This window comes from Macrosteles quadrilineatus, unplaced genomic scaffold (genome assembly GCF_028750875.1).
Source record: "Macrosteles quadrilineatus isolate MER2022 unplaced genomic scaffold, UCM_ALF_1.0 Scaffold_8__2_contigs__length_117827958, whole genome shotgun sequence".
Classification (NCBI taxonomy): domain Eukaryota; kingdom Metazoa; phylum Arthropoda; class Insecta; order Hemiptera; family Cicadellidae; genus Macrosteles; species Macrosteles quadrilineatus.
In genome coordinates, this window is record NW_026542601.1 from 80,255,520 (window position 1) to 80,367,404 (window position 111,885).

Below are 111,885 nucleotides of genomic sequence, written 5' to 3' on the forward strand. Positions count from 1 at the left end.
ACTAGCCGATTGAACAAAAAAAGTGTCAAGTTAGCAAAAATCTCGTCATTAGCTATCATAATGGGTGTGGCTCTGTCGACTGGCTGATTTTCTATGTATATTCTCATTTTGTTTTATGAAGAAATATTTAAAATAAGAGTTTATTGATGGTAAAAGTTTATTATTTATTGATTGAAGATGAAGTATAAAGAAGATTAACTATGAAAATTGTGAAACTATCGTGTTGTGAAGTGAAATGTGTTTGAAGTGTTCATCACCATATTTGGATTGTTCAAGTGTTTTTAACTAATATTTTAATAAGTAAAAGTGATTTATTGAACTATTTATAGACTATTTTTATTGTTTGTAATCATAACTTGTTTATAAAACAATCAGAATTTTCAAGGTCAAGTGATTGCTGCTTTGTTTGATAGTTTTTTGCCAAACCATATGATATTCAAGGACAGTGTGCTTCTAAAGCACGCTTTGATAAATCTGAATTGTACAGTAAATATTTTGTGTAAAAAAATTTAAGTGACTCTGCTGTTTTTTTGACAGTTTTTTTTTTGCCAAACCAAATGATGTTCAACGAAAGCGTGCATTGAATGCACGCTTTGATAAATCTGAAATGTTCAGTAAATATTATTTGTTTATGTTTGTGTGAGTTATTTTGAATTCCTATTCAGTAATTTAACTGTTAATATCGAATGTTTCAACTTATTATTCGATTGTTAGTATCGAATGAAATTATTTGAAATATATTGTATGTTATAACTTGAGTGTTTTTAAACCAATCTTAACCAAATTTGAAACATACACTCATTGAATATTAAAGAATGTTTTTGACTTATGTTAAGGGTAGTTTCATCCCTTATTTTGTATTTTATTTATAAAAATGTAAAAAATTATTGAATAATTCTAAAACTTAAAAATTATGAAAAATTATGTTTAAAATCAATGTTTTTACTAAAATTTTCCAATTTAGGGTGAACTACCCTTAAACTAAAAACCTTAATAACTTCTTTGTTTTTAAAGATATTTTCATGAAATTTGGTATGATATATCTATAAGGTAAGTACAAATTTATTAAATAATAAAATTTAAAATATTTATTTCTTGTGACCTTGAAAATCAAAAATTTTTATTTATTAATATTTTTTTATGAAACAAATTTTAAATTAACAATAGTAGTCTCATTATTCATAAAATATAATAATATTTTGAAAAATATGTCAAAAAGTAGTAAATAAATGGTGGTTTTATAATAATTTTATTTGATTTCAGTTATATCATTTTTAATCACATTATACTCTAATAATCTTTCAGACACAACAACCACATAGCAATTAGTTTTACTAGCAACAGTTATATCATAATCAAAATCCATATTTATAATAATATCATTCTTTGAACCAGAAATATTAACAGGAGTTTTTGTTGTATCAATCACATATAATGGTCTATTTTCAATGAATTCTGTTGGATCATAATACATTTCACTATTGTTATAATAAACCTTTTTATAATCTTGATACATTTGATATACAATTCTAAATTTTTCATTATTTATATCTAGATTTATTAATTCATCAGGATAATAGTGACCATTTAATTTTACTCTAATATTTTTAATATACATACTATCAAATTTTGAAGTGTCATATAATTGATCATTAGTTCTACCTTTTTGAAAACCAATTATTATAAATTTTGGATTATAGATGTTTCGATAAATATTTGTTATATCAAAACTAACTGTTTTTCCAGTTATTGTCTTTTGTTCAATACATTGCCAATGATTAAAGTGAAATAGTATTTTTTCTTTTTTAGTTATTTCATTAATATATTGAATTTTACTTGTAGTTTTATACTCAATTATTGGAACTCTAATAAAAAAGTCATCAATAATTATTTTTCCAGCACTTGGTAATGTAGTATCATCAAAAGTTCCATCAACTTTTTTAGTTTTCCATCTAAAAATGGCATCATTATCTTCAGATCTAACAAAACATATATTGAATCCTCCTTTGTATATTGGAACATTAACATTTTCAAAGAAACCTAATCCAAAATGTGATAGATTACCCACAGCTTCAAATGTTTTTTTGAAATCTGATTGAAATCCATTACAAATGTTGGATACTGCTTCTGTTTTTGAATAAGTAACAGTACCTTTTATTGTACTTAATTGTCCAGGATATTCAATTTCCTCAATTAATTTATTATGTTTTCTAATTTCAATTTTTGAAAATAAGAATGGTACAAAATTATTAATCAACTTTACATTATCTGTAGCACCATAGTCTCTATCATCAGATTTTTTTAGTGTTCCTGAAATATAAAATTGAAATTTAGATGTACAAAAACCATCTCCAAAATCAATATTAAATTCAGTTTTTTTGTTTGGTTCATTCAAATGTAGTTTAGATAAAGGATAAAAATTTTTATATTCAGCTCTTTCAATTTCATAAGTATTAGCCATTTATTAAGGAGAAATTTATGAAAAAAATATGGAAAGAAAAAGGTTTTTTAAAACCAGTAAAATTTTTGTAATAAAGAATAGTTTTATAAATCTTTTTGGAATAATTTAATCAATCTCGTCATAATCCATTTTTTCTTTAAACTGTTCAATATTCAGTGCATGATCTATGATGAATTTTGCTGATATATTTTGATATTGTAACACTATTTCCCAATCCAAATCATTTTTATATTTATCAATAAAATCTTCATCTAAATTTTGATACTTACAAACCAAATTAATATAAGCATTAAGTTGATAATTAATAAACTCATCAATAAATTGTATACTTAATGTTTGATATTGTGCAATTTTTTCCCAATTTAGTTTATTTTGAAACAATCTGATCATATCTTCATTCAATTCATATTTTTCTGAAATAATATCCCAATCTTCATTGGTTAATAGAAATTGGTTTCTGATAATGAAATAATCAAATGAATTATATAGAGCCATTTATTAGGAGGAAATTTTTGTAAAACTACTTTTCTTTGAATTACATATACAACATTTTGCTTTAACCATATTTTTATTTTTTAATTTTATTGTTTGAATGTCTTTAGAATTGGTTTTTTGTTTACATTTAAGACAGTAAATAAACTCCATTTATATAGTAAAAATTATTGATCTTCTTGGTTTTCTGTATTAAGTTTATCTTCTAATATTTGTGCTAATCCAGCAGTTACTAATCTTATTTTTTCAGCAAGTTTATCTTCAAGTTGTTTTTCTAAATCTTCAACATACATTTTTAGATTAAATAATGAATTAACCAATTCATTTAAATCCTGTTTAGTTTTTGAATGATCATTACCAACCTTAATAATAGAATTTAAAACTTCATTTAACTCAGATTTTATAACAACATCATAATCATTAATACTTGGTTTTACATTAACAATTCTTCTAGAATTAATACTTAAATAATTTTTAGATAAACTAATAGCATTAACCAAATTATTAGTTTTCTTAATATGGGTTTTTAAATCCTTATTAATATCATTAAAAATGGAATTTAATTTTGAATTAATATAATCATTTTTTACTTCAATTAAATCTTTTTTCTGTCTACCAAATAGATCAAATATATTTAATGAATCCATATTTATTAAGAATTAATTTATTGATTATGTTATCAAATCTTGTATTTTTATTCAACTCATTTAATACAAAAACACACAAATGACCACATATAGGTGGATCATCATAATTTTGAATTTGTGAATCATTAAAAAATATATTGTCTTTTCCTAAATATTTAACAATTTCCTTAAAAGGTTTATTAACAATTTTTCCATAAGAATCAAAGTAATATTTAATTTTATCTTTTTTATAATAACATATCCAATGAGTTCCATTACCAGAAAATGAATCTAAATTGACTATACCACATTCAAATTTATTAACAGTTTTTGGAAGCATATCTCTCATAAAAACACCTCTAAAATTCTTAATATTTTGACATAATTTTTCTAAATCTGCTAAAGTCAATGGGTTGAAATTTTTTTCTTAACATATTTTAATGTTTTTTCATCTAATCCAGATCCTTTTACATTAGCTAATTCTTGATCTAACCAATTTATAAATTCTCTAAATTTTGGAATAACATTGTCTTTTACTACTTTAGCTCCTCTTCTAACTTTTGGTGTTAAACTATTTATGCCAGGAATATAATCAGCAACATTTAATATTTCATTTAATAAACCACCATCTTTTATTTGTTTAAGTTGATTATAAGAAAATTCAAGTCTTAATCCAGTATTTAATTTTTTATGTTTTTCTAATTTATTCAATTGTCTTTTAGTTAATAATAATACATCATTACCATTTTTAAATTGATCTATTTCAAATTGTATAGTCAAATTTTTATTTTTCTTAAAAGCAGATTTAATTTTAGATTTTTGATAATCAGTTAAATTTACCTTAACTTTCTCCATTTATATAGGTTAAAATTTTAATCCTATTTCTAATCCCATTCCAAATTTTCTTTTTAACCACATAGCACCTGATGTTGGTAAAGCAACTAATCTTTCACCTATATCATGATCACTAGATGTTGCTATATCCCATGCTTTATCTTGTAATATTTTATCAGCAATATCATTTCTAGATTCTGTATCTTTATGATCTCTATAAAATATATCATGTTCTTTAGCAGCTTTATCTAAATCATTTATTCCAGGATCACCTCTTTTTAATCTTTTTTGTAGCTTAGTTCCAGGTCCTAGATATTGAAAACCAGGTACATGCAATTCAAATGGTAAATTATTTATAAAATCATTTAATAATCCTGAACCTATAATTGGTGATGTTATAGTTGGTAATATTCTTTTTAAATATTTTATACCATCAGGTTTTTCAATTAATTCATCTAATTTGTTTGAAATAAAATCTTTAATAGCCCTTTTTTCATTGATAAAGTTATTATTTCCAGCTTTTTCTTGAGCATATATATAATTGATTATACTTTCTAATTTGTTTAAATCATCAATATATCTGTATTCAATTTTATTTTCTGAATATTTTCTTATACCAGATCCTTCAATATTTCCTTTAGAATCCCAAATAAATTTAATCAAATTCATATATTTATTACCTTTACTTGATTTTGGTTTTCTAGTACTTGGATCATTATTTTTATAAATTGAATCTGTTTCCCATAAAATTTTTGAGTAATTATTTAAATCATCTTGACTATATAAATTATCATCTGGTTTGTCTTTATATGTCAATAATCTCCATAAACCTTGAGTGCCAGTATATGTTTTACCATTAACAAGCAAATCATCATTATCAATTACTGTTATTTTATCACCAATCATAAATGATTTTTTATGTTTATCCCAATACAAACCAAATTTATCATCTTTTGCTCTAGGTAAATATTTTTGTGCAATTGGACCAATGATTTTATTTAATATTTGAGGTGAAACAATATTTGGATCTATAAATGTTGATTCTTCTTCAATAATTTGTTCTCTTATTGGTCTAAATGGAGTACTTGAAGGTAACATAAATTCTTCTTCAGATTGTGGTATTGATATGTTTGCAAATTGATTAACAATAGGTACTAAATCCATTAAATTTTTATTTTCATTTAAAACATCACCAATTTTATTTTCTACTTTACCAATTGCAGATGTTATTGGTTCATATGCTTTTTGTTTAATTTGTTCATAATTTTCATCAATTTTAATCTGATTTTTAAATTCTTTTATTAATTTTTTTTCAATTTCATCTAACTTTTTAGCTTTGTCAACAGTTATATTATCCATTTATTAAAAGAAAAAATATGTTAACATAAACATAAATGATGTTAACATAAACATAAACCATGTTAACATAAACATAAACTATGTCGATTAAGCACAATCAACACTACACTAATGATTAATATAAATAAAACAAAAATAATAAGTAAATCTAAAATTAAACACAAACACATCATTTTTTATTTTCTGTAAATTTAATAAAAAAAAATAAACACTAAAGATAAGGCAAATATTATTATAACAAATATTTTATCAACAATTAAATCAAGCATACACCACATTTATTTAGAAGAAAATTTTATATTAGAAAACTTATTCATATATTTTCCTTCATTTGTTTTTAATATCAAATTCATAGTTAAAAATCCATAATTTTCTTTCCAACAATCATTACAAATATCCTTAAATTCATTAAATGACATATCAGAACCTACAAAATGATCAAAAATTTGTTTTACATAATGATTATTTTGCTTAAAAATACATAACATATTTAAATTATTCTTTATTAATTTAATGTCAACTTTTGAATAACATTGTGAAAGATAAATACATGATATGTTTTTATGTCTACCCATTACAAAATACTCTTTTATTTTATCTTGATTTTCTAAAATACAATCATCAAAAACAATTAATGAATTTGGTTTACAATCATTTAATGAAATTATATCTTCACATGAACCAAAGAAATTTGCAACTTTTTTGTTAATGTTCATTTCAATATTTTTAAATCTATGTTGTAATTTTATGTATGCAGGCTGCTCTAGTGATTTACTAAAAACATATAAATTTGTGTATGGTATCAATCTTTTATAGATGAAATTTAATAGTAATGTTGTTTTACCAGAACCACTTGATCCTATTATTAACAATCTAATTGGTTGATTATTCTTGATTTTTTCATCATATGTATCAAATTTTATCTTATTTTTTTCCTTTAAAAAATTTTCCATTTAAATAAGATGAAATTATTTAAAATTACAGGCAATTCTTCAAAGATTGAACTAAGATTAGAACATCCAATTCATTTGGATGGAAATTATAGTATTGGTCTTTGTGGATTTTATTCAGATAATTTTGTATTAAATGTACCAAATGATTATAAAAATGTATATGGTTTTACTATTAAGAATGGTGAAAAAGAAATAAATCAATATTTTAATTTAAACAAAGGATATCACACATTAGAAACTATAAAAGAAAACTTTAAAAATAGCTTAAAAGAATTTAAAAAGAAAGCAGATAATTTTGATGAAAATGAGTTTTTATTAGAAAATGAGGGTTCTCTTATTGTGATAAAATCACCTGTTAAAATTATAGTAACAGCTATTATAACTGATTTATTAGGTTTAAAGGATGAAATGATTGAACCAGACACTTTAATTAAAGGAATTAAGTTACCTAAATTAAGATCTTTTGATGTTTTAGAAATCCATTGTAATTTGGTTGAACCTAGCTTTGAAAATCATAATGATCACTCGCATTTACATAAAGAATCAGAAATTCTATATACTTTTTATCCAAATGTTAAATATGGTTCAAAAATAAGTGAAAAACCAAATCAAATAGACTATGTTCCTTTAAAAAATATTAATAAAATTCAAAATATTGTAATATCTATTCAAGATAATGAAGGAAATTTGATAAATAATAAAAATGTTAAGAATATTGTGTATTTAAGATTAAAACAAAATTTCTAACTTAAATTTTTTTCTATATAAATAATGACAACTATTGATTTATTTAATAATAATTTTATATTTAAAAATAAAAATATATTAATTCATGAATCAGGTTTATATTCACTAATTTTAAAATCTTAAATTAATTACATTTTGATCATTTTCCTTAAAACTTTCTTTAACATATTGTATTACTTTATATAAGAATGGTTTTATATTAAAATTAAAGGCATTGTGATAAACATAATATCCTTTATATTTAAAAAGATAAATTAAATATTTATTTGATAATTTAGTTTTAAACAAAAACAATTTTTGATCATATTCAATGTCTATTAATTCTTTTGGTATGATTATTATTTCCATTTATTTATGTTTAAATTATATTTTTATGTCCCCAAGGTAATGTATCAATTCTATTTTCACATACAAATCTTTTATCATCCTTATTACTCAAAGCTAATTTGTTTATTCTAATAGTATACAATTCATGTTTATAACTTCTAATACATGTCATTGTTCTATATTGTTCTATATCATCAAACAAGCATTTCTTAAAATCACTCATATTAATTGTCTTATTTACAACACTTTTCTTGATACCTTTACATTTTACAGGATTTTTATTGTTAAATTCATAACTATATAATTTTGATCTTAATCCACAATATTCTTCTAGTATTTCACCATTTAGCTCATCTTTAAATTTACCAATTACTTTTTTATTTTTTTCAGTGTAACACTCATGATCTTTTTTATAATCACTTGTATCAAACTCATTTATATTTTCTTTAATAATTTTATAAGGATCTTTCTTTAATTCCACAAAATAACTATCAGTGTCCATATATAATAATTTTGCATTTGGATCATATTTCTTTAGCTTATTATAGTAAAATTCATACATTAATAATTTTGATAATTCTAAAACTGAAAATCCCACATATATTGGTTTATCAAATTTAACTTTTTCTTTAATCAAATGTGAAGCAATACAATTTTTATCAAATATACTAAACGTTTTAAAGTTTGGTTTTTTAGCTTGTTTTAATGAATATTCTTCATCACCTAATTTTATATTACATCTATTCCTTACATTTTCCATTGTTTTACCAAATACAGAATTATTCATTAACTTAAAGAAGTCTTTTTCAAAGTCTGATTTTGATTGAGCTCTTAATTTTGTGTTCAGTTTTATATATTTTTCCATATAGTTATCTTGATCAAATGCTATTACTCGATTTACTCTTTTTAATTCTAGACCTTGTTTTAGGTAATATTTTAAGTTTCTTGAATGAACCACATAGTCTTTTTTATCAAATAATGTAGTACAAAGCTTATTATTATAATGTTCAGGAGCTAATGGTAAATCCTTGTGATTATCATGTAATTCCTTTGGATATTCTAAATCAACATCTAATATATAGCCATAATCAGCATTTTCATCTAATTCTAATATAGTTTCTTTCCATTCATTAGTTGTATATACATTTGGATTCATCCATTTAATATCTTTATATGGTAGTTTTTGACTTAAGGCCCATCCATATAAATTGTTTGCATCTACATATAACATGTAATTTTCAGGTTTATTAGGATCATAATTTTTGGTATATTTGTTATTTGCTTTACAATACCTTGTAACACATTGAGAAATTCCACCTCTTATACCTTTTTCAATCATCAAATACATATCATAATCGCTTATCAATTCTAATTCTATTTTTGTTAATTTTAACATAGAGTCCCATGCTAATGATGGTGATGTTAAATAATGTGCAGGATCTAATTGATAGTTCTTTAAACAAACTGATCTAAAATTTTCAAATATATCAGCTAATAACATCACATCTTGAATATTGTACAAATCAGAATAATTTCCTAATGTTTTAACTTTTAATTTGTTCCAAACTTTTAGATAGTATTTATAATCATCATCACTAATATTTTCATCAGTTAAAGAACTATAAAACTGTGCTTTATCTAATATTTTATCATAATTTAATTTTTCAATATCATCTATAAACTCATAAGGAAATATACCTTTAGAAGATAATATTTCAAATGTTTCATCATCTTTTTTAATTATATCAATGTTTTTTATAAATTTAGTCAAGTGTTTAAATTCTTTCAGATTTTTAGCTAACTTATCAATTGATGAGGCCATAAATCTAAACGTATCTACAAATGAGAATTTTACAAATTTTCTAGGTTTATCATCTTCAAATTCATAACCATATCCTGAATTAACTGAATAATTTATATATTTTTCATCAGTATTTGCTATTAAATCAATTTTACCATATTTTTTAGCTAATTCTTTAATAAACAAATGTGTATCATAGTTTGAACTATTATGACAAAACACAGGTATATTTTGTGGAAATTTTAGATTTAAATTACAACTTGAATGTGCTGCACCTCTAAATTTTCCTGTTAAATGACAGTGATCTCTTACCTTTCGTCTTGTGTCATTATCAAAACCAATAGTTTCACAAATATGACAAACACTTGCTTTATGATATTCAATTTCTTCATTTTTAGTTAAACTCATAGGCTTTTTGTTTTTCGAATTATATTTTTTAGCTATATACTTTGAAATCTCATCTAAGTATTCAAATAATTTATTTGGTACATTTTTCAACTCTTCATCTGTTTTTGCTCTATAACAAATTGGTTTATATATTTTATTAGTCACTCTAGAAACTAAATAAATTGTGAATCCATAAGGTATATGTTTCTGAATTTTATTTGTATATGAGTTATTTGGATTATTTTCACAAGTATTAATCTTTTTCAGAATGCTTTCAAAATCCATATAAATTACAAATGGATGTTCAAGTTTTTTATAATAATTTTCAAATTTAACAGTTTCACCAGAAAATGGCATAATTGGTCGACAAGGTTCAAGAGATTTACAAATTATTAAATGATTATTCAAATCACTATTTTTATAAAAATGTGTCAAACATCGTCTACAAATATATAGTTTATGACCATCTTTTGAAACTTGGTTGGAAACTAATTTACTTAAATCAGTTATTAATATGTAATGTGAGTTGTCACCATCTTTATAATACAACAAATCAATGTCTAATTTTGCATCATAATTTTCAGATATTTGTAATGGAACAATCTTTTCATCTTCATCAATTCTATAAACATTAATTGACATGGATGGATAGTTATATTTAGGATCAAATGATCTTTTTTCAAACAATTTTATGTCTTTTAATGTTATTGGATAATCAAAACCTTTAAAAATTTCATCATTTATATAACTCTGATACTGTTTAACCCTATCTGGATGATCTAATTTTCTATTTTTATATTTATCAATCGCACATCTAATTGCATAAATGAAGCAATATTCATCTTTATTTTTAAAATTTATACAACTCTTCTTGTTTTTGATTTTATTTGGTAGTTCAATATATGAACCAGCATTTAATGAATTAACTTTATACAATTTGAGATTTAATTCTAAACATCTACTTAATGACCAACCACTACCATTTGATGGTTGATTCAAATTTTCTCTTAATATTAATTTTTTAAACTGATCATTTATAAATTCATTAATATTTAAGATATCTGAACTCCTAAGAGCAAAATACATTGTACTGGTTTGATTTTCACCACTAACCAATTTTCTTTGATATTCACATGTTAAAGCTAATTGTCCTTTTATATTTTTAAATTTTTGTTTTTCAATTAATTTTTGAATTTCACTTCTTTGTGATTCTAAATAATCAGATATATCCAAACCATCATTTGAATTTGTTAGAATATATTCTTGAAAATAACCTTTTAATGAAGAAGCTTCTTGAATATTTATTATATTTTCTTTTAGAATTGGTTTATTTTTAAGATGATCAGTCAATAATTCAGTCAATTCCTTTCTAGTTTTATTTACAATTTTAATATTATTTTTAACAGCTAAATCTTGAATAAATTTCAATGATCTATATTTTAAATTATTAGGATTTTGTTTAATTTTATTTAGTCTTTTAATCAGTTCATTTCTTACTAAATTTGTATAGTTTCTAACAGATAGTTTGTTAGCAATTTCCTTTAATTTTTCTTCTTTAAATAAAGAATAGTTTGTTGGATCATATGACTTTTTTATTTCTTTTAATTGATCTAGATTTTTGTTTTTATAATCATTAATATAATTTTGTTTACACCATATTTTTAAATTATTAACTTCATTTTCATATTTTATTTTATTTTCTAAATGTTTCTTTGAGTTGTAATGTCTTGCATAGTTTTTAGAATATATATTTTTAATACAATAAGGACATAATATATTTTCATTTCGTCTTTCCATTTAGATGAGAAAAAATTCCTTTATTTAATAAAAATAATTTTTACTTAGAAAATATGTTTTTATAAAATATAAGTAATATACCCAAATTAATGATTAATTTATTTTTTCTAGAGTATTATTTTATAAAATTAGTAATCAACTAGTCAATTTATATTTTCTAGAGTATTTGTTTTCAATAAAACTTTTATAAACTAGTTTATTAATTCATCTTATTTGTTATATTTTCTTTATGAATTTTAGTTTCTAAATGTTTTGAATAGTTATTGACCCATTTAATACTTCTTCCACATTCACACATTTGTGGTTTTAAAAACATATGTCTAATACATTCAATACAAATTGCCAACTTTTTATCTTTACTATAGTAATTTTTATGAAAATTTGATATGTCTTTAATTTCTTTACAATTCAAACACTCTTTTTGATTTATTTCAATTACTTTAATATTATCAAATAATTCCTTTTTATAACTTTTATAACATTCTTTACAATAATAATATAAACCATCTTTTGCTGATTTCATTTTTGAAAATTCAGATACATCTTTATATAAATTACACCTTATACATTTTTTCTCCATTTATATAGTATAAAATTTTACAAATCAGTTTTCTTCAATTCATAATCATAAAAACTACCAATTATATCTTCACCATTCAAGTCTTTAATACTATATGTAACAGGATTTGTATTATTAATTCTAGAAACAGCAAATATTTCTCTTGACCAATTGTTTTTATATTTATTTGAAAAAGTTGATTTTTTGTTTCCTATTCTAACTCTATCATTTATTTTAAATTTAGATTTTGTAATTATTTTTGGTGGGATATATTTAAAAACTGTATTTAATAAATCATTTTCATTTTCTTTATTTACCTCAATTGGTTTCATTTTAATTGTTGAATGATATGAATTATTATATTCTTTAACTATTTCTTTAAGAATATCAATCCATCTAAAATTTTTATTAATTTCAAATAGAACTTTCATTTTTTCATTTTGAGTCCTGTTATATCTTTCAATAATACTAGATTTTTCTTCATTTTCTGTATGATACAATTTAATATTATACTTTTTTAAAACTCCATTAAATTCTCTATTTATAAATTCTAGTCCTTTATCTGTATGTAATAAGTTTGGTGATTTATGACCAATTTTTATTGCATCTTTTATTATTTGTTCAAATGCTATAGATACACATTTTGCATCTTTTTTCTTTAATGGTTTTGACCAAACATATTTAGAAAATGTATCAATAACATTCAACATGTATTTATAACCATCATTTTCTTTTTCATAATTTTTCATAATGATTAAATCAGCTGCCCATAAATCATCAATACCTAATGTAACTATCTTTCTTTTTGGAAATTTTTTTCTTATTGGAGCATGAATTTCTTTAGCTTCAATTATTTGATCTTTTTTATTTAATTCCTTTTTTATTATTGGTTTAATTTCTTTTTTAATTATTTTACTTTTATTTGTTTTACATATTGAACACTTGGTAGCAATTCTAAACAAACCATTCTTCATTTCAACAATTTCTGGATTAATATTTTTAGTTTTCTTCTTACATTTATGACACTGAATAAGTTCTTCCATTTAGATATAAAAATTTTATATATAAATGTATGTATGTTATAGATGTCATAATTTTAATAACTTTACAATTATTGAAAATTGTATAGGATGTAATATATGTAAAAGAATTATTTCTGAAAAAAAGATTAATAGACGAAAGAATAAGAACAAACATCTTATAAATATTTTAAGAGAATTTAATCATTTTCAACCATATCGTACACAACAATTAATCAATGAAATCTATACATTATGTATTTTAGACAATAGTTTTGAAATAACACCTAAAAATATAAAATTATTCTTAAAACAAAGAAATTATACAAACTGGATATTTTACTATCAATTCTTAAACAAAATATTCAATATTGATTTTGAATTAAATTTTGAAGATAAAAGAAATATTACAGTAATTTTTAATGCATATTTCAGTTTTACAAAAAGAAATATATCATTTAAAAAACTATTACCAATGATTTTTAAACTTTTAGAATTGAATTTTTATATAAAACCAGAATTTGATGATATTTTTTTAAAATTCTTAAAACATCTATCAACTTTAAATGATCCATGCATAATAAATTAACATAATGGTTTTTCTGATAACATAAGTGATACATCAGATATTATTTAAAAAAATAGAATTTTAAATATCGCACAACAGTTCTAACAAACTGTTGTGTGATATTTAAAATTCTTTTCATATATTTCAATTATTAACTGTTTAAAATTTCTATAATTATTTTTTGTAATAAATGGATCTACTAGAAGAGATTAATAATATTGGAGAATGTAAATTCAAAGAATATAAACCAATAAAAAGTTTAGAATTGAATACAAAATATAAAATAGAAAAATTTGAAAAAGTTAAAGATAAATATGGACCAACAGTTATTGTTGAATTAGAAAAATGTAAAGTTCATTTGCCTCATAGATTTATTAATATATTTGATGAAAAAACAATTAAAGAATTAAATAAAAAAGATTTAAACTTAATTATTACTGAAATTAAAACATTCAAAGATAAAGAAACTGTTTTAGTTAAATTTGTATAAAAACTACTCATTAAATTTTAAAATTTTACTTGTTTTTAAAAACATTTTGTTTTGTACTCAATTTTATGGAAAATATAGACATATTCATGAAAATTTCATCAAAATTATATACTTTTTCTAGAAAAATATGAAAATGTTAGAAATTGGCCTAAAAGAGGCAAAAATTTAACATATTAGTATTGAAAAACAACAAATTTCATTAAATTATTAAAGTCTTCCTTTTTTGGTCTAGGATTGGTACATTACTATCTACTTATATATATATATATATACGTCCGTGAACGCGATAACTTGAGTAATTTTTGTCCGATTTTGATGAAATTTGGTTTAAAGGTTTAAAGCGGGATAAACTTGAATGAGTTCGCGAACCAGCATGATCGGACCATGGGAACGGGGCTTTACGGGGGGTTTTATGGGGTAAAAATTGGTTTTTCTCACTTTTGACCCTCAAAACACAAAATTTCCCAATTTCTTGTTAGACCTTTTTAAAGAGCTTAAAAAAACAAATAATTTATTATATAAAAGAATTTTTGTTCGATTATTAGTAACGGAGAAAATTAAAAAAATTGTAAATTTAAAATTCCCATGTTATTCTTATGGGGAATATTGTCAAATGTTGTAGTTTGCTTGTTAATGGATATATTTTGATCAAACTTGGCAAATTTATTTATTTTGTACTATGCTATCAATATTTTACTCAAAAACACACTTTATTAGTTTCCTTGTAGCAGCAAACCTAGGTACTCGTTAAACCTAAATGTTATTAAAATATATTTAACTGAAAATCAATTCAGACAAATGGAAATTCGCTTAGTCGGCAGGTTTGCTGCGGCGGGGGTTTATTTTTATTTTTTTCTAGAAAGACCAAATAATATACCAAAAGCTCAGTGACCTTTTTATTGTATAATGGTCATAAAAGTAAATTAGTTTATAGCAAAACATAGTTATAAAAATAATATTAACTATTTTTAATATTCATTTAAACGTCTGTTATGGTCGTGACAGGATTTTGTGTTTTTCCACTAAAGATGCTCTTTTTTAAAAAAACTACCAAAGATATTGCGTTACCATGGACATTTTATGAAACTTCAAATGTGTTAATTAAATAAAAAAAATAATAAAAGTTTTGAAAAAAGGGGAAAAAAATTTGCAAAATGCTTTTCCTGAAAACGTACGTTTTTAAATTTTCACTCACCTATCTATATGTTCTAATCTAGGCTATGGCTTAGAACTTGATTAGAAATAAATACATTTTCAAAATTTGGGCAGCAATTTGTTGTTTATGAAAGAGAAAGTCAGACTAGAGCCTTCCTTTGAAAGGTTTCTGTGGTACCGCGGGTACCTATCTCCGAAGATGTCGATACTGACCCCCAGCACCAGTGTGTTTCCAAGACGAATAAATATTGCCAGGGCCAGAGGAGCATGCTGATAATCTTTATTAGTTTATTGACTATAAAGTGCCGCCTGCCGAACAAATCTTGTGAACTGGTTCTAGAAGGCACGAAGGTCCACTTGGGCAAGTGAAGCTGGACAATTAATTTGGCCATTGAGTCGTTCGTGGAGGAAAACAACGTCTACAACATAGCGTCTCAAATGAAGAAATTGCAGCTTTGAATTATTTTGCAGAACGGCCACTGGGACTACACAGACAGTACTGCTGCATGCATGCCTTGACAGACACTGAAAAATCTGAGACATTTCTTCTGGATACCTTCAAGTTTGTTGATGAGCACCAGGTGAAAGCGGTTCCTTCCATCATGGGGGTGGACCAAAACTGGCTGGCATACTCCAAACAGCTGTCCAATAAGGGAACAAAATACAGAGTCTTCAGAGCAATGACAATTTAGTTCACGGGTAGTAGTCCAGGCAATGAATGCTAAAAAAAGGGTATAGAGGGAAATGTTTGGAACACAATTTCTGACTTCGTAACTTTGTTTAGTATAGTTAGGAGGTTAACATGCCAAAAGTCCCCGCCTCTAGCCCTTGTGCTGTGGGGGAGGGGGGGGCTTTAAGGTACCATTTTTCGGTTTTTTGCTGATATCTCGGAAACCATGCGTCCAAGCGAAATTATGCTAATATACAAAATGAAAGCTTATTAAATTTCCAGCAAGTTTGTAATTTACTATTTTTCGATACCTTGTATGGTTTTCGCGTTATTTGCTATCAAAAGTTTGTAAATTTAGAAAAATACATTTTTCCCTCATGTTTTTTGTTCTTTTTGACAAGTTGCCTCTTAAACTATGCACCCAAAAAATAAATGCCTGGCATAGGGTTGTAGAAAATTAATTTCCCTTCAATAATATATATGACTTTACCAGTTTACCTCCTTCCGTTCAGATTTTAAAGCAAATTAACCGTCAGTATAAAAAAAATTTAATTTAATTAAAATTTAAGAAAATTAAAATCTAGTGTTGAGCAAGGAATTTGAAGTCTTGCAACAGCTGTTGACTACTTAATATTTCAATTTATCACCTTACACAGTCAACTAATTGGTTGGAACATTAACTATCAAGTAGCTAAGGTGAGTGATGGGCGTCTAAAAATAGCACAGATACCCTATATTTACTAATACCAGGTTCGAAACCCGTCTGGGCCAAAAACTTTTTTCTCGTTTTTTTCTTCAAAATTTGTGTTTATTAACTATTTAATCAATTTACTAAACTTATAATTAAGCTTTTCATACTAAATCTATATTATTTTGTGTTTTTTATGTTCAGGCCCAGACCACACTTTATCCCAGGGACATCCCATAGTAGTCCCATATGTCCTGAGAATGTCCTGAGGACTACCCTGGGATGACCTCGGATGTCCCACGGATATGCGTGTGAGCTTATCCGTAGGACATCCCCGGGCGGGGACATTACGAATTCCTGTGGGTATCCTGGGATATCCCAGGTTGACCATAGGACTACTATGGGATATCTTGCATATCCTATCGCAATATCCGTGGGATGTCCTGAGGAGAAAGTGTGCTGTCTGGGTGTGTGTGGACCGATATACTTAAAACAAATCCTAACATCGTCCGCAAACAAAGGTCCTCCACATCAAGCATTTCCACGATGGCATTATGAAGGCTATAAAGAGGTGAGGAGCCAAAGAGCCCTGGTGCAGGGCCGCCTTTAATTACAGGCCGCGGCATTCGAACTGGCAACGTCGCAAGTGGTGTTGTAACAGCTGATTTTTTCGGAAGCAACTAATGGTATTTGTGTATTTACGAAAGATTGATTAATGGACTATGACAATATTAACTCTGCTTACAAATGTACAGATATATATTTTAATTCATATTGTTTCAATTTTCAATTCGGTATGTTTTATTTTCAATATTTTAATAAATTTATGTTCATAAATTAAAAATTAAATCAATAAAGTGCGAATTAATGAGCTGATGTCACCTGTCTGCCATGTTATCTTATGGGACGTCTGTCACTGAACAACACCACTTGCGATGTTGCCAATTCTACCAGGCCGCGGCCTGTAGTTAAAGGCGGCCGTGCCTGGTGACGCCTGAGAGTTGGATAAATTCATTGGAGTTGCCAGCAAAGGGACACTTTTCCACTCAAGCACCACCCCCTCCCCCCCGGTAAGATAGTCTTCCGCCCACTTGAGGATAAATAAACCAAGGGTGTTTAGTAGGTCTTTGCAACAAAAATGACATTCTTCAGATAGTTATAACTTAAACCTATATTTTATTAGGAGGCTATGTAATTCCATAGGCATAGCCAAAACATACTTCTACGTTTTGCAACAAATTGAAAAACTCCAATGTAAATGCAACTTCAGACGTCAAAGCTTCATGAACTACATCCAAGTCTTGATCCAAGTCAGCATTGAAAGGGTAATCAATGGAAATTGGAAAACTTAGAAAAAAGTTTTCTTTGTATACTCTCTTCACTCCTCCCCATCCTACTCCAAAAAAGCTAACCCACTAACCTAATAAAATCCAAATTCCAAATCCAATCCAAATCAAATCCAAATCAGTGAAGAGTGAAGTGAACTGAAGTGATCTCGATCTGTGACTGTGGCTTTTTTTACAGTTTTGTTTTGGAGTTTCGATGTTTCGTTTCCTGCCTGATTGCAGTGTTTCCATTTGAGGGATAAAAATCCCTTTCTAGGGATATTTAGGGCCTTTGAGGGATTGAAAAGGGATTGAGGGATAACTAGGGATAATCAGCGAAATTGAAGGATTTTTGAGATTTTCTGGGGATTTCAGGCCTTTGACATTATAAAATTGAAATATTGATAAAATAATACATTATGGCTGTATTTCAACAACGTTAAGGACCTATTTTGGCTAACTTTGCAAGGTATTGATAACAAAGTGATTATACTACTTTTTCCCTAGGTTTTTTCCCTCAAGGAGGATGTTTTATCTATGGTTGTAGGTAGTGGTAGTGACGTAGTGTTTCAAAGTCGGAACACTCAAGAAGGGGAAGAGTAACAGTAACAGCCAACACTGCACGAAACAAGCGAAGTTGGAGTTGGTCGGTGGAATGGAATATGGCGGATCTAGATTACTGTATTTGTTTATTAGTAGCCCTGTGCCCTGTGTTAATGTCGAATGTTTGTTTTCGTTTTGATTTTATTTGCCGGTGATTTCTGTGATGTTCTTTGGTTAGTAAGTGAACTTGGTCTAACCTTTTCACCAAGGCATGGTGGCCATGTTTGAAAAAGACTATTAAGTTTTTTGGACACTTGAGTAATATTTTTGAAACAATTGTAAATGCTTATAAATGAAAATTATTAGTTTATAGAATTTTAAAAATAACTATTTGTTTCATTTTTTAGTTAATTAATCTTGTTTTGTACCACATAGACAGTTTTTAATCACGGCTACCTTTAATTCCAGGCCGGAGGCCGCGGCCTTCGAAGTGGCAACGTTGCAAGTATAGGTAGTGTTGTAGAAGGTGTTTGTTTCGAGAACGCTAAGCTAATGATATTTATGAATTTTTTTAAGAATACGAAAGCTTGGTTACTGAGCCATGAAAATGTTGACTCCACATTGAATGTACAGAAATAGATTTTCAAATTATATTGTTTTGGTTTTCGATTCTATATGTTTTATTCCCATGTTAACTTATGGGACATCTGGCGCTAAACAATACTACGGTACTTGCAGCGTTGCCAATTCCACCAGGCCGCAGCCTGCCATGAGTTAAAGATGGCCGTGGTTTTAATGGTACAAAAATGTTTTTTATATAGTATTAATTTATAAATAATATGGGATATTGAAGAATAATATCACCAGTTACCATATTTTAGGTGGCTATACATGATATCCATTGGTATTGCTGCAACAATAATAAGTTATCTAGATATGATATAGAGGGATAATTGGAGGGATTATTAGAACACGGACTAGGGATAACTAGGGATTTTTTGACGTTGGCCCAGGGATATTTTTTTCTTGCGGATGGAAACACTGCCTGATTGACACTTATATGAACGATACGATACTGCTCTCTCCTTCGTCCTTACACAAAAGAGAACTAACACCATTAAGTAATTTAGGAGAGACTGCCTGTTGCCTATTTGTCTAATTATTATTGTTTGTGCTACGGCTACGGAACGGAGAATTAAAGTCTTATCTAGTTATTCTGCTTTACATAGGCCTAGTTCAGTTCATTTATGTTCTTTAAAGGTAAGTAGGCCTAAAAAGATATTCAACTTTTTTGACGCTTACGATACATTTCATGGTTAGGGTATGTTTACGCGTTTCAATATGGTATTGTTTCAAACTCAAGCAATTAGGTCTACATATTTCTTCTGATTGTTTCTGACACCAACGTAATTGCGTACAATTTTCGTGGGAAAGTGTTTTATAGGCCTACTTTTAACTCAGAGTTTGTCTAGAAAGCCTTAGAGGCCTAGGCCTTGGCCTTAAGTTAGGTATAGAGCATGGAACCGTTTAAATTAATGGTTGAAAGGGGTACACTTCTATATCTGTTGGCACAAACAACCGAATGAGTAATATTGCTTATTTGATTGTTTAATTCGATATAGCCTATCGTTTGGTTAGTTAGGAAAGGTTAACCTAACCTAACCAACCAAGCGATAGGCCTATATCGAATAATTGATACATCGATCGATATTTCATCTGGTTGTTTAAGTTCCAACAGATTTGGAAGTGTACCCATTTAAAGTTATGTTAGGGTGAATCTGATTTTATATTTTGCGCTTTTGATTTTGGCTTCCAATCTTGATTATATTATTGAATGTGAAGCATTGGCGTAGCCAGGATTTTGTTTGGGGGGGGGGGGGGGGAAACCAGGAGATTCAAGAGATTTAGGCTATTAATTGTACTTAGGTACCGGTACCATTAAGTAATAAAATAGAAGAGGTAGGCGTAATTATTTTGTATTCCTAAAGTAGGTCAAGTATAATATAAAAATTTTACTTATATAAAATTAATTATATAAGTATATATAAGTATAATATACAGTGTAGAAGCTATATACCTTAGCCTAGGCCTATATAACCAATAAAGTTTTCTTTATAGTTTTACCAACTATTTTTAGATTGGTTATACTACACCAATAAATTTCTTTATGTCCTTCCATAAAGTATTTTTCTAGACCGAGATGTTTTTCAAGTTAAGAAAAAAATAATGCAGCCATTAAAAATTCTAACTAGCTAAGTAATTTAGGTTTGTACCCTTTCTAAACACATACAAATAACTACCGTATCAAAGGCGTATTTTAGAAAAAAAATTATAATTGTAACTAGAGGTGTGCCAGCCCGAGATTTTCGATCAAGGCATAAATTACTCGAAGTAATATCGTGATTATCTCTCGCTGTTGTGGATACATCATCGCCATCTTCTGGAATTACAGCAAAATCCTAAATAAGTATCTCTTGAAAATTAACTTACCATGGCAAAAGCGGTAATTTTCTTTCGCCCGATTATTGCAAAAGTGTCTGATATAAGTTAGTTGTCGGAATCCTTTTTTTACGATCGATTCTTGATACCGATACCAAGGTCGTAGTATCCAAGTAGGCCTATATGGTACAGTATTGAGCATTGGTATCAAGAATCAACACATCCCTAATAAAAATATACCGGTAGGTATACTGTATAACTTTGGAAGCGGCCATCTCGGGCCTCCTCCCTGAATAGGTACGCCTTTTGTGAAGTAAGTAGTGGATAAAAATGAACATTTAATCTGTCACACATTTTAAATACCTACACCTCCTCGAAGTGTAAGTAATATCTTATTAATTTGCTTAATCTAGACAACTGATGCCTAATGATCTGATATCTGATCTAGATGATCTTTACCTGTTACTTATTGACAAACCATTTGCAAATTTTAAAACTGGAAAACTACACATCTCAAAGCTTTCATCAATCCCAAACCTTACATCTATTGGTTAATGTAACTCAGCAGACCTTACTGGTATAGTGGCTGTGCAGTATTCACCTAGGCCTAAGTTAGTTAGACTCATGTTACAAAAGATTACTAGAGTTATTATTACAGCTAAATGGAGCCTTGACACCTTTATTTAGCCTACAGTTATTGTTAAAAAGGGTATTACATTTTAACTAGCCTACTTTAGTCAAACTTACTTTTGCTCTATGTAAGCTAGGCCTAGGCCTAACTGTTACAAACTTGTAACAGTTCATCATTAACATTGTAGATGAGTTTATGATAATTTAAACGGTAAGATACATTGTTTAATGTTTACCAAAACATAATAGCCTTAACAAAATACGGTGATACAAATAATTGGCTTATGTGTCTGCTCTGTGTAATTCCAACAAACATAGAACATGCCATTCACTAATAATGTGTAAATGCTGCTGATGATGATAAACTGTAACAAGTTGGTACTGGAGGCCTTTAATAAACAACCAATGGGCTGACACCATACGTCCTCTGTAATTTGTTAATCAAATCAATAAAAAAAAGGTTTGGTTGTGTTGCTAGTCTAGTGGTTAGCGTCTCGGACTTTGGTGCAGGAGAGACGGGTTCAATCCCCGGCACATCCACTAAACATTTATCTCTCGTAACTCTCTCGTGAAATGCCACTGGCGTTGAAAGAGAAAAAAATCAACAAAGGTGTAAACATAAACATTGAGCAGATGCTCCATTATAAATGCTGTTTTGGTTTGCCGTTACAGCGTTGTTGCCTTTTACGTCTTGTAGCTGCCTTGAAGAGGCTTTGGTAAAACATTTATCACGTAGATCTCTATTTAATACTATAACTGCCTTCTGGTTAGGCCTGTCCATGACTTTAATAAATGAAATGAAATTCTATAAGAAATTAAAGAAATAGTTAATTCGTAATCATAACCAATTTGATTTTAGCGAATTTCCCCTATAGGGAATTGAATAAGCTATTACTGTAGTACTCATGGTAAGACCTGGACCCGGGACCGATTTACTTTTTTGTTTTGAGTTCCCTAAAGGTCTCGATCCTGTGACGGCGGGAAAAATAGTGAAATTCCCTAAATTTTAACACAAAATTGGATTTAACGTAAAATGTTCTCCATAAGAAATGCATTAGAAGCCATGCATTAGATGCATTAGAGGCCGCCAACCTCTTTAAAAAAAAAAAAAAAATTACTGCTGATTTTTGTTTACTTCAATACAGCTGATCGTGATTAATCTTCAAACCAGTAAGCAATATTACATTTGGATTACTCATTTGCCAGTCAATTCTGCAATGTACTGTAGCCTGTACGATATAAAACCAGGAATAACTTTAGGCCTACCTATAATAATAAATACTTTTTAGTTACGTCTTAAAATGTTGACATTAATTATTTTACTGTACAATTGGGATTATTTACTGTACTCAAATCAAATGAATTAAACTTAGAATGGCTGAAAAAAATTATAAAGTTTTTATCTTCTAACTTAACGGTTATTGTTGTGTTGAAGGAATGTTCAACATGAAATAACTACATTGACTAAATAATAATCGATTCAAGATTGTTGAAAACTTCTGCTTTGTTTTGATTTCAAAACATTTGTTAACGATTTATTCTACACTTTTTTGTATACTTACTAACATTTTTAATTTGAGGTTTATTGTAGTGTTTACAAAAGGAGCATACACTTAGAAATAATAACTGGGTCGGGATGCTAATTTAGCGGTTTTAACTAAGAACTAAGCTATCTCATCACACCTTTATTTGCCTTTTCATATATGAAGAAGACAATTTCCAATACTTTTATCAGGAAAGCCTTTTTATTATCAAAAGACCAAAGCTACATTAGTAAACTAATATTTATTCACAAACAAGTTTGCTGCCTTAGCAGAGTTAAACCTTTGGAGTAATTTAAATTATTTATTAAAAATTACATCAACAAAAGCAAACAAAGACAAATAACAAACTATTTTTTACACAAAAGATATGTTACTGGGATTTATATCTGATATATGTATTAGATTTATTATTTAAGTTTGTTTATACTGTATTACAATAGTTTTTTTTACATTTGAGCTTTTCAGGGACTTATGTCCCTTCAAGCCACTATATTTATATATGTGTCCTTTAGCGCGATAACTCGAGTAAAAACCATCCGATTTTGATGAAATTTGTTACAAACGTGTAAACCTACGTTAATTCGAACGAGTTCGCCAGCCAGCATGATCGGACTGTGGGAACAGTGGTCTATAGGGCGTTTTTTGGGGTAAAAATTGGGTTTTCTCATTTTTTACCCTAAAAACTTATAATTTATTAATTTCTTTCCAAACAATTTTGTAGCGCTTATTAAAATAGATAATTTAATATATTGAAGCGTTATTATGCTCCTAATGGTTATGAAGAAAATTCCAAAAAACTGTAAATTTAAAATTCCCATGTTATTCTTAAGGAGAATAAATAAACTGTTGTTGTTTGCTTGTTTATGAACATATTTTGATCAAATTTGGAAAATGCATTCATTTCATACAGTACTAAACTATTAACATTTTACAAAAAAAAACCTTTTTACCCTCCCTATTGCAGCAAACCTAAGTACTCATTAACTAATGCTATTTAAATAGGGAATAAATGTGATATTTTTAAGTAGACATTTTAGTGTAAATCCAATCAGGCAAATGGAAATTCGCTTAGTCTGCAGGTTTGCTGCGGTGGGGGTATTAAACAAATTATATAGGAAAACCGTTAATTTTCCATTGATTGTTATATTTTTTTCCAGGTCTGGTTTTGAAAAATGGATGATTCTGAGTGTGGTTCAATAGTTGAATTGGCTAAAAGTAACTCAGATAGCGGGATTGACGGTTTCCTCTCCGATGGTAGCACTTCATCAAGCAAGTCTGATCGCCTTACTGAGACTTGTAATTTAGATAAGAATTCTCATGGCAAACAGTGTACTTCATCAATTAAGTCTGACCGCCTTGCTCAGACTTGCATTTTTGAGAAGAATTCTCATGGCAAACAGTCAAAACAGTTGTCTAAGCCCCACCATTGCTCCCTGAGTCATTACAGCATATCTGGAAGATGTATCGAAACACTTAGCCCAAAAACCTTTCGCTACCTTTCAAGTTGTGTGAGAGTACTCGATTTAAGTAATAACAAAATCAAAACCTTACCAGAAACCGTAAGCGAACTACAAAATCTCCAAGAGATAAATTTGTCTTGCAATCAATTGGTCAATTTGCCCGATTCATTTGCAAAACTTCAAAAGTTGCAAACCCTGAATCTGTCTGAAAACATAATTTGTGAGCCTCCTCGATGTTTAGAGTTTGGTCTTGAACGATTAACCCACTTAGACTTGTCAAAAAATGGCATAACTAAGTTTCCTAAATCACCCAAATGTTCTCCACTACTTCAGTGTTTGAACTTGAGCCATAACGACATAAACTTATTGCCTTTGTGGCTACTTAGCGAAGAGTGCCGTGCCATAGAGGAGTTGGATGTCTCTTTCAATTTCTGCTTCGACGATCCCGCTTTGGAAAGAAGATTACCACTGTTAAAACACCATCGCACGTCTGCACTCAAGAGTCTGAAGAAACTTTTGATAAACAACACTGGAAGCAAACCAGTCCATTTGTTTGCTCTAAATAGTTTTGAATCTTTACAACACGTGCATCTAGGAAATCTCCCAGGCTCCAAGGAGTCAGAAAACTACATTACAGACTTGGATTTGAAATTGTTTTACGATCCCAATAACATCCTAGAACTTCATCTGCCGACAGTAGGACTAGCCTTATTACCTGAGAACATTGACAGATTCAAGAACCTACAAGTGTTGGATGCTTCATACAACAAGCTGGATTGGCTTCCAGACAAAATAGTAACATTGAAGTTCCTTAGAGAGTTAATACTTTCAGACTGCAGCCTATCACACCTTCCATCTAACTTCAACGAACTGAAAAGTTTGGAGAAGCTAGTTCTTGACCGTAACCAGGTGAGGTGTATTTTTTTAGATTTTTTATCTTGTTTTACGTTAATTTAAACTGCCTATCAGTTGGCCTAAGCTGAATTCTTTTCACATTGTACAATTTTGCATGTCTGTTCTTGTAAGTATAAAATTTAAGATAATTGAATATTAAATGTTAAGTTTTCAGGAGTGATTTGGTTGCTTTTTGACTGCTGTACTTTGGAAATAGCCCAGATCATAGTTTAGCTTCGAGTAAAGTTGTGTTTTACTTATATTTTTCAGCTCACAGATGTTGAGAAGTGTCTTGATGAGTTGCCTAGGCTGGCGTATGTAGATTTGTATGACAACCTTCTGGAGAGTCTTCCTATCTCGCCTGATTGTTTGCCAAACATTCAAATGGTGGACTTTGCTTTCAATTTTGTTAACCTAGAAGAAGCATTGGATAAAGTAAGTACATGCTAGTACTGTATAAGACAATGAGGCTAATAGCCTTGTGCCAAAATGTTTGTACAATACTACTGATTTAGTTTTTCCAGCATTTGAATAAAGTTACAAGATTATTTAATAATGAAAATACCTTTGTTTAGTAACCATTACAGTAGAACCCCTAATTTCCGACCTTGGCATAACCGACTCCTCAGAATATCCGACCTAGTGTTTCACTGTCTACTTGCCGCATGTCCACTTGGGGTTGCCATAGAACTCTTGTGAAAAAAATTTAAACATTTTTTCTGGTTTTCCCAGCAGCAACATCTGGGGTTTCCTATTGATTCATGGTCACCAAGTACACTTTTTACAAGGGGTCAGGGAGTCTCTGTTATTTTTAGGTCAGATTGGGAAAAAAGTCGTAACAAGAGATCTATTTTGGCCGAATATGATTATCGGGCAAAGCTTGCATTGAGTCAATCTCAGCCAAGCGTTTATTTCAGCAATCGTGGGTAGTGTTTGCAAAGATGCTTGATTGAAAATTAAAGTTTTTGTCGCTATAGTGGGTGATCTTCACGGTCGTGCCGCAATTGTGGAAGGCGACAATGTCGCTGTTACCGCAAAAGATATTTATGATTTTAATTAGACCGCAAAATATTCTCTCGATTTTGCCATGACTGCAGGCAATGTTCACGATTTTGCTGTCATCGTGAAAAGTGTTCTTGATTTTACCGTGACCATGAGGTATGTTCTCGATTTAAACGAGACCGCAAGAAATGATCTTGATTTTGCCGTCACCATGGAAGGGATTCACAAATTTATTGTGATGCTGGACCCTATGTTCACAATGTCGCGTGACTACAGAAGTTTTTTTTCGTATTTGCTGTGACTGCAAAAGACATCTAAATTTAGAGGCAAGCATACTCGAAGCTGCAATTAAAAAAAATAATAATAGCCTCAAACAAATACAATGTACAATGTAGCAAGTTTTAGAGAATGATTATTTGTAGAAATTAATAGTATATCTAATTTATTAAACAGCTTAAAGTTTTATATGTCATAAATCTTGAAAAAAATAAATGGCTCTCATTTTCAGGATGTTAATGGAGAGAATCTTTTTAACATTTACTGTCATCAACAAGAGAGATTAAGGTCATCATCTGCTTCCAAACAGAAGAGATACAGTGAAAGGAAAATCCAAAACATTGCGGCCAGTTTTGAGAGTTTAGGTGAGTGAGTTGTGGTATTAGATACATTAGTTAACTTTGCCCAGTTCTTTTTCTTCTCAGAAACCATTTTAGTTGAAAGTCCAACATATTGTGCAGGTGACTGCACTTCTTACTACAAGCTAATCAGCTTTGCATGCAATTTATTGATAGTTCAGCAATAGTGCCGGCACAAAATTGTACAAAAACAAATTTAGCTAATATTTATGCTACAGAATTGTTATTCAAAATTTCAAGTTGATAAAAAATGTGTTGAAATATCACAGCTATATTCCATGAGTCTGTAATCTTTTAATATTATGCTTTGTATTAAAAGTATTAGGTTTCATTCATAGATCTTGCAGCTTTTAAACAAATTTAAATTCAGTAAAAGTATTATTTTGTTCATTAGTGTGCTGACGATTAGAATATGCATCAGTGGTATGGTATCCTCATCAGCTCTATCTTGTAGATGTGATTGAGGCAATTAAAAAAAGATTTTTAAGATTTATGTACGGTATTTTAAAACATTTGGTCACTATACATTTAACATTCCATACCACCAGCTCTTGACCATGTTTGATATGACTAGTCTCAGTGACAGAAGGAAGTTGGCCGCCTTATCTTATCTCCATAAACTGGTGAGGGTAGTTCTGGACGATTGTGACTTGCTGGGACAACTAAATTTTCATGTTCCACGACACAACTCACGCAGCACTCTTGTATTTACCTCGTTACTCTCGTACCAATCTTGGATTCAATTCCCCACCAAATCTAATGTCTCACACTTTTAACGCCTATCAGTTTGATATATTTAACTTGTCACAAAAAATGTGAAATGTCTGTTTTTCATATTCATTCTGTCATTCTTATTTATATTTTATGTTCTTATATTTATATTTTGAGAAAAACTGTTGAGTATGACTGCCACCATAGAAGACGGACATTTTTCCCTTGTTGTATTTATTTCTATATTGTAACACTCTGTTAACATTCTTTCTGCATGATTAATGCAACAAAGTAATTGGCATGTGCTGTTTTGTAGCATTGGAAAATAAAGTAAAATAAATATTTTTACAATTGTTTTAACTATTTTTAGAAAAGGTTTAAATACCTGCTATTAAGCAATCCAATTTTGTTGTTAGAACAACTAGTTTCGGTGTCTGTGTGACACCATCATCAAGCTGCACAAGGACAGTTTTCTTTCTTCATACGAAGAGCGTCATATTTACACGAAAATAAATAAACATCTAAAAACGACACAAACACGAATACGAGACATTTATGGTAACTGATCAGTTAAGAAAACAGACGACGCTAACCCGGTGGAGTTTGAGTCCAGACTAGTTTGGGGGCAGTCTGGACTCAAACTCCACCGGGTTAGCGTCGTCTGTTTTCTTAACTGATCAGTTACCATAAATGTCTCGTATTCGTGTTTGTGTCGTTTTTAGATGTTTATTTATTTTCGTGTAAATATGACGCTCTTCGTATGAAGAAAGAAAACTGTCCTTGTGCAGCCTGATGATGGTGTCACACAGACACCGAAACTAGTTGTTCTAACAACAAAATTGGATTGCTTAATAGCAGGTATTTAAACCTTTTCTAATATTATTTGGCAATCCGGAGGCTAACAACTACAATGTAACTATTTTTGAGCTGTTCAACCTTTCTGCTTGCATATAAATTTCTGGGGACAGTTTTTGTTGTAAGGTTGAGACTGCAATGATAACTTCAGTTAAAAATTAGAAGCAGATGGTCATTTAGGACCAATTGACAATATTAAACTAGGCCTATGTGTTTTTGCACAAATTTTACCTAGGAAGAATTTATGAATGGGGCTCAGGATTTCCTAAACTTATACAAGCTCTAGCATTAAATAGCTATTCCATTATTTTTTTATTGACTTCTTAAGTATTGTTCACATAGTTTTACATGTTTGTATCATTTATATGTTTTAGAGTCTGAATTTCGTCATTATACGAGTGAATCGGAGAGTGATGCTGGCATCCCAGATGAAATCTTCTTAGGGGAACCTTGCAACAACGGGTATGTGTAAGATGTGTACAACCATAGATATATTTGAATATTTTAATTTTAAATGGGTAAATTTCTTTACCGATTCTCAACACCACTAATTCCTAAAACCTCTTGAGACATTATTGCCATCCAGTTAATAAAACATGTTAATAAAACCAGTTCAGTTCCAATCATAGCTATACTACTGTAATGGCTACTCACTCAGATTATTATTTTAGATTTTAACGTACTCTGTGTAAAACATTAAAACTATTTTAATGACAAGGCTTTAGTGTGTGCATTACAGTTGACATTTGATTTTTAGGTAAATTTTCTAGCCCGGGATTGTTTTTCACATTACTTAAGGCTAGACCTAGGAGTTGCAGCAATCTCACTTAAATAAAATCCATTGGAGATTTAGTGGGATCTAAACCCGGGACCGAAGTCCCGCGCTCTAACGACTAGATCAACTTGCTCTCCCCTAAAAGAATAAGAATAAGAATCTTTATTACCCTTCAAACATTTTACAGTGCAATAGGGTTCGTCATTTGCTACATAATATTAAAATGTAATTAAATATTTCACACAAAATAGTAACAAAGATAATTTTATCAAATTATAATTAACTAGGTACATTGAAATTGCTGGGTTACAAAAAAATATCTTATTACTGAGCACCATAGAAAAATACAGTTTTTGTGAGAATAATGGAAATACTGTTCAAATGTAGAGTCAAGAGAGCTATTAGAAATACAATCTTTACAACCAGGCATATTTTTAGCATGCGCAACGTCAACCAATTGTCTACAAACTCTGTGGAACATGTCTAGAATGTGAAATTGTACAACAGCGAAGTTTAAAAAAAATTGTTGAAGCTTCATAATACAGTTTTATAACATTTCATTGTCTTTTTCAGGATGAATGTAGATGAAAATTGGGATTTGGACAGCTGTGATGAATCAGATTACTTTGATTGCGCAAGTAAGTTTCAAGTGTTTTTATTAGTAAAAACAATGAATATAATTTGCCCTACATTGAATACTAAATTGTTAAAACATTCTTTAACTTTGATCGTTAGGAGTTGGAACTCTGAATCACAAGTTGTCTCTTTTTAAACCTATAACCTTATTTATTTAAACCTAATATTTTTTTCTAAAACAATAATATTTATTTGAACACTGCAACTTGAAGTATGAATTGTGAATAAATGTATACTAGCGAATTTCCTATAAAGAGAAAAAACTATTACCGCAGGTCTTATGTTAAGATCTAGACATGGGGCCGATTTACTTTTTTGTTTTGATGTTCCTAGAGGCCAAAAAAGCCATCCGTTTGAATTCACAATAGGCCTATATATGCGTCCGGTTAGTACGAAAACTCAAAGAAAAACAATCATATTTTATGAAATTTGGTACAAATGTAAATGTGTAAACCTAGGTTTATTTCAACGAGTTTGCGAACCAGCATGATTGGACCATGGGAACAAGGTTTTTTTAATAAGGGTTTTCTCATTTTTTAATCAAAATATATAATTTCCTGATTTCTCACCAAACCATTTTGTAGAGCTTAACAAACAAATAATTTAGTGTATTAAAGTGTTTTTACAGTTATTTTTTACAAAAAATAAATAAATAAGATTAAAAATTCCAACGTTAACCTTATAGAGAATAAGTAAAATTGTTGTAGTTTGCTTGTTTATCTATATATTGTCATCAAATTTTGTAGATTAGATTTATTTATTTCATACTTAGCTATTGTCATTTTACTAAAACATAATACTTTATTACCCTCCCTGTAGCAGCAAACATAGGTACTCATTAAACATAAAATTTTTCAAATAGGGAATTTTATCTTTTTAAGGAAATATTTAAGTGAAAATCAAATCAGGCAAATAGAAATTCGCTTAGTCAGCAGCTTTGCCGTGGCAGGGGGTATTGTTGAAAATTGAACAGCCATATTCAATTAAGATGAAAATCTACTTACGCATGCCAGAAGGTGTCAAATGTAGTCGTCTTTATGATGTACTTGTTTTGAGCTTGTTACAGTCCATCTTTAGCAGCATTCATATATTTACAATAAACCACATCGAGCGATGTTTGTTGAGCATTTCCAAACACTTTCATACACACAGAAATAAACATCACGCATATCGTTTTGCCGGTATTTTCAAATTTTTTTGTACACATGGAGAGTTTTTCACACCAAAACCGGATGACATTCTTTGGCCTGAGGAAGACAGAATTGAAAAATATTGAAATTTTTAATTTTTTTACTTCACAATATAGTTTAGAGTGCAAGTTAAATAACTTTGATGGTGACTATTTTTGGTAGGTGTGCCCAGGTACAGCCTGCCCCTAGGGTACATCTTTGGGTGGACTCCCCCAGTCAAGCCGAAGGATTGCCAGGTACCCATTAATCAGCAGGCGTCTGGCTTCCTGTTCATTCCTGGACAGCTGCATCAGAGGACCACGGTGAGGAAGCGTCGTCGGGAGGACCTCCCAGTGGTCGATGGCCAGTTTGATGATGCTTGTGTAAGTATCTAGATTTGTGTTGATGTGTGCTCAGTGAAGTGAGCTTAAGTTTAAAATATGGTAGCGCTGAAAATAATAAAAGTGCGGAAAATTGAAATTGAGCGATTAAAAGTAAAAAAAAAAATGTTGGAACCCGCTATTTTGTTTGTTACAACCAGTATTGTATTGTTTTGTTGTGGGGAGCAAGCTGACGTAGTGGTTAGAGCGCGGGACATCAGTCCCTGAGGTCCCAGGTTTGATCCCCGCCACCAATGGATTTTATCTAAGTGATAATGCCGCAACCTCTAGGTCTAGCCTGAAGTAATGTGAAAAACAATCCCAGGCTTGTACCTAGCGTCCTAGGACAACAACAACAAAATATTGTATTGTAATAACCATTTTTTTTTTATAAATACATGAAACAAATATTTCTTCGTAATTAAAAAATAGAAATGGACAATTTTTCTCTCTCAAGAAACATAAATTAAACTCCCACTCAATCAAACTCCGGGGGACCAATAACCAATGATGGATTTACCCATCCCTCCAAGAATACAACCTGACTTGGTGTTCTAGTCTAGAAAGTGTCTTGCTCCAAGGAGAAGTGAGGGAATCACTGTTGGAAGCTGTTAAGTAAAGTGCTTCCTAGCACTGTGGTATCTTTATGTGTGTATCCAAGAATGACCTCTGTATTTTGAACTAATAACCCCAAGTCATTTACAGCTTTACATCATACTGTATAGAATACTGACATTTTGATGTTTGCAAATTATTTTTCCTACAGTCACCCGACAAAGTTGGCTTCCTTGTACTGTTTATAGTACAGAAAGCTGCTAATTGCTGCATATTTATACTTTGCCGTACGGTTTATACTTTGCCGTACGGTTTATACTTTGCCGCACATCAGGATTCCAACGAAACAACACAAAAAAGCGTGGTTCTATTATGCACGTAATCCGTGTACGCTTGTAAATAGGTTGGCAACACTTAAAGATAATAATACTATGAGCAGCTGATTGACTATTATAATTACGATTTAACCTGTCATTTCGTGTTTATAGTTTCGGTGTTTCTGAACTTTCTGGACTTTTCTTTTAAACGTTTTTAAAACATTCCTACGATCTTAATAAACAAGAAAATACCTTTAAAGCATTTTTTTAGGCGCGGAAACCACTTCAAATTTCAAAAACATACGGAACTATATTCTCAAACGCGGAGCACATTTCTTCGAGGAAATATAGCGGAGTGATACGGACCGCGGGTACTACTTTCTCTAGTAGGGCACCATTTGTGTTGCCAGCTGAACCTAAAAACGTGTTGTATAGTGTTTGAAAGACTAATTATTTATATGCTTTATAGTGACTGTAGGAAAAATATAATGTGTAACACGAGTGAAAAAGGCCTTTGCTGCACTCGAGATCATTCCGCACTCGCCTGCGTCTCGTGCGTAAACATTGCTCTCGTGTGCAGCAAAGTGCCACTTTCACCACTAGTTACACAAATAACTATTTCATTGCAAATGGATTCATCAATTTCATTGCACATTTTATCCATTTTACTGTAGCCTACTCCTAAGTACCAATATTTTTTTTCTTTCAAAATTCAGGATGATCAATAGATACTATAGATAAAGGGTATAATAGTAGAGTAAATATATTTTTAACTAAAAGTAAAACAAAAATTATGTCTCAAATGGAAGATTGTGGACTTTCTGGATTAACTTGATTTTTGTGTTTAATATGGGTTAAAGGGATCTTCCGGCCAAGGGGTCATAGACTGTTGTTTTTGTACAAATGTTACAAAAACTGACCCTTCATAGATCCTATTACCTTTTTAATGTTCCAAATGTTTACCTTATTTTCCTACTAGGTGGATACATATGCGGGTTTACAGAGCGGCAAAACATTGATTGGTAAGTATTTTTTGGTTATTGGGCTGCAGGTGCTTTTCCATGCTTTGCCATGTTTAAATGAAAATCACTCATTTAAACAATCCTGATTCCACTTCCTAATCACACAAAACTGTAATTAGAATCGTAATCTTCTGCATCTTAACAATACAATTTTACTGTTATGAGTTTTGCTGTTTACATTGTAAGTCACTAACAAATAGTAGCTAGAGAGGGTCGTAGCTGTAGAAATCATTATTGTAGAATTTTTAGTTTTTTATTAGGCCTACATGATTGCAGAATGTTGTTAGGTGGGCTGAATGATAACGAGCACTAGAAGTTTTCCCTCCTAGTGATGAAAACTACTTAAATTATTATTTGATAGTTTTTAAGACATGCTGTTGTCACCAATTATGCTATCTAGTTTTGCCTACATTTTACCAACTAATCAAACCAATGAGTTATTGGAAGCTGAAAATGCATCTCTGTACCAGAGAGCAAATCACTTGCTAGAACCAGACGTCTAACAAAAACACTCATTGGTGTGATTTATATGGCAGTGGATGTAGCATGAACAAGCGGTGGGAGTAACTATGGTATTTTATGGGTAAAATCACAAAAGCTTAATAACTTTTGAACCGTAATATTTTTACAGCAGTGGGGGTTGTAGGACAATAAAAGGGTAAAATTTTACCAAAATTGTTGGAGCCATTTAACCCTCCAGCTGCTAGTCGACTCGAGCGAGTCGATACGTAAGGTGTCGTTTAACCTACTTCACTCCGTTCCAGTGTACAAGAAACTGGATTGAGTTTGGGATCTCCGTAAACGTCAGATTTCAGGCTTTCTCCCGATACCTGTCTCTAATGCTTTAACCCAACTGGCTGCTTTGTAAAATGACTTGCAAAATTGACATTGTTGCGCCAGCTGTCTGCTGTGCTAACCTGCGTAGTTACCGAGTCTGTTTGTTTATGTCATCCAAAGTGGTTTCTAATGTATTAATTTAGTGTTTTTATGTAAATAATGGATAGTAGTGACAACTGTATGGGTTTTAGTGAGGATCTTAGTGATTCTGACAAAGATTTGTTTGGTGTTGGTAATGAAAACGTACGCATCCTAGGCCTAGGCCTATGCCTACTCTTGATCCTTGGGTGAGGGTTTCTGTCCATAAATGAGATATGATATAGTATTTTATTTTTTATTTTATGTTCATAAAAGTATATATTTTCTTGTTCCTTATTACATTAACTACAAAATGGCTACTTTTAATTTTAGTTCAGAGCAAAATAATTTTATTTTTATTATGTGCAAAGTTACAAAATGAAAACAAACTTTTATATTTTTTTGTTTGTATCTTTACAAATATTTTTATGGAAACATAACCATGCACTAATATGGTATGTTTTTATAGATAATTTTATACTGAACAAGAAAATATATAATATGTTATGATTTGTTTAATTTTTAACTTTATTACTAATTTTTTTTTATTGCCTGTAAAAAATGCTTAGCACCAAGGGCAAATACAACTAGCAGTTAGAGGGTTAAAAAAATTTGGTTTTACATTATTTTATGGGCTTTATGAAAAAATCACTTCAGCTGCAATAACTTTTGTACTGTAATCTTACAGCAATGGGAATAGTACCATTTTTATGAATGGAAAGGGCCAAAACGTACTATAGGCTATCTATATATAAAGCCAAAAGTACTCATGAACTTTTGAGAAAACTACAAGTCACACCCCCATAAACCATATACTTAAAATGTTCGTCATGACGAGAAACCTTGCTCAAAATTATCCATTATTTCATAAATTGCCCTATAAGGTCGTAATTGCTTTCCAAAGGGAACTTTCCATTTACCTAATCTATTCTATCTATCTATCTATATATTAATAGGCAAGCATGTTTCTTTAAAACCTTTTTTCTCAGCTCGTGTGCATCGCAGGGAAAATCTACGCATACTGTTGGAAAGATATTTTCCTGTAGATGTGCAGAATGCCTTTAAAAGTTAAAATAGGCTAACAAATAAGCACAAAAAATTAATTTGAAAACTTCAAAAAATTAACATGGACCATATGGGTTGCCATGATGGTGACGAAATAACAACAAAATGTAAACAGAAAATCAAAACAAATGGAAGAAATTCCAATCACATGTTTTATTTACAGCGTGGGGAGAAAATAGAGAAGTCTGTACATTAATTATTTTTGGTCGAGTTTCGACCACAGGGCGATCACTAGTACTTATTTAATACGCAAGCAAGATTTTTGTGACAATTACTCCTCCGAAACTACTGAACCGATTGACATGTTTTTGGTGTCATTGGAAAGAGCGTAACGTGAAGTTGTGCAGGAAACTTTCTTTTTAGGTAAATAATTAGAGAGTGAGGCCCTGGGGCCCTTTAAAGTTTTGTATTTCTCCATAAGATTAACATGGGAAACAAACATTGTTTGGAAACCCCAGCTGTTGTTAGAAATGGAATATTAATAATTGGTCTCCATGGAAGCACGAGAAAATTCACAATGTTTACATTTACTTTGACATTTAAATGTAAACAACCAGAACTGTCAAATGCCTATTTCACAATTTCAGACACAGCTGATAAAAAAAAAAAAAAAAAAACTATGTGGTAGGTTTATTTAATTTTAAACTTTATGGTAGATTATTATTTTATTATAAATCTATTTAAACGATTATGAAACAGATTTTTCCCGTTGCGAAGCAAAAATTAAAAGTGATAAGAAGAACATGTTAATTGTATGCAAACAGTTAATGTGTAAATTATCTATGTTGTATTAAAAATGTGTATAGTTTTGGATGTTGGTTTGCGTTTAATGATATAAACTTATTAATTATTGAATTTTTATTTGAAGGATTTGGCATATGAGTATGCCTATGATAAATAACACCATTTCAGAGTTCTGCCAGTTTTTGCCTAACTCTGTTCTGTAGAGTTTAAAGTAGCCTACACCTTATTGTCTACAAATTGGCTAAATAACTTTGTTACGGTACGTTATAAAAGCTGACAGCCTTTTTACGTTGACTTAAATTGTAAGCTTACCTTTTCCCGTCCATGTGCAGTTTGATAGTTAAAAATTTACCCTTTAAACTGGAATAGGACTGTTATGTAAATTGTGAGTATTTCCGTTAGTTAATAATCTTTTAGTCGACTCTTTCAAAATCATCCGATATTATGACTGTTATTAGTTTTTAAACAAGGCATTTGTTTATTAATAACTCCTGTACTTCTTTGCAATTGCTCGATTTCGAGCAACATGTACACTAGTGTTAAATATACCTCAGCTGTTATTATTTGTTTGTATTACCATTACTGTATTCTGTTTTGTTTATTTTGTCTTAACTTAACCAATCAATAGTTTTATTAATACTAATGTAGTAAAACGGGTTGGAGCCCGTGGGTAACAGCTAGTTATAATCAAAATCGTTCATGCCGTTTTTATGTAAATCCGAGTTTATTGTTATTTTTGTCTAAAATCACCGTTAGAAATCAAAATTTCAATAAAATGAAAAAAAAGGCCTGGAGATACCATGGATTAGTACCCAAATAACGAATTTCATCAAAATCGAACCCCCACACACATTACTTTGAAAACCTCTTTTGGGTTCAGGAGGACCAAAAATGGATATATCGGGACCGCGTCTCGTTGTCCCTCCGTCTCGTTGTCCCTCCGGCATAATTGTACCTCGAGGCCTAGGGACAACTAGTCGTAGGTACAACTAGACGTAGGTACAAGTAGACGGTGGCTCACCCGACTAGTTGTACCTGCAGATTTTTAGGAGGTACAACTAGACGTAGGTACAAGTAGACGTAGGTACAACTAGACGTGTATCCCACCGACAAGTAGTATCACCTAGCTTGTACGGATGCGACCAGTTGTCCCTACGACTAGTAGTCCCTACGACTAGTAGTCTCTACGACTAGTGGTCCCTCCGTCTAGTAGTCCCTTCGTCTAGTTGTGCCTACGCGTATTTTGCGTCCTTATAGTCTAGTTGTATCTATCCTTCAATTCGTTACCCTGTTTAATTGATTACTGCACGAGTACTTTTTAATAATACCCTTAATTAAATCAGGAACTGCAGTGTTCCGAGTCGATTGAGTATGATTGGCAAATATTTTTCAGCGCAATACGATGTTTTAGTAGTTTTACAGACGTTAATTGGAGGCTGAAAGCTACGCATTGCTGTCCAGGGTCGAAATGGCAGCTATAGTTGTGATTAAAATTTTCCAGCCCTAGTACCGAAAATCGCCTATTTAATTAAAGCATTTATATATATCATCTATATATATAAAAGGCAAAGCCCTCACTGACTGACTCACTCATCACTAATTCTCCCACTTCCCATTTACCTAGGAGGCTGAAATTTGGTACACTGATTCTTTAGGCATTAAATAGGAAAACTAAGTTGTTTTTATTCTGATCGGACTCTTGGGCTCCGCCCCATTGGCTCTGGAGTTTCCCATGTTAACCTTATGAGTACTCATATTTAAATGGAATTAATGAATCTTAACAGCTGTTTAAATTAAACAAGTTGGTTCTGTTCTATGATGTGCAATAGCATTACAGTTACGAGGATTACCAACAGGGTGCAGCACTATTTTTTTTTAATTTTTGACAGCTAATTTGCAACCAAAAGGTGAGTGAGCGTAGCGAACGAACTTCAACCTGGAGGCGAGTTAGCGTAGCGAACGAGCTCCAACCTAAAAGTGAGTGAGCGTAGCGAACGAACTTCAACCAGGACGTGATTGAGCCATGCGAACGAGCTTATCTTGAAAATTAAGAAGTTAAACGGGGCAAAGCCCGCGGGTACAGCTAGTTAAATATACAAGCAGTATATCCCTAATGAATTGCAATAGACCACTGCCCAGCAATTATGTATTACTATTTTTGCTGATTCCTTTAAATATTTTTTCACATAACCTTAAAGTATTTGCATTGATTAGTGTGCATATCTTATAGTTTACAATGGATTTCCCAGTGATCAATGAACAATGAAGTGTACCATGAAGTTGAGGTCCAGCGGTTGAAAACTCGACAAAAACTATGCAATGTAGGCCTACTACACATACTTCTCCATTTAACATACACTGTAAATAATAAATGTGATTGGAATATGTTCCATTTGTTTTGATTTTATTTTCATAATTAGTTGTTATTTCGTCACCAGCATAGCAACCCGTTAAACCCATGTTAGTTTTAAACATTTGTAATTCTTTTTTTATGTCTTTTTAGCCTATTTTAATTTATAAAGGCATTCTGTAGATCGACAGGAAAATACATTTCCACCGATATGCGGATATTTTCTCTGTGATGTTCACGAGCTGATAAAAAGGTTGTAAAGAAACATGCTTGCCTACATTATTGATATATTTTCTCAGTTTTGTATAGTTTGGTGAAAAACAGCAATCGTACCACGGACCGATTTCATCTTCGTCTCGAACTTAAAAATGATCCCGAGCTAAAAAAAAGTCATTTTCGGCCCTAGGTACGAAATATACTCTTAAACTATCGTAGGATCGGTGAATACTAAACTCTATCTTGGAATTGCATACACTCGCTCCTATCTTTAAGTTTACGTTGTTGCCATACAATAAATGTATAAATAAACACAAAAATTCACAAGTTTTGTTGTAAGTACCTATATCATGTATAAATAAAAACATACAATAGCATCATGTGTAAGTGTATTCTGTAAAACTTTAAACAAATATTAGTAAAATAGTTTTCAGGTAAACTATTGTTGAATGAATTAGTTTTAAGTTGTTAAATTAACCTCGACCCGTGCTATATGTTTAATGGAGTTTGTCCGGAAAAATACCATAGTAAAATTAAATCAAATAAATAAAATCAAAAGCAATTCATAACAAAAGAATAATAGATACAGAATGAACGTAATTTCTGAAAATCGACAGGGCCCACATATGCGAAGCCTGTGCGTGGGGGCCAAGTTGACTCAATAATTGACAATTTGTCATAGTCTTGTAACATAATTAACTACCACTACTATAATTATCAATACATTTTCAAAGGAGAAACAAACGTCCGATTATTTCTAGGCAGCCACAACAGATAACTTTAGAAAACTACGTTATAAGAATTAGAACAACTCAAAAATTAAATTGTTAACATGATTTGTTTAGCCTAACGAAGAAAATCACGTAATATCATTTACGTAATAACCATAAGAATAACATATACATTTTTAATTTGAACTTGTTGTAATATTCTCCGTGAGTAATACCGTACAAAAACACTTTATTATACTCAATTACTTGTTTTTGTAAACTCTGAATTTATTTATTTATGATAATTGTTTAAAGTTGTTGTTTACGCTAGTTAATGTTAGTTTTCTATAGAAAGGTAGAGTTTTTAAGTGGAAAAAACAATGATAGCAGATCTTGACAAGAAATGAGGAAAACCAAAGTGTAATATGGATAAGGACTGACCAAGGGACACAAGTACGTTGTTGTCAAGAACAGGGGATTCTCAATGAGCTGCAGACAAGCCAAATTTTCCTGGCTTTTGTAGCAAGTTGTTTATAATAAATTGTTGTAAGATTGTATGATTTTTAAAGAAATAAAATAAATCTCTTAAACCGGTGACAAGTTGAAGGGGAGATACAACTAGCCGCAGGTACAACTAGACGTAGGTACAAGTAGGCGTAGGTACAACTAGTCGTAGGTACAAGTAGTCGTAGGTACAAGTAGTCGTAGGTACAAGTAGTCGTAGGTACAAGTAGACGCAGACGTATGAGGTACAAGTAGACGGTGACGTTCCCGACTAGTTGTACCTGTAGATTTTTAAGAGGTACAACTAGACGTAGAGACAACTAGACGTAGAGACAACTAGACGTCCGCACCATCGTCAAGTTGTCTCTACAGCTTTAGACGGGGTACAACTAGACGCCTGTCACCAAAATGCAGCAGGTACAACTAGACGCCGGTACAAGTAGACATCGCCCCGATATATCCACTCAAAGCCCCAAACTCGAAAATGTGGACAAAAACAATGTTCTCTCCATATACTAAGTATAGGGGGAGAAAGTATGCAAAGAACGCCTTCTCAGGTAAGAACATTCTCTGTGTCTTGGACCACTTCCTTCAATAAAGGACACATGATGGTTTTTTCCACCGTCTTTGATTATTTCATTAACTCTTGTCGCTTTTACAGCCTTGCTGGAGAAGATGCACATGTTTGTCCGGAACCCTGCAGGGATGAGGACTAGGAGACGCTGCAGGACCCACGGTCAATACGATTTTTGTTGTTGCCCTGGAGTGTGGTTTCAGCTCAGCCCTCCGTTCAGCTTCATCATTCCATCCTCCTTGGACATGTGATTGTACTTTGTGTTTGTGTTATTGTTCTCACTGATAGTGTTTCTGTTCTGTTGGTAGTGTAGGTGTTGAGCTAGGTTAGGTTAGGATCGACTAGATTCTGAAGTATTCCCGTTCGGTAAGGTAGGATTTGTGTTCGTCTCTAAGACTTTAAAATCTATAATCTCGCGAATTAGAGAATATAAGCGATCAGGAAACCATTTTTAGATTGCTTTAATCGGTCAAGTGGTAAGCTGGTTTAGCCACAGAATTTCACATCGGCTATCCCTGCTGATCAGATAGCCAGTGGTATAGCCCAACATGAAAACGAAAACACTCAGTTGAAATTATTCTGAATTGAATGTGTGAATGACATGACAATCATTAACAATTCGGCAAAGCCATGTAGATTATTGTTCACTTCAGTGCCAATTTTATGTTTATTCGTTGTGTGTAAACTGTGTAAAGTAAAGGTCTATAGTGTTTGTCATTTTCAACGATTGTTTGGATTTTGATCTATGTTTTGTTCATGTCTTGAAGTCTTGTCTGAATTTCCTTTGTATGAAATTACCTATATAGTAGAGCCTAGTAGGCCTACAAAATTTAAAGAAAGAAAAGTGTATGTGTGTGTTATGTAATTTTCAGTGTTTAAGCTGAGGTAAGAATGATTTGATAAATTTGTTTGCACACTTTGATTTTGTTGTGCTATTTCTTTGCTAGATTTAAGAGTGCACATTTTTTATTTGAAGCTCAAGTCATTGGGCAGTTTGTATAAAAAATGTACAGTTTGCTAATGCTATGTAAATATGTCTACTACGGAAAAAATATTACATTTTGTATTGTGTTAAGTGTAAATCAAACTGTATGTATTTTTGCATATTGGAAAACATTTTATATTCACATTTTTATACATCAGATTTGAAAGATGTTTTAAAAGTACTATTTTTATAGATTTATGAACAGTTAAAACTTCTCTGTATCCTTAAATTTCGGTCCCTGTTCTCTCACATGTATCTAGATATAGATTGGACCTGTTCACTGTTTTAAGTGCTGGTTTTGGTTGTCACTAGATCTTTAATTAAGGTACACTTTATAATGTCATTAATCTATATCCTTCAACATTTAAAACTTTATTTAGATACTGTATTATTTTACGTCATACAAATCATGATATAAAAAATATGTAGTTTTTAACAACATTCAGGCTATTTAAAGTTTTTATGTTGAAATTTATTTGCATTGTCAGGCAGCCGTTTACAAGACACTAGTTTGTGTTAAACAGTGCTTGTTGAAGCTGAAACCTACATCCTATGACCTCTCTTTACTGAAGGAAAGCTTTCTGCTCAACTAAAAAAAATTAGTAAAGCAAGAAATAATTTGTCAAACAATATTTAGAAAAAGTATCCTGTTCAACTACTTACCTTTTCAAATTCAGCACGTCTATACGTTTACCGGTTTAAGTTATACAGCTGTTTGAATTTCACAGTTGTTTTAACGGGTGTATCATTAAGAGATAATACTCAAACTTTGCTAACTCTCAGTCTGACAGTATTTTAGTATAATTTCAACAATACCACAACAATCCAAATTTCTAGCTTGTATACTTGATTGCATGATTCCAATGAATCGGTATCCGTCCACCATCGGTTTTACTTCTATTTTTACTCAAGTTCCAGAATATACTAAGTAGTTTTACCATTACATCTTCAGCAAATCTAAAACGTTTTTATGCCCCATAAAACATTTACTTGTAGCAATTAATTTTTTCCCCAAATCCAATGAGAATATGAGTTAATTTTACGGGTTTGGCTTTTTAGAAGATGTTCAGTAGCCAAATTCAGAGAACCGATATTTTAGATTCAATAACCAATGAAAGTTCCCTTTTAATGCTATTGTTTAAACTGCATTTTCAAATTTGATTAGGTTTTTACTAGACGGAAGAATTTCTTGAATTTTAATTCTATTTGTTTTGAAAACACTGCTAGTCTAAGCCTAATTAGCACTGAATAAAAGTGAAAAATATTTTATTTGATGAATTTGCATTCTAAATATCAAAGGAAAGGTACATAGTAGCAACCACACTGACAGACTCTTGGTCCAATACCAACTTGAGAAACACACTGATGAAGAACTGAGAATTTGTATATAAGGGTGCTATATAAGGGGGTTTGTATATAAGGGTAATTTGTTCTAGGTGTACATTAGTCATGTATCACTAAGAGCAACTACTACTAAAACACATCATATATACTGATGATGAATAAGAACTGAGTTGTAAATAAGAGATGTATTTCTAAAATTGTTATGTATTACTATTTGTAAAAAAACCGTTATTTCTTTAATGTTGTTTGTTAGTGGTTATGTTGTTGATTGCTTATTTATTAAAATCATTTACTCGTTATTGTATGTCTTAAGTTAGTGTGTAAATTTGTAAGTTTAAGTTGTGAAACAAAGCTGTACAAACATGTGTAAAGTACAAAGAGACAGTTTACAAAAAATTAGAATGTTCCAAAATGTGGGTCATTGGTATATTTTTTAAAATTTTGTTTTATCGTGTATTAGCGTACATTTTTGTAGTGATCCAAAACTATTAAAATAAAACTTTTGTGTGTTTTTGTGAGGTTCAGCTCCAAGATATTATAGAATCGGTTAAATTTATTCTGGTAATCATAATTTTTACTCACAGAGCTAGAGATACAACTGCAGGTAGTACTGAATGAGAGAATCGAGAGACGACCACTTTATATACTACTTGGTTCATTACGCTGTAGTCATTATACCTAATACGTTGGAACTAGGGGCTGAATTTTAATCCGAACCACGGGGTTTGTGGAATTGTAAAATAGCCTTGAGCTGACCAATGCTTGTAGTTGGTAACATGTCAAAATTTTCAGCATCTAATTTTCTAGCAAAGTTGCTGTGCCAGTGCTAACTCCAGTTTTATTTCTAGCTCAGTGTTAACCTCATAATTAGGTCTGTGTGACTCATCTTAAACAGAGAATGAAGTTTGCATTGATTTACATTCCTGTAATGTTGATTTAGAGAATATGTGTTGTGTGGGTATATAATCAGGATAGAGTTTTGTTTTAAGTCCTTGATGTTTTTGGCAATCAAAAGCCATGTTTAAATATTTGAGCTAAAAAATGTGGCCTGCATTTTGCACACAGTTCTTAGTTTAGGTTATATTTATTCGGGTTTTCCATGACTATCTGTAGTTCTCTTTAAAACTGCTATGTTTTGTGTAAACTCATATAATCAAGTGAAAAAATGTTGGTTAGGATATAATTTATTATGCTGATTCCAAGAACTGTAATCAGATTCCTATATTCACTCTTATACAGCATTTGTAAAGGAAATATAACAATTAATTTCAACTTTATACTTATTTGAACAAAAAGGTACCAATCCTTCTTACAATCGCAACATATGTGAACCCTTTGTATAAACTTAACCTTTGCCTAATGCTCTCTACCGTGTATCCCTTTGTGTGCGATCCTTAATGGAGTTACCAAAATACATTACCATTAGTTTTTTTCAGTTTAACAATAAGTATTATGATTTTGTATTTAGTAAAGTCTTGATTATCTACTCTTTGGTCATCCAAACTTCCCTGTTTTTCCAATCTTCTGTGTTATCTGACCTTCCAAGTTGGGCTATTAATTAACAGCTGTGTCTAAGGAATGTCGGACATAGTCACTAACAAGACTACAAGATCGCGCCGCTCATCCTATATTCATCTCCATTCATACTTGGCTTAAAATACCTAATTTGTATGGTCGCCATTTCATAGAACGTATCCATGTTTTATCTGACTGTTATCCAGCCTTCCAAGTTATCCGACCCTCTCCTTGGGTGTTCGAGTACCTTGAAATCAAAAGGTTTTTTCGTGTGCACTGTATATTCTTGCAGGTAGGTCGAGACATAATCTTTTTCATTGTCTGTACTCAGAAGATGAGCACCCTCTGCACCTGACTGTACATTCTGATTGTTTTAGCGCGGTAAATACAGTTACCTTCTACCACCTATTACTCGTCACCTCCCCAAACTAATATAACTCTAAGCTACCCCTCTCATCTGAGTCGTGGTGTAATTTGAGTGAATGAGTATTGCTTTATCTTGCGTTTTTTTAGTTACAATAGTGGTGTCTTAAAAATCGGCCCTAGACGGTGTTAGGCCCAGTGCAAACATTTAATTTACCGTACTCAAGCTGACTTTACCGCATCCCTTTCTGTAAACAATGACTTTCTGATCCAAAAAAAGAGGTGAAACCAGCTGCTTATCGAGTAGCGTGGTGAAAGTGTGTTAACAATAGTTTTTTTTATCATTTTCTGTAATTTCCAATCTTTCTGTTTATCTCACCTTGTGATTTAGTTTGGATAATCGAGACTTTACTTAGCAGAAGTTTCCATTTAATAATAATTTGTAGTTTTATTTTTCTATCCAACTGATTTGTTAAAATGAAAATGGATTGTAATACAATCTGGCTTGGTCTTATGATTGGGTTTAAAAAATCACATATATTTTAATTAACAAAAAAATAATGGAATCCCTCCAGCAAGTTTTTATAGCAAGAAGGTGCATTTTTTTAGTTACTGTGCCTGAACTTAACAGTTTTTGCCAAGTTTTTCAACCTGTAGTTACCTACTTTAAAACTAGAACTAAGTGCTCTTATAGACGGTTAAGAGTTTTACAATTTGTATTCTCTGCAAATTAGACTAATGTTTTCAATTAGGTTAATAGTTTTGATACATTTTTTATAGTAAGAAATTTGACAGAGATTTAATTCAAAAAGATACTTTGGTTTTTAAGAAGAAAATTTTGTTTGATTATTAGCTTTACATTCATGGAAATGTATCCACTGAACTATATACAATATTCATTTAGTTTAATATTTTTTAAAAAGTTTGCTAAATAAAATATGAATGTTTTGGTTGATAGTGTAATTCAGTATAAGTGTTATTTGTCAAAAAGTTGAAAATTATTCATATTTTTAATTTTAAAGTACTTTTAAAACTTGAAAACTAGTAATTCCCCTTTAATTAAACATGCAATACTGCTCCGTTGGTAATACCATTGATTAATTAACATAAGTAGACTTCTTGTTCCATTATAAATTCTGAAACTCATTTTTCATGTCCAATTCATGTATTGCACACTAGTGTTGCCAACATTTTGTTTCTATTTGTTTCTACGGGTTGATTTTATGACTTGTGTTTTACTTTTTTGGTTATATAGCCAGGGGACGAGCTATTGTTTATGATCAGATTGTTTTATTTGGTTAAACAAGGTAATACTGTAACTAAAATTGAAAGAAAAAACTAAGGGACTCCCCTAGCGGCACCAGACTGAACCAATACAATTGTCTTTAGTTGATCCATAAGGATCTAACAAAATCTAATAAGGGAGTATGTTTAATCTGTGGTAGTACTTAGACATTGTTTTCCTAATTGAAGTACAAAAAAATAATAAAGTGGTTTTATAATTTCATTACTGTTTAATTTTTCCCCTAGTTTATGGTACCAACTTTAAAAATAAGTACAGTATTTCAATTTAAAGCTAAACATCTGATAGATTTGTTCCTCTTTTTCTATTCACTTTGAAAGCTTTTCTTTGAGTTTTTCTATCAATAGGTCTGCTCCTTTTTTGTTGATTTTATCAAAGTCCTTGATTGTAGATTTACATCGCTGAAACCAAGCTTTAGTTAATGGAAACTTGTCTCCTGTAGGGCGATAGACCTGAAAACAAACAAGAAACATTTTAGTGATTAACACTTCATATTATTTACATCAAATGAAACTGTTGTGTTACTTTTGGAGTAGGGTTTTATCTGGACCAGAGATATAATTGTGCTATAGTTCGGCCGCTTAGAAAGCGACCTCCTCTAGCATTGGTTTAGCATTAGCGCGCAGGTCGTTTTCTAAGCGGCCGAATTATACATTGCCTCCTTGGCCCTACAACACTGTGAATGTTTCATGATAGTAAATCAGGCTTCCATAGCATTTATAGTTCGTTTATGATTGAAATTGAAATTATCTTTATTTATAGCATGTACAAGACGTACAATAAATAGTGCCTAGCTTATAGTTACTATGTACAAATACTTTACCTAAACAACAAATGCAGAAAATAAAACTATAGCTGTATACGTTCATAAACAGTTTATCTATAGAGTAGATGGGTATTTATTTAAAAGAATTCTGCTGCCTGTTGGTGAGATATGACCTCAACCACTGTAAAGGAGTTTTTTTTAAATTCCAGGATAATGTGATTTCTGTAGCAGCTGTTCATGTGAAATACTATCAAATGCTTTAGAAAGGTCCATGAAAATGCCAGCAACACTTTCTATTTTGTCTATTGATTCAGTAAAATTGATCAGGGCTGTGGTGACATATTTATCTTTACAAAAACCGTGTTGTTTGTCATCTAAAAGACTATTTTGTTCTAAAAATGACATTAGTCCACCTTGCATGGCTTTTTCAAAAACTTTAGATATTGAAGGGAGAATAGAAACTGGACGATAATGTTCAACATTAATTTCTTCCCCTTTTTGTAAAATGGAATGATTTTAGAAATCTATAATTTGTCCAGGAAGATGCCAGAAATAAAGAATGAATTTATCAGTTGTAATAAATGGCTTTATCAATGCTTTATCAGGGTACAGTGGCTTTATCAATGGGATTTTTGAAACTTTTATATTACTAGGTGGCGTTCGCAGAGGCATCCACAAAATTGAGCGGAGTCATCAAGGGTTTATATTATATTGTTTTGGTCGTACTGCAGTAATACCAGTCGTTTTTAATGCATGCTTTGCGGGTCTAAAGTAGCAATTTTACTCTTTAGGAAGTAAAAAAAAGTTTTTATCCTCTATGGAGTAAAAATAGTTTTTATCCTCTATGGATTAAAAATCAGCTGTTGTCAACTTAGTTGTAAATTTCTATTATAAACGATTGCATGTATCGAAATATGTATCGATTCGTGCTTCGAAATTATTTTCACCTACAGTCTACAGTCTCTTCCCATTGCGTTTTAGCTTTGCAGATACATTAATCCATTCCCACACTCAACACGCTCACCTTTACTACTTCCTTCACCACCCCCTACGTCGTGGACCTATTTCCCTCTCTTCCCATAACATTTTAGGATTGCAGATATATTAATGTAATTGCCAAAGACAGTTCCCACACTCTGCACTGCAAGCCTTACCACTTCCTTCACCATTTCCTACGTCATAGACTTGTTTCCTTCCCTTCTCATAGCATTTTTGGATTAAAGATACATCAATCTAACTGCCACAGACGGTTTTCACACTATGCTCATACTTTACCACTTTCTAAGCCTTTTTCTACATCGTGGACCTGTTTTTATCACTTTCCATAGAAATTTAGTATTTTAGATACGTTAATCTAATTGCCACTAACATTCCCCACACTCCGCACTGCTCGCCTTTACTACTTCCTTCGCCACTTCCTACGCCACAGAACTGTTTCCTTCCCTTTCCATAGAATTTTATGATTGCAGATACCTTAATCTAATTGTCATAAACAGTTCCTACACTCCGGACAGCTTGCCTTGACTACTTCCTTCATCACTTCCTACGTCGCGGACCCGTTATGCTTCCTTCCCATAGCATTTTATGATTGAAGATATCTTCATCTAATCGTCATAAACAGTTCCCACACTCTGACTGCTCGCCTTGACTACTTCCTTCACCACTTCCTACGTCGCGGACCCGTTTTCCTCCTTTCCCATAGCATTTTATGATTGCAGATACCGTAATGTAATCGTCATAAACAGTTCCAACACTCCGGACTGCTCGCCTTTACTACTTCCTTCGCCACTTCCTACGCCACGGACCTGTTTCCCTCCCTATCCGTAGCATTTTATGATTGCAGATACCTTAATCTAATCGTCATAAACAGTTCCCACACTCCGGACAGCTTGCATTGACTACATCCTTCATCACTTCCTACGTCGCGGACCCGTTATCCTACCTTCCCATAGCATTTTATGATTGCAGATATCTTCATCTAATCGTCATAAACAGTTAACATACTCCGGACTGCTCGCCTTTACTACTTCCTTCACCACTTCCTACGTGACGGACATGTTTCCCTCCCTTCCACTAGCATCATAGTATTGCAAATACCTTAATATAATGGTCATAAGCAGTTCCCACACTCCGGACAGCTTGCCTTGACTACTTCCTTCATCACTTCCTACGTCGCGGACCCGTTTTCCTCCTTTCCCATAGCATTTTATGATTGCAGATACCGTAATGTAATCGTCATAAACAGTTCCAACACTCCGGACTGCTCGCCTTTACTACTTCCTTCGCCACTTCCTACGCCACGGACCTGTTTCCCTCCCTATCCGTAGCATTTTATGATTGCAGATACCTTAATCTAATCGTCATAAACAGTTCCCACACTCCGGACAGCTTGCATTGACTATTTCCTTCATCACTTCCTACGTCGCGGACCCGTTATCCTACCTTCCCATAGCATTTTATGATTGCAGATATCTTCATCTAATCGTCATAAACAGTTAACATACTCCGGACTGCTCGCCTTTACTACTTCCTTCAACACTTCCTACGTGACGGACATGTCTCCCTCCGTTCCCATAGCATCAGGATTGCAAATACCTTAATCTAATCGTCATAAACAGTTCCAACACTCCGGACTGCTCACCTTTACTACTTCCTTCGCCACTTCCTACGCCACGGACCTGTTTCTCTCCCTTCCATAGCATATTATGATAGCAGATACCTTAATATAATGGTCATAAGCAGTTCCCACACTCCGGACAGCTTGCCTTGACTACTTCCTTCATCACTTCCTACGTCGCAGACCCGTTTTCCTCCCTTCCCATAGAATTTTAGGAATGCAGATACCTAAATGTAATCGTCATAAACAGTTTCCACACTCCAGACTGTTCACTTTTAGTACTTCCTTTAACACTTCCTACGTCACGGACCTCAAGCTAGTGTCGTCATTGGATTATTTTATTATCCATACCCCCTTTTATGTTCTAATATCTGTGGAATAATGCTATCAGCTATTTATTTATCTACTGCATTCAAAAGTCAACAGCTGATCATATGTTTTTGTTTATGTGTCAAATACTGCTTCCATAAGAATTACATTGAAACTTTGAGACCCAGTGGGGCGGATTCCTGAAAGATTTTTTTAACGCCATATAGATGTTGGCACTCACCGATATGGTCTTTATCACCATGCAAAATTTGAAAACGATTGATTCAGCCGTCTAGGAGGAGATTGCGTATTACGAAATGCATAAGAGTCGACGTATAAGAGCTTCGCTCAATAATTATATTTTATGATTAAAGGTTCTTTGTTATAGACCCGTAACATAATATTAAAACAAAATTTCTGTTCCTGGTTGCATATTAATTTTTTGTGATGGCAAGTTTATCATTTACCTACATCCGTTTTTTTAACTAGCCTTTTCAATTCTATTTTGAACCGATAGTTTGAAAAGATTAACTTTACCGCATTGTTAGTAGGTCTTTATAAAAATACAAGAACTCTAGAAAATTTATTAGCTGTAAAAAAAGAAAAACCAGTTTAATTTCAACATCAATAAAGAGGCCTACCTCTAAAATGTCAACAAGAGTCACATAGCTGAAGTCTGCAACAGTGAGGGAGTCCCCAGCAATGAATGCTTGTCCCTCCAGAAGTTTCTCAATGTTTTCCTGAGTTTGTTTTACCTTTTCCAGCTGCTCATCCAAGATCGTAGTGGCGTCAGAGTATAGAATTCTTTTCTGTAAATATGTCAAGTTAAATTACTAACATCTGAGTAGCCGTCAATTTTATAATGATTTTTGTAGGGCTTAAGTATTTGTTTCTATATTGGTTACCAGTACAGATACATCTGTGCTCAGTCCAGTACTAATTTATAAAATTTTATATTCTTAAAATCAGTAGGGTCTATTCAAAATTTGTTATTGAAACAATTTGTCATATAAAAGAACAAGTTTAGTTTTTATTTGGGATAGCGTTTTATTAAATAACTAAAGTGTATATTATATTGAAAGTTATTCTTTAACCTACTTTAACAATCAAATATATCCAAGATTTATGATTTATATTAGCTGTCAGTAGCAAAATGTGGTATAAACTCCCCCCCCCCTCCACCTTGGTTTTACCTATATAAATATTAGATTCATTTACAAGAATTACAAGATCCAATCAGTACCTACACTTTCATTGCTCCAATATCTTGAGCCTTTTATTTTTTAAACTATTTTAGATACCGATGGTATAGATTACTGTTAAACTATTGATTCCCTCCTCAATGAAAACCTGTCGGATATGTTAGACTTACAATAATCTGTATGAAAATGTAGAACACATCATTACTGTAGTGAAGTCGTTGATCAACAATTGCTCTTTTCTGCAAATCTTTCGGGTAGAGAGAATCGTCTTTGCCATACTTGGAGACCAGGTAGGTAAGGATTGCTCGGCTGGAAATTAAACAAAGATTTACAAATTGTTTTGTAACAAAGGCTACAACAACTATCACAATTGAATGGTAAAAATCAGAGTCAAATTGCTCAACCTTACCTTTCCCAAAGTATGAATCCATCATCATCAATGACTGGAATAGTGTGAAGAGGATTTAGCTGTAACAAAATATTTACTATGTTAACAGCTTTTTACAAAGGCATTTAAAAAATGAAAATGTATATTATAATCTAAAGCTGCAGAGTTAACTGTGTTGTCGCTTGTTATAATACGTTTTCATTATCATTATGATACTGTTAAGATTTAATTTAATTTAGGAGTTACATCTGAAAAAGTAGTAATTCTTGATTCAGAAAATTAATTTGAGTTGAATATACATTTTTGAATAAGCATATTATGAGTGTTATGGTGATCATTTCACCTTTTGTTTGTGTCAGGTGGAAAAACGTCATCTCATTGTCATGGTATTTAAAAAAATCTATAATTTTTAATTTTTTATATTATATCTTTGACTTAATCTGTTTCCAATAAACTGTATTTATTTGTAACACAGTTTAAGCAGGAGTTAATCCAATAAAAAGGAGTGTTAAATAACACATTTCTAGAAGTCAACCCAAAAAAATGGTAATGCCAATATAAGTCTACCCATCATAATCAAGGCAATTTCTAGGCAATTTCAAGGCAATCAAGGTAATTTCATAAATTGAAATTAGTTTCTTCATAGTAATTACGAAACGGCTGTTTCATTATAAAAAATTAAATATTACAAAACTATAACAAAAAAAGTTCAATATATTTCAGCATTAGCCTTCTTCAGGAACAAACAAATAATGTTTAACCATGCAGTATCAGATGGTTTAGAATATATCTAATTTAAATGGAAGGATTTAGAAGGAAGGATAATTTTTTCATCTAATATAAAAAAGAACATTTTGATAAAAAGAAAGAAAGAAAAAATTATAAACCTCAAATGTAGACTAGATGGTGTTTTTAAATTTAAGTGATGGGCTTGCTCAAGCAGTCTTAATTTTATGTCTGATTCGTCTTTGTCTAATTTTCTCATGCCTTTTATAATGAAAAACACTCTGTTGAAAATTTTGAGAATGCTTGTGGATATCAAGTATTGCATTTATTTATCAGGATAGTTTACATCCATTCATACAAACTCCAAGAGCATTTGTGGTTTGCCATGTCGTTAGGACATTTTTTGCAGGAAATTTGGCAAATGACATTGGTAGAATCAGAATGATGAAGGTTTGACGTGATGATTTACAAGTGGCACATCGAGGTTGGTGGCATGGATTACAGCCTGAAAGTTTTGCTGGTGGTTGGGAAGTGGGAGATAGTTTAAATTGAAATTAGTTTAGTTGATATGTTTAGTAGTTAAGCACTGATAAATAAAAGCTGCAGACAGGGTACCTTCAAGAACTCGGGCTTTAATTGGTCCTTATGAAACAGATTGACAGTCTTGTATTGAGCCTTGAGTCCTAGGGTGTGTATCAGCAGATCTACGGACCGCACAGGAGGACTTGGGTCCAAATGATACAGAATCAGCACCATATCTGTGCAGAACATACAATGGCGTTATTAATTTATAAGAGCTGAAAGGAGTCGGAATTCACAGTCAGCATTAACAAATCTGATGCTAAAGAACAAACAAATTGTGTTACCAACTTACCAACTCGCTATTTAATAGTCACCAGCCTTTACTTAACTGCAAATATAATAGCAGAGTACAAAGTTGTTTTATTTGTAGTACCTATACAATCTAAAACCTGATTAAATAGAAAATTCACAAAATTGTATTAGGTATTAAATATTTCAAACCTAAGAGTGCCCAAGAATTTACAGCGTTTGGCTCAAAACCAAGAACAATGTGAATTTGTAAATGCTATTAGTTTGCAGAGGTGCTATTCCAACAAACTTTTTTCGGTGTATATTCCCATTTCAAACTCTTATCATGTATTTCAAAGTCATATAAGTAAATTTGATAATTTTTTATATACCGGTATTAAAACATGGGTCTAAATTTATTTGTATGCATTTTATATGCTTGCTATAAATTTGTAAAAAACAATGTTGTAATAAAATTTTTACTAGTTTATTAAAGCATTTTAAAATGCAGATACCATACCAAACTTTTACCAGTTTTTTAATGTTTTATAACAGCCTATTTAAAAATAAACTCCGACTAACCAACTTTAAGTTTTATTTATGATAAAACGCTTTGCTTTTCCTGCGCGGTTTTAACAGTCGTCATTGATTTTGATTAGTTAATACTAGTGCACCTGTTGCTCGAATTCGAGCAATTGCAAAGTATTCCAGGCGTTATTTCGAAACCAATAACAGTCATAATTTCCGAGGGGAGTCAAAGTCGAAATATTTTAATTTTTTTCAATTTTTACTTTTTATGTTCTTTTTATAGCACAGAACTTCTTCTTAAAAATGGTATACTTACATTTTTGATTACTAACCTAGAAATGTATAAAAAAATATATTTTCCATAAAATTGCAGTGACGTTTTAAAGGTAAAACTAGTAGACCCTTGGTTGACCCTTGGAGGCTTTTCTTGCCGATTTCCGCAACTTAACTTTTTTAAACTTTAATGTCATTTTTTTCAGGACTGGTAATACATACAGCTGTGAAATTTTACCACGTAGTCTTAGTGACTTATTCTAAACACAGACATAAGGAATTCATCATATCTTTAGTAGAAGCATGTAAAAAAAATTATAAATTTTATTTTTGAAACAAATTTTTGTTTAATCTATAAAAACCCATAAAATAGTTATTTTTAATTTAAATGAAAAATCTTGTGTCCGTGACTACTTAATATAAAAGTATACCAAGTTTCATTATCCTACCTGTTCTAACTCCTGAGAAAAGTGACATTTAGTTAACATTACTAAACATAGGACCTCGGACTCCCCGAGACAAAATTTAAAATCGGCTCATGAATTTGTGAGATAATCCCCCCCCTTTTCCCCTACCCATAACTTGTTTTTTAATAGCAAGGTACCCGCCCTTGTGACATATCAAATAAAAAATAAATTTCACCAAACATTTTCTTTTTTCATGCTCTTTCATTTGATATGTCACAAGGGGAAACTTGTTATTAAAAAAATTAAGTTCCGGGGAGGGGGAGGGGAAAATATCTCGCAAATTTATGAACCGATTTTCAATTTTTTTTCATCAAACATTTTCTTTTTTCATGCTCTTTCATTTGATATGTCACAAGGGGTACCTTGCTATTTAACAAAATTAAGTTAGGGGCAGGGGGAGAGGGGGGAATGTGAATCTAACGTAGAATTCAAAAAAATTGGGCCCCTTACGTAAATAGATGATTCCCGCAAACTGCATATTTCTATCTATTGCGGTTTTTACATAAATAAAGATGCAAGTTTAAAAAAAAAACACCCTGATGACTGTGGAAGTGGAGTGGATTCAATAGGATCGAATCGGATTGGAATGTAGTACTCACTCACTTAACAGCCACCCACCGACCCACCCAGTCAGTCTCAGTCACTTCCACTTCACTCCTTCACAGTCACACGTGCTGTTGCTGTTGCTGTTGATTGAATTGAAGCTTGAAAATTGTGCTTGCTGCGTTGCTTTGTTTCTGTTTTTTTGAGTTCTAAACTAAGACTAGACTGTGTTTCGGTTCTTTATTATTGTGTGTTTGTTGATGTTGATGTTGTGTTTTGTGTGATGAACAAAATAATCCAAATCCATACTTCGGGAAATGTATTTTTAAATTAGAATATTGTAGATAATTGTTTTGATTTACAGTTTGAAGCTACTGTACTACTTGCTCGGTAAGTTCCTTCTCATTATTAGTGCATTTTTTTAACACAGAAAACATACTTAGGCCTAACTATAACCATAAGTTACTATACTTTTAACAATATAAACATACTTTGAGAGAGGCAAAGCTTCTCAAAGTACTTAACGCTTTTTACCATGCGGTTGGCATTCTGGGTTAAATAGGCCTAGTAGGCTAGTATGTTTTCCGTGATTTTAATGAGAAGCTCTAAAAGCACTGCACAATATAATAACAAAGAAATGTTATGCACCACTATTCATAATATAACATAACCTCAATTTCACTTCACTCACTACTGCGCTTGAAACAAAAACAATTTTATAATTTCCAAACCATAGGTAGGCTAAGTTATTTTACTAAGTGTTTCCCTTTATTAAATAGATACCTTCCGACGAAGACCGATCTGACGAAAAACGATCAGAAATGTTAGTGATGGTGAATCTTTGCAGAGAACTCTCGCTGGCATCGAGTCTTGGTGCAAGCAGAATTTGATGTATCTCAATGTATCTAAGTGCAATGTAATATCCTTTACAAGACGTGAAACTATTGTACATATAGATTATCGGTTGGATGGTACTCCCCTGAGCCGGTGCCACGTAATTAAAGACCTCGGAGTCTATTGGAATTCTTCCCTTACGCCTGAGCACCACGTAGATGAAATCTGCAGGAAAGCTTGTGGAATCCTCGGTCTGATCTTCAGAGTGTCAAGAAATGGATTTTCAATAACAACTCTAACTACCCTTTACAAGACACTCCTTCGCCCGATTTTGGAATATGCGGCGGTGGTTTGGAAACCTTACCATGACATCTACGTTTCTCGGTTACAGCGAATTCAGAGAAGATTTGTAAGAATGATGGGAGTTAGATGTGGCTACAACTATAGAGACGTCCCAGTTGAAGAACTTGAGTCCCTGCTGAACCTCCATACTCTGGCCAAGAGAAGAGATGTTGCGGACCTGGCTTTCTTGTTAAAACTGATCAATGGTAAAATTGACTCTCCTCAGCTGTTGGAAAAGCTGTTATTTCGAGTTCCAGGCAGTACCAGGTCTACAGATGTTTTCTTCAGGGCGCAGTACAGAACAAACTACCTGGGTAATAGTCCGATGATCCGACTCCAACGGCTAGGAAACGAATTCTCAACTCATGTTGACCTCTACAGCGACAGTCTAGCCTCCCTTAAACATAAAATCCTACACGTTTAATTAATTCACACCACATTACACTTCACATCCAAATACAGATTTACACCAGACTTCATACTACTATATACTACAGAACTACACCACTTACATTAGAATACAACAGATCAAACTCAGACATCCTACCATACGATTCAGACACATTTCATTATCATTGTTATTGTTATTATTATTCTTATGCCTTGTTTTTGTTATGTCATAGTTTATAGCTGTTATTGTTGATCGATTGTATTGTTGTTATTGCTGATGAAATGTTGTTTTGTTATAATTTAATATTTTGTATTCACATAATCTTATTATAGGTAATCTTAACTGATTGTATTTTGTAAATGGCATTGCCGTGGAAAATAAAATGAAAATGAAAATGAAAATGATAGGGTAACTTACTATTTTTTGGTTGGAATATGATTCCGAAACATTAATTAAGTTATAAAGGTCCTACGTTAATTGCACAAGTTCCAATCTGCCTAACTTTATTCAATGATTTTTAGGGTTGCACTTTAGTTTACGTCCTACATTTACTATTGTACATTAACTACCCAAAAATGAAACTTTTCTAAACTAACTTAACATAACCTCAACCTAACTGCAGTAGGCTAGATACTTATGATGCGAGTAAACGTAGGACGTAAACTAAAGTGCAGCCCCATTTTTAGAATACCGGTAGGCCTAAATTTTGCATAAGATATAAACACAATGTTATGATGTTAATAGAAAAAAGGGATCTGGTAAACTTTAAAACCGCCATAGCCTACCTATAAGTTAGGCTACCCAAATTGTCTTATACTCTGGTAGGCTAATCTAAGTTGGGCTTATAGGCCTAGTCAGTTATACCACATAAATAATCCTACAGGCATCACACAGATATTAACTTATCTAACATCGTTCATCAGAGACTAAGTTAGTTAACTTAAGTTACTTCTGATGGATTGTAACTTAGAAGGATTTTAACTTAGGGCCTAAGCTATCAAGAAAAAACTTAATATTTTCACATTTAGGCTAACCAAAAACTCTATGAAACGTAAACTTACACATTTGTATTTCAAGACAGTTAGTGTCTAAGTTATCAAATGTATTTCATAGGTTAGAAAAAGTCGTGTAACTTACGGTAGCTGTAAATTTTTCAGTATAGGAATGCTTACTTTCTTCTAAGATTTCATTAACATATATAAGATTCTTGAAAAAAGCAGAGATCCGACAGATTCCTATTCCAAGTACAAAGTATAGCTTAGAATGTATTAACAGTCAGTCAGTCATTGTCTATTGTTTCGCTTTTCAAAACTATTAAAAGATACTAACTTGCTCACTGTCTATTTACAATCTTTCTTTCTTTATTAAAAAAAAACAAAAAAAAAACATTCGTCATGGCTATTAGTACGCCTAAGATATGGTTTGCTAATTACCGTACTTGCATACTTGAAGGTAAGTTTAAATTATCCCACTTGTAGCATTTCAGCCGTGGTCGTTAGTTTGGATTGGATAGTTTGGTAGGCCTAAGGTTCTGAGGCAAGCCGTTGTAGATCCTCAGAGCTATGGTTAGGAAAGCATTCTTTGTCTTTGAGGATCTACAGAAATGAATGTAAACCATGTTTCTTGGCAGACAATTTTTGAATTTTGTCCTTGACATGTTGCCCATATAGGCTATGTCACATATTTATGATAAGCCCTATATATCACAGATTTCACTGACTAGACTGTTAAAACGTTTGTTCTGATAAAAAAAAGGGCTTGCAATGGTCCTTAAATGAAAATTGTGATCCTAAATCTAAGTTTTGAATCCCTCGTCTGTGGCAACAGGATTTTAATGTAGGCTTAGGAAGCGTTAGGCCCCCATAGCGCAGTACCGTACGCCGTTGCTCAGCATGCAATCAAGAGCATAGCTTAGCATTTGTCAAGATGGACAAAAAGGCTCACAATAGAAAGTTTAGCCTATATTAATATGTCAAATATATAGTTCATAACAGGTGGGAATAATGATTCCAACTCTCCATTTGTGGCGAGTCTGTGGCTCAGTCGGCAGCGTCACAGACTTTGGGACTAAGGCAACGATGTCGTGGGTAAGGATTCTGGTCACCTCCGCTATTTTTTATAAGTACCTACAGTTCACCATTGTCAGTACCGGCTCACCCCTTGCTTTACTGGATACCGTATGTTACACACACAAGCCCATAGCCTATGTCGACGGGCAAGTGCAAGGTTAAAAGAGGCCGCCAACCACCTTTTAGCAAATTTCCTATATAGGCCTATAGGGAATAAGCTATTACCGTAGTACTCATAATAAGACCTGGACCCGGGACCGATATATTTTTTGTTTTGAGGTCCCTAGAGACCAAAAAGTAGTTTGTTGTAGTTAGTGCGTACACGCTACGCGGCTCCCAGCGGTGTTCGCCAGAACCTATGGTAACCACACCATGGCTGACAGTCTAGGCTATATTTAATTAATTTTGTCTATGCTTTTTCCTAGCTCAAGATATTTTGTGGTGACCGATTTGCTTACGGAATTAAATATATAGATTTAGGCCCAATCTAAATTTAATGGTTAGCCTACTGTACTATTGGTTTGTCTAGTTTCTAAAGCTGCCTAGGAAAACCAAATCACATTAATTTATATAAAATTACACCTTTAAGGAACATAATAAAACACATCCATTTGAGTTTCTAGTTTTTATCATTTTTATCAAATAAATTATTATTAGGAAATAAAAGCTATTAAGATCAATAGCTGGGCTTTGTTTGCTTCTGCAAATAAAGAGTTTTGTACTGCTACAAACATGATTGAATTTTTTATACATAGGCTACCGGTACTAAATGCAAAGTTGAAACAATGTGAAGCGTAGAAGAGTGTTTTATCAGTTAAATAATGATCAAATAACTCATGTTGAATTATTTACAGATTGATGAGCACGACTAAACTGAATTTCAAATGTATTCATTTACTAGCGGGATTCGAACCCGGCACCTTCAGATTATCAGCCCGACACGCTATCCACTTCACCACCAAGGCTCATGACTCAGCTGCTCCGTATCGTTGCGGTAATGGTTGACGTCACGCCATCGGCACAGAGCGGTGGTGGGGGGTTTTCCGATCTGATCCACGATCCTCGGGGTTGCACTGGCTGCCTAGACGCTTATAACAAAACTTGATCGGAAATGGTTGCGGTATTTGTAAACAACATTTAATGTAAACATATCAGTGACAGCTAGAAGTGAGAACTAATCCAAACAGCTGATCGTTATTTCATAAAATGTAATAGTAAACATTAAGGAGAAAATTTGATAAAAATCGAACGAAATTGGGTTTTTGATGGTTAGTTATTTTGTTTTCAAAGAAGCGAGGCCATGTTTTTATAGCCAAAGACACTCTCACCAATCCAGTAAATACAGAAAAATGATTAGAACCTTGATCGGTAATCTAGTTTTCTAGGAGAAGGCCGCGTAAAATGACATTTTGGCGTTACAGACGGAGTCACAGAATGGACAAACAGACATACAGACAGAAATTGAGATAAAACTCGTTTCGGCTTTCTTAGGCTATAAAACGTAAAAATTACCAAAAACTGCATGATTCTAAGCAATGTACAGACAAAACTCTAATTTTATTTATATAGATAGAAGATATTTGATTGAAAATAAAGAAGATAAATGATTTTTTAGGTATGTGGGCTATAATAAGAATTGTTGAAGACTCAACATATGCAGTTGTACCTGTGTCATGGCTAGTGGATGACAATACATGCTATTATCCAGATGTCGATAGCAAAACTTTGAATCTACTTGTGGCCAGAGCCCAGGAACCTGGGACGAATTGGGATGTGGTCCTGATTGAGTTAATGGATAAAAACATTGGTAAGTAACAAATTGTTGTTTTTCCTAGATTACATCTTATAACTGGAACACGCTTATGGGACAACCGTGCGCTTTCAGCTCTGGTATGTTGGGGCGGAAATATATTTAGTACAAGCAAGAAAGAGCCCGAATGGCGAGCACTGTGTAGAAATTTCTATGGCACAGGGTCTTTTTCAACCTTGAGTTTTGTAGTAGGCCTATGTGATAGTGAGGTGGTGGAGAGAGACTTTGCTCTAGACACCAGCACTAGTGCTAGACACCACTCCTGCCTCTGTGCTGTATCATACAGCGTATATTCTGTTCGTTACTTCTCCGTGCTATAGGTTTTTTCAAAATGCTTCAATATCTTAAATCTGTTAACAATTAGCGTTAAGATTGATTGATTTTACTGCAATGTAGGCCTATTAGTAATAGTTTAATAAAACCTAACCAAACATTTGCCACCCATGTACGTCTCTTCAGAGGTAACATGTTGAAATTACATATAAGTACTTTATTGTGTAATGGCAAAATGTTCCGCCTCCTAGAAACTGTCAAATAGTTGATAGTTTAATAGGCTATCATATGTTTTTGGTTTTGTGTTATGTAAATAAGATCAATAATTAAAATGGCTTGAATAGAAATAAAGTTTGTTACAAGTTCAGCTATGTCCTTATTTAAATGTTAAAATCTACAATTAAAAGTAATCAAAGTAAAAGTAAAACTACAAAAATAACAGAAGCATAAAGCTTATGAGTAGTTATAAGTAAAATCCCCCATTGATACATACTACTCTTATGATTCAAAAAAATCCAAAAATTGTCCATATTCATAATTTTGGCGATTTTATTTTTGGAATATCCAAAATTTGATACAGTAAAGTCATATTATTTTTTCTAACACTGTATGAACAAAATAGCTCATTGCCGCTCTGGAGCAGGAATGGATCATACCCCCCCCTGCTAAATCAGCTGATCTCACAATTGTCGTTTGGAGACAAACCACAGCCGCGTATTCGGTACATTAAATATGAACCAGTAAGAAATAACACAACCTTTAAAAAAGCAAACACAACCTAAATGACATTTATATACACCTAAAAAGAAAAATCTTGTGTGTATTACGAGCACAAGTAGTCATTGCCGCATTCTAAATGTATGGCCAGCTAAAGCTTTGTGCAGGCATCTTCAGTTCTCGAGCCGCAATTACATACTTTGCACTCCTAATACACAAATAGTTATCATACTACTGCTACAGGACTGAGCGATTAATAAACTTTATTCCCTAGTTATAATACCTAAAGTAGCTTAGCCCTGATACATTTTTGCAATACTTATTCCAGATAGCTTTGAATATTGCATGTCAATCATTGCCTGCCTCAAGAAAGGTGTGACATCAGAAAATGAAAAAGCAATGAGCAAACGGAAGAAGTCTTCATCCATGAATTCAGAAAGAAGTGATGAAGAATCAGACTCTTCTTTAGATGACATTCAATCGTTCAAAAAAATCCAAACGCCGAAAAAAACTCGAACAATCACCTCAAAACTGGAACCACTTTCCCCAGTGCAAAGTTCTCCTATCATTTCCCCTGCTGCGGCTTTAAGGCCTTCAACAGAACAGGTAGAAGTGTGTTCTACCCAAGAGTCATCCTGCAGACTGCCCAAACAAAGTGAACATTACTGTGTCTTCAAGTCAAAGGAACAGGTTACATTGGAGGCCATAGGGCATGCTCTCTGTGTAATAACACGTAAGTAAAGTTTTTACATAATCATAGTTACTATTATAGATGTAAGACTTTCTTTGCAAGAGGTATTAGATGGAATCGGGGAAATTGCTATTTTTCATCAATCCGTAGTACAATTTTAATATTTTTCAAATGTACAAATTTAAATTTGAACAATTTTTTCTTCTGGATTTTCTATAGAATACCTACTGTAGTTATTTGAAAACCGTATATTATACACCATTCTAAAATGTACATAGAAAAATAAATTCTTTGTTCTGAGTGGTTAGTCACAGACACCACCGCAACACACCTCAGGGATAATCACTTCTGAACATTAGATTGCTTATATAAACAACTAGCAGAGCACCCGTCCTTCGTATGGGGTTGGCATCTATAAGTATAAAAGAGGATGTTTGTATATATATTTGTTTGTTTGGAAGTGATAAACTCAGACACCGCTGAACCGATTGCCACGAAACTTGGTACATACATGTAGAATGTCATGGAATAGGTTTATACACCATCAATTTCGTGATCCGTCCAATCGGCTCCGCCCCAGTGGCTCTGGAGTTTCCCATGTTAACCTTATGAGAAATGGAATTAATGAATTTTAACAGCTGTTTCAATTAAACAAGTTGGTTCTGTTCTATGATGTTGAATAGCATTAAAGTTACAAGGATTACCAACAGGGTGTAGCACTATTATTTCTTTTACATTTATGACAACAGCTAATTTGCAACCAAAAGGTGAGTGAGCGTAGCGAACAAACTTCAACCTGGAGGCGAGTTAGCGTAGCGAACGAGCTAACCTGAAGGCAAGTGAGCGTAGCGAACGAGCTAACCTGAAGGCAAGTGAGCGCAGCGAACGAGCTCCAACCTAAAGGTGAGTGAACGTAGCGAACGAGCTCCAACCTAAAGGTGAGTGAGCGTAGCGAACGAACTTCAACCAGGACGTGATTGAGCCATGCGAACGAGATCATCTTGAAAATTAAGAAGTTAAACGGGGCAAAGCCCGTGGGATTATAAATAGTCAAAGGCAAGACAACGTCTGCCGGGTTCAGATAGTATAAGTATAAAATGCTTATGGCAGTTATACTCAAGCTTTGCGTTTACAATGGGGGAGGACACAGTTTGATAAAATTTGGTTCATAAATTTACGGTACGATATAGTATAACACATCTACCATTGCCATAATGTTCTACCGCTGCAACTAAACAATAGAAAAAAATAAATGATCAAACATTCGCACAATATCACAAATTATTCATTGGATTAAAAACTCAAACCTAACTGTAAAAAATCCCACTTTTCAGTTCTCATTGTGTATCACAGCTTTTTAGTGCTGCTTAGTTCAAATTAGCTGTTGTCATTTATGCAAAAACAAAATAATAATAGTGCTGCACCCTGTTGGGAAACCTTATAACGTTTTAATGCTATTGCATGTTATAGAACCAACTTGTAAAGTTGAAACAGCTGACTAAATTCTTTAATTCCCATTAAATAAGAATACTAATAAGGTTAACATGGGGAACTACAGAGCCACTGGGGCGGAGCCCGAAAGGATTTTTGAGATGAGAATATGCCTAAATGTTAATCGGGAATGTGAGCTATCATCATGCCAAATTTCAGCCCAATCCGTCCAGTAGGTTGTGCGTGATTGAGCAACACACAAACACACACACAAACTCACAAACTTTCAGATTTACAGTCTAACCTTGATATAACGAACCTCGATATAACGAATTTTTTAAATCCCCTAGAACTCTCCATAAGACACAATGTATATTTTACCTCTACATAACGAACAAACCATATCAACGACCTTGATTTAACGAATTTTTCATGATCCCGGATAAAAATAAGACACCTCAATATAACGAATTTATCATTGTCAGAACCTCTACATAGCAAATTTAACCTCTACTTAACGAATCGTCTGCATCTCTCCCTCGAAACAACAAACCCCCCACCCCCATTATTGTTTTTGAAAAATCCGTTTCTTCATCAAATGAAATGGAAAGGTGACGTCAACGCTTGCGCTAACATTCGTCTGCTCCGTTTTACACATCCCTGTCTGCTGACGTCGCTGCATGCGCGCTATGTGACATACTGAGAACTGAGGACTGATGACGACGTAATGTGTAGTAAGCTGTGATTGGGTGATAAGTAAATATGGTGAATTGTACAATTTTTGGATGAAGAGAAACCTAAGAAAGAAAAAGAATAGAAGAACAAAGCAAAGAGAAAGAATAGCAACATCGTTATCTTAACATTCCTTTTGCGAGTCTTTTTATTCTCTTTAAGTTGGCTATGATTATGATTATACACTTTTATAACGACTTATCTAATATTTTTATTATTTTCAATACGATTTGTTTAAACTAAGGCAACACCAATGCTATAGTTGATGATTATTACAGTATTGACATTCCTCTGTTGTGATTTAAAGCATTACTGTAGCCTACCGGCCTATCACGAGCAGTAGCTTACAAAACTCTCTACTGTTTTGTTTTGTTCTTTACGTGGTTTATTGCTATAAAATACAGTATTTGGCTAGGTTTTAGGTGGGTTAGAGTAAGCTGTGATTTTAAACTTACAGTTTGTAACCTGTACCAAGGTCAATGACTAGAAATGTCATGATTGCGCAATATTAAAGATCCCTTCCCTTTAGTACCCCAGATAATCGAGGTTCTACTTTACAATATAAACACTGTATACTGTAAAGTATTGTAGCCTATGCTACTTTAATTGTGTTTTGATGAGGCCATTGAGGTCCAATCCCGACCTATATTGACTGATGCTGGTTCTGAACCTCGACTTAGCGAAATTCCTGCAAACCTAACCTCAATATAACGAACCTTGTTTTAACGAAATCCTTGATATAACGAATATTTAGTTCAGTCCCATCAGATTTGTTATACCGAGGTTGGACTGTATAATATTAGTAAGATATAAAGTTATATAAACAATAATTATTACAATAAACATTTATTCTCTCGTAAAATGCCACTGGCGTAGAAAAAAAATAAATAAAAAATAAAGTTATAAATAATACAAAATTAGAGTAAAAAAATAATCTTAAAAGGTCTTTTTTTTAAACTAAGTTAAAGTATTTAAAACATGTAATTCTTATGTGTTGTAGGAAAACTTGAAGTTCAGGAAAATAACTCGTCATTTCTTAAAGAAGAACTTCGAGCTATCAGACAGGCTATTGAAGTAAAAGAAAGAGTTCAAGATGTCCCGAATGAACAACTTCAAAACCATGAAGAATTATTTCAAGAACTGCCACTCAATTCAGTTGAAGAGGTGGATTTGTTTGAAGAGCAATTGAAAAGGAAAGATCTCTTTCAAGCTTGTGTAAGTAAGATTGTTTGAATTACAGGGTGTCTACAGCTCCCGGATGGATATCTCCGATCTCTTGGAAAAGTCCCAAATGAATAGTTGAGGCCCAAAGCAGCAACAGAATTTTAACTTATTGTGAATCATTGAATTAATACCAAAATAGTAAATATTTATCCGAAGCACAAGATATTTTTATGCTGATTGCGTAAAGTTATTTTTGTTGAAAGTTTTACCACTATAAATTAGATTAATGGTGGTTGGTAGTTGCTCTGTTATTTAATTTCATTTTATTGTGAACTGTTCAATGGAAAAGTCTCCAAATCTTTCCTTTGTACGCTGAAAACAGTGCTTTGAAGTTATGGAAATATTTCACTGCACCTAACAGTGGCACTGGAAAAAAATCACCGAATGTGCTGCTGTAGCAAAAAAATTTTAACCGCCCATATAGCAAGGTAAATCAACAAGAACAAGGATCATGCCCTGTTTTATCCTGTTTTTGGATAGCCTATTAAGGGCAGGCCTATTCAAGTTACACTTACATTTGCTTGAAATAACAGGGCTTAAAATATCATACTAGATTCAAACTAAAATCATGTGTAATAATACCCACAATTCCGTTCCTTAACAACTCTATCGGGACTGACTGGAACCAAGTCCACATTGCTATGACAGCCATAAAGAAATCATCGTGTCAGTCAACTTAAGCTTTATTTAGTTGAATTTAGTTATTTTACTTAGTTTGCTGATTATGCTGTTATATAGTTACTTTACTGCGTTTATAATTTATTCATAGTAATTTAGTAGGTAGTTTTTATCAAGGAAGATAATTGGCAACAATTAATCCAAAGGTAAGTGCTAGTATATTACATTTTTAGCATGTTTATTTTAATGATAACTGTTTGTGAAGTCAGTTTGTTGTAATATTTTTTGTTTCAATTATAAAAATTAAAGGAACAAGCATCCCAGATAGCAGAGTATTTTTTGGCAAAGTTGCCGTTAGTTCGACGGGACAACGATTCTTCTGCAACTTTGTGTAAAGTTTTATTCATTTGCCGTGACAAACATTCTTCTCACTCGTGAAATCAAAGTCGTATTATTGCAACAGTTTGCCAACTCTTAGTTGCGCTTCGTTAGTTCAAGAGTTCGGCACTGAGAGTGCTGATTGTTTTGTTGAATGACGCCACCTTCGCCTGACACCATATTGAATACGGTTCCTGGTATAAATGTCTTTCCATCATTACCTCACCACTGTTACTGTTAATGTCAGTGCGGCGGAATAATAATATGTTTTTTGCAATCTTTCTTGCAACATTAGCTTGCAAATGAACGATCAACAGCTCTATTACGGTAAGTATTTAAAAATTTACTCTCATTTTACTGTTCATTTTTTACATCTCCTTGTTTCTCAACACTTCACACTTCCGAGAAAAATGAGAATAATTTAAAACCTTTGTTTAGTTTCTACACTTTTTTCCTTGAGTTAAAATATTAAAAACCAGGTCTCAGACTCGTTGGTAAGAATAGGATTTTAAGTTATATGTTCTGGGATAGGAGGCCTAGTTGACATTGAGTGTGTTGCGTTACATTACAGTGATGTGGTTAAGATAAAGTCTTGCATACTAGTATGTGCCAACACATTCAATAAATGCCCCCCAAAGCTTGAGTTTGTGTCTCTTTTTCCCGACTGTGATTCATCTAGTTAATTCAAAATTGTCCAGATAGATTATTTTAACTGTTGTCAAAAACTGATAAATGTTGTTTTCTTTCAGATGGCTCTGTTGTTCTCATTTCATTTTCTCCAATAATCTTAATGCCATGGTTATTCTGTGTCAGGTTTTTGAAAAAAAAATACTAAATTTATGAAATTTATGAAGAGCCTCAGTTTCGCTTCTCTTTTGGCATCTTTAAAGTGGACAATTTGTCACCTAATATTGTCATCAAAGAAGTCTCACTTTTTCCCATAATCTTGTCTTCCTTGCATTAGATCACCAGAAAATAGTTCTCCCTTACTGCACAGTGTAGTAGAAAAATTTGACAATGAAACTAAATATAATTTACCATTATAATTGGATAGCCTACTTTCATTTTTTAAATTCACTAATTCATTTTAATTCATTTTTTTAATCCATCAAATTATAAAAAATATTTTTAGCAGTCAAAGTTTATGATTTAAATAGTTTTCCAATCAATTTTCATTAAAACAGCACCCTTAAATAGTACCATACAATCAATTGTATAATAAATTTGTGTTCTGTAGATATCCAGCAAGTCGCAATATGCCGTTGTGGGATTCCCGGATGAAGATGATGTCTGTGTTATTATACCATTATCCTGGGCTAATATTGAAGAAGGATGGTGTTTCTATCCCAAAATCAAGAATGAGGAGGACGTGAAATACCACGTCAAAGCCCAAACCAGACCATCTGAAGACTGGGAAAAACGCAACATCCATCTCCTGCAAACATATGGTAAATATAACTTAATTTTTAAATGTTTTTGCCAAGATGTTTTTATTAGCGAATTTCCCATATAGGGAATAAGCTATTAGGCTACCGTAGGTTTCAAGGAAAGATCTGGATCCGGGACCGATTTACTTTTTCCTTTTGATGTCCCCAAAGGCCAAAAACACCATCTGTTCAAATTCATATATGTGTTCAAAAACACCATCTGTTCAAATTCATATACATATATACAGACTGTCCCAAAAGTCCCGGACCGGTTTAATTTGTTTCTAAACGACAACAGATAAATCAATAAGATTTTGCACATCAACACCACACCTGAAAATCTACTTTTTTAAGGAACTATCAATTTTCTGTCATATCATTGGGACTCCCGCAAGGAGTCAGAAGGAAATCTCGAATAGAAGCATAGGTTGACATGTACATCAAATTAAAGAACTTTACTCGCAGAATATAATGCCGCAAATTTGAACTCAAACGGATAACTGAGTAAAAAATGGTAGCCGTTCAAAGGTTTCTTGAATCTGCCATTTGGAATCTTTGAACGACTGTCATTGTTTACTCAGACGTTCTTTTGAGCTTGAATTTACGGCATTGTAATCTACTAGTGAAGACCTTTAATTTGATGTTCATATCGACCTATGCTTACGTTAACAATTTTCTTCCGATTCCTAGGGCTGTGCCCCCTGAGGAATAAGCATAAATAATAGCAATGCAAATTAAATGAATCTTTGTCGATTGTCCGTTTGAGTTCAAATTTGCGGCATTATATTCTGCTAGTAAAGACCTTTAATTTGATGTACATGTCAACCTATGCTTCTATTAAAGATTTTCTTCTGACTCCTTGCGGGACGTCCCCATGATGTGACAGAAAATTGATATTTCCTTAAAAAAGTAGATTTTTAGGTGTGGTGTTGATGTACCAAATATTATTTATTATTTATCTGTTGTCGTTTAGAAAATATTAAACCGGTCCGGGACTTTAGGGACAGTCTGTATAACATATGTATAGGCTATATAGATATACACACAGGGTGTTAAAAAATGCCAGGATTTGAATAATATCCAAAGAATTACCATTTAAAATCGCGGCATTCTTTTGTAAACACCCTGTATATGTGTCAGTTAGCATGATAACTCGAGCAAAAAAGGTCCGATTTTGATAAATATGTCGACCTATGTTTATTCGAACAAGTTTGCCCATGGGAACAGAGTTTTATGGGAGAATTTATGTGGTAAAAATTTGTATTTGTCATTTTAGACAGTAAAAAAATTGCCAATTTCTCCCTTGACCATTTTGAAGAGCTCAAAAACAAATAATAAGTATATTAAAGTGTTTTTGTATAAAGTTATTGGTTACAGAGAAAAAAAATTTTGTATGTTGAAGCTTTGTTGTATGCGTAACGGTTACGGAGATAATTAAAAAAAATTAAAATTATAATTCCCGTGTTATCTTATGGAGAGTAAGTAAACTGTGGTAGTCATGTTTATGGATATATTTTTATCAAACTTGTCAAATATATTTATTTTGATGTTTCAATAAATCTAGTCAACTTCAAACTTTTTTAGTATTTTGTATAACCAATGTGATGTACAGTACAGTAGAGTACAGTTATAATTGTCATAATTCTATACTAGAACTAGGACGTCCCACAGTCTCAGGATTGTGCGAGTTTATTTTAACTACGTAGAACAGTTTCCAAATGTAGCTGTTTCAACATATTACGGACGGCATTGCCTATTACCGATATGCCTAAGCATGTTAGGTACTCTACTTAAATATTGTTTTAAAGTAAAACATGTTGCTTATCCTATATTTGCTATATATATATTAAGTCACAGATCCATTTATTACAATTATTCTATTTCTTTTTATGGTCTTATCATTCCTTGACCTTAATACACATGAAATGTCCAAGACATCTGTGATTTTAGTATCCAAGATCTAACTACCTTGTATAATTTTTAGTGTGCTGTATTTGATGTACTAGACATGGTATTTTTGAAAAATCTTGTTGTCATTTAAAGTTTTGGGTTTTTTTTTCAGAGAAGTATTCCGATGCACGAACTGAATATAAGGAAGTAGAACTGTCAGTGAACTTAGAATCAGATTACGAAATGACAAGCAAGGCGAGGAAGAGAAAAGCAAGCTCAAGGCTTCAGTACCCTGGTGAAGATGGTGTTGGTACAGACATAAGTGATTCTGAAACAGAGGATTGTCAACCAAATAGAAAAGTTAAAAAAACACCGATCAACCCTAATCCTGTATTCACACCAACAATTTTTCCAGAAGAAAATTTAATTGAAAAATCTTCAAACCAAAATACGAAATTGCCTGTACCATCCACTGTTCTTTCATCCAAAAACAGAAACTGTGAAACAACAAAGGAAGTTACTAATTCTCTAGATCAAGGTAAAATATTCTAAATACAGATTATCACAAATTATGTCTGATAATAAACAAATATTGTCTTATAAACTGGTAATTCATTAACTTTGTAGCGTTAGAGTAAGCCTACGCGAGATATTGCTGTGAATGTGATTTAAACATTAGCTGTTATTCTTTTAAGTTAAGTTCATAGTCGACAGGTTTTTTTGGTGTTCAAATGAGGGTTTTTGTCTCAATCTTTTACAAAAATACCCCATCCGCAGCAGACCTGCGTACTCAGAGCATTACCTGCTCTTGACAATGTCATAAAATAAATGTATCCACATTCCACATTGTATATATGTTGCAAAATAGGAAATTATACAACATTAGGCCTACTCTATAACATTGGGTATTTAGTGATCAGGTTTGCTGCCATTTGGTACACTGAAAGTTGTTACTTTTCATATAACGATATATTTTCACTACATAAAGAGCTATACCATATCAGGTTTTATTGAAACTTGTTCAAATTCGTAAGTAAGGAGTTTGCTTTATCTCCTCTGATAAACTTGGGAGAGATGCGGAGCTGTGAACACTTAGGATATGTGTTTTTATCACAAATAATTATAAGTTGACCAGATAAAGCTGTATAAACCTTCCCCAACTGTATAATAATACTACAACATTTCATCTTGCCGTTGCCGCACAGAAGTATTATCTTTATTTGATAACTATTAGATAATTTCAGTAGGACTCTTTCAATAGTGTTATCCTAATGATATAGGGTTCACAAAGATTTATACTCTTGTGAGGAAGTCTTGATTATGTTTTTTAATTCACAGGTGGCATTGACAAAATGCTTCAAATTACGATGCAACTGCAGGCGGCTGTATTTCATAATGTGAGGCGACTTATTTCTATGGAAGAGAAATTAGACAGACTTTTGGCAAAGCCAACAAACAACCAGTGGAGTGAAAATAATGATGTTCATCCACATTTATTGGGCTTTCTGCCATTTCAGTCTATGGCTGATTTTGAGGCTACAGAGGCGAAATTAAAGGAATCTCCTTCCCTGAGGAACAAGTTTGTGAGTAAAATGAAATCGATGTATATAAAGCTGTATGCGATCAGACACACTACCATTAACCATTTACCATTTTGTAATGAAAGCATCAGAACTCCCTCAATATTATTTTTGGACTAGGATATCAATTGTCCCACTTGGGTTTGCCCTTGATTTGCATATGAAAATCTTGACTTGAGGCAGTTAAATATTTAAAAATAAATTTAAAACTTACATTTCCAGTATAAGTCTAATAAGTTCTCTAATAATTAATTACCAAAACTTTCAAACATTTAGTGTACTGTATCATAAAAATATAGATAAGAAGTATTTAAGTTAATGTGTTTAAAATATCCTGAGGTTAATTAAACATTCGAGCTATGAATAAAGATAGGCCTAAAACTACAGAGCACATAAAAATTCCTATTGTTCAAAGAGATGAACAATTTACCAATTTGTTGAGATATGCTTCCTTCTTATACCAAAATCTTTTTTGGGAAGCGAGCTGGTCTAGTGTTTAGAGCGCGGGACTCCGGTTCCTTGGGTCCCGAGTTCAAACCCTGCCAAATCACTAATGGATTTTATCTAAGTGATATTGCAGTAACCCCTAGGTGTAGCCTGAAGTAATGTGAAAAATAATCCCAGGCCCGTGCCTAGCGACCCAGGAAAAAAAAATCCCAAAATTTGTAAGTTGCAAAAGTCTAAAAAGGAAGCATAGTTTTGAGTTTCCTATTTATTGATTCAATATAATCGTTTACACAGCAGTATTTTAAATCTTTTTTATCCAATATTTAATAGGTCTAGAGTAAAATGTCCTTAACATAACAGTTGGGAAACGTAAAATTGTCACCATAATAGTGATAAATAAATGGTCACCATATGGAATTGCTTCATTTTACCTTATTTTTGGGTGAAAATATTTAAAAATCATTCTTTGTGCGCATAAGGCTGTTTTTGGGGAATCTACCATGCCGTATAAGCCTGGATTTTCAAGTTATTAAAGCAAAGTGTTTTATCCACATTTTTAACAATTTGTTTCAGGTCAAGCTATTTATGGGAGTTGGGGGACATGATATTAAGAATATGTCAATAAACATTATGAGAAGGACGTTGACAGACGAACTCGGTCAGAACTTCTCATTCACTGGGAAGAAAGGGTTCACAGATAAAATAGCTTTTGTGACTACCCAGTTATATTCTGTCATTCGGCGTAAGTACCGGTAACTTAAAAAAAAAATTGTTAAGTTACTTCCTAGGCATTTTTAACATTATTCTATTATAGTTTTTTTCTTTAAAATATCTAAAGCAGTTAATGAATGACAGCCTTAAAGAAGAATATGGTACGTTTGTTAGCAGTTTTGTTTAAGCGCTTTTGAATGCTATGATTTAAAATGGAAATCAAACACTGCCAGGAGAACCTTACAAGCTTCTCGTACTGCACTGAATTCTGGGCACTCAAACTAACCAAATTAGTGCAAAATTAGTTATATATTCACTGTCAATAATTTGTTGTTTTTACTTTTGTTTCAGTTGCAGTATGGAACTGGTATAAGGACAAATTTTGCGAAACTTCTTTGAAAAGACATATTTCAACTTGGCTGCAACAGTCCAAACACAGATTGATCCGAAGGTAAGGATTTTCCACTGTTTTACTTTTAAACTAAAATCTGGTTGCCTTCAGGGCCATGAAGACACCCACATGATAGTGTCATTGCCATGTAACTATCAGGGTGTGTGGTCAGCGCTCATCAATTTCTCTTTTGGCAAATTCCCTTATAGGGGAGTAGCTATTACTGTGGGTGGCACGGTAAGACCTAAAGCCTGACCGTTATTCTTTTTCATTTTGATGTACCTAGAGTAAAAACACTATTCCATCAAATTTTTAAATTTGCATATAGATTTATTTATATATACAGTATATATATATATATATCTATATATATACATCTGTGAATGTGAAAACTTGAGAAATTTTTGTCCGATTTTGATGACATTTAGTTTGAAGATGTAGGGCAGGATAAACTTGGATGAGTTTGCAAACCAGTATGATAAGATCATGAGAACGGCGTTTCGTGAGGGGTTTATGGGAGTAAAAATTGTTTTTTTTTAAATTTTTGACTCCTGAAATACAAAATTTCCCAATTTCTCTTTTACCCACTTTAAAGAGCTTAAAAAAACAAATTATTTAGTATATTGAAGTGTTTTTTTTACGGTTATTGGCTACGGAGAAAATAAAAAAAATAGTAAATTTTAAATTCCTATGTTATTTTTATGGAAAATTCAGTAGAACATCCGACCTCAGAATAACCAACTCCGCGGGATATCCGACCATGTACTTTTTTCCTGCCTGGGGCGATAATGCCAAGTGCGATCGGTTAAATGAATCTCCGATGTTGCCGCCGTTGAGAGAGATGATTAATGAAGTTACGGACACTGCAAGTTACGCTTCTCCCAATATGGCCTTTCTGACCATGGCCCGGTTTGTCATGGTCGGATATGAGGGGTTCTACTGTATTGTAAAATGTTGTAGTATACTTGTTTATGGATATATTTTGATCAAACTTTGGCAAATTTATTTATTTGATAACAAGTCATTAATATTTTACCAAATAACACTCTTTATTATCCACCCTGTAACAGCAAACCTAGGTACTGTACTTGTTAAAACTAATGTTATTTTAAATCGATTTGATTGAAAATCCAATCCGGAAAATATAAATTCGCTTAGTCTGCAGGTTTGCTGCAGTGGGGGTATTTCTACACTCATTAATCACTCTCTAGAAATTACTAAAAATGTCTAATCACATTTACAGCGTTCCTTACATCATGTAATATTTTAATGACCTTGTTTTTTAGATCTATGCTGCTTTTTTGTGAGTATCGCAAAAATTGTATTTTTTTACTCTTAGCCTAAAAAAATAGTCTGAAGATTAAAATCTCATCACAGGTATACACGTGCATACAATGTTTTATAAGAACTAAAACAGTGTATTGTGTAATTTGGGTATTTTAATGTTATACTGTTTGTATTCTTTTCAGGACCGAAAGGAGAAATCTGACGGAAAGTAGAGAATCAAACCAGGAAGGTTTCCCATCCAATGATGAGGATCAGCCTGGAGTAAGCTGCAACTAATTTAAAGCTGTCATAAGGATCAGCCTGGAGTAAGCTGCAACTAATTTAAAACTGTCATAAATATCACCAGTTGGATATAGGCCTAGTATGTGATTAACCCTAGGACTGCCCTGACCTGATTTATGCTCGGTGCACTGGCAATTTAGGCTATTTTGCAGGTTTTTTTTTAACAGTTCACAGTGCCTAAAGTACTGTTGATAACCTGGTCATATTCATACTTGTTTAGTTCAGAAAAGAAAGGAGATTACGAACAAAATCCCTGTTGGTGGTTTTTTTTTGCAAAATGTGAAAAAAATTAAAAAAATTAAAAATATTTGGAATAATTTTCAAAAGCAGAGGCCTAGCATTTTTACAAAATTTTTTTAAAGACAATCTAAGATATATGAAATGTAGGCAATTAATTTCCTTAAGAGGAAATGTTATTGATGTTTCAAATAATTTTTTTACCGGAATTATGGGGGAAAATATGGAAATTGGGGAAATTCAACAAATTTGCGCCCAACATTTTAAACATAAAAATATAATCAGAAGTATACAATTTATACTCAAAAATTTTACACGCGCAAAATATTGTTCAAATTATAATAGCATTTATATTGATCTGTTAGTGCTACGAGGTTCGTTTATGTATGAAAATAAGAGTTTGGAATCTCTTCTTTCCAACGGTATCAAAATTATTACGCTTCTGGATCATTTTCATTGCGTAATAAGCGTTTGAAAAAAAAATTTCTGAACCGCCGACCGGTTGGGCACCGAGTGCACACGTCAAACCGCCAACTCAGTCGGCGGAAGGCAGTCCTAGGGTTAATGTTACCAATTTTGTCATGTATAAAAAAAGGAAGGTGTGTGCATAAGGTGCAAACCATTCTTTTGCTGTCCGCTGAACTGTCAGTTTTGTTTTTTTATATATTGTTTTAATAACCAAAAATGTTTTTAATTTGCTTTAAGTTACTTGAACTCTGTCCTTCTTGTAGGTACATTTTATGGTAAAATGCAATATTAATCCAATTATTTGTATCACAGTAGCAAATCATAGCAATGTTTTGTCTCAATAACCTGAGAATTCCATATTGTTTTATTTCTTAGGTACTTTTGATGTGCCAACCTAATCTGACACACACTTTCTCCCATTAGCTTGTCATCAACCTTTATCATAGGTGGGAGTAACTATGATATTTTACAGGGAAAATCACAAAAAGTTGCAACAGATTTTTGAACAGTAACTTTACAGCAATGGGGGGTTAGCACTATTTTGTTTAAAACTATCATAATCAATTTTCTTGACCTAAACTGATACTTTCTTGGCCTTCAAATTTTGACGAGAACACTATTTTGTCCATGAACATTATACCCGTGATGGTAAAAAAGAAATGAATTCACTACTTTAACAATTATATGAAAAATATTGCCTTTTCTCATAGTGAGAAATGAATTTTCTAGAACTAGAACTTGTAGCACTTGCGTGTGAGCCCAATTACGTTATATCAGCTAACTATGTTATACTACAACACATCCATTTCTTTATCCCATTTTTCTTTAAACTTTTTTTATGAGCCTGATTTTTTTACATTTTATATTTACATTAGATTGTAGTCCAATCAAATTTTGTATTTAAAAGATTTTGTCTTGTATAAAATATTCCTGTACTTTTGTTGAATAAATATAGCATATTAAACATAATTCTTCCTTCATTTATCCATTCCTAATATTTTACTTTACAATATTTTATAGTGGCATGTTTTCTCAGAAATTTGTCACGAGTTTGTGGCAAAACTTTATGGTAATTTTACCTGACAATTTTCAGTAGCTTTGCAATGACAACTTTGTGGCAAAGTATTAAAATTGTAATCGGAAATATTCAAAACGTTGCTGTAAGTTGCTCTCTAGGATGTAAGTTTTAGGTTACGTCAGATTGGCCAGATTAAAAGAGTTTGTAACGAGGTCTAATCCAGCCCGGATTTGATAGTGTTATCAACGTTGTATCCAACCAAACAATTAATATTATGTATAGGTCCTAAAGCAAAGATATTTAAATGTAGCCTATGAGGTTGAGGTCGGACAAAGGCCTAGCTTCTTTCATTGAAAGGCTTTAATTGTAACATCAATATGACAGAACTAGGCTAGGCCTATTCTACATATTACTGATAGTATTAGTATCTAGGGATTTTTTCTTAATACAGGTTAATATTATCTTTAAATATTAGTGACAAAATATCAGATATGTGTATCAGATAAATACAGAAGAGTATCCAACTTTCAGATTTGAGTTTCTGCTGTGAATATGCTACAAAATCACATTTCCCCTCCGTATTTCCTAACTTGGGTCTACAATACATTCATTTGACATAATCACCAGGGATCCACATGTTTTATCTTTAGTTTTTTTTTTTCTAAGCCAGTAGCATTTTAAGTCGAGTCAAAGTTTGTTTGAGTTTAAACGCTTTTAAGGGAAAGCGCTCCAAACCCATTAAAGTTAAGTGGATGTGCTGGGAATTCCGAGACGCTAGCCAGCCACTAGGCTAGCAAAGCACCCAACGGTGCTGATTTTTACGCTCTTCATAGTGGTTTTAAAATTTTAACTTTGATTTAAGATTTGAGACTTGATTTCTATGTTTTGGATCTGAAATTTATTATTCCTGGATTTTCACTAATGACTGGTGAAGTAAGTGTGTCAACTCAAAAACCAAGATCAGATCATAAATAGTCGATGTATAAGAATCAAGACATTTATGCATGTACGTACTATGCAAAACATATGCATTTTCTCATTTTGTATGCTATCATTATAGAATGCCGTACTTTATTTCACCATTATTTAATTTATCTTTTACATTTTGCTATTTATTTGGTTACCACTTAAAGAAAATAGCAAATACAACCAATTTCAGCATTCCAACCATTTAAAAAACTAAAAACTAGTTATATGTTTTTTACTTGTATGGAATGTTTATTATTATTATTGTATGGAAGATTTATTGCAGACATTATCAATCACAATTATAAAATACAATATTCAATGTTTTGGGATCTGAAATCTGATTACAACGAACAATAAAATTAATACTCAAAACCCAACGTAAGTCGTCTTCATGAGGGAAAATCACTTAAGTGTCTTCAAAGTACTTTTCCAACAGATCTTCGGTTTAAGCCGAGGTGAAGCCAAAGCTTTTCGCTCAAACTCCTCCGCTAAGGCTTTATAATGTCATAAGGACGTTATGACATTATATATATAGACATTATAATGTCTAACGTTATGACGTTAGACAATTCCCTACAGAGAGAATCGCCGTAAGCTAATTATCGGTCTGAGTCAACATTAGGCTTAAAGATTTTAGTTAACTTGTATAACTAGTGTACCTGTTGCTCGAATTCGAGCAATTGCTAAGTATTACAGGGTTTATTTTAAAACGAATAACAGTCATAATTTCTGATGACTTTAAGATTCGACTTAAAGATTATGGAAATACTCAAGATGTACATAACAGATCGATATAATCAACATTTCTTGTAAACATCTTTTTTTAAAGCTGATCTTGTTTTTTAACGATAATAAATTAAACAAAAAAATATTTTCTATTTCTTCTCCTTGGTGGTGTTCTATGACTTTCCTATGTTTCCATAGTTTGCAAATCGGCTCTATCAATGATTACTAAGATATGCAGCACAGCGTTAATTCAGTTTCCTTTTTAGTACATCAAATTATCCAGGCTCTCCCGCTTTTTCCATTGTAATATTTACACCAACCCAAATACAACTAGTAATTTCAACAAAGTCAGTAAATGTTTGTAGCAAACTGTTAAATTAGTAAACTTACTGACTGTTTACAATTAACATATGTTCTTCTTCTCATTTTTTATTTCTGACAACAGCTGGAGTTTCATAACAGTGATTGTTTACCATGTTAATCTTAAGGAGAAATACAAAACTTTAAAGGGTCCCAGGGCCTCACTCTCTCATTATTTCCCTAAAAATAAAGTTTCCTGCACAACTTCACGTTACGCTCTTTCCAATGACACCAAAAACATGTCAATCGGTTAAGTAGTTTCGGAGGAGTAATTGTCACAAAAATCCTGCTTGCGTATTAAATAAGTATAGATGTACATGTGTGGAATTTTGGAATGATGTGGTGTTAAACAAGTCCTTAGTAGGTAACAACTTTTGTGATTTTTATGTTCAAGCATTAGAGTATTAGCTGTTTTATGTTCAAAAGTTTCTGTGGGGTCTTTCTTCAATTGGGTGTATTTGCCGGATTGTAGGGTTCCTAACTTTTTTTCATCGTATGTCACTGTATCAAGATCCACTGCGGTCCCTTTATCCACAGGCAAAATCTTTGCCTTTGCCTTCCTATATATTATTTTCTACTTTCTTACATATCTAGATTTGTTGTGTTTTGTGATTGGTTATATTTTGTATTTTGTATCTTGACTGTTATGCAGTGTATATACTTGACAGCTACTCTCTGTAGTGTATTCAAACTTAGGTTGGGTATTGTGTATTGTTAGTTGTAATGTGTTAGTTAAGTTTTTTTTTTTACCTGAGGATGGGATCAGTTTTCAGATCCCAAAACGTTGTGTTGCATTTTACCATTGTGATGGAAAATGTCCGCAAACATTTAAATAACATAAACTCTTTACAGTATCACCAAGTAAAGAACTTCAAAGAGGAATTGATTAGAATATTTTAATAATCTTTTAATTTTGTTTTATTCTTCTTTCTTTCAAAATTGGTTTATTCAAATTTATTTGTCCTCTTAAAACATGGAAACACCTAATTTTTATTAGATCCATGCTCTAGAGCTAAAAAAACAATTCTGTTCATTGAAGCATTGTTGTACAACTAAAACATCATAACATTCATACACACATTATTACAAATATTGTAATATCTTGGACGTTTAATTATTGATCTTTACAATCAAAACATCGTTGAAATCAACTAATTTTCAAGATATAGGATAAAAAGATTTAATATGGTCCCCATTTTGAATTCTTTGAATTTAGAAATCTGGTACTTAGTACAACGGTTTGTCCTATATGTTTGCACTAAGTTTGAAGTGAATCGCTTAAGGAGCTTAAAAGTTATGGATACATTTGTTTAAATCACACAGTGACAGAAAAACAGGCATTTTAGACCCATGTTTATCTGATTTTTTAAAATTGTTTCAACTTGGAATAAATACACAAAAGCATTTTAGAGAGTTTGTGTACCCCTATAATGTCAAAAACGCTTTTAACATGCTTTTAATGGACAAAATATCCCATTACTCACGTACTAAAACCTAAACACAATTGTTTTTTACTTTTTTCTTGGATTCAAAATGATTTAAATTACGATCCTTTTTGGCTGTCTACGATACAATTTTCCTTTACTGTGATGAGGGTGAACTTGAGTTTATTTTTTTTCAGATGACAAATGATTATGCCATTTGTAAGTTACATGGAGATGGTGATGAAATTGTTAACATATGTTCAAAATGGCTGGTGGACGAGAGTAATACATGGTACCCTCCAAAAAGTTATTACCCTTTCCTGAAAAGGTTGCTGAAGAGGAAGTCAACACCAAGTGATACATGGGTCCAATATCCAGTGACAGTGATTTCATACCATGGTAGGTAACTCTGTTAGGTTAAACGTTTGACTTCTAATACAACCTTCTGTATCCAATAGTCAATGGTTAAACGTTTTGAAATTGGCCCAGTATTTAATACTTTTGGATTTTCTAGACATTTTTAATTTAGTTTTTTCTGGTTTTATAAGTCACTTTATCTCATGTCTACGAACGGTACAGCAAGGCAAAAGTGTGATGTAGATCAGTGACGTAATTTTTTGTTAACCTGTAGTTTCCTCTAATGGAGACTAGGCCCTATTTTATTTTTTTACTCTGAAAACCTAATAGTAAAAAAACCGGTTAAGTAATTTTGTAACACACTTTCAATGACATATTTGTTTTTCATACTGTCATAGGTAATTTAATAAGTGAATACATTTCACAGGTACTTTCGAGCAAGCAGAGGAAAAGCTGAGAGAAGCCTACGACATCTCCAATTCGGGGGGAACGACCAATTCAAGGAATGCGGGGAAGAGAAAACATCTCTCGACGGTGTTTCATTTTCCATTTGGTGGCAGCTCTTCAGGAGAGGAAAATAATCCCCCTCCAGTGAAAAAGAGCATGAACACCAGCAGTGGATATACACCTAGGCCTTCTCTCGACTGTCCGCCACTATCTCCTGCAACACCCATCAACAGTCCAGTTCACACCAGCCAATCCCCTAACAACCTACCCCCGGTCAACTCTATTTTTGAATCCAATACGCAAGAAAACGGCAACCAACTACTACAGTGTCCATCACAAGGTGGGTTTGTGTTAGTGAATTTCCCATATAGGGAATAAGCTATTACCGTAGGTCTCATGGTAAGACCTGGACCCGGGACCGATTTACATTTCCGTTTTGAGGTCCCTAGAGGCCAAAAACACCACCCGTTCGAATTCATATATATATATATATATACAAAATTAAAAGCATAGTTAACAAATATATATATGCGTCCGTTAGCACGATAACTCAAACAAAAATTATCCGATTTTAATGAAATTTGGTACTAAGCGTGTAAACCTACACATTTATTCGAACGAGTTCGCGAACCAGCATGATCGGACCATGGGAACGGGGGTTTATGGGGGGGGGGGGGGAGTTTATGGGTTTAAAATGGCTTTTCCCATTTTTGACCCTAAAAACATAACATTTTGGAATACCTTTCCCAAACATTTTGTAGAGCTTAAAAAAAGAAATAATTTAGTATATTAAAGCATTGTATGCCTAATGGTTACAGAGAAAATTAAAAAAAGTGTTAATTTAAAATACCCATGTTATTCTTATGGAGAAATTGAAAACTGTGGTAGTTTACTTGTTTATGAATATATGTTGATAACATTCGGCAAATTTATTTATTTCATACTATACTATTGACGTTTGGTCAGAAACACTTTTTACTTTCCCCGTAGCAGCAAACCTAAGCACTCGTTAAATCTAATGCTATTTAAATTTGGAATAAATATCTTATTAATAGAAATATATATTTTAGTAAAAATGTAATCAGACAAGTGGAAATTCGCGTAGTCTGCAGGTTTGATGCGGCGGGGGTATTTTAATTTTGTTCTGGTAATGATTTAGTAATGTTACTACTGTAGGATTGCATTTGAAATCTTTGACAGTTATTAGACCTATCTGTGTAAAATCATATGACATGTTGGCAATGTCATGCATCCAATCAAGCAAATTCTTTTTGGCCTAGGACTTTAGGCAGAGCCCGGGATAGTTTTCCACATTATTTCAGGCTAGACCTAGGGGTTGCAGCAATATCACTTAAAAGAACAGATCAAATATATTGGTCATTTGGTGGGAATTTTGGACCCGGGATCTCAGGGATCGAAGTTCCGCACTCTAACCTCTAGACCAGCTTGCCTCCCTAGATCAAGCACATTAGCACCAAAGGAAGCTACACCCATTCAAGTTAAACTCTATGTTTTAAGACTGCTCTTTTGACTGTTTTAGATGCGTTCAACACTGTTTTACCTATGAGGCTGCTCAATAGTGTATCTAATCAAATACAAGGATAAAATGTAAAATATATAACTGAACTAAGATATTTTTTATTTACAAACACATTTATAGGTAAACTCTTTATTTGCTACTTGTTTTATGCAGGGATTGAATCAAAATGAACCTCGTTTCTTTTGTTCAGTTCAAGAAGACACTACTCTTTATGTTAAAAATAAACATTGTTTGACAATTTTCAGATGAAGATAATTCCCTCATCAAAATTCAATCAACATTAGATGATGTGGCGGCCGAACTAAAATGCGTAATGGAGAGGCTAGATCAGTTGACTACCCTGGTCTTACAAAACCTGGTTGCTGAGGACAATAGTAGAGTCGTCAGCCTCACAGACGCATTTGGAAGTTTGCCACTGAATGAGATGATGACATTCGAACAGTTCGAGGAAGAACTGGACAACCAGAAAGAAATACAGTTGGTAAGTTTTCTCTATAGATCTGATGACGTTTAGCTTTCAAGCACTCAAGAAATATTTATAAGCTGTAATTTTATCCCCCAGTTCAGATTTTAGTAGGGATTTACAGAATTCACCGAAAGTCATGTATTTCCGATTTAGGTTGACTACTGAAAAATTAAACCTGGAGGCAATACAGGCGTATTAGCTGGGCGGCTTTAGTCTTCCTCAACTTATTCTATCTCTATATTTGTTAGGTAATATAATTTAATGGAATATCATTATGTCGAAAAAACATATTTAGAACACAGAAAGATCACTGGGTTTAAGGATTTATTTTATATTTAATAGGTTATGTTTTATATTAGTTGTATAGTAAAATACCGTACAGTACGCATCCTGAGGTCACCAGATAAAAAAAAAAAATTAGTCCATCAGAAGTCCTCATAACTTCCCCGATTTTACTTTTAAATAGTGAACTGATAAGACACCCTGACACAACTTTATCAATATACTTTAATACTTTCTTATTAAATGGCGACCATACAAAGTAGGTATTTTAAGCCAAGTATGAATGGAGATGAGTGTAGGATGAGTGGAGCGATCTTGTAGTCTTGTTAGTGACTAAGGCCGACATTCCTTAGACACAGCTGTTAATTAATAGCCCAAACAGCTAATGGCAACTAAGGGACCTACAGTTTATAGTGGAATCCGAACACCATTTTTGCCTTGGTATATACAAATTGGTCTAATTATCAGGATAGGACAGCGGATAGTCGTATTACTCATTCGTGTGGTCGTTAATCCACACCAGGGAGTATCATATCCACAATTCAAGACCTCCTAGTAGCTGGATTACAGGACGATGCCACCCGTCCCAGTCTATTTGATATGTTTTATCTATTTGATTTAACATTTCCTGTTTATAAAAAGAAATTAAAATATTGGTGATTAAAGACACATGTATCCCATCCAGTTAGGCCTAAAAAGATTTTGTGAATTTATGTTGTTTGGTTTTACACTTTTATTTCTTAATAGAAAAATCCTCACCTTTGGGTATATTTTGAGGCAAATAAATGTGACTAAGTACCAAAAGTAGCACACATACTCAAAACTTTTAATAATTTACTTTAAAATGGTGACAATACGAATGTAGGTACTTTAAGCCTGAATGGAGATGAGTGACGTTATCTTGTAGTCTTGTTAGTGACTAAGGCCGACATATTCCTTGGACACAGCTTGTTAATTAATAGCCCATATATCCAATGGCAACTAAGGGAGCTATAGTGCAATCCGAACCACATTTTTGCCTTGCAGTTAACGAATTGGTCTAATTTTCAGGATAGTACTGCGGATAGTTGTAGGTACTCACTGGTGCGGACGTTAATCCACACCAGGGAGTATTGCATCCATAGTGCATGCCTATAAATATCCACAATTAAACATAGTATATTGTTCTGTTTCAGTCTGACTAACACACTCATGTTTACAGGTTGATTTGCTGAGCTGCTTGGGTGGAAGGGACTTACAACATTGCATCCACCACATGCTGCGGAGGGTGATGATTGACCAGCTAGCAACCAAATTTTCTTATTCAGGAAAAACCATGGCAGCAAAACATCAAAGCAAGGCAGAGTTTAGGAGGACTAAGCTATACAAATGCATCGTTGGTAAGATTAGATTACATTGAATCTGAACTGATACATTTAAAATTTGCTGTCAATGAAAAAGATATTTGTCATACATGGATTTATTTAAACGTCAATGCAATAAACATACAATTTTAGAAAGTGAACAGAACCATTAGTTAACTGTAGAACCTCCTTAATAATTTTGCTTAAACGGACAGCCGAATTGCCAAGACACCATTTAAATTAGTGAAGTTCAACCAAGATGAACTGAAGACAGCAAAAGTAATCCTATAATATATTAGGTACAGTAGGGTGATGCTTTCATATTACAGTACATCACAATCAAGAACCTTTTTATTTTGTATTGTAATTTAATGTAAGTTTACAATACATGTATGTTTATTAATGTTGATTCTGAATTATCAATGTTTTCCTGTAATCGATAATGTGTCAACAAATTTATTTTATTCCTAAGTGTAATTTTGTTGTTTAAAAGTTGATGTATAAATTATAGTACCAATGGTGATGATCTATTAAGTTCATTGTGTTGTCTAATGTAAAATACAAGGGGAGCAAGCTGGTCTAGTGGTTAGAGCGCAGGACTCCGGTTCCTGGCGCCCCGGGTTCAAATCCCGCCAAATCACTAATGGATTTTATCTAAGTGATATTGCCGTAATCCCTAGGTCTAGCCTGAAGTAATGTGAAAAACAATTCTGGGCTCGTGCCTAGTGTCCTAGGACAAAAAGGAAAAAATGTAAAATACAAACTGAGCAGACCTAACAATTGAATACCTTAAAACAGCTGATTAGTTTAAATATTAAGAATGATGAGGTAACACGGTTTATTTTTAACATTGCCTCAGAAATTAAACATACCTCTTTAATACTATAAAAAAACTTTAAGCCTTAGTGGTAAACAAACGTACTATCTTGTGTTAAGTCCAAAACATGTAACTTTTTTTAGCTGCTGCACAGAAGGTTTTTGGGACCATAGAGGCATCAGAAGCCAATGTAGCCAACGTTATTTCAAAGTGGCTTCAACAGGCCAAGTGCAGGGTGGAAAGAAGGTAAGATAAAAATATGTTACTGACTATCCGACTCAACACTTGAGTTTTGTTATTATTTAGTATGAGTTTAAGAGGAGAATTCCATTGATACCATTACCATTACCATTACCAACTGGTGATCGTTGACAAGATCTCTGGATTGATCTTGTCAGATAAAATTTACTTATCTGACATGATAGTCTTATGGCATCATGTTTTGTTTTTGTTTAAAATGTATTTTTACGCGTTGAAAAAAATTAATAAATTTTATTCTTGCGGAATGATTTCTAAGTTTAACAGCAATCATGACTTATAGCTCCCTGAGTTTATAGCTTGCTTGACTTTAAATTCATGCTCATGGACATTTACTTAGGTAAAAAAATAAATTTGGAACAGATTTCTTTGTTATAATCAGGATAACATACCGATGACCATCAAAAGTTATGTATCAAAACAGTCACGTTGATCAGAATGTTGATCGGAAAAAATGAGTACATGTTTCAAATAAGCACTATCTATTTCTTTTTGTGTCAGTTATAACTTTTATTAGGCCTACATTAAAATGTCTGTTAGCTCTTGCCATTTAATAAACTCACTACTTACTCAACACAGTTGGCTACATTTTTAGGATTAACGTTACTTATTGAAAACAATGTATGTCAGGTGGTGTCCACTTTAATTCATTCAAGTTTCAATCGTTTCCTAATTTTTTTTATAGCACATCCGAGCAGTTTACGGTCACCAATAATTGTCCACCACTTCCTCGTTAATTGTATCCTTAATGTCAACCGGGATTCGAGATTTCAAATAGATCCAATTATTCTCAAATGGTTAATGTACATGAGAATCGTATTTTCGCTGAAAACGATATAGTGATGAAATCAAACTTAAAAAAAATGGTTCGCTGCCGTGGCAAGTTCATAGTTTCTCATAAACTCATTATAGGCAAACATTCAGTGTTGTATCGTCTAATGCTCTATGGAAACTAAAATGGCATAATATACAGCAAAGAATGACACCCCTCCCCTATCACTGCAATACTGCAATAGCTCTGACGCCTATACTATCCGTTTAAAAAACATACTGTTCCTGTCAGTCACCTTGTATTTTGGTAAATAAATATTTTCATAACAAAATGAGTATGTCATAAATGGTATTTTAAAATCCGAAAATTGTATTACCTTATGCTGAATAAATAAAAATTATTTAGGGCAGTGATTCTTTGAGATCGGGCCTTATGCAAACTATGTAATCAATTAACTCAATAACGGCTGAACATATTGAATCCAAACTTACCAGGGGTATTTCGACAAATATTTTTGATGTTTCGAAACAAACAAATTTCAATTTGATGATACCTGTACAATTTAAGACTGACATAAAATTTGCAATGTTTAACATGAGTCTTATGAGTTGCCATGATGGTTACGAGATAACAACGTAGATGTAAACAAAGAATCGTAGCGTATGCGACTCGACAATCTGTACCCACGGGCACCTCAGCTTGCACATGCACATATGGCCTATTTACAAAAGACAGTACAAAAGAAAAGGAGTCCGATTAATACCATTAAGCGTTGATTAACAATACACCGATTCGCATAATTTCTGGCGGCCTTACTGAATTATTCCAAGCAGATTATTTCTTTTAATTGTTGTTATTGCTATTAGTTTTGTGGTAAATATTAGTTCGGAGTGTGGTAACTGTTTATGACGATTAGATTAAGGTATCTGTTATCCTAAAGTGCTTGGGGATGGGAGGGAAACAGGTCCGCGACGTAGGAAGTCGTGAAGGAAGTAGTAAAGGCGAGTAGTCCGGAGTGTGGGAACTATTAATGACGATTAGATTAAGGTATCTGTTATCCTAAAATGCTATGGGAAGGGAGGGAAATAGGTCCGCGACGTAGGAAGTGCTGAAGGAAGTAGTAAAGGTGAGCGGTCCGGAGTGTGGGAACTGTTTATGACGATTAGATTAAGGTATCTACAATCTTAAAATGCTATGGGAAGGGAGGGAAACAGGTCCGCGACGTAGGAAGTGGTGAAGGAAGTAGTAAAGGTGAGCGGTCCGGAGTGTGGAAACTGTTTATGACGATTAGATTAAGGTATCTACAATCTTAAAATGCTATGGGAAGGGAGGGAAACAGGTACGCGACGTAGGAAGTGGTGAAGGAAGTAGTAGAGGTGAGTAGTCCGGATTGTGGGAACTGTTTATGACGATTAGATTAAGGTATCTACAATCCTAAAATGTTTATATTTAATATATTTAACTATACTTGCTAACTTGTGTTGTCCAATTTATAACTTATAAGTGTGGAAATAATTTTCTCTGTGCAGATATACAGACACAGTTATAATTACACATGCCAATGTTGTAAATATATTTTTATTAATTTATGTCTGTTTATTTAAATGTAAATACTTTTTATTTGAAAGTCTGACGCCATCAATCCCTTTTGGGTAAAATATGAAGATAATAAGGTAATAATTACAAAAAGTAGAGCCTAGACTGCTTGGCCTGTACGGGAGTCCAGTTATAAATTAAGCGTGATATAATATTCCTTTTTTTCCGTAATACTATAAGATGAATTATTACAGCTAACAGAACAGCATTTTGGCATTTTTATGTCAGGTTTAAAATTTAGTACAACCCAATAAATAGGCTTTAGGGTACATCAACACAGTGCAGGTTCTCAAATTAAATTGCCATAGCCTAATATAAAAACGTCTTTTATATTTGATTTTAATAATTTTGTTGTACAGTAGTTTATCATGCATATACAGTATTTTACTTAATCATGCTGTAATTTAGCATGAGGAATAAATATATTCTTGTTTAATTCATCAATTCTCTATCCAGTGCCGTCTTTAAAATCTAATCTATTTATTGAGTACAGTATGCCTATATTTTGGCAATGGGGCGGAGCTAGCGCAAACGTCACCAATTCAGCCACAAGCGTTGTGGCAACCACCATCTTTTCAGGGTATCATCAGCTCGTGGATTAGCCACGCCTTATTTCCTGTGGTGACCATTGACTATGGTATTGCTATGGTACCTTCTTCTGTCATTCTGTTCGCTGAGCAAAGTTTACTAAATTGGCTAAATGTTTTAGTTGGAGAAAATGAGAATGAAGCCTATAGGCCTGTTACATAAATGGGAGCTAAACAAACATTAGGATATTGACAAAATAATACTTATCTTTATGCTATTACAAACACGCAGTTTTACTATTACTCATATATACAATTAAAAATCAATGACCTAATAGCTTTACCAAACAGCTGATTGGATTTATATTTCCTTCAACTCTTCCAACCAACCACGAGAATTAAATTGGGTTGTTGCTATGGTGACGTCATCATGTATTCAATTTAAATAATGAAAACAAATTAAAGTTATTTGTTTATATCAAAGCTTGCTTACTCCGCTCAATTGGCGGACCTGAGGCCGCATGCCTAGTTTTCATTTTCATTTTATTAATAATGTACTGATTGTGTGATAAACAATGTTCATTTCAATACTAATCATTTTGAATAGTTATTCTAAATTCTAATTGATTCTATTTGCTTTGATCTTTTTCAGAGCGAAAAAACCTGCTGTTAGAATGGATGAAAGTCATGAGGAGCTTCCATTGCTGAATGAAGTTCCATCATAGTAAAATTAACTAACTTTAAGTTTAAAGGAATGTAAATAAAAATATGTTGTCACAAATTATCTGTTGTGTCTTTTATTTCTCAATTTCTAAGAATTTGTAATTTCGTGAACCGTATAGTTAAATCATGTAAAATTAAATATTGTAAACTATAATTTAAAATCAAGTAGCAAAAAATGGTTTATCTTATTTTACAACAAAATAAGAAAGACTCTGGATGTATTATTCAAAAACAATATTGACTGTATCTTTTGCTAATACAGTCCAACCTTGGTAAAACTAATCTGAGGGGACCAACTGAATATTTGTTATATCAAGGATTTCGTTAAAACTAGGTTACCTATATTGATGTTAGGTTTGCAGGAGGTTTTCTAAGTCGAGGTTCATAAACAACATCAATAGAGGTCGGGCTTGACCTTGTTCAAACACAATTAAGTAGCAAAATGCTACTGTATTGTAAAATAGAACCTCAATTATCTTGGGTAATATAGGGCGGGAGTAGTAATATAAACCACGGTTAATCAAACATGGCATAAAGAATATGTAAACCTATAAAAACTTTATACTACTGTGTGATCTTTTTTAGTTTACATTTTCCTCTTCTATAGACTATATTTTGTTTTAGTGACTTTGTCCTGTACATTGTGTACAATCAATACTTACTTTGCTTTAATACTTTTTGATGAAATGGCGACCATACAAAGTAATTGCGCAAGATCGAAATTACAAATCATACATCTTGCTTCAGTTGTTCAAACTGTAATTTTTAAAATAACAGCTTTCTCAAACTCATCTAAAAACCAGCCAAACACTGTATGACAATAAATAACATAAAGAGCACAACGGTAGAATGTTTTAATGGGCTAGAGTGAGCTTGAGAGGGTTTTATTCAAGTTTGCAGGTTTAAAATAATTACTGTATGAAACAAGAATTTCCTTATAGCTTAGACATAAAGTACCCATCTTGGAAAATTTCTGATATATGAACTGAGGGTACATTGCGATAACCCCCCAAAAACACCTGGTTTTGTACGATAGGTGCTGTAAACGCCCTGAATTTTTTGTAATGTATTATTGTTTTTATAATGTATTTTTTATGACCGACGTACCGATTCCATTCGCATTTAGGATATAAAATCTATTCCATTCAAATTTATTGCCAAAGGACGTAACACAAGTAATCTTATTTTGATGTATTTTAATGCAATAATTTTTAAGAAGAAAACTAAAACTTGGTTCATAAAACTCATACCACACCTTCAAAGAAAAAAATAACAACCGTACTTCAAATTTTCAGGTTGCACAGTTGGCAAGAACAGCACAATCCTCCAGCGAGTCACGTACTGTCACTAGTATAATGAGCAAATTACTTACTTTTGAAGCTGCAATGTACTTCACCTGGAATGGTATGCTTCGTAAAGACCAAAAAGTGTCAAAAAGGCCATTTAAAGTTTTGAATCTCGCCAGTGTGGTATTTGGTAAGTTAGGCATACACCAATGCATTTTCACATTTATAATAACTAGCTGTTACCCACGGGCTCACCCCGTTTGACTTCATAAGTATTAATAAAACTATATAAGCATCTAGACTGCCAGTGCAACTCCTAGGAACGGCCGATCGGTAGGATCGTGGATCAGATCGAAAAACCCCCCACCACCGCTCAGTGCCGATGGCGTGACGTCAACCATTACTGCAACGATACTGAACCGAACTGAGTCATGAGCCTTTGTGGTGTAGTGGATAGCGTGTCGGGCTGATAATCTGATGGTGCCGGGTTCGAATCCCACTGGGAGCACTAACTTTTTGTCAACAATTTTTTCATATCAGCAAGTTTGGTTGGTTTGGTTAGGTTATGAAAGTTTAATTTTATAATTAAAAGATTGTAAAATTGAATTTGAGACATTTTTAATTTTATTTTTAGAACAGAGCTATTTTTCGATTAGTAAACCTTCATTCGAGTTTATCATTATCAGCAAGTTTGGTTAGTTTGGTTAGGTTATGATAGTTTAATTATATTTAATTCAAATTTAATCTACAAATTATACGTTTTGACAGCAACAGTGATACAGATAACAATTTTCCGCGAACAGTTAGATAAGCTATGCTGATGCGCCGGTATGATCTGATCCACGATCCTCCGTTCCTCGGACTTGCACTGGCAGTCTATAGGTCAGCCGCTTAGAAAGCGTCCTCCTCGTAGCATTGGTGCGAGAGAGAGATACCGAGCTGTGGGAGTGAGACAGAATATGGCTCTTCCCCCACTCCACTGCCACCCCACCACCGCCCTTTATTTTATTTTACATTTTATTTTACCAAATCATATGTTTTCTTATAATTTTCCAAAGACTTTTGAATGACAATCATTAGGAATCAGCATTGAATATATAACACTATTATTTAGTTTTATATATCCAAAATAGCGTTGTATTCAACATTGAATGAATATACTGTAGTAGTGTTATACAATATAACACTACTATTTAACCGAAAAACAGTAAAGCAGTAAATACTTGATTGGCTGATTGGAGGAGTGGGGGATGTGCGTGCACACACCTTCTTTTATACGCCTTGCCATCCCGGGTCCAGAGGTATTACCATGAGTACTACGGTGATAACTTATACCCTATATAGGAAATTCACTAAAAGGCCGTCACTAAGATGTGTGATCGTTACTTGCGATGGTGGCAACACCATTATAGGCTAATTGCAGTCGCGTTATTTGCGTCTTACTATTTAATTCTTTTTGTCTATGGTCTTACACAATCGTGGCAACATCCGCGATAATCTCCTGCGATTATCTCAGCTTCCATGACTTTGTGATTGCGGCTATATCTTAATCGCGGCGAGAATCGTGATGATTGTCCGTTTATGGGCTGTTTTATGGGGTAAAAATAGGGTTTTCCCATTTTTGACCCTAAAAACGCAAAATTTCACAATTTCTTTCTAAACCATTCTGTAGAGCTTAAAAAACAAATAATTTAGTATATTGAAGCGTTATTATGCGCCTAATTGTTACGAGAAAAATTCAAAAAAGTTGTAATTTTAAAATTCCCATGTTATTCTTATTGAGAATAAGTCAACTGTTGTAGTTTACTTGTTTATGAACTAATTTTGATCAAATTTGGAAAAAACATTAATTTCTTACTAAACTACAGTACCTTTTAACATTTTACATAAAAAAAACACAATTTTTTACCCTTCCTTGTTTCAGCAAACCTACTCGTTAAACTAATTCTATTTAAATAGGGAATAAATGTGATATTGGAGACATTTTAGGGTAAGTCCAATCGGGCAAATGGAAATTCGCTAAGTCTGCAGTCTTGCCGCGGCGGGGGTATTTTATTGTTAGTTCTGTACGTCCAACTGTAGAGGTTATGTTTTGTTTACATTTTGTTTCTTGTTATTTCAGTAATTTAAAACCTCATTTAACCAAATAAAACGATTTAATCATAAACAATAACTGGTCTTCTAGTTATATAACCATATAGTAAAGCACAAATCATGAAAATAACCCTAAAATAATAGAAACAAAATGTTGTCTACCCCAGCGATCAGTGTGGACGTACATGAACTAGACACGAAAAACAAAGCTACAATATTTACAATGGGATGAGGAGTCTACTTGTTTTGCTTAGTCTATGTTGCAACTCAGTGGCAGTTCCGTGCTTTTATTTATTAATTCGGCATGGAGAGGATCCGTCATAATTATCTGTATGGATAACACCATTAAACAGATAATTATTCTAACTAATCTGTAGGGATGAAAACCAACCTCAAAATTCGTGTAACTGAACAGTCAGACATGTTCGGGCAGCCGCTTGTTTTCGGGTGGGCCTGCGAGGACTGTTTTCCACAGCAGTACGAACTCTGTCAAATGTTCGTTGTCTGGCATCCGATCTGACTTTGGTCGGCCTTTCAGCTTCCTTTTCAACGCAGAAGCCGTTGTTCTAAAGTTAGTAACCCACCGCATTATTGTTATACGCAACGGAACTTCTCCATGCCGCCTGAATTAAAAGAATGCACGAAACTGCTTATGCTGCTGAGTTGCAATGAATGAATTCAATACTTTTTAAAAACAACTCCATAACAACCGCACGTAGCTCAGGCGACCACTGCTCTGTGACTAGAAAAAATGGCATTGTGTAGGCTTTCCAACGAGCTTACTCCCACCACTTTCAGACGACCTGTCGCTGAACAGTGCTTTGCAGAAAATGGTTCGGTTTTTTTGCCGCACCCTGTACTGTATAACACTATGACTATATTCAATATTGAATACAACACTATATTGGATATAAAACGCTTAATAGTGTTGTATATTCAATGCTAACTCGTAATGATTGTCATTTGAAAGTCTTTGGGAAATTACAAGAAAACATATGATTTGGTGAAATAAAACACGTTCAGCTAGCACGTGACGTCACTATCCACACACCTTGTGAAAAAGGCCTTTGGTTGTGAGGGGGAACGTACCCTCCCTCTCCGTTACCTCCCCTACATGCGCTAAAAATTTCGCGCAGGTCGTTTTCTAAACGGCTGACCTATAGACGCTAGTTAAAACTATTGATTGGTTGCTAAATAAACAAAACAGAATACAGTAATACAAACAAATAATCACACCTGATTTTAATAAGGTAATAAATTGAAAGAATAACATAGAAATAAGTACAGCTGAGGGATTTTTAACTTTAGGTGTATGGAAAGTTCCGTTTAGAAAGGAATTACGACCTTAAAGGACAATTTATGAAACTAGTGTATGTGTTGCTCGAATTCGAGCAATTGCTAAGTATTATATGCGTTATTTTAAATCGAATAACAGTCATAATTTCTGATGACTTTAAAATATTCGATTCAAAGATTGTGGAAATACTCAAGATGTACATAAAAGATCGATATAATCAACATTTATTGTAAATAGTGTTTTCTACAAATAGCCTTACTCATAGGCGCATTAGGTTTCTAGACACATTATGTGTCCAAAAGCCTAACAGGACGATTCCCTTCCACATACCGCGCTCTGAGCGATAGGGATCATTGAGATTTGCTCTAACCTTTCCTCTCCCCTTCATGGGCAAAATTTCATTCCTTCTCTTTCTTAGTTTTTGTTTGTTTCTTTTTTTTTAATTTTCCCTGGTTTTTCCTATTTCCCTAGCTAGAAGTAGCTACTTATCTAAACGTCACAATTGTTTCCTTGTCACTCATCATGTTTTATTTTGTCATCTCTAGACCTTGCAACAGTTCATAAATTTTGTATTATTAAATAATATATAAATAGCCTATTACCAGTCAATTAAGCCTAACAGCCTATTTTAAATATATTATGTTTACAATCTATTTCAAACACAAGCTAAAGTAAAAATAATTATATATATCTAAACAAAATCTCAAAAAGTAATTTACCCAAATTAAATTTCATATACTATTAATTGGCCTGAGTGACTAAAAAGTGAACAGTGAACTTCAAGATATAGAAGACCTGAATACATTGTTGCTGAAAAACATGTGTTAGGTAACAACTGGATTTCCTCCTTCTTCTACCATGAACTAGCCTGATGAAAGTTTAAAACAATTAGTTTGTATGATTTTTATATTATAATATTTTCTAGTAAAAAGTGAAAAACTAAACCAAAACAGTCTCATTATTTCAAATAGTTTAAACAAGAAGAAATGTGGAAACTTAGAAGAAACTTGGTAATCTCCATCTTATTATTACAGACAATTCTAACCAATTCTATTTAGGTGTTGGACAATTTGAGAACATTAGCCTAATTCTGAGGTGGATCGAGTAGCCTCCTAGCTGTTAAAATTTATATTCTTGATTCAAGTAAAGGCTTTTGTTTTAGAACAATCTTATCCAAATTCGATATAAAATTATTTAGTAAAAAAGAAATCAAAGGCTAACTTTATTATCATAAAAAAAAAGTTTCAAATTAAAATAGGCTATTAGCAAGGAAATTGGTAATAAAAGAGAGTTCCAAGCACGAACCTAAAAACCCTGAGGTTGCAACCTCTCTTATCCAAGACTTATTCCTGTTCTCTCCTATTTGTCTCCTGAAGTGAACAATTTATTTAAATACGTGACTCCTGGTTTTTATTTGTCCACATCTACATACTTCCTCTTCCACCATGTGAAATCTTCACAAATTCGCCTTGAAATTGTCCTTGTCATGTAACAAACTGCGTTTCATAATGGCCCATCTCCCAATCTTGTTCCAGTCTCTTTCTGATGTTAGGTGTAAATTCAAACGTTTACGTTTAAAACGTTAACATAAAACACTCTGCTCCCAACGCATTTGCCACTTATCTCCTTTCTTCTTGTCCGATGTAGTCCTACCTGCCTCCTTGTCTTCCAAAATCAACAGCTTATGCAGCGATTATCCAACAGGCCTAAATTGAATATGAAATCTTCAGGCGGCTGTTGGAGACCCCACTTAAACCTAACAGGAAAGGGTGTTTGCTGTATTTGGCTATCAACAATAATAGTATTATTTGTATTTCGTTCGCGTCTACCAGTTAAAGTTTGTCGGCCTCCTCCTATTGGCCGTCCTGGTCAACGTCTTCTAGTCTCCATTATGTTGAATGTTTTTTTTTGTTATGTTTTGATTTTGTGAAAATTTTTAGTATAACCAGCTGTTTCAAATATTAGTGTCAATTTCAAAGTATTCATCTGTTCAAATGTAAACAAACATTTTCTCCTTAAGAATAACATGGGAACTTTGAAGGCCACTTTTGAAATTCCAGTTTCTTTGTTTGATGACAAAACAAAACAACATGCTAAGACCTTTCTAACGACACCTTGGACATGGTGTTCGGTAGCACCAACACTCCAAAACAATTATGACAAAAATATGCCTAGCGTATTAAATATATATATAATGGATAGGTTTGCGCACTGTTTCTCATCATTACCAACATTTTAAGTATGTGTTTATGGGAGTGTGAATTTTAGTTTTCTCAAAAGTTCATGGATACTTTGGGATTTATATATGGATTTTAAAAACAAAATTCCTCACAAAACTACTGAAAAATGCAGTTCAAAGAACATTTTTGAAAATAAATTATTTCATGGGCAGCACAGTGACACCTAAATTTGAACAGTCTCAAATTAAATTACGATTTCTTAACTGCTGAAATTCATTTAATTATACTTTTCACTCATACAAAATAATAAAACTAAATTGCACCACTCAACTTCATTCAATCTTTATAGCAACTTAGCAGACGCACAGGCACAGCCTATGTCTGCTAATTCCAGGACTAATTAGATAGGAACAACCTTTTACACATGTTTATAGTTAATTAGTTATAGTTAATTAGTTTAGTTTTGCATAAAGCCCTTTTTTCTTTTGTACATTTGGTTGTGTAATTTTATATATGTGGTGGAATAAATTCATAATTCATTCATTCAAAGTGGTTTGTTGTTATTCAACTATTTAATAAACTCAATTTAATCCTGATTGTGGCAGTATCAATGAAAATTTATTGTTTAGGGTAGGGTGTGTTTATGATCCATCATAAATGAAGTTAAATTAGTCATTTCTTTGTATGTTATGGATGTTTATGTGTTACTTAACCACACTTTAATTGTAAATTTTAAAACACAACTTAGACTTTTTTTAAATCAACAACAATAGATCCGTCTCATAGGTTACCTTTTTAATTTGATCCACAGCTTTAAACTCAGACTCAGTAATAAACACATGCATGCATTTTATTATGTAATTTTGTTACAACATTTTGTTCATACTACTCTTATCAGAGAAGTACACTATGTGTGGGATTAATGTGTAATAATGTTCCAATTTTGTTTTAGCCGCAACAAAACGCTGCTGGCCAGCACTTGAGAGGGCCAAGATTGAGGTCACAGCTGCAGCCTGGCTTGCTCAGGCAAAATCTAAATTAGATAAAAAGTAAGAATTGATTTTGACCATGTTTTTCAACAGAAAAAATGAGAATATCTCTTTAGCTTTACACTTATGTTTTTGAACTTTTAATATCTGTCTTACAACGTTATGGCCATGTAGTAATTATTCCTGAATCTGAATCAACTTACTATTGGATAGCTGTAATCAAACTTTCACTTTACTTTATTTTTTGTAACCACATTAATTTAATCCTACAGTCTTTATTGTCTTTTTGCATTGCAGTAAGACATTTTTGGTTGACTATCTCATATGACACTCTACTTCTGTTTTCAGGTTAGCCAAGAACACCTAAAATAAGGATGAAGAAAGGGAAGGTAATGAAGATGGTGTCTCCAGTGAGTCCAGTGGATCAATTTTTTGTTATTCCATTTAGAATCGCCATGTCCCAAACATCGATCTCTATTATTACAACTGGATCGCGCGCTGTACTGCTCAGAGATACACACGTATCGGTCCGCCGCTCCCCCCACCACGTAAGGTATTTACTGTCTCTCTCTTACTCATTACGTCTTATGGCGTTTCCGCGTTTGCGCTCACAAAATACGCTATATCTCTGTTCATAGTGGCTCGATTGTCAATTTGTTTACACAGTTGTATAATCTCCATGAAATTGCGGGGATTATGGTATGTTTTATATTTAAATAATTCTTTTTTAGATTATATTAATCCTTAAATCTACTAAATACGGTTTGTTATTGCCACTTTTAGCGAATTTCCCTATAGGGAAGTAGCTATTACCGTAGGTCTCATGGTAAGACCTAAGCCCGGGACCGATTTACTTTTTCATTTTGATGTCCCCAGAGGCCAAAAACACCATTCGTTCAAATTTTTATATATCTATATATAGAGATATATATATATATATATATGTGTCCATCCGCACGATAACTTGAGTAATTTTTGTCCGATTTTGATCAAATTTGGTTTGAAGGTGTAAGGCGGGATTAACTTGAATGAGTTCGCGAACCAGCATGATCGGACTATGGGAACGGGGGTTTATGGGGGGTTTTATGGGGTAAAAATAGGTTTTTCCCATTTTTGACCCTAAAAACACAAAATTTCACAATTTCTTTTTGAACCATTTTGTAGAGCTTAAAAAAACAAATAATTTAGTATATTGAAGCGTTATTATGCGCCTAATTGTTACGGAGAAAATTCCAAAAAATTGTAATTTTAAAATTCCCATGTTATTCTTATGAAGAATAAGTCAACTGTTGTTGTTTGCTTGTTTGTGAACATATTTTGATCAAATTTGGAAAATTCATTAATTTCTTACTAAACCACAGTACCTTTTAATATTTTACATAAAAAAAAACTTTTTACCCCCCCCCCCTGTTGCAGCAAACCTAAGTACTCATTAAACTAATTCTGTTTAAATTGGGAATAAATGTGATATTTTTAAGGAGACATTTTAGTTTAAATCCAATCAGGCAAATGGAAATTCGCTAAGTCTGCAGGTCTGCTGCGGCGGGGGTATTTAAATTAGTTATAAAACTATTATCATTGCTAATAATTAATTAACTTAATTTAGTATACACACTTATGTTTTTAAATAATCTTATGTTTTTTATGCATTTAACGTGTAAAAAGAGGACCCATGCTGATCCGCAGCTTTAAAATAAATATATTATCCAACAAAATCAAATATATGATTTTTGATTGAGTAATACAGTATCTTGAGCTTAACAGATTCAAACGATCAATCAATCAAATTAAAGCTTATACGATACTGATTATTTTGAGTCCAAAACATATAAAAATCATGAACAATACTGGAGCTATTGATTTTTAATCATAGAAATGTAGCGTGTCCCCGTCCCTACATGGAAATCAAGTGTAGTATTTAGTTGTTTTTTGCTTTTGTATTTAGGTCAAGTTGTAACAGTTTCCTTGGTTCTTTTCGGCTTTTTAGGCTTACACTTGCATTGAAATCACGTGATTCGCCATTAGATAAGCCTAAAAAGCCGAAAAGAACTAAGGAAACTGTAGGCGGGTTACACACCGGTATCGCAGACATAATGTTGCCGATATTTCTGATGTCGCGGGCATGATGTCTGCGACATATTATGAAATACAACCATGGGAAGAGGCACAACTGGCGACATGAAAGTGAAGGAATCACAACATTCATCAGTTTAAATAATGTCATCGTCAGAAGAAGATGATGTGTTGTTGCTGTTGTTCTTTCTACAAACACATTAAAGATAACTTCTTGGTAATTTTTCCAAAATACATTGTAATTAATTGTATTACAGTACTTACATAATTTCCTTATGGTGTCAATTGAAGTATTATGTTATCACAATATACATTTCACACCATTTGGCATACTGCATAAGGTTGCTTATAGTTGCCTCATAAGGCAACTATAAGAGGCAATTAAGGAAGTAAAAAAGCGCCAAAACTACTAGAAACGTGTTCTGCGCATGCGCGGGCCCAAGAGACATGAGACAATATGTCTGTCCAAACACCGACCAGTTGGTTAGCTTGAGACACGCGTCTGTGACACGACTGACACGAGTCGCAGGCAACGTGTCTGCGACACTGGTGTGTATAGCTCCATAAGTTAACATAGGTTGGTTTTCGAGGGGCATGTCACAGACACGAAAAATATCTGCGACATCATGTCGGAGATACCGGTGTTTAACCCACCTTTACAACTTGACCTAAATACAAAAGCAAAAAACAACTAAATATTACACTTGATTTAGGGACGGGGACACGCTACATTTCTATGATTAAAAATGAATAGCTCCAGTATTGTTCATGATTTTGATATGTTTTGGTCTCAAAATAATCAGTATCACTATCATATAAGCTTTAATTTGATTTATTGATCGTTTGAATCAGTTAAGCTCAAGGTACTGTATTACTCAATCAAAAATCATATATTTGATTTTGTTGGATAATATATTTATTTTAAAGCTGCGGATCAGCATGGGTCCTCTCCTACACGTTAAATGCATAAAAAACATAAGCGTGTATGCTAAATTAAGTTAATTAATCATTAGCAATGATAACAGTTTTATAATTAATTAAAAAAGTGACAATAACAAACCGTATTTAGTAGATTTAAGAATTAATATAAGCTAAAAAAGAATTATTTTACTATAAAACATATACCATAATCTCCGCAATTTCATACAGATTACAATTGTGTAAACAAATTGACAATCGAGCCACTATGAACAGAGATATACCGTATTTTGTGAGCGCAAACGCGGAAACGCCATAAGACGTAATGAGTAAGAGAGAGACAGTAAATACCTTTTGTGGTGGGGGGAGCGGCGAGCGGTCGGACCGAAAACCCAGCACACAGCGCGCGACCCAGCTGTTGTAATAATAGAGATCGATGGTCCCAAATTGCTCAGTTGTTTATATTATAATTTATACATTTGTCTTATTTTCATACTAAATTTCTAACAATAATTCATTTAAATAAAAGTAATTTGTATACAATAAAATTTTTATTCAGTATTTAGATAATGTATCTTTTTTGCCCCTGTTTCTATAATCATTTCCCATATTTAGCTATATTGTGCGCATAATTCTATAATTTGTTTGTTCTAGATATTTTCAAAACCTATTTTTCAATCATGAATCTTTTGACAATTCGAAACTATAATTAAAAAAAAATCTTATTAATGGTGATAACACTTATATGTTTAAAATGTTGCAACAACCTTTTCACAAAATTTGTTATTGAAATAGTTTTTCAAAATTTTTTAAAGTACCTTCTTACAACGCTTAAATACCTATCTTTTTATTTTTTGGGATTCATGTACCTACATTAAAATCTTTAACCCTCCGAGTGTCCCTTGTTTTGGCCTTAATGTCTGCCTATTTTTTGCTCATTTGCAAGGTTTTATTAAAACGGATCTGAGAAGCTTGAAAACAATGTTAATTATACTGTTCTATATACCATTTTCTTTGGAAAATCATGGGCTTCAATATTATACATAGAACATAAGGAACATTTGTTTCAAAAACATTTTTTGGTAAAAAAAAATAAAAAATAAGTTTGCGCTCAATGAAATTGTATAAATTATAGGCCTATAAATATTTGAAAATAGCCACTTTGTTCTAAATTGTATGAGGATTACAAATATATAATAATATAAGAAAGTAGATTTGCAAATAAATAAGTTATGGGCAAAAAACAGATTTCAGTACATAGCGTTTAGCTAAGAATGCATAGCCTAACCATAGCTAGGAATCTGGCTGATAATTTACATCAATATCACTACCTACTTCTTCAGGATCATCAACCAGCCCTTCAAAATCACTTAAATCTTCTTATAATGCACCACGTATATCACTACTTTTGCTTTTTAACACTAAAACAATGATAAACGTAATAAAACACATCAGTCATCGGTCCTAGGTTAACCAAGCTGTTTACAAATATGCACGTCAGCTGTCTGCTACAATATTTTCGGAACTAAAATGAATAGCGCTTAGAGACAGACCTCCGGAGAAAGCTCTGAATCTGTAAAATAAAACGATACCTAACTCGATCCAATTCAATCTGATTTTGTCAGTCATAGAGCCTTCGCCGTAAACAGTGTTTGTGAGTCGCTGCAGCGACAAATAACACTCGGAGGGTTAAAGTACCAAAAAGTCTTCAGAATATTTTGACGTTTAAAAATGCTGTAGAAACTTTGTACGTCAAATTTTTGTCTGTACTGGTACAAAAAGTCTTTTTGATAAGCTGTAATACTATTTTTTTTAAACAAATTGTGTATGTTAAAACAACTTTATAAAAATATTAAGCTACTAGGGACAGAACCTGTACATTTGAGGTTTATATGTGTATCATGTATTGTAAACCCATACTGGAAAAATCTAATCAAGGATGAGATCTTATATGCAAAGAGGTATTTTTGCAATTCATCTTCTGATGAAGCGAATCATTTGCTCTTTTGTACATGTTGTCATTAAACAACATTAATAATTTATTCAGCATTGCCTCCAGGATTGATTTAAATATGAAATAGGTCTACCTTCCTCATCAGAATTTTATGTGAGATGACAAGAGGCTTGAAAATGAAACAACTGAGACTAAACTAGGATTGAATTAAGATAAAGTAAACCTATTTTATATTAACATCAACAAGTAGTCATTCAACTTACTAATCCCATATTTTCATTTCAAATACATACAAAGGCTAAACTAAAAACTGTCTTATGTAAGTAAGGTATCTTTAACATGTTACCGGCTTAATGACTTTGAGGATGTTGGTTGAGCTGCACACCACACCAAACACTGATAAACTGACCCATAGATAAGAGATTGGCCTTAATAATTAGGCTAAAGTAGTGGGGGATTGTTTCACTCTTCCAAGTTTTGTTGGTACTGTAATAACCACTTGGCTTACTGTTAACTAAGTATTTTTGAAAACATCTCTATTTAGTAACACAGTTGTTAAACTTTTTTGGACATTTCTCTTTGTCTTAAAATTAATTTGATAGCACATTAGAAAGCTATGTAATGTAAGTGTCTGAACTTGAACAACTAGTACTGAGTTATACCATTGACTATAACTCGTAGAGGTGTATAGTCAATGGTTATACATTGTTTGGTAATTAGAGTGGATTGACTAATGTTCTTGTCTGTCAGTCTGGGTCTAGACAACACTTCCAAGAACTTGATAAGAATATTTTCAATTATATTGAACAAGTTGATAAAAAGAAATAATATTTATCTGCAGTTATCACTCACTAAACAGCTGCTTATTTACATCAGCAGAATCGAAACCAAGCTGGATGTTGTTATGAGAGGTCATCTTTACATGAAAAGTATTTTCATTGTCTAGCTAAGTTGGTAATAATTAATGAATGAAGCAATATGACAAAAAATATGTATCTTTACATGGGCAAAAATTGTTTTATCAAGCCTCCATCATGTTCCGAAACTTGAGTTCGGGTCAAAAATTAACTTTACACCCTAGTGATGAAATATACTATTAATTACAAACAAATTTTTAAACTATCATTGTTGTGTAGCAGCTTGGGTAGATTTCTAGGGAAACCCTTTTTTAAGTTATTTGTAACTTATTTTTCACACAGTTAGTTCTTTATATTTTTATATTGCTGTTGTTCTTAATGCAGTCATATTTCACAGTGTTTTCAAAATGGTTGAGGGCTAATATGGCTACATTTTATAGTTATTTAACTTTTCTGAAAGTGACAGCTTGTTGGACAGTTTTCATATGTTTACATGAATAGTTAGTCGATTATTTGTGACTTAAGAATATGGGGGTTTCCTGTGCTGATTATTTATCTTTATTATTCTCTCCCAAATACCGGATTCGTAAACATGGGTTTCCCATGCCTCCAAACATGGGAACACCCTCCATGTGCTTTTAACTTTAAGTCATTCCAACCCCTAAAACTTAACGATATTCAGTAGAGAAAAACGTTGCGCTCGTAAATAATAATATTTGACAATGATTACACATTCCTTTTATAAAACATGAGGCGTAATGTCCCTTTAAAGTTTAACGCTCTTCCTAATCTAAACCAGGAAATTAAGGGGTGATCATTATATGATGGATTTTCAAGAAAGCCACTTTTCCAGAGTTAAAACTCAATTTCCTGGCGAAGCATTTTACTGTTCAGCACGATTTTGTCATGAGATGAAGAATATGATATCGAGACTGAGACGGAGTCAGTAACATACCTTCTGTGGAAGAATATTTCTATGAAATTTTTCTTGTTGTTTCGAGACTATTCGTTATTGAATTTCAATACTTAAAATACTAGGCTATGCTTCACTGTTTTGCAACAACTAGTCTTATTATTGGAGGGGATAACGAGCTAATGCCGTTCCCTGCAAAATACAATATAGTTAAAATACGACCACAGAGAATAGAACTGGTGGTCTATTGTCTGTGATACGACCCAAAGATGGCCATAGAGTAGGGTGAAATTCACATTAATGTCAACATTAGTTATTGAAATTTTATAACGATAAAAATTGGAAAGGAAAATAATAGTGTGAACGGATAAAAAATGTTCTTCAAACTCTAAGCGACGGCAATGGAAAACTTTTGAATACTCCAAAACTTTGTCTAATGTTGGGAAGCTGACAACTTTCATTCTCAACAAAAATGTTTAATGACTTTTTACCATTGCTAAGCGTATTTTATTGTAATAAGGACACCATCGCATACTGTATCTACGTGATAAATACTGCAGTATTAACACACCTTGGGTATCATCGGCTTTATGGATTACTTTATAAAGTTATACTAAGAAATATCTTTACAAGTTTGGGCAGTCTTAAAGAGCAACGGTAGAGCCTTTAAATTGGGAGGTTGTTGGTTTGATCCCAAGCAGAGACAAAACTGGACACAAAGGCTATGTGTGCCAGGTAAACATAGGCCAACAACTCATAACGTTAAACATTTTGCCCTATGACAACGATAAACATGGTGCCAAGAATTCATAGGCCTAAATTGATGATAAAAACGGTCGATGCTGCACATTGTTAAGGCCTGGGCTTGAACTATTCAATCACAAAAATTTAATAATACAAACAAGATTGAAAAACAAAAAAATCGCTTTAATTACACGTAACATATTACAGATCCAAAGGAATAAAACTTAATGCCAAAGAAGTGATAAAACGTTTGTTTTGTGGAAAAATTTAATTTAAGTAAAATTTTGCGCATTTTTCAGCAAAAAAAAATTTTAATTAAATAAATTTACGATTGGATAATTATTCAAACTGTTGAAACAATGTAAGTAGATTAGGTTTTAATCTCACGTTAAGTACTTTACCTATTCATTCTCGGAACGTAAATTGAAAACTCTCGTTCTTGAGAAATTAAGGAAACTCATCCCAGAGTAATTTGAACAGACCAGTTTCAGTTAAACGTAGTTTATGAAGTTGCGTCTGTTTTTAATTATTCTTACTGTGGTTTTGACCTTACCACAGTAGAATTTTTGTTAAACTAATTACGTTTCCTCTTCAAACGATTAATTGCTTAAACCGAATGTATTAGATACAGTACAGTGTTAATGAAAAAAGTCGAAGCTCTCTGCTTCAACATTTGAACAGGGAGTAACAGGCACAGAAAACGAACCTTACATCTTACAGTACTAAAGTTTCTGAGTGGAAAATAAAATCTGTCCATTATTGAACGTAAGGGATATTTTGGGGACAGCTCTAAATAGCTATAATAATGCAAACCCGCATAATAATTTGAAAACTTATTCATGACATAATTATATTATTGTATAAGGATTTAATTTTGTATTGGTTTGATTTTACTTCAATATTACACATTTTTTGTAATTACTGAAAACCGTTTGAATTATTTACAGCATACATTTTGTGTTAAATCACAATAAATACTGATTGAAAATTTAATATAAATCCAATCAGTTAAATTATCTGTACGTGTTTTCTGTGAAAGTGCATTAAAGATAAAACGATAAAAGGAAAAACACCGATGAAGAGGCCCATTGATAGAGGCAGGGTTAATATTTAAGCTCCAATATCTCTCTACTCTATTAACCTGCATAAAAGATGAATATCTAACTATCAGTCTGGAATATTAACGACATTTTAACGTCCACTCGCAGCTGCTATTGAAATGATTTATACTTCGGTATAAAACATCTGGGTGCCTAAGTTGATACGAACTACTTTGCAACCATTTTAATCTGGGAAGTAGTAAGTACATTTGTGGGAAATAGGGGTTGGTATTAAATAAATCAAAACCCCACCTGCAATCCCCTATTTGGGGGTGGGTTATGAAATTCAAAATCATGTTAAAAAGTGTGTAACATCACCCTGGTCACGTGAATTAAAGGTTATTTGATAATTTACAGCCATGGAAAAAATTAGTAATCTAACATTTTATTTCTTACCGTAACTTTTTGAAAATTTGTTGCATCAAAGTGAAATTTGCGCCATTCTTTTTTTAAAGCTCTTTAAAATTATATGCTACTTGATAGGGGTGCCATATATTTTTTTAGGTTACCCCTAGCAACATCTATTTTGGGATGGGGTGAATTTCAAAATACCACCGAAAAGTACTTTACATTACCCTAATAACGTGTATGGAAGCTCGTTTGAATATATGCAGCAGTTCAAAAACTAACCAGGTGGAGGATTATGGGAAAACCCAAAATTAGGCTAAACAGTTTATTAAAATGGTGAAAATTTAAATTTCATGTGGAGTAATCTTTATATGATACCTATGATATATCTAGTTTTTATGGTCTGTGGATTTTATCAAAGGTAGTGTATGGTCTCGCGATCGACCTAACCCATAGCCTTCTCTAGTACACACACTTTAGTTTGTAGCACACGTTTTCTTAAATCTATATAAATAAAATTAGAGTTTTGTCTGTACATTGCTCAGAATTATATACTTTTAGGTTATTTTTACGTTTTATACATTAAAGAAGCAGAAACGAGTCTTATCTCAATTTCTGTCTGTCTGTCTGTCTGTCTGTCTGTCTGTCCCTTTGTCCTGTAACACTCAAGATGGCATTTTACGCTATCTTCTCCGTGAAAACCAGAGTACATCACAAGATCCAAGTCATTTTAATGTATTCACTGGATTGGCGAGAGTGTCTTTAGTGATTTAAATATAGCCTCACTACTTTGTAAATAAAATTACGGACGTTCAAAAATGCAGTTTTGTGCGATTTTTGTCAAATTTTCGTTCAATTTTTATCACAGAATCGTCTATGAAATAACGAACAGCTGTTCGGATCAAGATTATTTTTTCTAGCTGTCAATAACATGTTTACAAATGCTGTTTACAAATACCGCAACTATTTCGAATCACGTTTTGAAAGCAAATCCCAACCAAGTGAGATTAAAAACGTTTTTCTTACATAACGGATTTAATTAATCGCAAGTGCAATAATATAGTCTAATAGTGTAACCGTAAATGAAATTAAATAACTAGACATCGTCCAAATCGGAACCAGAAATTCTTTGAGTATAAAATGTTTCTTGAGTTTTGACAACCAGAAAGAAGAAGACCTTGAATCAGTGTTGTATAGGGCTGTGACACTGAAATGATCGTCGCCAATAGTTTACAAAAAAGGTTTCCACTCATTGACGGCGCTTCAATGGCGGTTGTGTAAAGTGTAAAGTAAAAAATCACAACTGCAGTGGGTGATTGTAACAGAGGTTTTACAGAGGAAGTGCTAAACTCGCTTTTCCAATGTGTCACTTTCTGTTTCTACTCACCGTGTGATGCAATCGCTGGACCATACAGCCAATAGGCCCATGGCTCATATCTTGGGTACGTAAGCCTACATATTTATTCATAACAACCTTTTTGACGACGATCCTTGATACCGGTACTTTTCCATAGAATACATGGCCTACCTACTTAAAAAATAAAATTACAAATGACCAAAACCCCAACATTGTGTGATTTTCGTCACATTTCCTTCTAATGTTAATAGATATACTAATCATTGTTTAGAGAATGCGTAATCTATTAAATAACAAAAAGTTGTTTGGGTAAGGTTGCTTTTTTTTCAAACTGACACCGATAAGTTTACGCTATAACTTTTTACGAGAAAATCCAAAAGCAAGAGATCAATAACCTCGAAGCTAGATATTAATGTATTTAATTGGTCCGATTTACTGTAATTCTTAGGTAGGTTCTTACGTAGGTACTGGTTCTTTTCCTTAGAACCGGTAGTTTACAAATTTGATATCGTTGGTGTTGCACCTTATTTATTAGAGCCGTCCGTATTCAATTTAAGTGATGTCTTAACTCTGTATAAGTTTTGCTTTTTCTGCCTGGATTCCAAATCTTAGCTTACCCGGTATGCTAAGAAAATGACAACCTATTTGAGTAAAACATTTGTTGGGCAAACCATCATGAATTGTTTACGCCTTTATATTGTTTATGTATCAATAGTTCGTGGCCTTTGTTGGATTGTTGTATTGTGTTGTTTTGTTGTATGTTGGTAACGCATTAATGTCCTTATTTCTCAGTGTTTCACGGAATGGACAAGAGCACCTTTGATACTGAAAATGTCAACCGGAATAAAGTGTTAAATGGTGAGGTTGAGGTAGTACTTTAAATACGTTTAAGTTAACCGATGTGGAAAGTAACTTTCAATTATAGGCCTACTTTAGGGCTACGCTTCATGGATCTATAAAACATTTTTAAGTTTAATCATTGGACATATGGACCAACACGATCTGGGCGACATTTAATTGCGAAGCATTTATTTTGGCTTGAACTGTCAGATACTGTATTTGCGAAGGTTTATATATAATAGTTTTGCCAGCATATCTGCAAATATGCAAACTAATTGCTGCTCTTAATCTTAATATAAGAAGGTTTCAACTGACTACTATAAGATCCCCGTGCGTAGAACGGGCACACAGCTAGTTGCAACTAAAGAATTAACAGCAATTAAATTATCCAGCTGATCATAATGTAAACAAATATGTTCTTCATAAGGCTAACATGGGAACTTTAAAAGCCACTGGGGCAGTGCTCAAGGACTTTTTCAAAAATGTAAGGTCAGTTTGCAAATCTACACACCTAGACGAACATTTTGGTACCATATGTAATATGTGGGGTTAAATCTTAAAACAAAAAAGCCTTATCGTTTACAAAGTTTCATGTAGCGTATTAATAATATAGTTATTAATAATATAGTTACATGCATATATAACAATTTGAACGAATTGTGTTTTTGACCTCTGGGGATATCAAAGTGAAAAAGTAAATCGGTCCCATGCCCAGGCCATACCATGCCACCTACGGTAATAGCTACTTCCATATAGCGAAATTTGATAAAAGATGAATTGTGTTCAAAAGTAGTGATAATGTTAAATTTGATTTTTTTTTCCAAATGGTAGATTCTCTATAATCAATGGCCATGAGATAAGACGATTTTAGTCAAAGAAACTCTGAAAAACTTGGGAATCTTGAAACTTCAAGTAATGATGGAAGCCGGGAAAACTTTTATATTGCTGAGCGAACTGGAGTAATGATCCAGGCTCATCTCTGAGGTATGAAATAAATACGGTAGTAGGTCCAGTATATATACGGTCAAATTTTTTATGCTCTCGAGTAATAATAACTAGTCTCATAGCTTATGTATTTAGTTGTTAATTTGTTTAAGGTGTTGTATTTTAAATTAATGAAACTGGAGTGATCTTTTATTTTTCACTGTTGTAGGCGAGTAGTAAATTCATTTTTATCATAATCATTTGAAATGGCGCCGACGAGGTTGTAAAACAAAACAAAATGGTCAATTTATTTATTTAATAGCCACCCTATCGGCTTTAGAAAGTAACCTGTATATTGGTAGTGCTGACTGTTATTGCAGTAGTTTTAAAGACTTCCTTAGACATTTCTAGATGTTGAAGCACATTTCCAGTTTCCTAGCAAGGGTTGTAGTGAAACCTTTGCTAAACTCTTAACATAAAGGTTCGCTTGTCCCAGTAACATTTAGCAAATGTCAGTGTTGAATCGGCTTGTAAACCATCTTTGTTGGTTGGTTTTTGGTTGTTTACCGATTATCTTTCAAAGATTTTTCAAGATTTTGTGGTAAACCGATAAAAAAATCCACCCTGTACTATTCATGCCACTTTTAGACGATTTATATATTTCAACTAGTGGAAATCAACACTGATATCATCACGTAGTATAACAATAACGACTTAAATAACATAATGTCAGTGATTGATGTTGTGTACATTTCAGATTTAACTTTTGTACGAAATTCATACAACAAAAATATCAATAAAAAACTGTGAACTTTCATAATTTTCTCTTTACTAAACCTGTAAAGAAAGGAATTTTGGATCATATTTTGTTAGGAGAATCTCCTAAAAATTTTTAAATATTAATCACACCATTCCCAAAAATAAAAACACAATTATTTTGTAACCACTGTTTGTATTCTGTACGCACATAAAATAAATCTGTTCTATGAATTGAATTTTGGTATCTTAATTCCCATTGATTTGGCTATAGGTAGTGAGATTTGCGTACTTTTAACACAATCATTTGTGTTTTATCCTGTAACATTCAAAAAGATTTAGGGTTGGTTGAATATTTATACATTTATTGATTAAATTAAAAATAGAACCGTGTTATTCGGCCTTAACATGGCACGAGGTAGAATGATGATGTTTTATGCTTACAGATTTGTTAATTATACTTCTGATAACAGACAAATATTATTATACTATTTGCTAGTAATTTTTAGAATGAAGAACCCTCCTTAAAATTATCAGAGGAATTAGTCATAATCAGCCGAGATTGCTTTCCTAGATATGAGTTGACTTGCAAATGAATCCATTCTTGTTCAAAATCATATCAACAAAAATGACTGATAACCCTAATTATATCGTTAATCCTCATTGGCTTAATTCAGTGCAGTATTTCAGTGAGTTCAGTGGTAAAGTGACTTTTAAGCTTTCAACATCAATAAACTCAAGTTAAGTAGCATTTAGTTGGATTGCTGTATAGATTTTTACGTTGGTATTCAGATATAGGTAATTAAAAACTGATTTTGAACAGTGGTGATTATTTTAAGTTTATTATGACATTAGTTGATGATTTACAGAAAAAGCCAAAATACATAAATAGAGTTTCAATAACTTAGAAATTTGCAACAGTTATTTCTTGGACAGTAACATTTGAGTGATTTTATAAATTAAAAATTGCAAAGGAATTTAAGGCAATTATAAAAATTCATCAATAACATTATTTGTGTTTGCTATAAAACCTCAACGTATACATAAATACGGGGTTAAAAATGTATCATATAACTATAATTAATTAATAGCCATAAATGGTTTGTTCGGGCACAAATAATATAAACCCTCGGGTTTTTTAACGATGCAGAGACAATTTATAATGCAGAAACTTGATGAAGTAAGTCGACCATTAAAGACTAGAGTTATCGTTTAAGCTTCTCTCCTCCATAATTACTTGTACAAGGAATAAATGAAAGCTCAACCAAGTGGGGTTTAAAAAAGTTAAATACACCCACTGCAGTAAACCTGCAGACTAAGGAAAAGTCAATTTGCCTGATTGAAGGATATATATTTTTTATAGCCTATGTTTTAATTCCTCTCTCTATGCCATAGTATATGGAAAGTATTTATTGTTTCGTAAAAATTTCCGAGTTCGAGTTTTGTGTGGCTATATCCGTTTTGGGTTCCCTCTAGACCAAAAAAAGTGATTTTCAAAGTCTGTGTTTGTGTCTGGTTGCATGTTTAGTTGTAAAATGGGGTAGAACAAGGCAGAAGCTAGTTAGGTTTGCCCCATTTTACAACACAAAATCGTAATATTTCAGCTATTTCCCATTCGATCTTTTTGAACTTGGTATCTTTTGATAGATGAATAAAAATGCTAAATAAAAGTGTTCTTGACATTTTTCATAAAACAAGCCATTTTCATGTAATTTAAGTTGAAAAATATTAAATGGCTGCCAGTTTGTAATTAAAGTCGAATAAGATTATTTTTTTCTAACACGGGTCTCTTCCACCTTAACATACATACTAAGTTTCATAAAGACTAGCTGTGTGCCCGTTCTACGCACGGGGATCTTATAGTAGTCAGTTGAAACCTTCTTATATTAAGATTAAGAACAGCAATTAGTTTGCATATTTGCAGATATGCTGGCAAAACTATTATATATAAACCTTCGCAAATACAGTATCTGACAGTTCAAGCCAAAATAAATGCTTCGCAATTAAATGTCACCCGGATCGTGTTGGTCCATATGTCCAATGATTAAACTAAAAAATGTTTTATAGATCCATGAAGCGTAGCCCTAAAGTAGGCCTATAAATTGAAAGTTACTTTCCACATCGGACGTATTTAAAGTACTACCTCAACCTCACCATTTAACACTTTATTCCGGTTGACATTTTCAGTATCAAAGGTGCTCTTGTCCATTCCGTGAAACACTGAGAAATAAGGACATTAATGCGTTACCAACATAGGCCTACAACAAAACAACACAATACAACAATCCAACAAAGGCCACGAACTATTGATACATAAACAATATAAAGGCGTAAACAATTCATGATGGTTTGCCCAAC

General features: G+C 32.6%; 3 protein-coding genes across 5 annotated transcripts; 2 read left to right on the plus strand and 1 right to left on the minus strand.

The window, feature by feature from the left end:
• The first annotated feature begins 19,905 nt into the window (after positions 1-19,905).
• Positions 19,906-45,992, plus strand: LOC129001871 (leucine-rich repeat protein SHOC-2-like). The gene is made up of 9 exons (XM_054429326.1): positions 19,906-20,061; positions 24,572-25,783; positions 26,039-26,203; positions 27,279-27,411; positions 29,346-29,433; positions 30,320-30,384; positions 31,735-31,934; positions 33,783-33,825; positions 40,991-45,992. The coding sequence occupies exons 2-9, from the start codon at positions 24,587-24,589 to the stop codon at positions 41,152-41,154; spliced, it is 2,055 nt and encodes a 684-aa protein (XP_054285301.1). The 5' UTR covers positions 19,906-20,061; positions 24,572-24,586; the 3' UTR covers positions 41,155-45,992.
• Positions 45,993-46,612: 620 nt separating this feature from the next.
• On the minus strand, positions 46,613-102,110 carry LOC129001873 (glutathione S-transferase D7-like). Its single transcript, XM_054429330.1, has 6 exons — positions 102,035-102,110; positions 53,037-53,179; positions 51,717-51,775; positions 51,478-51,616; positions 50,747-50,914; positions 46,613-46,865 (listed from the first exon to the last, which is right to left on the minus strand). Exons 2-6 carry the CDS (start codon positions 53,175-53,177, stop codon positions 46,722-46,724), a joined length of 651 nt encoding a protein of 216 aa, XP_054285305.1. The 5' UTR covers positions 53,178-53,179; positions 102,035-102,110; the 3' UTR covers positions 46,613-46,721.
• On the plus strand, positions 55,233-88,948 carry LOC129001872 (uncharacterized). Of its 3 annotated transcripts, XM_054429328.1 has the most exons (11): positions 55,233-55,432; positions 60,294-60,485; positions 61,807-62,211; positions 65,333-65,547; positions 67,790-68,000; positions 70,042-70,407; positions 71,208-71,452; positions 72,470-72,638; positions 72,959-73,058; positions 74,468-74,590; positions 79,967-80,053. In XM_054429328.1, exons 2-10 carry the CDS (start codon positions 60,296-60,298, stop codon positions 74,559-74,561), a joined length of 1,995 nt encoding a protein of 664 aa, XP_054285303.1. In that variant the 5' UTR covers positions 55,233-55,432; positions 60,294-60,295; the 3' UTR covers positions 74,562-74,590; positions 79,967-80,053. The 3 variants fall into 3 exon arrangements, with proteins under 3 accessions (XP_054285303.1, XP_054285302.1, XP_054285304.1); XM_054429327.1 differs by lacking the exon at positions 79,967-80,053 and having other exon boundaries at positions 55,234-55,432; positions 74,468-76,199; XM_054429329.1 differs by lacking the exons at positions 67,790-68,000; positions 70,042-70,407; positions 71,208-71,452; ... (1 more) ...; positions 72,959-73,058; positions 74,468-74,590 and adding exons at positions 80,554-80,913; positions 82,359-82,594; positions 84,063-84,240; positions 85,165-85,267; positions 88,827-88,948 and having other exon boundaries at positions 55,237-55,432; positions 79,967-80,168.
• Positions 102,111-111,885: the final 9,775 nt, after the last annotated feature.

Bases quoted from the DNA above. Each gene is read 5' to 3' on its own strand.
- LOC129001871 (XM_054429326.1), top strand. From the start codon at position 24,587: ATGGATGATTCTGAGTGTGGTTCAATAGTTGAATTGGCTAAAAGTAAC. The intron at 25,784-26,038 runs GTGAGGTGTATT...TATATTTTTCAG, and splicing joins TAGTTCTTGACCGTAACCAG to CTCACAGATGTTGAGAAGTG. The intron at 26,204-27,278 runs GTAAGTACATGC...TCTCATTTTCAG, and splicing joins TAGAAGAAGCATTGGATAAA to GATGTTAATGGAGAGAATCT.
- LOC129001873 (XM_054429330.1), bottom strand. From the start codon at position 53,177: ATGGTGCTGATTCTGTATCATTTGGACCCAAGTCCTCCTGTGCGGTCC. The intron at 51,776-53,036 runs GTACCCTGTCTG...ATTTTGTTACAG, and splicing joins TAAAGCCCGAGTTCTTGAAG to CTAAATCCTCTTCACACTAT. The intron at 50,915-51,477 runs GTAAGTCTAACA...ACATATTTACAG, and splicing joins ACATTTTCATACAGATTATT to AAAAGAATTCTATACTCTGA.
- LOC129001872 (XM_054429328.1), top strand. From the start codon at position 60,296: ATGTGGGCTATAATAAGAATTGTTGAAGACTCAACATATGCAGTTGTA. The intron at 62,212-65,332 runs GTAAGTAAAGTT...TATGTGTTGTAG, and splicing joins TGCTCTCTGTGTAATAACAC to GAAAACTTGAAGTTCAGGAA. The intron at 73,059-74,467 runs GTAAGGATTTTC...TATTCTTTTCAG, and splicing joins AAACACAGATTGATCCGAAG to GACCGAAAGGAGAAATCTGA.